We start from the raw sequence: 118,724 nt of genomic DNA on the forward strand, positions 1-118,724 counted from the left end.
TACTGGATGCTTGGGGCTGGTGCACTGGGACGACCCAGAGGGACGGTATGGGGAGGGAGGAGGAAGAGGGGTTCAGGATGGGGAACATGTGTATACTTGTGGTGGATTCATGTTGATGTATGCCAAAACCAATACAATATTGTAAAGTAATTAAACTTCAATTAAAATAAATACGTTTATATTAAAAAAGTTTGCCAAGAAGTTATTTTAACTATAACAAGATTTATTATATATTTTGAAAATGTAGAAGACAGAGTATTTACTAAACAATAAATAGTAGTGTTTTTGTTTAACTTATCATTATTTGATGATTGTTCAAATCAAGTTTCCTCAAATTACAAAGTAAATGTTGAAATAGTAAGATATTTTGAGAACCCAAGAATAAAACCTAAACTCTTAGGAACACTATTCTGGCTATGTTTACAGAAGTCACAGAAATATTTTTCAGAGAAAAATATGGGTTTTTCTTTTAATCATTAGCATTTTCCATTTCTTCAGTAGTTTATTTTGTATTAGCCATACACAATCCAACTAATTTTTTAATTTATTTTTTAATTGAATGATAATTGTTTTCAACTAAATTTGTAAATCTTACTGTGTATTGAATGTATGAATTTCACTGACATCTATTCTATATTCATTATTTAAAATATTTTTATAGTTTTGAAATTATTATATGTTCATAGTATAACATGTGGACAATAGAAGGATGTCATTCCCGCAACAATCTTCTCTGCCAGTATTGGCTGTTCACTTCACAGTCTGCTAAGTGATAGAGGAGGAGTTGGAGACAAACAGGCCCTTACTTCATAAATGAGTCAACTTGTAAAGGCACATTTTGTTTTGTTTTAGGAGTCAAAATAAATATTTAAGAAAAATATATTAAATATTGCAAGTAATGTATATATCCAGTAAACAAAAGCTGTGGAGATGTCATAAAAATAAATGCAAAATTTTCTCATAATTACACAAAACATAAATAAATTTTGTATGCTAACTCCTTATTATGCTTCTTTTTACTTTCTCGATCTCACTCTAAAATGTAAACCAAATCACTGGCAAGATGAAGTCGATGCTCATGATTAACTTAGGCTAATATCTGGAGTAGAATAAATGTTGGGAAATCAATCAATATGAAAACTGAAATACTTTAAATTGATTTAGATTTGAGAAAAGACTACAATTTCTATGAGATTGTTAAGCAAATGTCCCAACTCCATTAACTGGATAATCCTTCCTTTTAGCCTCTGACTTATATAATAAATTTATACACTTTTTAACACAACATGTATGATTTAATTAATTATAGAATGTAGTTAATATATATCATGTATTAATCAAGGTATATTAATTGGTTGCAAGAATAAGTTGAATCAGAAAGCAAAAAAAACAAAAAGCTCAGTACAATATGGTATATTTTACTCACTAAAGATCAGCTATACTAATTACCAATTCTATCCATATTGGATTTGCTTTAGAATTACATTTAAGATGGAATTTTAGACTCAAAAATGAAACTTGAGATCATCTCTTCTAACCTCTCCTTATGTGTATGAGAAAGTTAGAATAGTTATTTTCTTAAAGTCATAAAATTAATTTGTATCATAACAAAGATTATAACTATCTCCTGGATTCAATTATAAAGTTATTTCAGAGAATCTTGAATTGCCTTGTTTTATAGTCTGCTAAATATCAAAAGATTATGAGTCTTAGATTATTCACACCTTCCTAAAATAGCTTGAACCTTTATTGTTCCTCTTAAGTTTCAGAGCAGATTTAGTACCATGTTCTTTAAAAATCCATCCATATCTTGCTGAAGAGAACATATTTGTCTCCATTCTAAGCCCTGTGGTGTTAAAATAGAAAAAATAAATAAACCTTGCATTTCTTCAGAATGTTTTCCTCCTTAAATTTATTTATTTTTCTGGAGTAGACAGAAGCTATATTTTTGTGGAAGTATAGATGAGAAATTATATTTTGGAGTTATATGTATGTATGTACATATGTATATGGATTTTGATTAAAGATTATCACTTATTAGTTGATTGATCTTAGAAATATTTATATTATTTAGGCTCAATTTTTCTCACTTATAGAATGAAAAATAATCACACCATATAGGCTTGTTATTAGTGCCACAAGTCATCTTTGGCCTTTAATATCACTTTTCAAAGGCTCTTTTTTTGAATCTCATGGTTACTGTGTTTTCCTCAAAATCTAAGATTCAAGTTATGAACTCCAGTGACCATAATGTTGAAGGAACAAGAAAAGTGAATGATAGGACCTGGTATAACACAATTGGTCAGTTAAGGGAATTTGCCAAATTAGACTGTGTGTGTGTATTCTTCTTCAAAGGGGTTACTCTATTTGGTGTACCCAAACGTGTGCCATTTGAGTCTAATACAGATACTAAGTGATGAGATATAATTTTTCTCAAAAGAACATATTGATCTGGGTTTTTGATGAGTGTGAAATATATCATTTCTAAAACTTTGCAACCAATTAAATTGATTTTTAAGTTTGAAAGTTTAAGCCATAAGCTGTCATGGATCATTACTTAATCACACAGAAAATATGTTCTAAAAGCTCCAGAAAGAGAAATTAAAAAAATCATATTTTCTGATATTCCCAGAGAAATGGATATTTTATTTCACTTTTTAAGATCATCTTGGTTATTATTCACTTAGCACCCCATTACTTAATGATGAATATGTTGCCATTTTTCCATTGAATTAATTATACCTTATGAAACAATGTGAAGGATTCTTAGTGTGTTCTTTGCCTATAGTCTTCAAAAATGAGTGAGAAGAGGGGGTGACTCATAAACCAGAAATTCTCTTATTTAAAGAAGGATAAAAGGCATTCAGCTGATAAAAAGGTAAATACTTTTTTCTATATGCTGTGGTTGTTTAGGTCCTAAGTTGTATCTGACTCTTTTGCCACCCCTTAGAATGTATTCTGTCAGGCCCCTCTGTCCATGGAATTTCCCAGGCAAGAATATTGGAGTAGGTTGCCATTTGCTTCTCCAGGGGATCTTCCCGACCCAGGGATTGAACCCACATCTCCTGCACTGCAGGCTGTTTCTTTACCATTGAGCCACCAAGGAAACTCTTTTCCTATATATTTGGTTGTTTACTGGAAACAATGTCAAGTAAGAAAAAATGAAATGATAACAGTTGTGTCTGTGTATTTATTATATGTCTGGTTCTTAATATATTAAGAGGTGTATTTAAATGCAATATTCAATGACATTTGTGATCAACTAAATAGTGATATTAATCTGAAACTCCACAATAAGTTCAGTTTTGCTCTGATTCTGGAGGTTTTGCTTACCACATATTTGCCTTCTGATTTTGTGAAGAATTTCCACAGCATATTGTTGCAGCAATCCTGGGATTAATGTGCTTTTTATTCCTGCTGGTAACCAGAGGCTTAGGATATACATATGAGTATCAGGTACACTTATTGATCATGAGAGCAATGAACCAGAATTTAAAAAATGAGATACTATAACTGCTGAACAGCTGTTGAGCTTCATAAACTATAAAATTCTATAGAAATGTTAGATTCCAGAGGGTAATGACTATGATATTGATATAATAATCTTGTTATCATAAAGTTCTTATGTCACACAAAATAGCTGAAGTCATACAAAAATTTTAGTAAGGAATTTGAATTTGAAATTATTTGAAATTTTCTATTTGAAATTATTTTTCATGTAAGTTTGAATTTGCCATATGGACCAAGACTTAGAGCATTTTATTTGATTGTTACATTCCTTATCTTACTACAATACTACTTAATTAGAAAAGAGTAAATTTGATCCCTTTTTATGTTATTAAAATAAAAATCATGAGTATTGATATATTATATATTATTTTGTACATTATTCTTTCATTTCAATGTGTTTTTCCTGATAATTGTTAATTATTTGGTTCACTTCAAACCATTTTTAGTGTCTTTCTGGGTTAATGTATACTGAGTAGAATCACAAGTTTGAAATTGTTATTTGAGAAGAATATATGGAAAAAAAAAAAAAAAAAAAAAACAGTTAATAGCTTCTTTATTTCCACTTTTTGTTTTCTGTTGTATAAATGTTTATTATTATTTTACTCACTTTAAAAATAACAGAGTCAAATATATGCAGCTATCATTTAAAGATCTTTTTTATGCTTCAACACTTCAAAATATTTTAACTTTACATATTCATTGATTGTTTCAACTTAGCCAACATCATTCATACAATAAATTATAATAATGTCATCTTGTGTTAAAGCCATTCATGATCTTATTTTTACAATTGAAGTGTTACAGGGCTATTGTGAATGCAAAATACAAAATACAACAGAAAGGAAAATTTCTGCACCAGAAGTTGAGGATCACTTCATTTTACCACCTAATACAAGCAAGTATTAAATACTTAGGCTGATATCTGACAGGTATTTTTTCATGGAAATATCCCCTTCTGTACCATTTCAAAATGTAGTTTTAAAACTTTATATTGAAACTTTGGCAGAAATTTTAATTTTACTCATCTTTCTTCTTGAATCCATGTTTTACTATAGTTAATTGGATACTTAACTTTCACAAAAATCCTATGATACCATCATAGTTACTTGATTATTTGGATGTTCTATGCTAGTCATAAGATTTCCAGGTCGCTCAGTGGTAAACAATTCTCCTACCAATTCAGGAGACTCAAGACACTTGGGTTTGATCCCTGGGTCAGGAAGATCCCCTGGATTAGGAAATGGCAACCCAGTCCAGTATTCTTGCCTAGAGAATCCCATGGGCAGAAGAGCCTGGTGGGCTGTAGTCCATGGGGTTGCAAAGAGTCGGACACGACTGAGCACACACACATGCTATCTATAAATATTTCTCAAAGCAAAGAGTTTTTAGAATTAACATCATTCCCATGTATTCACTTTGATGGATTTTGCCCTTTAGGGAGAAATATTTCATTTTGTTACAATTTATCTACATTTGAGAAGTCAAGGTTTCTCAGTGTAATCTTATCAAAGGCCTTGAGTCTGTCAGAGACAGTCTCTGGCTCAACAGTATTCTTACCTACAGAATTTGGTAGAAGAGCTATTTTTTAATATAGACTTTTGGGACACAGAAAATAATCTATTTACTGATCATTCAGTCAGAAGTAAGCAGTGAAATAAAGAAAATATACAGGTCACTAAAGATCTTGAGGCTGTGATGATGGTAGTTTTGTTTTCAAGATAGACTATGGCACATGTCAAGTACAATGGTCCTGCTGTGGAAAGAAATATTATTATTTTTCAAAAGAAGAAAAAATTTGGAGTGAGTATAAGAAATCATTCCAAGACCTGGGCCCTAGACTCATTAAGATTGATGACCAAGAGGAGAAGGCATATTTACTTTACTAAACCTGAGTAAGTGTTTTAGGAGAAGTTTGTATATCTTAAGTTAGGATAATTGCGTAGACTTTTCCTCCAATGATATTTGACCAATTTGGTTTGAGCCCTGATACGTATAGCTGCAGACTTACCTGCAGAAAAGGGGACACAGGTGTAACAAAGACCTGTAAAACCTATCTCTAAACCAAGAGAGAGAGTTTTGCTGTGGGTGTGGGTGCAATGTACTGATTTTCAGTTGTTTCATTTTATGTGTGGCATCTTGATATTTTAATATACATAAGGCTGTTTCAGTATTTAGCCTCAAAGCACTTTGTTGTTGTTCAGTCGCTCAGCCGTGTCAAACTCTGACCCCATGGACTGCAGCATGCTAGGCTTCCCTGTCCTTCACTATCTCTCAGAGGGTGCTCAAACTCATGTCCATTGAGTCAGTGATGCCATCCAACCATCTCATCCTTTATTGCCCCCTTCTCCTTTTGCCCTCAATCTTTCCCAGCAACTAGATCTTTTCCAGTGAGTTGGCTCTTCCCATTAGGTGGCCAAGGCATTCGAGCTTCAGCTTCTGCATCAGTCCTTCCAAAGAATATTTTTGGGACAAAAGAGAAACTGCTTTCAATGATATAAACAGTCTAAAAGAGCCAACATCTTACTGTATTGAGTTCTATTCTTCCACCACCAGTATTTCATGGGTTCGATCCCTGGGTTGGGAAGTTCCTCTGGGGAAGGGAATGGCAACCCACTCCAGTATTCTTGCCTGGAGAATTCCATGGACAGAGGAGCCTGGCAGGCTACAGTCCACAGGGTTGCAAAGAGTTGGATATGACTGAGTGACTAACACACATCGGTATTTGGGAGGGATCACATTTCTAAGGGAGGATGAGTTTTTCACTTTCATGACCATAGGAAATATAAAATGAAAAATAAAGAGAAAGACTTTAGCTGGAATGATTCTTTGAAAATGAGTTTTTGTCTTACTCTTAATCCTGAATGACAGGGAAACTTCTCTTTTCTGGAAGAGAAAAATCTAGGTCACATTTGCCATGACTTATAAAATGTAGAACTATAAAGCCTACCTAGCAGATTTTGTAGATTTCCTTCTAATAATTCAGGTCAGGCACTGAATTTAATTTGTAATATTTAGTCCCAAGAATGCTATTTCTATTAGTCTTATAAGGTATAGGTTAAGAGCTTTATGTTTTCTTGATTGTGAAATGCTTATGTTCTTAAAATAACAGTGTCAGTGAATAACTCTTCAGTATAAAAAATTAATGAATTAAGTGATGGACAATGAAGACAGAGAAATACAAAAATTCAGACACATATTATAGGTACCTTGATTAATTTAAACCTCAATTGTGAACAATCAATCCCTGAATGATATGAGTTTTATTTTACCCTCAGGAAATTAGCTTTATTTTAATCTGTATTTCTCTCGTCTCTTCCCATTTTGTTGTCTACAGTTTTACTTCTGCCACTGGAGTTTCTGGACTTTGACATTTCAGCCAAACGTTTTGTGTCTTTCATCTGTGTACTTCCACGAACTATTCCATCTCCTCTGGAATTTCTGAAACCTTTTGATGTTTGTTAGAGTGAAAACTTTACGTTGTACAAATCTTATGACAGACTTTCTTGTATAACAGCATTACTTTCATGCTAATGGTTTAGGATTTTGGGTATTTCCTTGCTTTATAGAGCCTAAGAGTATAGGTAAAGCAGTGACTTAAATCCAGTGATATGTGAAAACAGTCTTTTATAAATGATATAGACCCCTAGTATGTAACAAAGATATATAAATGAAAGAATTGATGAACATTTAATTTTAGTGCTTTTTCAGAGACCTAGAAATGATAGGGTATATTTTTGACGTGCCTCTAGAATACCTATATATTTTACCTAGACATTAAAAGTTAATAATTAAAATTTTCCTCTATGCAATTTAACTATAGTAGAAAAAATTGGTGTGTGTGTGTGTGAGAGAGAGAGAGAGAGAGAGGGAAATACAGAAAGACAGAGAAAAAGAGAAAAAGATGTTGCTCTTAGGGAAAAATATGACTTTATAGCTCCACATTTGCATCCATATGAAAATATTTCAAGTGAATAAAATGCACCATAAAGAATGATTGCAAATAATTAATAGCATTTTTATGGTAAGGATGTTTCAGAAACTGCATGCATCCATTATTTCAGTACACAAAATCTTCAGAATAGACAGTATGATTCCCATTTGATATATAAAAAATGCTTAAGAACATTTGTTTCCTTACATTAACATGGAAGTAAATGGGATGACCTATTTTAAAACTTGTAGATACAGTTTCTCCATTTTCACTGCTATATAATATTCCATAGTACAGATATACTTTATCCATAGTCTAAATGATGGGAATTTAATTTTTTTCCCGTTTTTGTTGTTATGAATTGTCCTTCATTAAACATTCATAGATATATCACTTCATAAGTTTTTTTTTTTTTTTCCCCCTGTATCCTATCTTTTCTTTGTCACAATATTCTGAGGAGTGGAATCATAGGATAATTGGGTATGTAAAAGTTTAATTTTATATGATAATTCCAAATTATTTTTCAATATTTTTAGCAATGGTTTAAAAAATATCTTTGATATCTGGCGTCCCACAAACTGGGGGTAGTTATTCTTCAGTTCGGTCACTCAGTCATGTCCAACTCTTTGGAGTTGTTATTCTTAATTTTTGACAGTTGAATAGCTGTCAATATCTTTGTAGTTTTGATTTACATTACCCTGATTTCTAGTGAGCTTGAAATATTTCCATATTTATTGACTATACATTATATTTATTATGTTTTCTTATTGATTTATAAGAATATTTTATTTGTTCTTTAAGTGAAATATTGCAGATATCTCCAGATTTGAAACTTGTCTTTTCACATTTTTAAGATGTCTTTCATTGAAGAGAAGTTTTAGGTTTAGAGCACCCATATTAACCCGTCTATTCTGTTATACATGGAATTTCTTTTAGTCTATCATGTCTCTTCCTTGATACCTTTCATCCAGACACAAAGAATTGGATGAGTCATTCATGAGGCTTTCCCACTTTCATTTCTTCTCTGCACAATGGGGAAATTAGTGCTTTTTTGATTTATCATAGGGGCATTTGAAGACAAATGTGTCCAGTGTTTTATGAAAGTCCCCAGTAATAAAGTGTTATCAATATTATGAATAACGCTAGTGATTCTAATTTTCCCACAGATCATTCGATCAAAAATAAAATACAACTATTGGGTCGGATTATATTAAAAAGGAGCTAATCATCCCTGGATATGGCTGGATGGTTCTTCTCTTTCTCAGAACATGTAAGTTTTAATTTCATTCTCAGTAACTGACTCAGAGATTACAGGTCATGAACCAAAATGGTCCTTGGGAATTTAGGTACCATCTTTAATTGCATTGAATATCACTTCTCAAGGAACCAAATGCAAATCTCAGGCCCCAATTCATCAAACACAAGGAACATTATTTATTCTCATGTTCTTTAATGGAGGGGTCTTCCAAACAGAGTAAAGTAATATTTTACTTTTGTATTTTTCCCTTGTGTATTTGATGATGCTAGTTGTATTTGCAGGTGGGGCTGGAAGAAAGAGTAAAAATGTAATGGGAAAGAACAATTGTACCTAAACCCAGCACTCTTTGTATATGAAATTTGTAGCTACTTACTGGAATGTCATTGAAGAATTGAAACAAATCCATTTCCTAATAAATCATTTAGTAATCTCAAATTGCTTATGTGGTACTGTCTTTCAAGCCATTATTTCACATAAGTTCACATTGATTCCAGTTAACCCTCTCTCATCATTAGTTAGTCGGCATAGATTTGTCAATCCATATCTAGGAAGGTAGTTTAGAAAATGAAGAAAAATCACCTGTTAAAGTTAAGTAGCATGGGGAACAATATGAGAAACACAGGCTCTTTAACAAGCTGTTTATTGATTAATTACCCACTGTCCCATGTAGCTATTCTAGCTATTGAAGCTATAGAAATAAATAAACATACAAAAATATCTTACTCTTGTAGAAGATTACATTTTAATGCATGAGAGATAGGGATAATGAAAATTATTGACAAAAAAACAAAATATGCCAAGTAAATTGCATAACATATCAGAGAATGATAAATGCTATGATGTGATATGAGTCCATATATTCCACTATATCACAAAGTACTTTCTTATATATGGATGCAAAAGAAAGATACTTCATTGTATTAAATAGAGTTGCCAGGGACAGCCTTCTTGAGAAATTATGTCCATACAGTATCTTGAATGAGCAAGCTATATGGGTTGCCTGGTGGGATAGCTTCCACACAGTAAAAAAGTCAGTGTATAGCCCAGCAATCCCACTGCTGGGCATACACACTGAGGAAACCAGAATTGAAAAGACACTTGAACCCCAACATTCATTGCAGCACTGTTTACAATAGCTAGGACATGGAAGCAACCTAGAAGTCCATTGGCAGATGAATGGATAAGAAAGCTGTGGTATATACATACAATGGAATATTACTCAGCTATTAAAAAGAATGCATTTGAATCAGTTCTAACGAGGTGGATGAAACTGGAGCCTATTATACAGAGTGAAGTAAGTCAGAAAGAAAAACACCAATACAGTATATTAATGCATATATATGAAATTTAGAAAGATGGTAATGACAACCCTATATGGATGACAGCAAAAGAGACAGATATAAAGATCTGACTTTTGGGCTTTGTGGGAGAAGGCGAGACTGGGATGATTTGAGAGAATAGCATTGAAACATGTATATTACTATATGTGAAATAGATCACCAGTCCAAGTTCGATGCATGAAACAGGGCACTCAAAACCGGTGCACTGGGACAACCCTGAGGGATGGGATGGGGAAGGAGGTGGGAGGGTGGTTCAGGATGGGAGACACATGTATACCCATGGTTGATTCATGTCAATGTATGGCAAAAACCACTAAAATAGTGTGGAGTAATTAGCCTCCAATTAAAATAAATTAATTAATTTTAAAAAGGAATTGAAAGATATTATCCAGAAAAAAAAAAGTAGGTGTAAAAACTCAGAGGTTGGAATGTATATCACCTGCATGAGGAAAAAGCTAGAGACCTATAAGACTGGAGCAAAGTGGGGAAAGAAGAAGAAAAGTAGGTCAGAGAGCAGAGAAATAAGGATGACAGAGAACATGGGCTTCCCTGGTGGCTCAGCAGTAAAGAATCTGCCTGCCACCCAGGAGATGAGGGTTCAATCCCTGGATGAGGAAGCTCCTCTGAAGGGAATGGCAATTTACTCCAGTATTCTTGCCTGGAAAATCCCATGACAGAGGAGCTGGCAGGCTATGGTCCATGGCGTTGCAAAGAGTTGGACACAACTTAACTGAACAACAACAGCAACATGTAAGAGATCAGACGTTATTGCAAGAACTTTGATTTGTTTTTAGGAGGATAACTACTGGAGGGTTTTGAGCAGAGGAGTGATGAGGGCAGATTTTTAGTTTTAGAGACTCACTCTTTGAGATTAGACTGTGGGTGTGTGTGTTTAGGGGTATTAATTCAGTTCAGTTGCTCAGTCATATCAGACTCTTTGCGACCCCATGGACCGCAGCCCACCGGGGTTTCCTGTCCTTCACCAACTCCTGGAGCCTGCTGAAACTCATGTCCATACAGTCGGTGATCCATTCAACATCTCATCCCCTGTTGTCCATTTCTCCTCCTGCCTTCAGCCTTTCCCAGCATCAGGGACTTTTCCAGTGAGTCAGTTCTTCGCATCAGGTAGCCAAAGAGTTGGAGCTTCAGCTTCAGCATCAGTCCTTTCAATGAATATTCATGACTGATTTCCTTTATGATAGACTGGTGGGATCTCTGATTGGATCTCTGATTTTCTTTAGGATGGACTGGTTGGATTTCCTTGCAGTTCAAGGGACTCTCAAGAGTCTTCTCCAACACCACAGTTCAAAAGCATCAATTCTTCAATGCTCAGCTCTCTTTATAGTCCAACTCTCATATACATGACTACTGGAAAACCATAGCTCTGACTAGATGGACATTTGTTGGCAAAGTGATATGTCTTATTTTTAATCTGCTGTCTAGGTTGGTCATAGCTTTTCTTCTAAGGAGCAAACATCTTTTAATTTCATGGCTGCAGTCACCATCTGCAGTGATTTTGAAGCCCAAGAAAATAAAGTCTGTCATGGTACCACTGTTTCCCCATCTATTTGCCATGAAGTGATGGGACTGGATGCCATGTTCTTAGTTTTCTGAATGTTGAGTTTTAAGCCAAATTTTTCACTCTCCTCTTTCACTTTCATCAACAGGCTCTTTAGTCCTTCTTCACTTTCTGCCACAAGGGTGGTATCATATGCATATCTGATGTTATTGATATTTCTCTTGGCAATCTTGATTCCAGCTTGTGCTTCATCCAGCCTGGCATTTTGCATGACGTACTCTGTATAAGTTAAATAAGCAGGGTGACAATATACAGCCTTGATGTACTCCTTTCCCTATTTGGAACCAGTCTGTCGTTCCATGTCCAGTTCTAACCTTTTCTTCCTAACCTACATAGAGATTTTTCAGGAGACAGGTCAAGTGATTTGGTATTCCCATCTCTTTCAGAATTTTCCACAGTTTATTGTGATCCACACAGTCAAAGGCTTTGGCATAATCGATAAAGCAGAAATAGATGTTTTTCTGGAACTCTCTTGCTTTTTCGATGATCCAACGGATGTTGGCAATTTGATCTCTGGTTCCTCTGCCTTTTGTAAATCCAGCTTGAATATCTGGAATTTCATGGTTCACGTACTGTTGAAGACTAGCATGGAGAATTTTGAGCATTACTTTCCTAGTGTGCAATTGTGTGGTAGTCTGAACATTTTTTGGCATTGCTTTTCTTTGGAATTGAAATGAAAACTGTCCTTTTCCAGTCCTGTGGTCACTGCTGAGTTTTCCAAATTTGCTGGCATATTGAGTTGAGCACTTTCACAGCACCATCTTTTAGGATTTGAAATAGCTCAACTAGAATTCCATCACCTCCACTAGCTTTGTAGTGATGCTTCCTAAGGCCCACTTGACTTTGCCTTCTAGGCTGTTTAGGGTATGTTTAGGGGTATAGGGAGTAAGAATTGGGACATGAAGTACTTAGTACGGTCATCTAGGTGAGAGATGATAGTGGCTTGATGAACAATGATGAACATTAAGGAGAAGGGGATGACAGAGGATGAGATAGTTGGATGCACATGAGTTAGCATAAACTTTGGGAGTCGGTGATGGACAGGGAGGCCTGGTGTGCTGCAGTCTATGGGGTTGCAAAGAGTCAGGCACAACTGAGGGACTGAAGTGAACTGAATTGAACTGATAAACATTGGTTGAGTTGGTCTGCTGACAGATTCCAAACATATTTTAAGATGAGTGAGTCAGAGATGTCAGGGATGCCTCCAAGATTTTTATGTCAGTAATTGTAAGAATATTTGCCATTAACTCTGATGGGACATATTTGGAATTCAATTTTAGATATGTCAGATAAACATATTAAACATTTATCTATCCACAAGATATCACATGATGGTTTTTGTACATGGTCATCAAGTTCAAATGAGAGGTCTGTGCTGGGAATGCAAGTGCAGCATGAATCATTGCAGAGACATTGTCAATACTATGAAGCTGGGAGTGAACTTCAGGAAATCTAAGCTTGCACTTTTGCAGACACAAATGTTTAAGATAATGGGGAGAAGAGGATGATGTGGAGAGACTACTAAGAAGGGTCGTAAAAGAGACATAAGGAAAACAATGAAGCAGGTAGGATCGTGGGATACCTTAAATAGAAGTGCTACTGAGGTCATTAGCAGAATTTGAAAGTTTGGTGACTTCACACAGATAATTTTGTGATTTAAAAGTATTACTCACTATTGGTTAGATTCGGGAACATTTAGAGAAAATTAAAATTAAGCAACATTTTCTCCTACATATTGCTGCCTCCTCCCTCTAAAATGTAAAATCTATGTTCCTTAATCTCATTGCTCAATTTCACAGAATTTTAATACTTTCTTTGGTATGAAAGTCTTTATAAAAGTGTTAGTTGCTCAGTCGTGTCTGACTCTTTGTGACTCCCATGGACTGTAGCCCACCAGGCTCCTCTGTCTTTGGGATTCTCCAAGCAAGAATACTGAAGGAGGTAGCCATTCCCTTCTCCAGGGGATCTTCTTGACCCAGGGATGGAACACAAGTCTCCTGCATTGCAGGCAGATTCTTTACCAGGGAAAGAATCTCAGGTACTAGGGAAGCCTCAAAGTCCTTAAGGTCAGTAGGAAAAAGGTGTACTTTCATTTTAGTTATTTATGTAAAATTTTTATTGACATATAGTTAACATACAACAAGTTTCAGGTGTACAACATAGTGACTATGTCTATTTGTCTCCTCGTTGTGCTTAACTCTCTGTGCTTGTGATAAGTCACTCAGTCATATCCGACTCTTTGCAACCCTCTGGACTGTAGTCTGCCAGACTTCTCTGTCATGGCACTCTCCAGGCAAGAATATTGGAGCCAGTAGCCATTTCCCACCCCAGGGAATCTTCCCGACTCAGATATTAAGCCCATGTCTCTTGCTTCTCTCACTTGGCAGGCAGATTCTTTATCATTGAACCACCTGGGAAGGAGCAACAGGAATGGTGCCAACCAGTGCTGGGTTAGCTAGGTGGGTGAAGAGCTAAAAAAAAAAAGTATCCCCCACCAGTGTATCCATCCCCATAGAAAGTTCTACCATATCCCTGCCCCTTTAGCACGGACCCTAAAATTACTCAATTAATTTTTTTCTTGTATGACTCTGATACTTTTCAAGCTTCTGCTGCTGTTCTGGGATCAGAGCAAGTTAGTTTGTGTGTGAGTCCTTCAAAACTAGAGTCTCATACTGACCTCTGGCTCCCTGGGATGTAAAAGCCCCGCTAGTTTTCAAAACCAGACATTATGGGGACTCATCTTCCTAGTGCAGGTCCCCTGGTCTGGGGACCCCAGTGAAGAGCCAGAACCTTTGCTTTTCAGGGGTGAACTCTGCAGTTGCACTCACATCTCATGGCACTGGGAATGCAGGCTCTGAATCACTATACCTAGGCATTGTCTGTTTTAAATTTTAATTTATTTTTGGCTGTGCTGGGTCTTCATTGCTGCATGAGGCTTTTCTCTAGTTGTGGCGAGTGGGGGCTACTCTCTAGCTGTGATGCACAGGCTTCTCATTCCGGTGGCTTCTCTTGTTGCAAAGCATGGGCTCTGGAGCACAGGCTCAACAGTTGTGGTGAACAGGCTTAGTTACTCCATGGCATGTGTGATCTTCTTGTATAAGAGATTGAACCCGTGTCTCCTACATTGGCAGGCAGATTCATTACCACTGAACCACCAGGGAAGCCCCTATGCAGTGTCTTTACAACCTTAGTTATAGAAAATCTGCTCTGTTGGTCTTTAAGTCATTCTCAGAGATCATTGTTCTACATACGGTTGTAGTTTTAGTTTGTCTGTGGAAGGAAATGAGCTCAGGATCTCCAACTCAGCTATCTTGCTTTCCAAACATACACTCTTGAGACTTCCCTGGCAGTGCAGTGGTCAAGACTTTGCCTTCCAGCTCAATTCCTGGTTGGGGAACTAAGATCCCACAGGCCTCATGGCCAAAAAACCAAAACATTAAAAAAAAATAAATATTGTAACAAATCCATTTAAGACTTTAAAAATGACCAGACTAAAAAAATTAAAAATATACATTCATTTTTAATGCATATTAGCACTTTCCGCACTCAAAGTGAGGCTAGTATAGTAGATAATTGCTTTCAGCACATTATTCTGAGCCATAGGAAACTAGAAGTATTTTTATGTCTAGTTATAATTGGCAATACTTCTATTAGTTTTATATATAAAGTTACACTTTACAATTTTATAGCTATATATCTGTCACAAGATTTGCATCTGAACACTGAAATAATTACACACATATGTTTTAAATTTGTCATAATCAAATTTTTCCTGAAGAATGACTGTCTAAAATAAATATATTTTCTGTTGTAGGAATTTCCGCAGAATTCACCTGATGGGAAATGTGGATACTGAAGTGAGTGGAATTCAGTGAGTATCATTTTTGATGTTTGTATTAAACAGCTTCATTACATTTGTGAAAAGAAGTTTATTTGCCCTGGTAACTAAAAGAATTATTGTGTTCAAAGTCAATATTTTAATTCTTTAATAGATACTATGAAAAAAAACTTAGGATGTTCATTCAAATTACTCAACTATGCATGATTTATGAAGGATTATGATCTCTCAAATATTCCTGAAGGATAAAACAATAAGTTTTAAATGTAATAAAGTCAAAAGTCCAAAAAATAAATTTAGATTTTAAAAATTTTGAGGACCAGTAAATAATAAAACATCAAACAATTTCATTTAATGGAGTAGATATTTTAAAGTTATCTATGTAAGTCATTATTAAATGTATTTTAAAAGGTTAAAAATTGATACTTTCATAATGTTCAAAATATGAAAGGTGTGAAATAATGAACAAAGTCTTTTATTTTTCCTCATTTCCTTCTCAGAGCAAAAATTATATTTGCCTAGATGTTATTCCAGAGATATTCTAGGAACATAAAATTATATACATGCTATATGCTAAATCAAATGTTATGTAATCATGGAACAACAGACTGGTTTCAAATAGGAAAAGGAATACTTCAAGGCTGTATATTGTCACCTGGCTTATTTAACTTATATGCAGAGTACATCATGAGAAACACTGGGCTGGAAGAAGCACAAGCTGGAATCAAGATTGCTGGGAGAAATATCAATAACCTCAGATATGCAGATGACACCACCTTTATGGCAGATAGTGAATAAAAACTAAAGAGCCTCTTGATGAAAGTGAAAGAGGTTTGCTTAAAAGTCAACATTCAGATAACTAAGATCATGGCATCTGGTCCAATCACTTCATGGCAAATAGATGGGGAAACGATGGCTGACTTTATTTTTCTGGGCTCAAAAATCACTGTAAATGGTGATTGCAGCCATGAAATTAAAAGACGTTTACTCCTTGGAAGGGAAGTTATGACCAACCTAGACAGCACAATCAAAAGCAGAGACATTACTTTGTCAACAGAGGTCTGTCTAGTTAAGGCTATGGTTTTTCTAGTGATCATGTATGGATGTTAGAGTTGGACTATAAAGAAAGCTGAATGCCAAAGAATTGATGCTTTTGAACTGTGGTGTTGGAGAAGACTCTTGAGAGTCCCTTGGACTGCAAGGAGATCCAACCAGTCCATCCTAAAGGAGATCAGTCCTGGGTGTTCATTGGAAGGACTGATGTTGAAGCTGAAACTCCAGCACTTTGGCCACGTGATGCGAAGAGCTGACTCATTGGAAAAGACCCTGATGCTGGGAAAGATTGAGGGCAGGAAGAGATGGGGATGATGGAGGGTGAGATGGTTGGATGGCATCACATACTCGATGGACATGGGTTTGGGTGGACTCCGGGAGTTGGTGATGGACAGGGAGGCCTGGCAGGCTGCAGTTCATGGGGTCACAGAGTCAGACATGACTGAGCGACTAAACTGAACTGAATTATAAACAATAGTCCTGCTTCTTTATTTTTTTATTTAAATAACCTTCTGCAGATTTTTCCATGTCAGCATATGAAGAGCTATCTCACTTTTTGTAAACAATTGCAAGTATTACGATAAAATTTAACTGCTTACTTGATAAAATATTCTCAGAGAAGTGTTAACCTGTCTCATTGTGATTATATATTTTTTTCTTTTCCCTTTTATTCCTTCTGATTTTTGCTTTATGCATTTTTGTTTCTTTGCTGTTAAGGTAGCTAATGGTTTATGATGTCTATCTTCTTTGTGAATTGTACCTTTTATCATTAAAAACATTTATCTTTGTTTCATTTAAAATAAATTACTTTTTAAAAATTTAACTGCTTATTTCAATGGATATTCAGTTTTGCCCCAGAATTTGGTAATTATAGAAAAATTCTCCAATAAATAGCATGATATACTGTATCATTTGCCATAGAGCATATCTATAATATAAATCTCTTGCAGTGCTATTTCTGTGTCAAAAAATATGTAAATTAAATTTTGATAGAAATTTAGTGTTTAATAGAGCTTGTGCACTTACTATCCCCAAATAGCATCATTCAAAAGTGCTTGCTTCCCTACATCTTTACCAACAAAGTGTGTTATGAATCTGTTTGATTTTGCCAATAAAGCCTTTACCAATGGAAAGAGTTGTCTTGAGTTATTTAAATGTACAATTTCCTATTATTTGTGACACCAAGCATCTCTTTTTGGTATTTCTTTTATTTAAACTATCTGTTCATGTCATTGTGGGTTAATAACATGAACATAATTTTGAGCAAAAAATAAGATACAAAATAGTTTATTCTATAAAATTCTATTTATTTATACAGTAACTCTAATCTCTGCTGTTATAAATTAGGACAGAATTTATTTTAGAGAGGATTTATTCCTAGAAGGTATAATAATGGGAATGAATAATAGTTACCATGGTGAGAAGTCATTCCTAGAGACAATGTCCTAGAGGCATTTCTCAAGTGCTTGTAATATTGTTTAACACATTATTGACCAGGGGATTTTTGCAGACATTAATGCCTGTGGTTGGTGATTTGTTACATAAGTGAATATTGAAACATCCTCAGTCACTAAAGTTTCAGTAACAAAAGATATATCAATATGTTTCTGGTCAAAGCCTTGTTAATTATCTGGTCCTGGTTACTTGGGTGTTGTATTTGTTTCCTAGGCCTTCTGTAACAAAGTAGCACAACTTGAGTGTCTTAAAAGAACAGAATTTTTTTTTCCCACAGCTCTATGAAGATAGAAGTTCAAAATAAAGGTGTCAGCAGGTCCTACAAATGAGCATATTCGATTAGGCTTCTCTCTAAAGAGAGAAGTAGCTTTAACTTGATCATATCCACCAAGACCCAAGACCCATTTCAAATAAGTTCATATTTTCAGGTCCTGGGGGATTAGATCTTAACATATATTTATATGTTAGGATCTCAACATATAAATATACAACAAGTATATTTATTTTGTGAAAATTAAACAAGCTCTACATTAATAGTCTGTGCAGTTTTCTGCATGTTTTATTTACACTATGAATTTGTTTAATATAATAGATGATTCCATTTACATTAGGAAAAAATTTAAATACCTAGAAGTATCTGGAGTAAATACCAGAAGATATTCACTATTTCTATGTAGAAAATTATGAAGTTTACTGAAAATTATTAAAGAAGATGTAAATTACTAGTGATATCTCTTGCCAATTCATTGAAATATTTACTTACATTATAAATATGCAAATTCTGCCCAAAGTAATCTAAATACTTAGTGTAACTAAAACAAACACCCTATCATTGTTTATTCTAGACCTTAATAAATTATTTCTAAAAATTTATAGTAGGGCAAAGAGCCTAGAATAGATATTTTATTCCTAAAACTGAAGAATGGTAAGAGAGAATTCGGCGTGGTAAACACAAAGCTACATATTATAAAAGTGACCTTAATTTAGATACTTGATAATGAAATAAGTCAGACAGAGACAAATAAATATTACATGATATCACATACATATGGAATCTGAAAAAGCCAAATTCAGAGAACAGAGAGAGAAGTGATTGTCACTAGGAACTGGGAGTGGACTGTGGAAATACTAATCAAAGGACATAAATTTCCAGTTATAAGATTAACAGGTTCTAGGGATCTAGTGTATAGTATGATGAATAATTGATGCCTTTGAACTGTAGTGTTAGAGAAGACTCTTGAGAGTCCCTTGGACTGAAAGGAGATCCAACCAGTCCATTCTGAAGGACATCAGCCCTGGGATTTCTTTGGAAGGAATGATGCTAAAGCTGAAACTCCAGTACTTTGGCCACCTCATGCGAAGAGTTGACTCATTGGAAAAGACTCTGATTCTGGGAGGGATTGGGGGCAAGAGGAGAAGGGGACGACAGAGGATGAGATGGCTGGATGGCATCACTGACTCGATGGATGTGAGTCTCAGTGAACTCTGGGAGTTGGTGATGGACAGGGAGGCCTGACGTGCTGTGATTCATGGGGTCACAAAGAATTGGACACGACTGAGCGACTGATCTGATCTGATGATGAATAAGATAATAATATTGTAGTATATACCTGGAAGTTGCTAATAAATTAGATCTTGAAAGTTTTCATCACAAAAAAGAAATGTATGTCTCTGATAGGACAGACATGCTAGGTAATGCAATGATGACAGTCATTTTGCAATAGAAATGTGTCAAATCAACATGCTGGACTTATACAATGTTGCATGTTGATTATATCTCAGTAAAACTGTGGAATAAAGTCTTTGTGTCTATCAAAAAGATATTACTTAAAAAGTGGGGGAAAAAAGTGACAACATGTAAAAATGTTTGCTGCAAATGTAACCAACAATATGAGGACAGCCCCACCTATCAGTGTCCCCATAGTAGTCATCCTACGCTGTCCACAGAGTCACTCCTAGAGCATATGGCTCTGGTGACCAGAAGAGTCTGCTGCTGGCCCCATAGGACATCTCTTACATAAGACCACTTCTCCAAGAACAAGAAACATGACCAAGCTACCTAATACAGAGAAATAAACACAGAGAATTAGAGAAAATGACAGAGACAAAAAGAGCAAGGTAAAATCATAGAAAAAGAAGTAAAGTGGATATGACCAATCTACCTGGCAGAGTTCAAGAAAATGATTATGGATATACTCAATGAACTCAAGAGAAGAAAGGATTACACAGTAGTTTTAACAAAAAGTTAGAAAATAACAGAAGAAACACACAGAGCTATAGAATTCAATAGCTAAAATTTTAAAATACACATGAAGGTATCAACAACAGATTAGATGCCGCAGATGAACAGTTCAGTAGTCTGGAAGAGAGAGTAGAGAAAAGCATTTAAGTTGAACAGACAAGGAAAAAAAGAGAAGACTTTTAAAAATCGAGGACAGTTTAAGACACACATTATGCAATATCAAGTGCACAAACAATTGCATCATACAGATCACCAGTAAGAGATGGAGCAGAAAACTCATATGAAGAAATAGGAGCAGAAAACTTCCTTAACCCAAGAAACAAATATCCCTGTCTGGGAGGACAGACGGTACAAAAACATATGAACCCAAAGGGGTCCTCAAAGAAACACATTATAAATATAGTGGCAATAATTAAAAATAAAAAGAGAACATTATTAATAAAATCATCAACAGAAAAGCCACGGGTATTGTACAAGGGAGAGGCTTCCCTGGTAGCTCAGCTGGTAAAGAATCTGCCCACAATGCAGGAGACCTGGGTTCAGTCCCTGGGTTTGGAAGATCCCCTGGAGAAGGGAAAGGTCACCCACTCCAGTATTCTGGTCTGGAGAATCCCTATGGACAGAGGAGCCTGGCAGGCTACAGTCCATGGGATCGCAGAGTCAGACAATACTGACTGACTAAGCACAGCACAGCAAAGTACAATGTACAAAGGAACTCCCACAAGACTATCATTTGGCTTTTCAACAGAAACTTTGCAGGTCAAAAGATAGGAATGCTATATGCAAATTGAATAAAGGAAGTTCAGATCAATATGATGGAGTAAAAGGACATAAAACTCACCTACTCCTTCACAAATACTTCCACATGTGGAACAATTCTCACTGAAACCTAACTGGAAACTGGCAAAAGGACTCCTGTTTAACTGAAACTGTAAGAAAGATACACAGATAATCAAGTAGAAAGGGAAGAGAAGTGATTGGGTCAGGACTGGTGCCCCTTGGAGGGAACTCAGAGGAAAGAGAGATTATACTGATGGAGACCCACTCTTGGGATTGAATGGGTCAAGCCATGGATTGAGTGTCACAGTCTGGAGTCCTATGTGGGGGAGACAAGTACCTGTGACTGATTGTAAGACTACTAAAACAGATGGAAGGGCTGTGGGAAGCCTGGCCTTTGTTCTTAAGGAGTATGCATGAACATAAGCATACTGGTTTGCCTCCAAGACTGGACAGACAAAGGTTTATAAATCTTGCTATTTCTTGTTTTTCCATTAAACCTTACTAATGTGGTTTACCACTGTAAACCTCTACAACAATCTTAAATGTCTATTTCATGCCAGAACCCTAACTGATATAAGTAGAAGTCTTTTTTAGTTTTATATCCCTAATTTTTACAATTTTTTTAGTTCATAAAGGATGTTTGCTAACTTTATTACATAAATAATTACTAATATGAGCTCTCATAAGGAGACTACTCACTCCCAAGGAATTTATGGGTGGTAAATTTTCCTCACTTTGAGTACATTTAAAATTTGGAAATGTAACTGAAGTATTCTGCATGCAGTAAAAAAAGGTTTAACTAATAACTAATAAAATTTTATAAAAGCAGCAACATATTTTATGCTCTTTAATTAATTAGGATTCACTAACAACTTGTATTGGAGAAGGAAATGGCAACCCACTCCAGTGTTCTTGCCTGGAGGATCCCGGGGATGCCGGAGCCTGGTGGGCTGCCGTCTATGGGGTCGCACAGAGTCAGACACGACTGAAGTGACTTAGCAGCAGCAGCAACAACTTGTATTAGCAAACTTGAGCTGCTATACAGTAAACTCACACACGTAACTTTTCCTAGATGAACAGTTAGCAGTATAAACATAATTTCCTTCAATATATGCACAACCATCTTTCTCCATTTTCAGGAAGTCAAATCTGTAAAAAAATTAAAGCAATAAAATCTTCAAATGCCAATTTTATCTCAAGCTTAAAATTAACAAACAAAATGAGAAAGAATAAAAGAACAAACTAAACAAATAAAATAAGAACAAACCCCTGAAGATTGACAGTCTTTAAATTTAGCAGTTAATACTAAACAGTATCTAATCCTGTTTGTTTAAATAGAATTATAAGCCAAATGACAATTTATAAGTCAAAGGAAATCAATCCTGAATATTCATTGGAAGAACTGATGCTGAAGCTGAAGCTCCAATACTTTGGCCACCTGATGTGAAGAGCTGACTCAACGGAAAAGACCCTGACGTGGGGAGAGATTAAGGGCAAGAGGAGAAGAGGGTGATAGAGGATGAGATGGTTGGATGGCAGCCCTGACCCAATGGACATGACTTTGAGCAAACCCAGGGAGTTAATGAAGGATAGGGAAGACAGTCCATGGGGTCACAGAATCAGAAATGACAGTGACTGGACAACAACAAAAGCAAATCACGAATGATAAAACTATGATAGAAATGTATAGATTTATAAACTTGCCTAAAACTATGCCCAAATTTCTCCTAAGAGTCCAGTAAAGTTAACAATGTAAAGGTTCTAAAGCTGAGATTATTTAGAAAGAATTATTTTCCCCAATTAAATCCCACAGACTGATCCTCAAAAAACATAATGATTTCCTTTATCTTGGTTGCTCTTTCTGTTCCCTACACACATAACACACATACACACAAAACCACATATAATCTCAGAAAAGTTCAGTTATCAAAACACTGTACATACAGGTTTTCAATTACTGTGCTGCCATCTTCCCATAACCAGGATTCACTGGTTTCATTGATTTTGAGACCTATCCATCCTTTTACTTCAAGCATTGATAAAATTTCCTATTTGGAAAAAATCATAAATCATAAATGTGTACATATTATAATTCACTCCTTTCTGACTCAAAGATTATTGATTAAATTTCTCCCAAGGGCTTGCACACATCCACTTAGTATTAATAAGATTTTTTCTCAAGATATCTCATTTATTAATGTGCTTTTTCCCTAGCATTGAATGTTCAAAAAGTGGAGTTTCTCTAATTTCTCCCTAATAAAACTGAGTCAAAGAAACAAAATATCATAGACTTTTGAGAACTTCAGTTTTGCCAAATTATAGCATCAATCACTAATGTTTTCAAACCAAATACAGTCACAGTATAACAACAACAAAAACAAACAAATGAAGTGTTTCCCCTACCAGCTCTCCCTTGATATCGATCTTTAGAAGGTGGGTATTTAGCTCTTCACAGGCAGCATGGCTCTCCATCCAGGTTTTGGTTTTACTCGAAAGATGATAATAACTACTTCCAAATCCAATCCAGTGAGTTGAACAATGGTCACAGGAACATTCTAGAAAGTAAAAATATATTTAATGTGTACTCTGTACAATAAGTCACTACTACTAACACAATTCCCTTATCTTCCTGTTTGTTATACAGATGGATATTAGGTAGAAAGCAAAACAAGCATTTTTTGGTAACAATTCTGGGCAAATTTTAAAGAAAACCATAGCTAACTTCAGCAATATGTGAACCATGAACTTCCAGATGTTCAAGGTGGTTTTAGAAAAGGGAGAGGAACCAGAGATCAAATTGCCAAATTTGAATTGATCAAATTCGATGGATCATCAAAAAAGCAAGAGAGTTCCAGAAAAAACATCTATTTCTGCTTTATTGAATGTGCCAAAGCCTTTGACTGTGTGGATCACAATAAACTGTGGAAAATTCTGAAAGAGATGGGCATACCAGACCACCTGACCTGTCTCTTGAGAAACCTGTATGCAGGTCAGGAATCAACAGTTAGAACTAGACATGGAAAAACAGACTGGTTCCAAATAGGGAAAAGAGTAAGTCAAGGCTATATATTGTCACCCTGCTTATTTAACTTCTATGCAGAGTACATCATGAGAAACCCTGGGCTGGAAGAAGCACAAGCTGGAATCAAGATTGCTGGGAGAAATATCAATAACCTCAGATATGCAGATGACACCACCCTTATGGCAGAAAATGAAGAAGAACCAAAGAGCCTCTTGATGAAAGTGAAAGTGGAGAGTGAAAAAGTTGGCTTAAAGCTCAACATTCAGAAAACTAAGATCATGGCACCTGGTTCCATCACTTGGTGGCAAATAGATGGGGAAACAGTGGAAACAGTGTCAGACTTTATTTTTCTGGGCTCCAAAGTCACTGCAGATGGTGATTGCAACCATGAAATTAAAAGACACTTACTCCTTGGAAGGAAAGTTGTGACCAACCTAGACAGCACATTAAAAAGCAGAGACATTACTTTGCCAACAAAGGTTCATCTAGTCAAGGCTATGGTCTTTCCAGTGGTCATGTATGGATGTGAGAGTTGAACTATAAAGAAAGCTGAGCACTGAAAAATTGATGCTTTTGAACTATGGTGTTGGAGACTCTTGAGAGTCCCTTGGACTACAAGGAGATCCAACCAGTCCATCCTAAAGGAGATCAGTCCTGGGTATTCATTGGAAGGACTGATGTTGAAGCTTAAACTCCAGTACTTTGATGTGAAGAGCTGACTCATTGGAAAAGACCCTGATGCTGGGAAAGATTGAGGGCAGGAGAAGGGGACGATAGAAGATAAGATGGTTGGATGGCATCATTGACTTGATGGACATGGGTTTGGGTGAACTCCAGGAGTTGGTGATGGACAGGGAGCCCTGGTGTGCTGTGATTCACGGGATCGCAGAGTCGGACACGACTGAGCGACTGAACTGAACAATAATTAGCTCATGTTTTTAATTTTTCTACTTAAAATTTGTTATAAAATTTTATCTATAGGGAAAATGCATTTTAAATATAACTTTTTTGATCTGATCAAAATTATGCATGCATATCGTAGTCCAGTGGCTAAGACTCTGAGCCCCTATGCAGAAGACCCAGTCTTGATCCCTGGTCAGGGAACTGGATCCCACATGTTGCAACTAAGAGTTTGCATGTGGCAACTAGAAATATCCCACATACCACAAAGACGATGGAAAATCCCATGTGCTGCAACTAAGACCCAGCACAGTCAAATAAATAAGTGAATAAGTAAATGTCATAAATAAAAAACTAATCAACATATAATCATATGAACACAAAAAGCAACTAATGAGATATTTCACTTTTGTCAAAATTTTTGCTATTAATTTAAATATTCCTTGCCATTTCCTTCTCCAGGATATCTACCCTACCAAGGGATTGAACCTCAGTCTCCAGCATTGCAGACAGTTTCTTTAGCAACTTATCCACCAGGGAAGCAATTTAAATACACAGAATAAAATTCAGTAAGTAATTTTTTTAAACTTATAGTTCAAAAATTTAATAATCATGTAATTTGTGTATTTTAATAATTTTTTTATAATCATAAAAAATGTAGACTTAGGGAGGGGGAACAAGATGGTGGAGTAGGAAGACATGGAACTCATTTTGCCACAGGCACATCAAAAAAATATCTACATGTGTAACAATGCTCATGAAAAACCAACTGGAAACTGGTAGAAGGACTCCTATAAAATCAAAACAGCAAGAAACGTGTAACCCGGTAGGATGGGGAAAAAAGGCATCATTTCAGGACCTGCACCCTTGGGAAGGATCTGATACGAGGAGAAGGACCTTCACTCAAACAGCAAGAAGGGTGAGCCACAATCTGGGAATTCCAGTCCTAGGTCCTGTGCATGGGAGACAAACCCCCTCGTCTGCTGAGACAACTGCTGGGACAGATAGAAGTACTGGAGAAGCCTAGATAGACTCTACTTATGAGGGGTGTGCATGGGCTGGTTTGCCAACAATCAGGGTGGAGAGATCTTTGGGCTTGTGGCTACTGGATCAACACTCTTTTTAATCCAAAAGGGTGATCACCCCAACTCTGCTCACTCCACACCACAGCCTGGTGTGATATCTGGGACAACCAGGCCCTAGGAAAAGACTGTCTAGCTACACAGAGAGAGACTGGGAGGCCTGGGGAGTGATGCGGGTGGGTGGGTAGTGGTCACTGTCAGCGTACACACAAGGTGACAGATGAGGCAGCTACGAATATAGCGGCTACAGGGGTAGCACCCCAGGAGTCTCAGTGGCTTAATGCTGAGTCTCAGGCACACAGGTATTGGGAGAGGACTTGATGTAGCCACGCAGAAACTGCCTGGAGGGGCTATGGTGTGTTTTGGGTGGGGCAGCAGCAGCCATTCTCAGCACCCACAGGAGTATACAGTGGTTCCTCTCCCAGGGAGAGCATCCCAGCTCCACTCCCTCTCTACCACATCTTAGAGGTCCGTCAGGGACAGACTGGTCTCAGGAGGAGAATGCCACAGAGACCGTCCACATCTCTGTCAGCAGCACTTCCTATGGCCATGATGCCCTGACCCCCAAACCCAGCCTTCTGCACTACAGCCTTGCACTAGATCTGGGATGAACACAACAGAGGAAGGGATACAAGCCCAGGTTGCTTCTGAGCCTGGGAAATCCCATGGACAGAGGAACCTGGCAGGCTACAGTCCACAGAGTTATCATTTACACATAATAAAAAGCAGTTTTGAAATATCCAAGTTGATAAGTTTTGATAAATGAATATATTTCTGTAACTTCCTCTCCAATCAAATTTTAGAATATTTCTATTAACACAGAAGTTAATTTATGTTACTTTCCAACTAATGCTCCAACACCCCTACTTCACCCAAACAACCTTGGATCTGATTTACATCGCCACAAATTATTTTTTTTACCTTTTTAAGCAGCTCATATAAACATAATCCTTCAAGATCAATTCTTTTGCATCTTTTCCCACTCAGTATGTTTTTGAATCTTATCTATTGTGTGTATAGAGATTTCATTCCTTTTCATTACTGAGTAGTCCATTATTTACTAACCCACAATTTGTAATCCATTCATCTGGAGGTGTATATTTGGATTGCTTATAATTTTTAGTTATTATAAATAAAGTGTCTCTAGATATTCTTGTACATGTCTTATGTGGACATATGCCTTCATTTCTCTTTTTTAAGTGTCTAAGAGTAGGCTCGTTAAGGGCTTGTGCCAGTACAGTTAGTCCCACATCCTTACTAAAGCTTGTTACTGTCAGTCTTTTCAAATTCTAACCATATTGGTGGTTGTGTAATGGTAACTCATTGGGGTTATAATTTGCATTTCCTTAATTTCCTATTTGATTGCTTTTTATTTTCAAATTAGGCGAATGAAAGGAAAACAGAAACACAAGCAATGTGGATGGCTAATGTTTGACACTGATATTTTTTTTTTTTTTCTGAGAGACAACAAACAGTTTCTCAAGTCAATCACTAATTTAAATAAAAAATTAACAACTGATGTATCTACTCTCTGTTTATTGCATCTGTTGAGATTTTCTCTTTTTACTCAAAGAATTTATTTTTAATTAGACTTGAAATTAGTTCTTTTCATCTTTTTTTAATCTTAGACTTCCTCTTTCATAACTGTTTAGTCCTTTTTAATTTCTTCAGATCAGATCAGATCAGTTGCTCAGTCGTGTCCGACTCTTTGCGACCCCATGAATCACAGCACACCAGGCCTCCCTGTCCATCACCAACTCCCGGAGTTCAGTCAGACTCACATCCATCGAGTCAGTGATACCATCCAGCCATCTCATCCTCTGTCATCCCCTTCTCCTCTTGCCCCCAATCCCTCCCAGCATCAGAGTCTTTTCCAATGAGTCAACCCTTTGCATGAGGTGGCCAAAGTACTGGAGTTTCAGCTTTAGTATCATTTCTTCCAAAGAAATGGCAGGGCTGATCTCCTTCAGAATGGACTGGTTGAATCTCCTTACAGTCCAAGGGACTCTCAAGAGTCTTCTCCAACACCACAGTTCAAAAGCATCAATTCTTCGGTGCTCAGCCTTCTTCACAGTGCAACTCTCACATCCATACATGACCACAGGAAAAACCATAGCCTTGACTAGACGAACCTTTGTTGGCAAAGTAATGTCTCTGCTTTTGAATGGGAGTGCTAAACCAAAATATTTTTATGTCATCCTCAAACTACTGCATGATTTTTATTATTTTCCTTCTATTTCTTTCTTTATCCCCCCTGCTTATAGGAAATGTTCATCAGGAACACTCATGAGGAATGTCTTTGGCCTCAGTGACAAAGGGACCCTACCCTTTTGGTTTTAGTGTATGGAAAAAGAGATACCTTTCTTGGCAAATGCATCTGTGCTGAGAATCTAACACTGTTCTTTAAAAAGGAAAAATTTCCCTGAAAGAAAGTCAGAGGGGAACCATCCCAACTTCCTGAAAAAATAGACTCAGAAACATTATCTCCCTCTCTCTCGCATTCTTTGTCTTTCTTTCAAGTGCTGAGTTTACTGTTAGGACTTTGAGTAAACTTGCAATAAGTGAAAAAAAAAACAACAAGAATTCAAAACAATAACTGCTTTCTATATCATAGCTATATCAATGTATAAATAAAATTAATGTACTTTAATAAAATCAAAATGCTTCTAACTTCATAAATGCTAGAGGAATCATTTCCATCAGGGAAAGCTAGAAACAAACAAAAAAAATGTTACTGAGACATAACTCCTTTGTTTTTCATTTGTTTTCTTTTTCTTTTTGCCCTCTTCACCCATTTCTCTTGCTCCCACCTTAATATAATTTATATCCCATTTTTCTCCTAAAAATAATCAAATCACAAAAACAATACTTACCTATTATACATAATACTTTGGGTCTTGCATTCTCCTGTGTCATCTTTCTCATCTTGCCCAATATTAATAGTTCCATGATAAAAAATTGAACATACCATAAAAGAGGATTTTTTCTATCTGATTCACTGAAGTTTTGTGGATGTTAGGAAAACAAACCTTTTAACCCTAATAATCAATATTAGAAGTGGACAAAACAGAGAGAGTACTCACCATCATTTTTAGAAGATACAGTGGGAACAGGTGATATTTTTTGGTTTGGGTCTTCTTTGTTGGAATATACTATGGAAAAAATCATGGTAATACTTAGTTCTGTTTAGGATAAAATAATTAGGACAATAAAAATTCAGTCTTGATCACAAATCATTGAAATGTATTATGTTGTTGATATATTGACTGTGCCAAGGACAGATTATTTTCTTAATTACTTACAGTTTGCAAGCAAGACACACACTGTTGTCAACAAGACCACGCACAAGGTCCCCAGGCTCCCAGTTATCACTTGCCAGGCCTCAGTTCGGTGGTGTAACACTAAAGGAAACAGAAACAATGATGAAGTTTCATCAGTTCCCACAAATCATCAAATATGAAATTTAAATCCATTTTGTTTCACTCTCAGAGGGCAGTCATTCATTTTCCAATCCTTGTATGAGTTCTTTGATACCCAGATTTCCTCCTTTTTAGCTTTTTCTTGACTTCAATTCTTTCTGATCCTGTTTGAGGCCCCAGGTATGTCACCTGACTCACCAGCATCTTTGCGTATTCCTCGCCTAGTCATCTATAAATTATTGAGTCTGAGCAATTTGAAAATATACTCTCAGCTAGGAGACTTAAAAATGAAATATACCTAGAGAAAATAATGCTGTCATGCAAAAAAATTATTTTCAAAACTCTATGTGAATATTAATATTCACTCATTAGCCAATCAATCAGTCAGGGGGGAAATAGCAAAACACATTTTTGCTCTTTGTTGAGATAAGAAATAATTATCATAAATTTTACAAAGACATACAAGTATGTTCACCAAGTTTTAATCCAGACACATGTGAACAGGAAATGCATTTATCAAAAAAAAAAAAAAAAAGATATTTCACTGAAAGCTGGAGGAAAGTAAGAGCTAATTATTTCTTCAAGTACGAAAGACATGGAGGAGGTCTTCCACTTGGGGTTGTTGTTTAGGCACTAAGTCCTGTCTGACTCTTTTGTGACTCTGTGGACTGTAATCCAACAGGCTCCTCTGTCCATGGGATTTCCTAAGCAACAATACTGGAGTGGGTTGCCATTTCCTGCTTCAGAGGATCTTCCTGACCCAGGGATCAAACTCGAGGAGAGTCATCAATAAATGATTTTAGATGACAGGAAGTTTGATGTATCATGGAACTGAAATTATAGTCTGACTGGAATTCAGGGAGCAACAGAGAGAATGGAAGCATAGAGATAACTGTTTTTAACTTTAAGAACAATATGAAATCTTTGCAGACACCTATTTTAAAAAGATATCACCATTTGTCTTGAAACATAAGAAAAGATTGAAAAATGTGTAGAGTGGAAGATGAGAGACTTTTAGAGAGTCTGTGTCAGTAATCTTCATGAAAGTAGATAGACATCAATCCAAGAGAGAAGCAAGTTATTTGAACACATGGTCCTTTTCAAGATTGCTTGAATGTGTCATAGATGAAAGAGTGTGAGGAGTCAAATTTCCAAGTTTAGAAATTAAACAGTGTGGTGGATAAATATTAGCATGTCTAATCTTAATTTTGGTCAACTTCTGCCCAAAGTCCCTCTTTGACTACCAAAAAAAAAAAAAAAAATTATCAAGCCTCAGTAAGACTCTAACTCAAGCACCAAGAAATTTCTTATTTTACAAGGAAGTTGAAACCATGAATTTCCTTACCTTGACCGCCTTCCTGAATATATGAATATTCATATATTCTACCTTACTATATGGATATTCATATATTCATACCTTATTATCTTCTTTTCAATTCAGAGGAAAAGCAATTTCTTTATGGCCCAAGTTAAAACCTATTGTATGCCCTAATTACTCCATGCCACCCAGTTTCCTTTAGAACATTTATTTTCTAAGAGAAATTTTCTCTTTTTTGCCAGCTTCTTCATCATCTCTTTCTATAAATTTTGTCACATTCATCCATGTATGGGCTCAGACCTCTCAAACTCTAATATCAGATCAGATCAGATCAGATCAGTTGCTCAGTCGTATCCGACTCTTTGCGACCCCATGAATCGCAGCACGCCAGGCCTCCCTGTTCATTACCAACTCCCGGAGTTCACTGGGACTCACGTCCATCGAGTCAGTGATGTCATCCAGCCATCTCATCCTCTGTTGTCCCCTTCTCCTCTTGCCCCCAATGCCTCCCAGCATCAGAGTCCTTGTTATTCATACAGGTCTTTCATTTATTATCATCATTTCTCTTATGTTGTTTTTTTCTCAATGAAAATTGTAAAAATGTTTTCTGAACTAAATTTATTCCCATAATAAATTTCTTTCAACCTCTTAACCCTTAGTTGTAGCTTATATGCTTTTCTTGGCACTCAAACAGAAATCCAAATTTTTTGGACTTTGCCAAACCCCAAATTTTTGGACTTTTCTAAGTCCAAAGAAATAATTTTCCACTTGTCATTTATTAGATATAGTTTATTTTCTCCTTCTCTCTGGACATGCATTTCATATGTATCCTTCTTGAATCTTCTTCTGCTTAAGTCATATATGTTCTTTTTCTCTAGGATAGACTTTTCACCCGTATCGTCTCTGTTTGCAATCTTACCTACTAACATAAGTCTTTCCTACCCTTTTCCATCCTTTTCTGGGACATCTAGCCTTTAAAATCCAATTTCTTTATGGACATTTTCCTCTGAACTGATCAAGAGACAATTCAAATTTCATATATGATCTGCCTTTATTAGATTAAACATATTTTTCTTAATGGTGAGTAAACATTATTTTTTTAATGATGAGTAAGATGATTAACTACTCAGTCACTTAGGTTAGGAACATTATTATCATATTCTGCTAATTTTTCAGCTTTAATGCCAATATCCAATTAATCATTATTATATTTTTCTGTAATCTATCTTTCCTCTTACAAATTCTGTTAGTTTTTTTGAAGCCAAGTGGTTATTGCAGCTTCATCTTTATGGGTATCATAGGTTTGGATCAGGGCCACAGTAAAAATTCAAAAACAGTTGTGGGGCTGAGTTACATTGAATTGAACTGAAGATTAATAACAAGAATTATTTTTTAAATTATTTAAAAAATAAGCAGTAGAATTTACACAATAATTCTTACAAGTAATACAATTCTGTAGGATTATTTTAGAGGAAATGAACATAGTGAAGGATTATTTAAGAGACAAAAAATTTTATGGTAATATCTAAAATAACTAAGGAGAGTGCTGAAGATAGGTAATCAGTGTAATGAGGCAATTTTATTATACAATGGTTTTGAAAGAAGTAATTTTCTAAACCCAAGAATCAAGATCTAGCAAATAGCAAAATATAATACATATAATAATGTACCTTTTCCTTTTTTCTGTTTTCTGTGCTTAAAGTGAGAAGATCTGGGAAACTTCAGTTCCATATAGTCTACTTGCTCTTCTCTTGACTGGACATTACTCTGATTTGTCTTGGATATTTTTTGCTGTTGAGACTTGCAAAATTTTGGTTCTGTGTAGATTACCTCTTGCTTGTTTACAATACCTTTGTTTTGCATACTCTTAAGCATTTTTTCTTTTTTTAGACTTAGACTGCTTCAGCTCAATCTGGGTATCTTTCTGTGTCTCTCTTTAATATCTATGCAGTAGAGAAAAGTGAGGGAAAAGGTCAAGCGGTGATTATATCAAATCAGACAGTGAAAAATGCATTCATTCTAAAGTACAAGTAAGCTTTTAGGTATAACATTAAAAGGGTAAAAAAGGGAGTAAGCGAGAGACTAAATCTCCCTCTCACTTTGCAGTCTTTATTCAGAAAAATAGTTTTATTCTCCTTTAATAAGATTGATAAGATACATTTCCTCTCTGAATCAGGTTTTCAAAGGAGTAGGTTTAAAGTAGATATGTTTTCCCTCCTCAACATTCTCTATATAATGAATAAATGTCGACAATGTGTGAACTAAGGTTAAAACACAGCTATATTAACAAAGGTTTAATTACTTAAATTTAATATTAAAATTTTTATTTCAAATCACATTGACATAAAGTTTACTGTATCATTGAAATAATTCATTAGGCAGTAGATTCTTGACTAATAGAGGGGGAGAAACCTATGTCTTTCATGAACTGGGTAAATTCTACATTTGCATATAACCATGTATCTCTCTGCCAGCCTAACATCATTTTTCTACTTAACTAGATCATGTTTATTTGCAAGCACACACACACACAGAGGCAAACAAACAAGCCATCTAAAATTAAGAAACAATACCAATGAATTGCCAAAAAGGGACAAAAGAAATTAAAAGGTCATGCATAAAATTCTAAAAATTTATTGTCTCGTTAATAAAGAAAGAAATGCAAATGAAAATAATAGAGCACATTTCAGCTGTGAGAACACTAAATAATTAATACTTTGTTGAATTGGCACATGATTGTGAGTACAAAATATCAATATTTATGAAAGCATAAAATAAGTAGAATTTTAACCAGCAATTCTAGCTTGAGCAATGTATCTTACAAAATACTTTTTAAATATTCAAAAATATGCAGAACCTATCTTTTGTTTTTATTTACTAAGAGCTAAATTGGAAAAACAAAGAACAAAAAGTTATCAACAGAATTCACAATTAAGGAAGGTGTTAAAGCTATGGTACATTTATACCCTAGTATACTATTGTTTAATGTAACAGATATTATTTTTATATATTATTATATTGTATAATGGCATATATATTATTAAAGCAAAATAATAGATTTCTAACAGGCTGTATTTTCAGTGGTTACTTGTAGGTAGAGTTTTGGCATGCATTGCTCTCTATTTCATTGAAAATAAAAGAATGTATGATACAAGCTATTTTTTTTGTTTATTATTTGTTTATTTAACAGTTTTTTAAAATTTTGACTATTTAGAAGTATTGAGTAACAAACAATTTTATTCATAAAGCATTTTCCATATCCTATATTTATCCTTCTATAAATTTACTAACAGTAAATTTTGAAAAAACTAGGATAAACTAATTTTCAAATTAAAAATTTTTCTCACCTCCTCAAATTGTTTTCTGAAAGTTTTGACCAATTCATTTAGCACCAGCAAAAAATTGATATTTAAGAGTATATTGGCATTGTAAGAATGTTGTTGTTTAAATGTTTAGCACAATTAAACTCCCTTTTTCTTTGTCCCAAAAAAGAAAGAAAATGACTATTGTTTTTGAGAGTTGATAATTAAATAAACATGATCCAGGAAATGCTAAAAGTGATAGAATCAGATGGAATATTAGTTCAAATTGAAGCAATACATAGATTGCTAATTTCACAATATATACTTGAACAAATTTCAGATAAATCAAAATGTTAAATGCAAACCATGAGATGATAAAATTAATAAAACATTCAAAGAAAGTATAAGTAAATAGTGATAAGTTTCTAATCATACACAGACAAGAAAGAGAGTTAGGTTGAATTATAAAAACATCATTTTATTGCTAATGCAAAGAACTTTTGTCAATAATAACCACATGAAAAGACTTTTTCTTCATCACTAAACAAAGAAATACAGACTAACATATTAATAATATAGATGTTAACCTACAGAATCAAGAAATCAAATTCAACCACACGGAGTTGGACAATGTGCAGGAAAACAGACATTCATTTACACAGACTTATGGTTAATTTAAATCTTTCCCTTCTGGAAAATAGTTAGTTAGTATGTATGGAAACCAAATAATGAAAACATCAACTGATCCAACATTTTAAAATAATGAGAAAAATATGGGTTATTTAATAAAAGAGGCTAAACAATTGGAGAAAAGAACAACAAGAAAATTCCAAGACAAAGAACCAAAAAATACAAAAGATAGCTGCATTCATTCTTCATACCATTGTTTACAAAATGAGCACGTAATGTAATTTTACAGAAATGATTTTTTCCTAAACTGCAGTACATTATGAATTGATTGTTGATATTAATGTCAAAAATTACATACAATTTTAACTTCTTGAGAGAAGGAAATAAACAGAAACAATGATACTCACCAACTTGAAGAATAAATTTAAAAAGAAACTTTGTAGGAAAATCAAAGATCCTAAACAATATAAAGATACTAAACAATATAAAATCGCTGTATGCTGAAAATAAAGTTATACAGAGGATAATGTGGTGTAAGAACCTTGAGGGAAGATTCTCAGTTGAAAAATAATCTAATAATGACATAATCATTTGTTATTCAAAGCATGTGTGAAAAACTACAAAGGAAGTTTTCATGAAACTACTCATTTGTAGTTTACCTCCCCCACAAAATACCAATCAGGAAATAAAAAATACCTTTGGTATTTCAAAAACCATTTCATAAATTACAAATTTTCAATTTAAAATGTATAAGGAAAATATTACATTTAATGACCGCTTAATAAGAGTATTTTAATATCAAGCCTGAGGCCTTACAGGAAAAGAAAACTGGACCAATTACATATTGTATTAGAGATTATATGAAATAAGAGTACCATGGGATACATGGAAAAGTATGTAGTTATGACAATAGAAATTATTTTTAGGCTTTACTGGTTAAATTATAATAGATAATTCTTGCTTATTAGTTGGTAGTGATACCAAGTATCACTACCCAGAGAATGAAGTTTATTTTTATATTGTGTTTATTATAGCATACAATATAGTTTATCAGCTTAATATCAGCTTCCCTGATGGCTCAGTTGATAAAGAATCAGCCTTCATTGCAGGAGATCCCAGTTGGATTTCTCGGTGGGGAAGATCCTCTGGAGAAGGGGCAAGCTACCCACTTCAGTGGTCTTAGGCTTCCCTTGCGGCTCAGCTGGTAAAGAATCCACCTGCAAAGTGGGAGACCTGGATTCAATCCCTGGGTTGGGAAGATACCCTGGAGAAGGGCGTGGCAACCCACTTCACTATTCTGGCCTGGAGAATTCCATGGACTCTATAGTTCATGAAGTCCTTCACTTTCATAATATAGTTTAATATAGTCATGTGTGTGTGTGTGTGTTTGTGGGTGTTAGTTGCTCAGTCATGTCTGACTCTTTGCGACCCCATGGATTGTAGCCTGTCAGACTCCTCTGTCCATGGGATTATCCAGGCAAGAATACTGGAATGGTTAGCCATTCCCTTCTACAGGGGATCTTCTAAACCCAGGAATCAAACCTGGGTCTCGCGAATTGCAGGCAGATTCTTTAATGTCTGAGCCACTTGGAAAGCTTGGTGTGTTATAATAAATACATATAATTTGAAAGACTTCCATGATCAGCAGCTTATGGGTAAAAAAGGAAACATTTTAATATAAATTTCCAAATGTGTCTCTTGTTAGTTTGTACCTGATGATTGAGAACCACAGTACAGACACCATCTTTTTCAAGTCTCTTCCACTTATTTATGTCTCTAACATTCATTTTCCCTCATCATGGCTTATGTGCTCCCAGGTATCCTCATTATTGACCAGGCTAATGAATCACAGTATTCTGATCCATTAATGTCCATATGAGCCATCCTCTTATATCCCGATTACACAATTTCTCTGTCTCCTCATCTACAGTAACTTCCTCATTCTGCCACAGCCAAGCCCCGCTATGGGAACACCTTGGTCTTTGAATATCTTTAAGTATTTCATCTAAAAAAGTGTCATATAAACTTAGCACTCTCTACAAACACTCTTACCTTTCAAGATTGCTCATTTATCTCTCTCCAACATGAAAATGCTCTGATCTCATTGATGTCTGCAGCCCATTTGACCTCATTCTATCAGTATACTTCTTTCTTCACCTTCTTTCTTATCAACCTTGATTCTCTTCTGCCAATCACTAACTATCTTGAACATTTTCTGGTCCCACTTGTTCAGTAAAATCACCCTGTGTATGAGATAAATTGTCTGTTCCTCTCTGTCAACACCTGAGAAGCCAAGTCCTTTTTAGAACAGATCAGATTTACTGCAATATAAATTCACAGTCACCAACATGAAATTGCTTTAATTCTGCTAGGAATCCTGTTGCTTTCTTCAAGTCATCATTCTTTCACATTCTCTGAAACTAATTTTATCACACATTCTCCATTCTTAACAAATCTCTCTTCCACACCCTCTTTGTTCTCAGAAGATGACCTATATCACAGACAAAGAAAAACTAACAGATTACCTTATCTTTCTCTGTGTATATGCATGCATCTTATCTTCTTTCCTGTTCAACAGAGGTGATTTCTTTCCTCTTCAATAAAGCCGATTTCAATTATATTTGAATCTACCTCTCCACTGACCAAGAATCACACACTATTTATCACTCTGCTTTCTTCTTGAATATTCAGTATCTTCTTAGTACTATCCTTCACATCAGTTTAAAATTACACACAATTTTCATCATCATTAGACCTCAATCCCAATAAAAAGTACTATCTTTGCTCTCTATCACTCTTAGAAACATTCTCAAAGTGCCATTGAATTTCATCACTATTTATTATATTTTATTCTCATTTCTCAAGCCATTGCATTCTAACTCCTACCTAATGACTCCTTGGTATCAGCACACTGTTAGATCATAAGTGATCTCTGCTTCACTAAATGGATCCTTTATTTCTCTTTTAGTTGAACTTTTAATAGAATTCAATCCCATTCACCACTTCTTTCTTCTTAACCATTTCTTCTTTATATTTTCTTGGTCTCTTCATCCACCGTCCTTGTCTCAATTACTACTTATCATGTGTTTACACATGTGCACGTGCTGAGAAGATTTCTTCTTTAGGTTTCAGTTCACTTATTCTTTGTCAGTTAGCATCTCCTCAAATGTCCTAAATATTAACAACTAAAACTCCACACCTCAAAAATGAAACAAAGTAAACAATATCATCATCCCACATATGTTCTTATGTTAGTGAAGGTCACCATTTTTCAACTTGTTGAAAGAGTAAGGAATCTGGAATTCCCCCAATTTACTGTTTGTTTATCTAGATCAGTTACAAGATTTGACCTATTTTAAATAAGAAATTATTCTCAAATTGCCTGCCTCTGCTATGGCCTAGTCTTTGAAAGTGTTATACACTTTCTTCTATCGTTTTGCTCTTGCTGCATCATTCCTCTTTAATTAAATGAACCATTTTTCCTAACATCACTGGGTCTTCACACATCCTAATATTCTTGCCTAAATCGTTCTTTGTCCTTTTCTTTACCTAACTGACTGAAACAATTCAGTTTGTAAAATACTTGTTCCAAGCTATACTCCCTTAGAGCTCTTCAGGGAACTCCGACACTAAGTCAGTTACCTGTATATTATTTCTCATAGTACCAGGTTGATAATTTACCTTTTTTTGAGGTAATAATCAATACTGAAAGCTAAAAATAATTTCTGTAGTTATTTGACTGATATATATTTTCTCCAACAATTTTAATTTCCCCAAGGATATGTCCATTACCATTTATCATTTTAGGTCCTGACTTAGTAGACAACCAGACATGTTACTTAAATGGGTGAATCAGAAAATAAATAATCGAACGCTCCATAAATTGTGCTTAAACAACTAGATATTACATCTTGGAAAATTAAACTTAGCTCCCTATATTAGGCAAATGAAATGCTAAACAGGAGTGTATGTATAACGGGATAAAGGGCTTCTCAGGTTGCACTGGCAGTAAAGACCCTGCCTGCCTAGGCAGGAGACCTAAGAGATGCAGGTTTGATGCCTGGGTCAGGCAGATCCCCTGGAGGAGGGAATGGCAACCCACTCCAGTATTCTTGCCTGGAAAATCCCATGGTTTTCTATAGTCCATAGGGTCTCCAAGAGTCGGACACAACTGAAGTGGCTTAGCATGTGCACACATAAGGGAATAAAACACAGAAAATGTATTTTTAATCTTTGAGAAAGGCAAAAAAAAATAAAATGAAGACAATTTTTTTAAATGACGTGCTCGTCCAAAAAAAAAGGGAAAAACAAAATATTTTAATTTATATAAAACTTTTTACTAAATATGAAAAATATATAACCTATATATATTACATAATGTTGTTGTTGTTGTGTTACCAAGTCATGTCTGACTCTTTTGCCACCCTCTGGACTGTAGCCTAACAGGCTCCTCTGTCCATGGGATTTCCCAGGGAAGCATTCTAGAGTGGGCTGCCATTTCCTTCCACATGGGATTTTCCCAACTCAGGGGTCAAACTCATGTTTCGTACATTGCAGGATGATTCTTTACCTCTGAGCTACCTGGGAAATCCATATTGTATAACATATATATATTTAAATATAACTTGATGAAGTCTGATAAAAATACAATATCTTCTTAAAATAGCTAATCAGAAGTTTCTCTTACTACAGGCAATACCACAGACAATATCAATTCAGTTTTGAAACAATGTTTGCTATTTTCTGACAAAAACTTTGATTTAGTTCTTAGGCATGCATGCGTGCTCAGTTGCTTTAGTCATGTCCAACTCTGTGAGACCCCATGGAGTGTAGCCTGACAGGCTCCTCTATCCATGGGATTTTCCAGACAAGAATACTGGAGTGGGTTGCTGTGCCCTCCTCCAGGGGATCTTCCCAAACTAGGGACAGTCTTCAGATAAAGATGTGAAAATCTTTTTGACTACAGCCTGGCATCTTTTCTGTTCAGAAGATCTGCTGTTAAGTATAAAAGATACACCTGTGTTTCTTCTTATTTCCTATGCCTACCTCAAAACAGGGTATAAGTTAGAATCTTTGTGAAATACATCAGTATAAACCAAATTAACTAAATTGATCAATTTTCAAATTCTTTTCATATATAAGTGGCTCTCTGTATCTATGAGTTCCACATCCATAAATTCAACCAACCACTGATGGAAAGTATTTGAAAAACAAAATTTCAGAAAGTTCAAAAAAAGCAAAACTTGAATGTACAGCAACTATTTATAAAGCGCTTACATTGTACTTCCCTTGTGGCTCAGATGGTAAACAATCTGCCTGCAATGCGAGAGACCCGGGTTCAATCCCTGGGTTGGGAAGATTCCCTGGAGAAGGTAATAGCTACCCACTCTGGTATTCTTGCCTGAAGAATTCCATGGACAGAGAAGCCTGGTAAGCTTCAGTCCATGGAGTCGCAAAGAGTGGGACATGAATGAGTGACTAACACTTTCACTTTCCACATTGTACTTTAACTATTTACACGGCATGTGCATTGAATCAGATATCATAAGTAATATAGAAATGATTTAAAGTATATGTAGGATGTGCTGAGATTATATGCAAATGCCACACAATTTTATATAAAGGGCTTGGGCATCTGCAGAATTTGGTATCCAAAGGATCCCTGGAACCAATCCTCCAGGGATGCTGAGGGACAACTGTATGCCCCAATTTAAACCTGCTAAAATCATTGGAATATTTCTTGAGGAAAAATAGCAAACAGAAAATTCCTAACAAAAGCTACATGCAATCTGAACATTTAGATTAATAAAATATTTATTTTTAATGGGTTTCACTAGTGACTCGGTGATAAATAATCTTCCTGCCAATGTAGGAGTCTAGGGTTCCATCCCTGGGTTGGGTATATTCTCTGGAAAAGGAAATGGCAACCCACTCCAGTATTCTTGTCTGGAGAATCTCATGGATAGAGGAGCCTGGCAGGCTACAGTCCATGGGGGTCACAAAAAACAGTTGGAGACGACTTAGTGACTAAACAACAACGCAATATTTACTTTCAGGTCTAAAAATTCTTAGCCCTGTAACAAAATGTATTTTAATAATGAATATTTTCTTTTTCAATAAGCATCTCTAAGTAAATAAATTTCCAGTAATAAGATTTTCTCCAAATGATAAATCAATACAGCTGATTTTCATTAATTAAATCTCCAATCTTACTGGGTTCTAACATAGTAAATAAAAGGCATGCAAAAATTTGCTCTATATTATGAAAGAATAGAACACTTTGTAATTTTATTCGGAACTTATACTAGCATATACTATTCTTTTACATTTTTGAACTTTATTATTAATCTTTGAAAATTCTAAACTTTTCCCAAACTTCCCAAGTTCACACATGCCTATGATCTGAAATGCCAGTGTCTACAGTAGTGGATCAGAGGTTTTTTTTCTAGAATATAGCTAGATTTTAAACCACATATTTTTAAAACTTTGCTAGCCCAAACTTTCAGGAATATAGTCTTGTATTTTCTATTTTTCTATTTTCTATTTCTTTCTCAGTGAATCTGTAGTTGATTTTGTACTTCAAAGACCTTCACTTATCTAAGGCAACAGGAAATTTGACAAATCTGTTTTCAAAAAATTGGAATCAAAACAAAGATCTAAACATTAGACACAGAATTAAATACAAATATTCAGTAAAATAAGTAAGCATCTTTTTTATATACTAATATTCCATAAATCTTATCCTTGTGTGTGAATTCCAAGTTTATAAAATATAATTCTTTGGTCTATACTAGTTAAAAACACAAATACTTTTAAAATACATCACTTTCAACCAGAAAAAAAAAAGGCAGGTAATCTTCTCTGTATGGACTAACAGACCTTAATATACACATACTGTTTACAATGTTTAATAAAACAATTACAGTCTTAAAGAAGCCATTCCTTGGTGGAATAAGATTTTCAATATTTGCAAGATTCATAAAGTCACTTTTAGTCATTAACTTGTTGGTGTATCTAATTGTAATACCAAATTTTACATTTGTGCATGTGAATATAATCCATTAATTCAGGGGTATTAGTATAATTACTAGTATTAATAAAAAGTTAACTGAATTTTGATACAATCCATATTAATATAATTCCTATGCTTTAAATTTGCCTTCACATGTGTATGAATGGACAGGTTTTGTATGCTTTTAAGTATGAAAGCGTAGTCTTTCTCTTTTCTGGAGTATCTGTGAATATCTTAAGACCAGTCTCACTTTCTCTACTGATGTCTTCTTCACTTTATTCCCCGGAAAACATCCTCATTTCACCCACTTTGTAGTATTTCCTTTGCTAAGATATGTTAACATGTTTACAGGGAAAAGGCCATTGTTTCAGCCACATAGCGAACATCACCTCCACCCATGTTGACCTCACAGGCTGAGTGCCATCTCCCCTGGAAGCCACAGCGTCCACCACAGCCTCGGCTGAGCTAGAGCTTCCTGTGCAGCTACCGGGGTGAGCAGAGTCGCCTGCTGCACACTTCACCCACTCACACGCAGTCATCTTTCTGTGTTCTGTTACCAGTTTTTATGTGCATTTAATTCTATTGGTCATATCTCACTTGTACATGCTTCCTGAGTTTAGGAGTTACACCACCTCTCATTTCAATTTTTCATAGCATCAAAGAGCCAACCAATATTTTTTTTGGTGTGGTGTTACTTGATAAAGCATATGAAAAACATTAACAGAAAATAGTGTATCTTTGAACTTGTCCTGTCTTATCTGAAATATACTTAATCCTCTTTCATTTGTTTAATATTAAGTATTACACACACACAAATTTCCACACATACTACATTTTTGTCAGGGCTATTTTATATACTATTAACACACCCCAGGTTCCCCTTACCCTTCTTTCTACCCTGCCTTGTAATGTTTGTTTGTTTGTTTGTTTTCTATCCCTTGATAACATCAGTAAGCAATATTTGTACAGAAATTACAGTCCTGTCAATCTATTATGCATTTTATTGATAAAGAGTGATTATACCGTGGAAAAGGCATTTTAAAATAGTAAGGATGAAGAAACACTTTAACCAAGAAAATGAGACTATTTAGATCATTAAGTTGATTCTCAAAGCAAAAATATAATGATGTCTGGATGACCAAGGCCTTTCTTGACTTCTTTATTTAAATATCCAATTCTTTGACTGCAAAATACCCTTCACTGCTTTATTTTGCTTATTAGCATTCATGATCACTTATTACATACAATTTACTACTTCACTGTCTTTGTCATTTTTCCACTTTAATGTCAGTCCATGTGGACAGTGACTTTTCTTTGTTTTGTCCATTTATGTAGCCTCAGACCCTCGAAGAGTGACGGACATAAGGAGATGCTCAATAAATATTTGTTGCTGTGCTGTGCTAAGTTGCTTCAGTCATGTCTGACTCTTTGCAACCCTACAGACTGTAGTAAATCAAAGAATAAAAACCATAATCTTCAAGCTTATCTGTATCTTAAATTTGGTTAAGACTGCAAGAAAGAGTACACTAGGTGCCGTCTGTTTGGACATTTGCACCTGTATAGTATCTCCAGTACAGCTCCTATTAACACTTCATTAAAATGGCTATAGAGAAATTAGGAAAATGTAGAGAAGTAGTTCCTAATACAAGGCTTCCCTGATGGTTCAGTGGTAAAGAATCCACTTGACAATGCAGGAAGATATGGGTTTGATCCTTAGGTTGGGTAGATCCCCAGGAAAAGGAAATGGTGATCAACTGCTGTGCTCTTGCCTGGAAAATCCCATGGATAGAGGAGCCTGGTAGGCTACAGTCTATGGGGCCATAAAGAGTTGGACATGACTTAGCAGCTAAACAACAGTTACTAATACTGACAGCCAGTGCTGCCTTCTTCTATCTGGGTTTCCCTGATAGCCCTTCCAGGGTTTCCCTGAGTTGGTACAGAATCTGCCTGCAATATGGGAGACCCCAGTTCGATTCGTGGGTGGGGAAGATCCCCTGGAGAAGGGGCAAGCTACCCACTCCAGTATTCTTGGGATTCCCCTATGGCTCAGCTGGTAAAGAATCCACCTGCAATGCTGGAGACCTGGGTTCAATCCCTGGGTTAGGAAGATCCCCTGGAAAATGGAAAGGCTACCCAAGCCAATATTCTGACCTAGAGAATTCCATGGACTATATAGTTCATGGGGTTGCAAAGAGTCAGACACGACTGAGCACCTTAAACTTTTATTTCCATCTGCCAAACACTCATCTCCTAGAGCGAGATTGTCACATAAGAGGAACATGTCATGCATTCACTGCCAGCATCAGAGCTGTGGTCAGAGAATTTGCTCAGGAAGAGTAACAGGCCATAATGTAGAATTCCAAATTCATCCTCCCAAGAGTGGAAGACTGTTGGAGATAGTGTATAAACAGCCCTCAAAGACATTCACATCCTCATCCCTGAACCTGTGAATATGTTACCTTGTATGTCATGTCCCTGGTGACTCAGATGGTAAAGAATCTGCCTTCAATGGGGAGACCCAGGTTTGAACCCTGGGTCAGAAAGATAGTCTGGAGAAGGGAATGGCTATGTATTCCAAAATATTTGCCAGAGGAGCCTGGTGGGCTACAGTCCATGAGGTCACAAGAGTCAGACATGAATGAGTGACTAATTTATGTCATATTCCCAGTGAGGTATTTAATTGTTTAAACCTATTTTATGTGCAGGCTGTATATTGTCACCCTGCTTATTTAACTTATATGCAGAGTACATCATGAGAAACACTGGGCTGGAAGAAGCACAAGCAGGAATCAAGATTGCCGGGAGAAATATCAATAACCTCACATATGCAGATTACACCACCCTTATGGCAGAAAGTGAAGAGGAACTAAAAAGCCTCTTGATGAAGGTGAAAGAGGAGAGTGAAAAAGTTGGCTTAAAGCTCAACATTCAAAAAACTACGACCATGGCATCTGGTCCCATCACTTCATGGGAAATAGATGGAGAAACAGTGGAAACAGTGTCAGGCTTTATATTTCTGGGCTCCAAAATCACTGCAGATGGTGACTGCAGCAAGGAAATTAAAAGATGCTTACTCCTTGGAAGGAAAGTTATGACCAACCTAGATAGCATATTTAAAAGCAGAGAAATTACTTTGCCAACAAAAGTCCATCTAGTCAAGGCTATGGTTTTTCCAGTAGTCATGTATGGTTGTGAGAGTTGGACTGTGAAGAAAGCTGAGCACCGAAGAATTGATGCTTTTGAACTGTGGTATTGAAGAAGACTCTTGAGAGTCCCTTGGACTGCAAGGAATTCCAACCAGTCCATCCTAAAGGAGATCAGTCCTGGGTGTTCATTGGAAGGACTGGTGCTTAAGCTGAAACTAATACTTTGGCCACCTCTGGCAAAGAGTTGAATCACTGGAAAAGACCCTGATGCTGGGAGGGATTGGGGACAAGAGGAGAAGGGGACGACAGAGGATGAGATGGCTGGATGGCATCACTGACTCGATGGACGTGAGTTTGGGTAAACTCCAGGAGTTGGTGATGGACAGGGAGGCCTGGCGTGCTGTGATTCGTGGGGTCGCAAAGAGTCGGACGTGAATGAGTGACTGAACTGAACTGTTCTGAGTGAATAACAAACTTGAAATGTGACCCTTCCCTCATCTTTACTGTTGCCCTATGAATGCTTCTTGAATATAACCACTCAAAACAGATATGAATAAAATGAAGTTTCATTGTAGTAGATTTCTCCTTTGCAAATAAAGCATCAGATTAAGATTAATTTCAAAAAGTATATGCAACTTGAATTTTCTCAAAACATTGCCAGTACAGCAGAATGAAATAAATCTTACTTCTCTTATATCTTTACAAATTACTTGCTATTCCTTTTGAAAACAATATCTGTTTGGCACTCAAACAAACTTGTAGAAATGAAAACTAGGGTAAGAACTACAACCTAGCTATTTATTTTTAACAAAAGGTCAAGATAATAGTTCATCTTCTTAGTTTAAGGAGGTAAGAGATACCTTACCAATAAAACCTTCACCAACAGAAAGGATTATCTTGAATTATTTAAATTTATATTTTCCTATTCTTTCTGAGGCTGAATATCTCTTTATGGTATCTTTTTTATTTATGCGGTCTGTTCATGTCATTGTGGATTAATATCACAAACAATTTTGAGGAAAAAAAAGTGACACAAAATAGTTTATTCTATAAGATTCCATTTATTCATACAGTTTAAAACCAGGTAAATCTAATCTCTGCTATTATAAACTAAGACAAAACGTACTATAGTGGGGATTTATTCCCAAAAGGAATAATGATGTGGAATGGATAGCTGTTATGAAGATGAGGAGTTATTCCTGGAGACAGTGTCCAAGAGGCATTTCTCAGGTGCTTGGAATATTATTCAATTATATGGGTGCTGGTTACATCAATGTAGTATTTGTTTCCTAGGGCTTCTGTAACAAAGCAGCACAACTTGAATATCTTGAAAAAACAGATTTTGTTTTTCACAGTCTGGAAGGTAGAAGTTCAAAATAAGGTTGTGAGCAGAGCTGACCCCTAAGCACAGTTTTCTAGGCTTATCTCTAAAGAAAGAACTAGCTTTAACTAGATCACATACCAAGATCTATTTCCAAATGAGGTCACATTTGGAAATAGGGAGTTAACACTTCAAAATATATTCTGGCAGCAACACAATGTATCCCCAAATAGTCATATTTATTTTGTGAAAATTAAACATTATACATTAATTGGCTGTTCTATTTTCTATATGAGTGCTTCACTTCCAGTATAAATTTAAAAAATGATGTGATTTACATTAAGGAAAAATTAAATACCTAGGATAAATCTAATGAAAGATAAACACAATTACTATGTAAAGAATTATGAAGTTTTATTGAAAATTACTGAAGAAGACCTAAATCACCAATTCACTGAAATATTTACTTACATTACAAATACACAAACTCTGCCCAAATTGTTATAAACATTTAACAATCAACCATCTCAACCAAAAATTAATAATTGGATGTTTATTTTAGTTATACTTAGTATAACTAAAATAAACATCCAATTATTAATTTTTTTCAAGAACTAAACAAGGTATTTCTAAAAATTGTACAGTAGGGCAAAGAGCCAAGAATGGACATTTTACTTCTAAAGCTGAAGAATGATAAGAGAGAATTTGGCATGGTAAATACAAAACTACATATTCTGAAAGCAACACCAGACAGTTTGATATTGAAATAAGTCAGACAGACACAGACAAATATTACCTGATATCAAATATGTGTGGAATCTGGAGAAGTCAAATTCTGAGAAACAGATAGAGAAGTGATAGTTACCAGTGACTTGGTGTGAGGTAGGGAAATATTAGTCAAAGGTAATGAAATGTTGGTCTGGATGAAGCACAAGCTGGAATAAAGATTGCTTGGAGAAATATCAATAACCTCAGATACACAGATGACCTGCCTATTGAGAAACCTGTATGCAGGTCAGGAAGCAATAGTTAGAATGGGACATGGAACAACAGACTGGTTCCAAATAGGGAAAGGAGTACATCAAGGCTGTATATTGTCACCCTGCTTATTTAACTTATATACAGAGTACCTCATGAGAAATGCTGGGCTGGAGGAAGCACAAGCTGGAATCAAGATTGCCAGGAGAAATATCAGTAACCTCAGATATGCAGATGACACCACCCTTATGGCAGAAAATGAAGAAGAACTAAAGAGCCTCTTGATGGAAGTAAAAGAGGAGAGTGAAAAAGTTGGCTCACAGCTCAACTCAGAAAACTAAGATTATGTCATCCAGTCCCATCACTTCATGGCCATCTGATGCAGAGAGCTGACTCATTTGAAAAGACCCTGATGCTGGGGAAGATTGAAGGCAGGAGGAGAAGAGGATGACAGAGGATGAGATGGTTGGATGGCATCACTGACACAATGGACATGGGTTTGAGTGGACTCCAGGAGTTGGTGATGGACAGGGAGACCTGGCGTGCATGGTTCATGGTGTTGCAAAGAGTTGGACACAACTGAATGACTGAACTGACTGACTGACACATATGACACCACCCTTACGGCAGAAAGTGAAGAACTAAAGAGCCTCTTGATGAAAGTGAAAGGGGAAAGTGAAAAAGTTGGCTTAAAACTCAACATTTAGAAAACTAAAATCATGGCATTCAGTCCCATCACTTCATGGCAAATAGATGGGGAAACAGTGGAAACTGTTACAGACTTTATTTTCTTGGGCTCCAAAATCACTGCAGATGGTGACTACAGCCATGAAATTAAAAGTCGCTTGCTCCTTGGAAGAAAAGCTATGACCAACCTAGACAGCACATTAAAAAGCAGAGACATTAGTTTGTCAACAAAGGTCAGTCTAGTCAAAGCTATGGTTTTTCCAGTAATCTTGAATGGATGTGAGAGTTGGTCTATAAAGAAAGCTGAAGGCTGAAGAATTAATGCTTTTGAACTGCAGTGTTGGAGACTCTTGAGAGTCCCTTGAGTTGCAAGGATATCCAACCAGTCCATTCTAAAGGAAATCAGTCCTGAATATTCATTGGAAGAACTGATGCTGAAGCTGAAACTCCAATACTTTGGCTACCTGATGTGAAGAACTGACTCATTTGAAAAGACCCTGATGCTGGGAAAGATTGAAGGCAGGAAGAGAAGTGAATAACAGAGGATGAGATGGTTGGATGGCATCACTGACTCAATGAACATGAGTTTGAACAGGCTTCAGGAGCTGGTGATGGACAGGGAAGACTGGCATGCTGCAGTCCATGGAGTCCAAAGAGTTGAACATGACCGAGTGACTGAACTGAACTGAATGAACTTTCAGTGGTAAGATTAACAAGTTTTAGAGATCTAATGTACGGCATGATGAATAAAGTAATAATATTGTAGTATATTCTTGGAAGTTGCTAATAAATATATCTTGAAAGTTTTATCATGAAAAAGAAAGGTACCTCTGTGATAGGACAGAGGTACTAGTCAATGCAATGATGGTAGTCATTCTGCAGTATATAAATCTATCAAATCAAAATGTTTGACTTAATGTTATATGTTGATTATGTCTCAATAAATCTTGGGAATAAAGTCTTTGTGTCTATCAAAAAGATACTATTGGAAAAGTGAAAAAAATATGACAACATGGAAAAATGTTTTCTGCAAACATAACCAACAAGACAGGGACTAACCACATCTACCAGTGTCCCAGTAGTAGTTAGTTGGCCTATGCATCCCACACAGAGTCACCTCTAGAGCATATGGCTCTGTAACCATAAGACATCTCCTATGTAAGATCACTTCTCCAAGAACCAGAAACATGACCAAACTACCTAACACTGAGAAACAAATAGAGAGAATCAGAGAGAATGATGGAGACAGGATGTTTCAAATTAAGGAACAAGGTTAAATCACAGAAAAAGAAGTAAACAAAGTGAAGGTAACTGATCTACCTAACAGAATTCAAGGAAATGATCATGGGGATGCTCAGTGAACTCAGGAGAAGAGTGGGTGAGCACAGATTTTAGCAAAGAGTTAGAAAATATCAGAAGAAACACAGAGCTGGAGATTTCAATAGTTAAAATTTTAAAATACACATGGAGGAATCAGCAACAGATTAGATGACCCAGATGAACAGATGAACAAACTGGTAGAGAATGGTGGAAATTGCTTGACTTGAACAGAATAAAGAAAAAAGAATTTCAAAAATTAGGACAGTTTAAGACACTTATGGAATAATGTCAAGTACACAAACAAGACCCAGAAGGAAGTGGGAGATAGAAAGGGGCAGAGAACTCATTTGAAGAAATAAGAGTATAAAACTTCCCTAACCTGGAAAAGGGAGCAAATATCCCTGTCCAGGAGCACAGAAGTTCCAAAACAATAGGAACTCAGAGGGGTTCACAAAAAAACACTTATAATTATAGTGGCAAAAATTAAAAGCAAAGAGAGAATACTAAATGCAGCAAGAGAAAAGCAACTGGTTATATACAAGAGAACTCTCATAACATTATTATTTGCCTTTTCAGCAGAAATTTTATAGATCAAAAGGGAGTCATGCTATATTCCAAGTAAATAAAGGAGGTTCAGATCAAGACCTGGAGAAGGGAATGGCAACCCACTCCAGTATTCTTGACTGGAGAATCCTATGAACAGAGGAGCCTGGTGAACTAGAGTCCATGGGGTTGCAAAGAGTCAGACACAACTGAGTGACTAACACTTTTCAGATTAAGATGGCAGAGTAAGAGGCCATAAAGTTCACCTGCCCTCTCACGAATGTGTCAAAAATACATCCACATGTGGAACAATTCGCACTGAAACCTAACTGGAAACTGGCAAAAGGACTCCTGTATACCCAAACTGTAAGAAAGATACACAAGTAATCAGGTAGGCAGGGAAGAGAAGTGATTGGGTCAGGACTGGTGCCCCTTGGAGGGGCCTCAGAGGAAAGAGAGATTATACTGATGGAGACCCACTCTTGGGATTGAATGGGTCAGGCCACAGATTGGGTGTGACAGTCCTGGAGTCTTTTGTGGGGGAAACAAGTACCTGTGGCTAATGGTAGAAGTACCAGGACAGATGGAAGGACTGTGGGAAGCCTGGACTCTGCTCTTAAGGAGTGTGCTTGAACACAAGCACCCTGGCTTGCCCCCAAGACTTGCCCCCAAGGAGAGGTCTATAAATCTTGTTATTTCTTGTTTTTTCCATTAAACCTCACCAATATGGTGAGTGTCCTCATCACTGTAAACCTCTTGAACAATCTTAAATGATGTCTATTTCATGCCAGAACCCTAACTGATATAGAAGCCCTTTTTATTTTTGTATCCCTAATTTTACAAATTTTTTAGTTCATAAAAAGTGCTTTTAACTTTATTAAATTAAAAATATTAATATGAGTTATCATAGGGAAAATACTTGCTCCCAAGGAATTTGGGTGATAAATTTTCCTCACTTAGAATACATTTAAAATTCAAAAATTTAGCTAAAGTATTCTGTGTGCAGTTAAAAAAAAAGCTTTAGTAATAATTTATACCATTTTATAAAAGCAACAACATATTTTGTACTTTTTAATTAATTAAAATTCACCAACAATATGTATTAGCAAAATTCAGCTGCTATATGGTAAGCTCACAGATGTAAGATTTCCCAGATAAACAGTTAGCAGTATACACATAATTTCCTTCAATATATGCACAACTCTCATCATCCATTTTCAGGAATTCAAATCTGCAAAAAAATTGTAAAGCAAGGTGTCATATCTACAAATGCCAACTCACAAGCTTAAAATCAGCAAAAACAAAATAAGAAACAGTAAAAGAACAAACTAAACAAATCAAAACAAGAACAAAATTCTGAAGATTAATAGTCTTTAATTACAAAATATTAAAACTTAACAGAAAATATTAGACAATACCTAATCCTATCCTGTTTAAGTAGAATTATAAGCCAAATGACAAATAATAAAAATACAACAGAAGTCTATAGATTTATAAGCTTGCCTAAAACTATGCACAAATTTATCCTGAGTCCAGTAAAGTTAAAAATGTAAAGTTCCTAAAGGTGAAATTTTTTAGAAAGAACTGGCAATTTTCCCCCAATTAAATCTCACAGAATGATTTTCAAAAAACATAATAATTTCCTTTTTCTTAGCTGGTTTTTCTGTGCCCTACACACATAACATACACACATCCCTATATATACAGAAAAGTTCAGTTATCAAAATACTGTACTTACAGGTTTTCATTTACTGTGGTGCCATCTTCCCATAACCAGGATTCACTGATTTGAAGACCTATCCATCCTTTTGCTTCTAGCACTGATAAAATTTCCTATTAGGAAAAAAATCATAAACCAGAAAAGTGTGCATATTATAATCCACTCCTTTCAAAGGTTATTGGTTAGAGTTCTCCCAAGGGCTTGCATACATTTACTTAGTGTTAAAAAGATTTTTTTTCCTCAAGATATCTCATTTGTTAATGTGATTTTTTTCTTCTAGCATTAAACATTCAAAAAGTAGAGTTTCTGTAATCTCTCCCTAAGAAAATTGAGTCAAAGAAAGAAAATATCATATACTTTTGAGAATCTCCAGTTTTCCCAAATTATGGTGTCAATCACTAATGCTTTCAAACCAAATATAGTTACAGTATAACACCACCACCACCAACAACAAAAACAGAAGTGTCTATACTACCAGCTCTCCCTTAGTATCAATCTTTAGAAGGTGGGAATTCAGCTCTGCACAGGCAGCATGGCTTTCCACCCAGGTTCTGGCTTGACTGAAAAGATGGTAAGAACTATTTCCAAATCCAATCCAGTGAGTGGAACAAAGGTCACAGGAACATTCTAGAAAATATAAACTCATTTAATGTGTACTCTGTACTATGAATCACTACTACTAACACAGTTACTATACCTTTGTGCTTGTTATACAGATGAATATTAGGTAGAAAGCAAAGTGAGCATTTTTTGTAATGTTCCTGGGCAAATTTTATACAAACCATAGCTAACAATAATATTTAGCTCATGTATTATACTTTTCTACTTAAAATTTGTTATCAAATTTTACCTATAAGGAAAATGCATTCCAAATAATATTACAAGATTGCTTGATGTGATTAAAATTATACATGCATATTTAAAAGGCCAGAGACTTCTCTGGTGGTCCAGTGGCTAATACTCCTTGCCCCCAATGCAGGGGGCCTGGGTTTCATCCCACATACTGCAACTAAAACCTGGAGCAGCCATATAAATAAATATTAAAAATAAAATAAGAGGCTAAACAACATATAAACATACAAGCACTGAAAGTAACTGATGAGTTATTCCCTTTTGTCAAAAATGTTTATTATTAATGATTTTAAATATACAGAATAAAATTCAGCAAAAAAATTTAAAAACTTATACCTTATTTAATAAACATGTAATTTGCATTTTTAATAATATTTTTTAAATCATCAAAAACATATACTTGAGGGAGAGTAAGATGATAGAGAAGCAGGACATGAAATTCATCTACCCACACAAACACATCAAAAAAACATCTACATATGGAGCAATTTTCATGAAAAACTAACTGGAAACTGGCAGAACTCCCATACAATTAAAATGGCAAGAAAATTGTAACCTGGTAGGATGGGGGAAAAAAACAGCATCAGTTCAGGACCTTGCACCCTTGGGAGGGATCTGAAAGGAAAGAAAAGAACCCTCACCCTGTGGAATAAGCAGAATAAGCCATAGTCTGGGCATCCCAGTCCTGGATCCTGTGTGTAGGAGACAAGCCCTATTGCCTGATGGGGAAACTCCTGGGACAGAAAGAGGGCTCTAAAAGCCTAGACTCTACTTATGAGGACAGTGTATGTGCTGGTTGGCTAACAGTCAGTGTGGGTAGAGTCTTGCATGGGTGACTGCTGCATTGCCACAAATTTCAATACAAAGAGGTGATCACCCCAGTCCTGCTCACTCCACACCATTGTTTGGTGTCATATCCAGCCAAACAGGTCCTGGGAAAAGACTCTGTCTAGTTCTGCAGGGAAAGACTGGGAGGCCTAGAGAGTGATCTGGGTGGGGCGATGCTAGCCATTGTCAGCAAATCTGCAGGGCAGCACTGCAGGAGTGTTCAGTGGCTTCGTGCTGAGTCCCAGTAGACAGATACTGAGGGAGGACCTGATGTAACTACACAGAGGCAGCCTGGATGAGCCTGAGGTGTGTTTCAGGTGAGGGCAGTGACAGCAATTCTCAGCACCCACAGGAGCACTCAGCGGTTCCTCTCCCAATTGAGAGCACCCCAGTTCCACCCACTTCATACCTCAGTTCAGAGCTGGATCTGTGGCAGACAGGGCCTGGGAGAAGAATGCCACAGAGACAGCCCAGATCTTCGATAGCAGCACAGCCAACTCACTTCCTGCAGCCACAGTGCCCTGACCCCTAGCCTCAGCATTCTCCACACTACAGCCTTGCACTAGATTTGGGATTATCACAACAGGGGAAGGGATGCAAGCCCAAGCCACTTCTGAGTGGAGCCATGGACACCTCCATAGGTTGTGCATAGGTCTTCTGTAAGTACATGGGTCACACTTGCTTCAGCAAGCACCCCACTTTGTGTCAGGGCATGCACTCAAGGGCAATGGAGGCTGATCGAGTCTTTCCCTCAGGGTTTTTACTCTAGCAACTGGGAAAAGATCCAGCACTTGACAGACAGCAACAGCCACTGAGAAGAGAGGAAGTCCCGCCTCACACCACTAATGTCAATCACATACCCTAGCAAAGTGATAGTGGCCAGGATACCCTGAGGATAGAAGTAGCTGGCTTCCATATCAAAAGCAGCCCTTACATCAAAGACACTGGACAAACACAGTCTTTACAGGATTGCTGCCACATGAAAACCAACCTTCAAGACCACAATACACAACTGTTTCTCCTAAATTCAATATAGTCAGAGAAATTTCAATAAAAAGAAATGACAGAGAAACTACTCTCAATTAAAAGAACAAGAGAAATCCCCTGAAAGAACAAATAATAAAACAGAATTCACCAGACCCTGAGTTCAAGAAGGTGGTAGTAAAAATACTAACTGACTTAAGAAAGGCTATCAATAGAAATGTAGATCACTATAAAAAGAAACTAGGAACTATAAAGAAGAACCAATCAAAAGTAGATAACTCAATTACTGAGATAAAAAGCAATCTAGAAGCAATGAATAACTAACTAAATGACACAAAGAATGAATAAATGACCCAGAACATAGAAAAAATGGAAATAACTCAATCAGAACAGCAGATATAAGGACAAATAAAGCAAAACAAAAGCAATATATGAGATCTATAGGATAATATAAAACATGCCAACCCACACAGAATAGGGCTTCCAGAAGGAGAAGAGAGAGAGAAGGGGATCAAAAATGTTTTGAAGAAGTTATGGCTGAAAACTTTCCAAACTTAAAGAAGGAAACAGGAAGCACAGAGGGTCCCAAACACAATCAACCCAAACACATCATCAAGAAATGTGAAATTAAAATGCAAAAGTTGAAAGAAAGGATTCTAAAGGCAGAAAGAAAAATACAAAGAGGTAGTTACAAGGGGACTCCCACAAGACTGTCAACTAATTGCTCTGCAGTAATTTATCAATAGTGGATGTGAAGGAAGTGGCAAGATATATTCAAAGTCCAGAAATGGGAAAAAACTTGGAATCCAGGATACTTTACCCAACAAAATGATCATTTAGAATAGAAGGAAAGATGATGAATTTCTCCAATAAGCGAAGACCAAAAGAATCAGCGATACTAAACCTATACAACAGAGAAGGCAATGGCACACCACTTCAGTAGTCTTGCCTGGGAGATCCCGTGGATGGATGAGCCTGGTAGGCTGCAGTCCATGGGGTCACTAAGAGTTGGAGCGACGTCACTTTCACTTTTCACTTTCACTTTTCACTTTCATGCATTGGAGAAGGAAATGGCAACCCACTCCAGTGTTCTTGCCTGGAGAATCCCAGGGACAGAGGAGCCTGGTGGGCTGCCATTTATGGAGTTGCACAGAGTCGGACATGACTGATGCGGCTTAGCAGCAGCAGCAGCAAACCTATATACAAAAAGAAATATCGAAGGGCAGTTTCTTAATAGAAAAGAAACAATAACCTATAGGAAAGGGAAAATCACAATAGGAAAAGCAAATATATAAAAGAATCTAAGCTCACTTAAGTCAGAATGTAGATTAAAAAAGAATAAAAAAAATGCAAAAGTGATTGTAACTACAGGAAACAGTGAAAGGATAATCATGAAGCTATAAAATAGGACATCAAAATGTGGGAGAGGTAAATATAAAAATGTATATCTTTTATAATGTGTTTGAACTTGAATATCTATCCTTTTAAAGCAAGTAGATATAACTGTGAGTTAACATACTTGAACTCCCTGGTAACCACAGATTAAAAACATCCAACAGATTCACAAAAACTAAAAAGAAGATAAATCAGGTATACTAAAAAAGAAAATCAGCAAACCACAAAAAGAGAAACAAAAGAAGAAATGACTATAAAAGAACTACAACCACCAGAAAACAAAGACGTAAATGGTTATTAGTACATATATATCAACATGTTTAGTCATTCAGTAATGTCCGACTCTTTGTGAGCCCATGGACTACAGCCTTCCAGGCTCCTCTGTCTGTGGAGATTCTCCAAGCAAGAAAACTGGATTGGGTTGCCATTTTCCCCTCCAGGGGATCTTCTCAATCCAAGGATCAAACCCCGGTCTCTGCATTGCAGGCAGATTCTTTACCATTTGAGCCACCTGGATGATTATTACTTAAATGTCAGTGAACTAAATGCTCTGATCAAAAGCAAGCATATTGGATTAAAAAAAAAAAAAGAAACTATGATATGCTACCTATAAGAGACTCATTTCAGGGTGAAAGACACAAAGTGAAAATTAGGGGATGGAAAAAGATATTTCCAAAAATACAAATATAAACAATAAGAATATGGGGAAAGCAATACTTCTATCAGACAAAATGGATTTTAAAGGCAAAACCATGATGACAAAGAAAGGCACTGTGCCTGCGTGTTCAGTCATATCCCACTTGCCAGGCTCCTCTATCCATGAGATTTCCCAGGCAAGAATACTAGAGTGGGTTGCCATTTCTTCCAGCACGGGATTTTCTCAACCTAGGGAATGAACCTGCATCTCCTGCATTGGCAGGCAGATTCTTTACCACTGAGCTACCCAGGAAGCCCCAAACAAAGGCATTATGTAATAGCAAAGGAATCACTAGGGCTTCCTGGGATGGTTACCCTAATAATAATAATAATAATCATCATCATCATCTACCTGCAGTGCCTGATCCCTGGGTCCCATCCCTAGGTCGGGAAGATACCCTAAGGAAGGGCACAGTAACCCACTGGAGTTTTCTTGCCTGCAGAATCCCATGGACAGAAGAGCCTGGTGGGCTAAGTCCAAAGTGTCACAAATACTTGGACACGACTGAAGCAACTTAGTACACAGGCACGTGCCATTTTTAAGTCAACTTGAGTTATAATTTACACACAACAAAATAAACTGTTTTGAAGTACACAATTTGATAAGTTTTGAAAAATAAGTATACTTCTGTAACTTCCTCGCCAATTAAAATTTAGAATATTTCCATCACATCAAAAGCTAACTTCTGTCCCTTTTCAACTAATGCCCCACACTGTTACTTCACCCAAGCAACCTGGGATCTGATATGCATAACTGTAAATTATTTTTTACAGATTATATTTTTAACAATTCATATAAGCAGAATCACTCAGTATCAATTCTTTTGATCAATTCTTAGCTTACTCAGCATAGTGTTTCTGGGTTTTACTCAGGTTGTGAGTATAGGGATTTCATTCCTTTTCATTACTGAACAGTCCATTCTATGACTAACCCACATTTTGGCAGTTCATTTATCTGGTGATTTACATTTGGATTGCTGATAATTCTTATAAGAATTACAAGAAAAGTGTCTAGAAATATTTTTTCACATGTCTTATGTGGACATGTGTCTTCATTTCTCTTTTCTAAGTGTCTAAGAATAGACTTATTGGGGATTTGTGCCTGTACAGTTAACTCCACATCCTTTCTAAAGCTTGTTAATGTCAGTCTTTCCAAGTTCTATCCATTTGGGTGGTTGTGTAATGGTAACCCACTGGAGTCATAATTTGCATGTCCTTAATTATTTTTATTTGATTGCTTTTAATTTTCAAACTCTGCATTCAAATGGGGATATCTTTCCTTTTCTCCTTTGCCTTTTGCTTCTCTTCTTTTCACAACTATTTGTAAGGCCTTCTCAAATAACATTTTTGCATTTCTTTTTCTTGGGAATGGTCTTCCTGTACAATGTCATAAACCTTTAACCATAGTTCTTCAGGCACACTATCAGATTTAATCCCCTGAATCTATTTCTCAATTCCACTGTATAATCGTAAGGGATTTGATTTAGGTCATACCTGAATGGTCTAGTGGTTTTCCCTACTTTCGTCAAGTTAAGTCTGAATTTGGCAATAAGGAGTTCATGATCTGAGCCACAGTCAGCTCCTGGTCTTGTTTTGACAAACTGTATAGAGCTTCTCCAACTCTGGTTGCAAAGAACATAGTCATTCTGATTTCGGAGTTGACCATCTTGTGATGTCTATATGTAGAGTCATTTCTTGTGTTCTTGGAAGAGGGTGTTAGCTATGACCAGTGGTTCTCTTGGCAAAACTCTATTAGCCTTTGCCCTGTTTCATTCTGTACTCTAAGACCAAATTTTCCTGCTACTCCAGGTATTTCTTGACTTCCTACTTTTGCATTCCAATCCCCTATAATGAAAAGGACATCTTTGGGGGGTGTTAGTTCTAAAAGGTCTTGTAGGTCTTCATAGAGATGTTCAAATTCAGCTTCTTCAGCATTACTTGTTGGGGCGTAGACTTGGATTACTGTGATATTGAATGGTTTGCCTTGGAAATGAATGGAGATGATTCTGTCATTTTTGAGACAATGAAGAGAAAAGGAGAAAAGGAAAGATATACCCACTTGAATGCAGAGTTCCAAAGAATAGCAAGGAGAGATAATAAAGCCTTCTTCAGCGATCAATGCAAAGAAATAGAGGAAAACAGCAAAATGGGAAAGACTAGAGATCTCTTCAAGAAAATTAGAGATACCAAAGGAACATTTCATGCAAGATGGGCATAATAAAGCACAAAAAATGGTATGAGCCTAACAGAAGAAGAAGATATTAAGAAGAGGTGTCAAGAATACACAGAAGAACTATACAAAAAAAATCTTCACAATCCAGATAACCACAATGGTGTGATCACTCACCTAGTTCCAGACATCCTGGAATGTGAAGTCAAGTGGGACTTAGGAAACATCACTACAAACAAAGCTACTGGAGGTGATGGAATTCCAGTTGAGCTATTTCAAATCCCGAAAATTGATGCTGTAACATGCTGCACTCAATATGCCAGCAAATTTGGAAAACTCAGCAGTGGCCACAGGACTGGAAAAGGTCAGTTTTCATTCCAATCCCAAAGAAAGGCAACACCAAATGCTCAAACTACTGCACAATTGCACTCATCTCACACGCTAGCAAAGTAATGCTCAACATTCTCTAAGCCAGGCTTCAGCAATATGTGAACCATGAACTTCCAGATGTTCAAGCAGGATTTAGAAAAGTCAGAGGAACCAGAGATTTCAAATTGCCAACATCTGTTCGATCATTGAAAAAGCAAGGGAGATCCAGAAAAATATCTACTTCTACTTTATTGACTATGCCAAAGCCTTTGACTGTGTGGATCACAACAAGCTGTGGAAAATTCTTCAAGAGATGGGAATACCAGACCACCTGACCTGCCTCCTGAGAAATCTGCATGAAGGTCATGAAGCCACAGTTAGAATGGGACATGGAACAACAGACTGGTTCCAAATAGGGAAAGGAGTATTGCAAAGCTGTATATTGTCACTCTGCTTATTTAACTTATATGCAGAGTACATCATGAGAAAAGCTGGGCTGGATGAAGCACAGGCTGGAATCAAGATTTCTGGGGAAAATGTCAGTAATCACAGATATGCAGATGACACCACCCTTATGGCAGAATGTGAAGAACTAAAGAGTCTGTTGATGAATGTGGAAGAGAAGCACGATAAAGTTGGCTTAAAACTCAACATTCAGAAAACTAAAATCATGGCATCTGGTCCCATCACTTGATAGCAAACAGATGTGGAAACAGTGAAAACAGTGAGAGACTTTAATCTTTTCGGGCTCCAAAATCACTGCAGATGGTGACTGCAGCCATGAAATTAAAAGACACTTGCTCCTTAGAAGAAAAGTTATGACCAACCTAGACAGCATATTAAAAAGCAGAGACATTACTTTGCCAACAAAGGTCTGTCTAGTCAAAACTATGGTTTTTCCAGTAGTCTTGTATGGATGTGAGAGCTGGACTATAATGAAAGCTGAGTGCTGAAGAATTGATGCTTTTGAACTATGGTGTTGGAGAAGACTCTTGAGAGTCCCTTGGGCTGCAAGGAGATCCAACCAGTCCATCCTCAGGGAAATCAGTCCTGAATATTCATTGAAAGGACTGATGTTGAGGCTGAAACTCCAATACTTTGGCCACGTGATGCAAATAACTGACTCATTTGAAAAGACTCAGATGCTGGGAAAGATTGAAGGCAGGAGGAGAAGGGGATGACAGAGGATGAGATGGTTGGATGGCATCACCGACTCAGTGGACATGAGTTTGAGTGAACTCTGGGAGTTGGTGATGGACAGGGAGGCCTGGCGTGCTGCTGTCCATGGGGTCACAAAGAGTTGGACATGACTGAGCAACTGAACTGAACTGAATTTTCAAACCAGGTGAATGAAAGAAAAACAAAAACACAAGCCATATAAATGGCTAATATTTGGCATTTATAGATTTTATTTTTTCTAAGAGTCATCAAACAAGTTCTAAAACAATAACTTATTATAATAAAAACTAGTAGCTGTGTTGTCTAGTCTCCTGTTTCTTGAATCTATTGGGACATTCCCTTTTTATTCAGGCAATTTATTTTTAATAAAACTTGAAATTAGTTCTTTCTTCCATCTTTTTTATACTTTGACTTTTCTCCTTTCATAAATGTTTGTCTCTAAATTCTTGGAGAATGCTAAGCCAAATTATTTTCATGCCATGCTTGAATTACTCCATTATTGTCATAATTTTTCTTTCCTTTTTAACTGCTTAGAAGATAGTTCATGGGTAATACTCATGGGCAATGCTTTTGGTTGATATAGGAGCCCTACCCTTCTGTTTTTTGTGTGTGTGTGTGTAAAGATACTTTGTTTCTTGGCAAATGCATCCTTCCTGAAAATCCAACCCTGTTCATGAAAATGCAATTATTTCCCCAAAAGGATAACAGAGGGGAAAAATCCCATCTTCCTGGAAAGACAGGCTCATTTAGGAATAGATATATCTTTTTCTTTATAAGTGCTGAATTTACTGATAAGGATTTGAGTAAACTTGCAATATGTGAAAAAGAGAGAAAACTAAAAACAACTTTCTATATCATGGCCACTGAATCTGGATGTACAATAAATATTAATGTAAAATATAAATGCTTGTAATTTCAAAAATGCTAATCATCTCCATCAGAGAAAGCGAGAAAGAAAAATTGCTAAAGAGACACAACTCCCTGGCTTTTCACTTGTTTTCTTTCTATCTTTTAGACATCCTTCACCCATTTCTCACATCTTCACCTCAATATAATTTAAATCACTTTTTTGTCCTAATAAGAATCAAATCACAGACAATACTTACACACATGACACTTTGAGTATTTTCACATTCTCCTATATTATCTTTCTTCTTTTGCCCAATATTAATTTTTCCTTAATGAAAAACTGAACATACTATAAAGTTATATTTTTCTATCATGATTGACTAAAGTTTTGTGGATGTCAGGAAAATAAACTCTTTAGACCAGTAATCAATATTAGAATTAGACTGAACAGAGAGAATACTTACCACCAGTTTTAGAAGATAGAGTGGGAACAGTTGATATTTTTTGGTTTTGGTCTTCTCTGCTAGAAAATACTATGGCAAAAATCATGATAGTAATTAGTTCTCCTTAGGATAAAATATTAAGACAATGTAAAATTCAGTCCTGATTTCAAATCATTGAAACATGTTGCTGACATACTGATTGTAATAAGAACAGATATTTTCTCAATTACTTGCACTTTGCAAGCAAGACACGCAGTGTTATCATCAGGACCACACACAAGATCCCTAGACTCCAAGCTAACACTTGCCACTTTGTAGATCGGTGGTGTGGCACTAAAGGAAACAGAAACAATGATGAAGCTTCATCATTTCCCAGAAAACATCAAATATAAAACTGAACACCAAAATGTTTCACTCTCAGAGGGAAATCATTCGTTTTTTAAATTCTTGAATGTGTTCATCCTGAATAAAACCATTTCTTAGCCACATTCAGAACTCTAATTTTTCCATACTCAAATATCCTCCCTAATAGGTTCTTCCTGATCTCACTTCTTATCCTGCTTGAGGCTCCAGGTATGTCACCTGAACCACCTTCACCATCATCTTTGAGCCTCCTTTGCCTATGATTTTATAAATTATTAACTCTGAGCACTCCACAAATATACTTTCTTCTAGTAAACTCAGAAATGAAATACATCTAGATGGAGAAAATAATATCCTGTGCTTAGTCAGTCAGTTGTGTCCACCTCTTTGGGACCCCATGGACTGTAGCCTGCCAGGCTTCTCTGTCCACAGGGATTCTCCCGGCAAGAATATTGGAGTGGGTTGCCATTTCCTTCTCCAAGGGGTCTTCCAATCCCAGGGATCAAACCCAGGTCTCCCGCATTGCAGGCAGATTCTTTACCATCTGAGCCACCAGGGAAGCCCAAGAATACTGAAGTGGGTAGACCATCCCTTCTCCAGGAGAACTTCCCAAGCCAGAAATTGAACTTGGGTATCCTGCATTGCAGGTAGATTCTTTACCAGCTGAGCTACCAGGGAGCATGAAGTGAAGTGAAGTCGCTCAGTAGTGTCCAACTCTTTGTTACCTGGTGGACTGTAGCCTACCAGGCTCTTCCCTCCATGGGATTCTCCAGGCAAGAATACTGGAGTGGGTTGCCATTTCCTTCTCCAGGAGATCTTCCCGACCCAGGAATCAAACCCAGGTTTCCCGCAGTGGAGGCAGACGCTTTAACCTCTGAGCCACCAGGGAAGCCCCACCAGGAAGCATAGTGTCATGCAAATAAAAATATTAATTATAAATTCCATTGAACATTAACATTTTTTTTAATTTTATTTTTTAACTTTACAATATTGTATTGGTTTTGCCATATATCAACATGAATCTGCCACAGGTATACAAGTGTTCCGCATCCTGAACCCTCCTCCCTTTTCCCTCCATGTACCATCCCTCTGGGTCATCCCAGTGCAACAGCCCTAAGCATCCAGTATCATGCATCGAACCTGGACTGGTGACTCATTTCATATATGATATTATACATGTTTCAATGCCATTCTCCCAAATCATCCCACCCTCTCCCTCTCCCACAGAGTCCAAATGACTGTTCTATACATCAGTGTCTCTTTTGCTGTCTCATATACAGGGTTATTGTTACCATCTTTCTAAATTCCATATATATGCATTAGTATACTGTATTGGTGTTTTTCTTTCTAGCTTACTTCACTCTGTACAATAGGCTCCAGTTTCATCCACCTCATTAGAACTGATTCAAATGTATTCTTTTTAATGGCTGAGTAATACTCCATTTTGTGTATGTACCACAGCTTTCTTATCCATTTTATTAGCCAATCAATCATTCAGTATATCAGTCAAAAGGGAGGTAACAAAATACATTATTATCTTTTGTCAAGAAAGAAATAGCTGTCATAAATTTTATAAAGATATATGAGCATGTTCATCAAGTTTTGGCTTCCCTTGTGGCTCAGACAGTAAAGAATCCCCCTGCAATGTGAGAGACCTGGGTTCAATTCCCTGGTTGGGAAGATCTCCTGGAGATGGGTATGGCAACCCACTCCACGGCAATACTTGCTTGGAGAATCCCGTGGACAGAGAAGCCTGGCGGGCTACAGTCCATGGGGTCGCAAAAAGTCAGCCACAACTGAGCAATTAGGCATGCACCAAGTTTCAGCATAATGTTAGAAAATGTTTCTGTCAAAAAGTGGCATCGTACTTAAAATTTGAGGAAAATAAAAATTCATTATTCCTTAAAGTAGGAGAAGCGTGGGGGATGGAGAGAGGGTGTCTTCAACTTGGAGAGGCAATCTCTGTAAACACTTTTAAAGGACAGGAAGCTTGGAACTGAAATACAATCTAGTGGAGCTCAGTAAAGGAGGGGATGGAGATGGAGAGATAGTCTGTAGGACGAGAGGACTATTTTTTTTTTTTTAACTTTAAGAACAATAGAAAATTGTGTAGGAACTTTGTTTAAAAAGTCATGATCATTTTGCTTGAAATATAAGGAAAGGTGAAAAGTGGAAGATGTGAGACTTTTGAGAGTCTGTCTCAGTAATCTCCGTGAAAATATATGAATCTCAGTCCAAGAGAGAAGCGGGTCAGCTTGAACACACTACTTGAGTGTGAGGAGTCAAACTTTACTTTCAGGTTTTGAGATTAAGCAATGAGGGAGCAAAATACTAAATTCAGTCCTCTTAGTTTGGTCACGGAGAAGGTGATGGCACCCCACTCCAGTACTCTTGGCTGGAAAATCCCATGGACGGAGGAGCCTGGTAAGCTGCAGTCCATGGGGTCGCGAAGAGTCAGACACAACTGAGCAACTTGACTTTCACTTTTCACTTTCATGCATCAGAGAAGGAAATGGCAACCCACTCCAGTGTTCTTGCCTGGAGAATCCCAGGACGGGGAGTCTGGTGGGCTGCCGTCTATGGGGTCGCACAGAGTTGGACACGACTGAAGTGACTTAGCAGCAGCAGCAGCAGTTTTGGTCAACTTCTGCCCCAAGTCCTCCAGATAGTTAAAAAACAAAACAAAACAAAATCAAGCCTTGGAGAAGCTCTATCCAAACACCAAGATATTTCTCTTATTTTACCAAAATAGTTGAGGCTATGAATGTCTTTAACTTGCCCACTCCGATATCTGTATGTACGTGTGTGTATATATATTCATATATTCATACCCTGTTGTCATTGTCTTCTTTTTATTTCAGAAGATGAGCAATTTCTCTATGATTCAAGTCAAAACCTTTTACATATCCTATTTATTCCATGCCACCCGTCTCCCTTAGAGCATTTATTATCTAAGAGAAAATTATCTTGTGCCCTTTTCTTCATCATCTCTTTTTTATAAACTTTATCTGATTCGTCTATACATGGGCTCAAATCTCTCAAAATCTAATATTTTGAGATAAGGGATTCCTTGTCTTGGCTCAGGTCTGCCACTTTTCATTGTCATTTCAATTATGTTGCTATTATCAGTGAAAATTGTAAAAATACTTTCCGGACTCTTTTTATTCCTATACTAAACTTCTTTCGATCCCTTAACTTTCAGTTGTAGCTTGTAAGCTTTTCTCCATCATCAAACAAAAACCCCAACTGCAAAATCCAAGGAAATAATTTTCCACTTACACTTTATTAGACATAGTTTAGTTTCTCCTATCTGGATATGCATTTCATATGTACCTTTCTTGAGTCTTCCTCTGCTAATTCTTACATGTTGCCTTTTTCTATGGTAGACTTTTCATTCACATCGTCTCTATTTGTAGTCCTATCTACTCACATCAGTCTTTCTTGCCCATTTCCATCTTCTTTCTAGAGATTCAACCTTTCAAATCCCATTTCATTATGTATGTTGTCCTCTGAACTGATTAAGAGATGATTCAAATGTCATACGTGATCTGACTTTTACTGGATTAAATATTTTTCTTAATGGTGGTTAAGATGATTAACTACTCAGTCACTTAAGTTAGGAATCTTGCTATCTTATTCTACTAATTTCTCACCTTTACCTCCAATATCCAAATGATTGTTGAGTCTTAAAAAACTTTACCTCCAAAATATTCTTTTTCTTTCTGTAGTCTGTCTCTCTGCTAATAGACTCTTGTTAGTTTTTTGAAGTCAAGTGATTATTGCTTCTTTACCTTTATAGGTACCATTTTGTCCAGAGCAGGCCCTCAGTACAAATTCAAAAAATAATTGTTGGAACTGAGTTAGACTGAACTGAATTGAAGACTTGCACCAAGAATTATTTTTAAAATAATACATGAAAGAAGCAATAAAATTCATATAACAGTTCTTACAAATAATGCAATTCTGTTGGGATTTGGATCAGTACAATTTTAGAAGAAATGAACATAGTGAAGGACTATTTAAGAGACAAACAGTTCCACAGTAATATCCTAAAAGAATCAAGGACAGTCCTGAAGATAAGTAAATAGTGTAATGTGGCAATTTAATAAAGATTTTGAGAGAAGTAATCTAAATGCAAGAACTGAGATCTAGTGAATTGCAAAATGTAATATTATACTTTTTCTTTTTTTCCTAAGCAACCATTTTCTGTACTGAAAGAGAGAAAATCTGGGTGATTTCAGTTCCTTGTGTCTTGCTTGCTGTTCACTTGATACGACATTTCTCTCATTTGTTTTGGGTCTTTTTTGCTTCTGTTGAGATCTGGGAAATTTCAGTTCTGTGTGGGTTACCTCTTGCTTGTTTACAATACCTTTGTTTTGCATATTCTTAAGCTTTTTTTTTTTTTCTGAAAAGACTTGGATTCCTTTAGCTCAATCTTGATACCTTTCTCTTTAGTATCTATGCAATAGACAAATGTGAGGAAAAGAGTTAAGTGGTCATTGCATCAGATCAAACAGTGAAAAATTATTTCATTCTGATGTATAAGTAAACATTTAGGTATAACATGAGAAGAGTAAAAAAGGGACCAAATGAGAGACTAAATCTCTCTCCCAACATTGCAATCCTTATTTAGAAGAATGATTTTATTTTCCTTTAATATGATTATACATTTCATTTCCTCTTTTAATCATTTTTTGAAAGGAGTAAAGTATATATATATTTGCTTCTCAATAGTTTTTTTTTTCTCTCAATAGTTTTTATGTAATGAATAATGTTAATCATGTGTAGACTATGATTAAAGACATTAACAAAGAACTTATTATTTAAATTTAATATTAAAGCTTTTTAATCTCAAATCAAGTTGACATAAAGGTTGTTGTATCACTGAAATAATCCATTATTCAGAAGGTTCTTAATATAGAAAAAACTCTCTCAGGAACTAGGTAAATCTTACAATTGTAAAATAACAATTTATCTCTCAGTCTGCCTGCCTACCATCTTTTTCCCACTTAATCAAGTCATATTTACCTATCCACATACACACACAAGCAGAAGCAAGCACATGGACCACCTAAATTAATGAGACAATGCCAATGAACCACCAAAAATGAACAAAAGAAATAAAAAGGTAAAATATAAAATTTGAAAAAAAAATTATTGTCTTCAAATTCATTAATAAATAAAAAAGCCTAATTGAAAGAATAAAATAACTTTTACCTGTGAAAACACTAGATAACAGATATTCTTGTATTAGCAAATGATTGTGAGTACAAAAATATTTACCAATATTTACAAAACATAAAGTATGCAAGCTTTGAAACAATTCTACTTTTAGCAATTTATCTTACAATTTTTAAACATCAAAAGTTATACAGCATAGATTTTTTTTTCCATTATGCTTTACTAAGAGTTAAGCTGGAAAACAGAAAACAAAAAACAAAGTTATTAGCAGATGTGTTTGTAATAAAGTGAGTTGTGAGATAAGTTAATATTTCACATTGATATATTGATACTCTACTGCTGCTGCTGTTAAGTCGCTTCAGTCGTGTCCGACTCTGTGCAACCCCATAGACAGCAGCCCACCAGGCTCCTCCGTCCCTGGGATTCTCCAGGCTTCTTGCTGGAGTGGGTTGCCATTTCCTTCTCCAATGCATGAAAGTGAAAAGTGAAAGTGAAGTCGCTCAGTCGTATCCGACTCTTAGCACCCTCAGGGACTGCAGCCTACCAAACTCCTCCGTCCATGGGATTTTCCAAGCAAGAGTACTGGAGTCCGGTGCCAATGCCTTCTCCAATTGATACTCTAGTACACCTTTAACTATTTAATGTAACAAATATTGATACATAAAGCAAAGTAATAGATTTGCAGTGATTACTTTTAGGTACAGTTTTGGCAAGTTTGCACTGCTTTTCATTTTACTGAAAATTAAAGAACGTGATAAAAGTAACTTAAAGGTGAAATTTTGAGAATTTTAAAATGTTGAAAATCAAATAATTTTATACATAGGATATTTTCTACATCCATGGCTACTTTAAGAATTTCAGGAAATTTCAGGAAAAAAATTGGATACAATTTTTTAATTAAAAATTTTTATACTTTCTTAAATTGTTTCCTGAAAACTTTGCTCAATGATAGAAAAATGATATTTAATTGAAGAATATATTGGTATTGTAAGAATGAGCTATTAAAATATTTGGTGCAATTAAACTACATTTTTGTACCAAAGGAGGAAGAAAAATGACTATTGTTATTAAGAAAAAGTAATTAAATAAGCATGGTCTAAGAAAAGTTTAAAAGTGGTATAATCACTGGAAGGATGGACTATTGGTTCACAGCGAAGCATTACATAGACTTAGATCACTAATTTCACTACAATACTGAAACAAATTTCAGATAAGTCAAAATGTTAAATGTAAGACATGAGACAATAAAGCTAATAAAGGATTAAAAGAAAGTATAAGTAAATAGTTACAACTTTCTAATCTCACACAGACTAGGAAAATAATTAAGTTGAATTATAGAAATGTCATTTTTATTACTAAAATTTTTTGTCACCAATAATCATACTAAAAGATTTTTATTGCACCACTAACCAAAGAAATATGAACTAACATACTAATGATACACATTTTCACCAATAAAATCACTAAATTTAAGTCAAATGCAGTCACATAGAGTTGCACAACGTGCAAGAAAACACATTTATTTACACGGACTTCAGGTTAATCTAAATCTTTCCCTTTGGAAATTAATTTGTTGTTATGTACCAAACCAAATAATGAAAACATCTACTGATCCAATAATTCAAAATAATGAGAAAATTATAGCTTTTTAAATAAATTTACTGGAGGAAAGAGCCTAGGTAGTTGGAAAAAAATGAAAAAAAGAAAAAAAAAAACAGGAAAATTTCAAGACAAAGAAACAAAAAATTAATAAATTAAAGAGATATCTGGATTCCTACTCCATGCCATTGTTTATGAAATAAGCATGCAACATAATTTTACAAAAGCTATTTTTTCCTAAACTATCATTTAATACATTCTGAGTTACTAGTTCAAATTAATGCTAATCATTACATACATTTTTAACTTCTTAAGAGAAGGAAATAAATGGAAGCAATCATACTCACTGACTTGAAGATAAATTTGTAGGAAAATCAGAGACTTAAAATAATGTAAAATTGTTGTAGGTTGGAATTAGTTATGAGGTAGATAATCCGGTATAAGAACCTCTAGAGAAGACTCTAGGTTAAAAAGCACTCTGATACTGACATAAACTTTTGTTGTTCAAAACATACGTGAAAAACTACACAGGAAGTTTTCACGTAACTGCCAATTTGTAGTTTTAACTCTCCCACAAAATACTGACCAAGAAGTGAAAATGTTGCTTCAATACCTCATGACTTTTGGTACTCTGAAAACTGTATCATAAATTACAGGCTTTTTAGTTTAAAAGGTCTGAAAAAATATTAATTTAATGGCGGCTTAATAAGAATATCCCTTTATCAAAGCTGAAGCTTAATGGAAAAGAAAAATGAGCCAAATTACATATTTTATTAGATGTTACACAGAACAAGAGTACCATGGGATATGTAGAAAAGTCTGCAGATGTGTCAGAATAGAAAGTATATTTTAGGCTTTACTGGCTAAATTAAAATATATAATTCTTAGTAGTATTTAGTGGTAGTTGCTATCACCACCCAGAACGAAGTTTACGTTGTGTGTATTATAACGTGTAATACAGTGTAGTAGAGTTTGGCATGTTATAATTAATAACTGTGTAATTTGAAAGACTTCCATAGTCACCTACTTGCGGGTTAAAAAGACAACATATTATGATAAATTTCCAAATGTGTCTCTATTGTTAGTTTGTACCAGATGACTGAGAATCACATACTGATCCCATCTTCCTTAAGTCACCCCCATTTACTTATGACTCTAACATTCCTTTTCCCTCCTCTCATCATGGTTTATGTGCTCCCAGGCATTATCGATATTGACTTGTAATAATGGATCACAGTCTTCTGATTCATCAATGTCTCTGTGAACCATCCACTTACACCCTGGTCACTCAGTTTTTCTTTCTCCCCATTCCCAAGTGACTTCTCCACTCTGCCTCAGCCAAGCCCTCCCATGGGAACATCTCGGTCCTTGTCGTACCTTTAAGTGTTTCATATCAAAAAATGTCTTATTAAAACTTCCCACCCTCTACAAATACTCTTACCTTTTGAGATTGCTTATCCATCTTTCTCCAACATGAAAATGCTCTGATCTCATTGACATCTCCAGCCCTGTCTCCAACTTGACCTCGTTCCACTCCATCAGTATATTTCTTTCTTCACCTTCTTTCAGGTCAACCTTGGTTCTCTTCTGCCAATCACTAGCTTTCTTGAACATATTTTGGTCCCACTTGTTCAATAAAATCATTATCTTATGTTTGAGATAAATTACCTGTTTCTGTCTGTCAACACCTGAGAAGCCAAGTGCTTTTGGAAGAGGTAAGATTTACCACAATACAAGTTCTTTGTCACCAGCACCAAATCGCTTTAATGCTGCTAGGCGTCCTATTGCTTTCTTCAGGTCATTATTCTTTCACATTCTCTGCAACTGATTTTATCACATATTCTTCGTTCTTAACAAATCTCTCTTACACACCCTCTCTTTGTTCTCAGAGGATGACCTATATCACAGAAAAAGAAAAGCTAACAGATTACCTCATCTTTCTCTCTATATACGCAGGCATTTTATCTTCTCTCCTGTTCAACAGAGGTGTTTTTCTTCCTCTTCAATAAAGCCAATTTTAACTATATTTGAGTCTATCTACTCCACCACCCAAGAATCACACACTATTTATCACTCCACTTTCTTTTTGAATATTCAATATTTTTTTAATAATATCCTTCACATCAGTTTAAAATTACATGTAATTTTTAACATCGTTAGACCTCAAGCTCAATAAAAATACTATTTTTGCTCTCTATCCCTCTTAGAAAAATTCTCATAGTGCCATTGCATTTCATTACTATTTATTATATTTTATTCTCACTCAAGCCATTGCATTCTGACTCCTTACTAATGACTGCTTGGCATCAGCACACCTTTAGATCATAAGTGATCTCTGCTTCACTAAATGGATCCTTTATTTCTCTTTTAGTTGAACTTTCCATAGAATTCAACACCATTCACCACTCTTTTCTTCTTAACCATTTCTTCTTTAATCTGTATTCTCCTGGTCTCTTCATCCACCATCCTTGTCTCAATTACTACGTATCATGTGTTTACACATGTGCACATGCTGAGAAGATTTCTTCTTTAGGTTTCAGCTCACTTATTCCCTTGCCAGTTAGCGCCTCTCCAAATGCCCCTAATATTAAACACTAGAACTCCACACCTTAAAAATGAAAACAAAGTAAACATATCATCATTCCACAGATGTTCTAAAGGTCACCATTTTTCAACTTGTTGAAAGAGTAAGGAATCTGGAGTCCCCCTACTTATTCTCTGTATATCTATGTCAGTTACAAGATTTGGCCTATTTTAAATAAGAAATTATCCTCAAATTGTCTGCCTCTGCTATGGCCTTGCCTTTGAAAGCTTCATACACTTCTGTCTTTTTGCTCTTGTTACATCATTCCGCTTTAATTAAATGAACCATTTTTCCTAACATCACTGGGTCTTCACACATCCTAATATTCTTGCCTAAGTTGTTCTTTGTCCTTTTCTTTACCTAATTAACTGAAATAATTCAGATTGTAAAATACCTGTTTCAATCTATACTCCCTTAGAGCTCTTCAGGGAACTCTGACACTAGGTCAGTTACCTCTATAATATTTCTCATAGCTTGATAGTTTACATTTTTGAGGCAATAATCAGCACTGAAACTTATAATAATTTCTATAGTTATTTGACTGATATATATTTTCTCCAACAATTCTAATTTCCACAGGGATATGTCCATTATTATTTATCATTTTAGGCCTTGACATATAGTAGACACCCAGACATGTTACTTAAACGGGTGAATCAGAAAATAAATTATAGAATACTCAACAAATTGTGCTTGAACAACTAGATATACTTTTGGTAAAATTAAACTTAGCTCCCTATATCAGGCAAATGAAGTGCTAAACATAGGTAATATGTATAAGGGAATAAAGGGCTTCCCAGGTGTCACTAATGGTAAAGAACCTGCCAGTCAATGCAGAAGACCTTAGAGATGTGGGCTTGATCCCTGGGTCTGTAAAATCCCCTGGAGGAGGAAATAGTAACCCACTCCAGTATTCTTGCCTACAAAATCCCATGGACAGAAGAGCTTGGCAGCTACAGTCCATAGGGTCTCAAAGAGTCAGACATGACTGAAAGAATTAGCATGCACACACATAAGGGAATAAAATACATAAAACATATTTTTAATCTGAGAAAGGTCAAGAAAAAATAAACTGAAGACAAATTTTTTTAGATAATGTATTTGCCCGAATAAAAGGAAAACCAAAATATTTTAAATATGTAACATTTTATTAAAATATGAAAAATAACCTATGTATATGACATTGTTATTGTTGTTGTGTTGCTAAGTCATGTCCGACTCTTTTTGCAACCCCATCGACTGTAGCTCACCAAGATCCCCTATCCATAGGATTTTCAGGCAAGGATACTGCAGTGGGTTGCCATTTCCTCCCATAGGGTATCTTCCTAACCTAGTGATCAAGCCCATGTTTCCTGCATTCATTGCAGGCTAATTCTTTACCTCTCAGTCACCTGGGAAACCCATATTATATAACACATACAAATTTAAATATAGCATGTGGTGAAGTCTGATAAAGATATAATCAGTTTCTTCATAAAATGGCTAATCAAAATTTCTCCCACCACAGACAATACGAGTTCAGTTTTTAAACTATAAATTTCCAATTATGTGGTGGAGGGTGGGGCTTCCCCAGTGAGGCAGTGGTGAAGAATGCCCCTGCCAATGCAAGAGATAAAGAGATCCCTGAGGTGGGAAGATCCCCTGGAGAAGGAAATGGCCACCAGCTCCACTATTCCTGCCTGGAAAATTCCATGAACAGAGGAGCCTGGAGGGCTACAGTCCATGGGATGGCAAACAGTTGGACACAGCTGAGCACACAAAACATATACTTGCTATTTTTTATTTCCAGTTTTCAGAAATAGAGCCAAAAGATATGAAATAGCAATCTAAAATGATGAGCCCTAGCCATGAGGAAAGAAAGCAAGAGCTTGGACTGGGGTGGAGTGAGAAGTGAGAAGGTGGGGTAAGGGGGCAGAGGTGGTGGCAGAGGGAGCGGGAGACCATAGGAGCCCAAGCCTAAGACTAGGAGCTTGATGGCACCGTTTTCTCCTGTAGCAGAGGCTACACTTACCTCTTCCACTTTTCTTCCTCAGTGGATCAATGGGGGCTGAGTCAGGTAGAAGCCAGTGGTCAGAGATCTTAAGAGAAAACCCAAAACAGAAAGGCATTAGTAAAATTTAAATAAGAAGGGGAGTTCAGTCCATGCAAACGTTTTAAGTAGATAATAAATATTGAAATTTAGTTTAGGTTCAGAAAGTAGAAGAGATTGCAGACCTTTAAAAGCAAGTTTGTAATAGCCAGGACATGGAAGCAACCTAGATGCCCATCAGCAGATGAATGGATAAGAAAGCTGTGGTACATATACACAATGGAGTATTACTTAGCCATTAAAAAGAACACATTTGAATCAGTTCTAATGAGGTGGATGAAACTGGAGCCTATTATACAGAGTGAAGTAAGCCAGGAGGAAAAACACCAATACAGTATACTAATGCATATATATGGAATTTAGAAAGATAGTAACAATAACCCTGTGTACGAGACAGCAAAAGAGACACTGATGTATAGAACAGTCTTATGGACTCTGTGGGAGAGGGAGAGGGTGGGAAGATTTGGGAGAATGGCATTGAAACATGTAAAATATCATGTATGAAACGAGATGCCAGTCCAGGTTCGATGCACGATACTGGATGCTTGGGGCTGGTGCACTGGGACGACCCAGAGGGATGGTATGGGGAGGGAGGAGGGAGGAGGGTTCAGGATGGGGAACACATGTATACCTGTGGTGGATTCATTTTGATATTTGGCAAAACTAATACAATTATGTTAGGTTTAAAAATTAAATAAAATTAAAAAAAAAAAGCAAGTTTATTTGAATGTCAAAAAAGATAATTTGTAAGACTTCACCTTGCACTGCTTCCCTGGTGGATCAGTTGGTAAAGAATCCACCTACAATGCAGGAGACCTAGGTTCAATCCCTGGGTTGGGAAGATCCCCTGGAGGAAGACATGGCAACCCACTCTAGTATTCTTGCCTGGAGAATTCCATGGACAGAGAAGCCTGGTGGGCTGCAGTTGATGGGATCGCAAAGAGTCAGAAAAGACTGAGTGACTTTCACACACACACACACACACACACACACACCTTCCACTGAAGAGGATGTAAATTTGATCCCTGGTCAGCGAGCTAAGATCCCACATGCTTTGCTTTGCGGCCAAAAAATGAAAAATCATAAAGCAGAAGTAATATTGTAACCAACTGAACAAAGACTTTTAAAAAGGCTGCATCAAAACAAATCTAAGAAAAACAAAAAAAGAAACTTTAAAGACAACACTAAATCGGAGAACAGAAGGCAGAGCATGGACCAGGTGCTGATTTAGATTCAATACAATCAGGTGATAACTTTTTAGGAGACTTTTCCGATAAATTTTTTTCAGTTTTTCTCTTCTCCATTCTTATATTTTTTTCCTACCTGAGATATTATTTCCTGGGTCTTCCCATTTCTTTAACTTCAGTTGTTGGATTAATGCCATAAGTACAAATTCAATCATGCTGCTTTATAAATTATTTAATCAGTGAAGTGAATCCTTTGTGAAGCATGTCCATAAAATCAGATGGGTAAGAAATTCTTGATCCTAAATTAGGACTTGAAAATTTGAAAAGGTGGCTTTGTGATATACACTTTGAATACATATCAGAAATCATCTTCATTTAAATTTCCATCCTATCCTAATTCGTCTGAGTTCAATAGCAACCTTTATCTCTCCTTTTATTTAAGTTCTGACAGTGAATCTTTAATGGTGCCCATGGCTTGTGACACATATGGTACACATTTTAGTTTATGTGTATTATGTATTAGTGCACATATTATCATTTACACCAAAGTTTTCTTCCTGACTTACAGACAGTCTATCCTGACATTTTCAGGCTGTTTTGTACAAGAAGTAAAAATACTCAGACTTAATTGAATGTATATTGTTTGTACTTGTTCATTCAGTCGTGTCTGACTCTTTGCGACCCCATGGACTGTAGCACGCCAGGTTCCCTGTCCTTCATCATCTCCCAGAGCTTGCTCAAACTCATGTGCATTGAATTGGTGATGCCATCCAACTTTCTTGTCCTCTGTATATTGCTTGATACCCACTAATTTCATTCATTAAAGTAATAATTATTGAGTGTATAATGTAACTAGGTCTCTGCTACACAGTGAAGATGGACAGCCACTGAAGCCCAGGTGTTTAGTCTATTTGAGAAAAGTATAGAAATGATTATAGATATCTGCATAGCAGGCAGTGATACGAGTGTGCAGCTTGAAAAGAAAAACACAAAATCAAATCCTGGTACAGGTTGAAGTAGGGTGGACGGGAAAAACAGATTTTTAGAGGTAGTAATTGATTGGAGTCCTAAAGAATTACTAAGAAGGTAACAAAGTTATGGGCAGAACAAGCAGTCCTTGTGGCAACAGAAAGCATTGCATTAGGAGGGCAGTGAGAGGAAATAAAACTGAAAGGGTGGCAGGAGTGAGGAAGAGTTTTGTGTTTATGTAAGGAATCTTATTGTCACTTCATAGACAATAGAAGCTTACTGGGTTATATAATAATATGAGATTGACTGATATGCCTTTTGAATATATAACTGACAGCTGTGCAGAATTGGAATTGTCTTTTCAGTTCAGTTCAGTTGCTCAGTCGTGTCTGACTCTGCGACCCCATGAGCTGCAGCATGCCAGGCCTCCCTGTCCAACACCAACTCCCAGATCCTACCCAAACTCATGTCCATTGAGTCAGTGATGTCATCCTTCCATCTCATCCTCTGTCGTCCCCTTCTCCTCCTGCCCTCAATCTTTCCCAGCATCAGGGTCTTTTCAAATGAGTCAGCTCTTTCAATCAGGTGGCCAAAGTATTGGAGTTTCAACTTCAACATCACACCTTCCAATGAACGCTCAGGACTGATCTCCTTTAGGATGGACTGGTTGAACCTTCTTGCAGTCCAAGGGACTCTCAAGAGTCTTCTCCAACACCACAGTTCAAAAGCATCAATTCCTCAGTGCTCAGCTTTCTTCACAGTCCAACTCTCACATCCATACATAACTACTGGAAAAACCATAGCCTTGACTAGAGGGACCTTTGTTGGCAAAGTAATGTCTCTGCTTTTTAATATGCTATCTAGGTTGCTCATAACTTTCCTTTCAAGGAGTAAGCATCTTTTAATTTCATGGCTGCAATCACCATCTTCAGTGATTTTGGAGCCCCCCAAAATAAAGTCTGTCACTGTTTCCACTGTGTCCCCATCTATTTGCCATGAAGTAATGGGACTGGATGCCATGATCTTAGTTTTCTGAATGTTGAGCTTTAAGCCAACTTTTTCACTCTCCTCTTTCACTTTCATCAAGAGGCTCTTTAGTTCTTCTTCACTTTCTACCATAAGGGTGGTATCATCAGCATATCTGAGGTTACTGATATTTCTCCCAGCAATCTTTATTCCAACTTGTGCTTCTTCCAGCCCAGCATTTCTCATGATGTACTCTGCATATAAGTTAAATAAGCAGGGTGACAATATACAGCCTTGACATACTCCTTTTCCTATTTGGAACCAGCCTGTTGTTCCATGTCTGGCTCTAACTGTTGCTCCCTGACCTGAATACAGGTTTCTCAAGAGACAGGTCAGGTGGTCTGGTATTCCCATCTCTTTCAGAATTTTAAAAAGTTTACTGTGATCCACACAGTCAAAGGCTTTGGCATAGCCAACAAAGCAGAAATAGATGTTTTCTTAGAACTCTCTTGCTTTTTTGATGATCCAGCAGATGTTGGCAATTTGTTCTCTGGTTCCTCTGTCTTTCCTAAAACCAGCTTGAACATCTGGAAGTTAATGGTTCATTTATTGCTGAAGCCTGGCTTGGAGAATTTTGAGCATTACTTTACTAGTATGTGAGATGAGTGCAATTATGCGGCAGTTTGAGTATTTTTTGGCATTTCCTTTCTTTGGGATTGGAATGAAAACTGACCTTTTCCAGTCGTGGCCACTGCTGAGTTTTCCAAATTTGCTGACATATTGAGTGCAGCACTTTAACAGCATCTTTTCTGTTCCAAATCTCTGCTTTTAAAAATAAAAGACAAACCTCTGTTTTTTCTTGTTACTCATGTCTGCCTCAGAACAGAAACTTAGGTTGTAATTTAGAATCATTGCTAAATATATCAGTATAAATTAAAGTGACTAAATAAATCAATGTTCACATTAATTTTCATATTCAAGTGGCCCTCTGCATCCATGAGTTCCACATCCATAAATTCAACCAACCACTGGTAGAAAGTATTGAAAAACAAAATTTCAGAAAGTTCCAAAAGGCAAACCTTGAATGTGCTGCACACTGGCAACAATTTACACAGTTTTTATATTGTACTTAAGCTATTTGTACAAGGTTTGCTTTGAATCAGGTATCATAAGTAATCTAGAAATAATTTAAAGTATATGGAGGATGTGCTGAGATTATATGCAAATTCTAAAGATTTTGGTATCCATGGGGCATCCTGAAACCAATCTTCTAGGGAGGCTAAGGGACAATTGTATACTCCCAACTTTAACCTTGCTAAAATCCTTGGAATATTTCTTGAGGGAAAATAGCAAAAAGAAAATTCCAACAAAAACTATGTGCAATCTGAGTATTTAGATTAATATAACATTTATAATATTTATTTATCTATCAGTCCTGTAACAAAATGCATTTTAATAATTAACATTTTCTTTTTCAGTAAGAATCACTAAGTAATAAATTTCCCAGTAATAAGACTATCTTCAATTGAAATAACAATATAGCTCAAATGGACATATTTCATTAATTAAATCTTCCACTTTACTCAGTTCTAACAGACTAATTCTAAGAAATGCAAAAGTTTTCTCTTCGTTTATGAGAGAAAGGACATTTTCCAATTTTATTCCAAACTTAAAATGGCATATATCCATTCTTTTATATTTTTGTACTGTATTATTTATTAACCCTTTTAAAATTCTAAACTTTCCCAAACTTTCTAATTTCACACACTCCCAAGACTGAAATGCCTATCTCTACAACCTTAGATTGGGGATTTTTCTAGAATTTAGCTAGAATTTAAATATGTATTTCTATAAACTTTGCCAGCCAGAATATTTAGGAATATAATCTTGTATTTCCTCTTTCTTTCTCAGTGAATCTGTAGTTGATTTTGTACCTCAAAGACCTTCACTTACCTAAGGTTACAGACATTTTTATAAATCTATTTTTCCAAAAATAGGAATCAAAACAAAGAGTTTAACATTTAAAACAGAATTAAATACAAATATTCAAAATATTTGTAGAGTGAGTAGCTTTTTTTATATATGAATCTCCCATAAATCTTACCTTGTGTGTAAATTTCAAGTCTGTAAAATATAATTCTTTGATTCTGTAATTGAAATGTTAATCAAGAAGACAAATTGCTTTTACTTATTATGTTTTTGCTTTTTTGTTGAAGTATAATTGCTTTAGAATGTTGTGTTAGTTTCTCTTAAACAGTGAAGTGAATCAGCTATATGTATACATACATTCCCACCCTCTGGAGACTCCCTTACATCCAACCCCATTCCACCCCTTTAGTCATCACAGAGCACCAAACTGAGCTACCTGTGCTTTATAGCAACTTCCCACTAACTAACTATTTTATACATGGTAGTGTATATGTCAATGCTACTATCTCAGTTTGACAAGTTATTTTTAAAACACATCACTTTCAACCAGAAAAAAACAAGAAATGGTGGTGGGGGGGGGGTGTAAAATCTATAATGTGTGTACAAATAGACCTTATTATATACATATTATTTTGTGTTTATGTTCAGTTACTCAGTCCTGTTTGACTCTTTGCAACCCCATGGACCACAGCATACCAGGGGGCTGTTCTTCCCTGGCCTTCACAATCTCCCGGTTTTTGCTCAAACTCATGTCCATGGAGTTGATGATGCCATCCAACCATTTCATCTTCTGTCACCCGCTTCACCTTTTGTTCTCAATCTTTCCCAGTATCAGGGTCTTTTCCAAAGAGTTGGCTCTTCCCATTAGGAAGCCAAAGAATTGGAACTGCAGCAACAGTCCTTCCAATGAATATTCAGGGTTGACTTCCTTTAGAATTGACTGGTTTGATCTCCTTGAAGTCCAAGGGACTCTTAAGAGTCTTCTCCTGCACCAGAGATGGAAAGCATAAATTCTTCAGCACAGCCTTCTTTACAGTCCAACTCTCACATCCGTACATGACTACTGGAAAAACCATAGCTTTGACTATAGGGACCTTTGTAGGCAAAGTGATGTCTCTGCTTTTTAGTATGCTGTCTAGGTTTGTCATAACTTTTTTCCAAGGAGCAACTGTCTTTTAATTTCATGGCTGTAGTCACAATCTGCAGTGATTTTGGAGCCCAAGAAAATAAACTCTTTCAGTGATTCCGTTGTCTCCCCATCTACTTGCTATGAAGTGATGAGACTGGAAGGCATGATCTTCATTTTTTGAATGTTGAGTTTTAAACCAGCTTTCTCTCTTCTCTTTCACCTTCATCAAGAAGCCCTTTGGTTCCTCTTCACTTTCTACCATAAGGGTGGTATCATCTGCATATCTGAGGTTATTTATATTTCTCCCGCAATTTTGATTCCAACTTGAATTTCCTTGATTCTGGCATTTTGCATGATGTATTCTGCTTAAAAGTGAAATAAGTAGGGTGACAATATACAGCCTTGACATACTCCTTTCCCAATTTGGAACCAGTCCATTGTTCCAGGTCCAGTTCTAACTGTTGCTTCTTCATCTGCATACAAGTTTTTCAGAAGACAGATAAGGTTGTCTGGTATTCCCATCTCTTCAAAAATTTTCCAAAGTTTGTTGCAATCCACACAGTCAAAGGCTTTAGCATAGTCAGTGAAGCAGAAATATATGTTTTTCTGGAATTCTCTTGCTTTTTCTATGATACAGCAGATGTTGGCAATTTGACCCCTGATTCCTCTGCCTTTTCTAAATCCAGCTTATACATATGGAAACTATTGGTTCACATATTGTTGAAGCTTAGCTTGAAAGATTTGCAGTATTACCTTGTCAGCATGTGCAATGAGTGAATGGTGGGGTAGTTTAAACATTCTTTGACATTGCCCTTCTTTGGGATTGTAATGGAAATTGACCTTTTCCAGTCCTGTTGCCACTGCTGAGTTTTCCAAATTTGCTGGCATATTCAGTGCAGCACTGTCACAGCATCATCTTTTAGGATTTAAAATAGCTCAGCTGGAATTTGATCACCTCCACTAGCTATTTACTTAAATAATTAAATAGCTTTAAAGAACCATTCCTGAGTGGATTAAGGTATTTAAAATTTTTTCAAGATTTGTAAAGTCCCTTGCTAAGCCTAGTTAGTCAGCCTTGTCTAACTCAATGAAACTAAGCCATGCCTTGTGGGGCCAGCCAAGACAGGCGGGTCATGGTGGAGAAGGCTGACAGAATGTGGTCCACTGGAGAAGGGAATGGCAAACCACTTCAGTATTCGTGCCTTGAGAACCCCATGAACAGTATGAAAAGGCAAAATGATAGGATACTGAAAAAGGAACTCCCCAAGTCAGTAGGTGCCCAATATGCTACTGGAGATCAGTGGAGAAATAACTCCAGAAAGAATGAAGGGATGGAGCCAAAGCAAAAAGAATACCCAGCTGTGGATGTGACTGGTGATAGAAGCAAGGTCTGATGCTGTAAAGAGCACTATTGCACAGGAACCTGGAATGTCAGGTACTTGAATCAAGGCTAATTGGAAGTGGTCAAACAGGAGATGGCAAGAGTGAACGTGGACATTCTAGGAATCAGCGAACTAAAATGGACTGGAATGGGTGAATTTAACTCAGATGACCGTTATATCTACTACTACAGGCAGGAATCCCTCAGAGGAAATGGAGTAGCCATCATGGTCAACAAACGAGTCCGAAATGCAGTACTTGGATGCAATCTCTAAAACGATAGAATGATCTCTGTTCGTTTCCAAGGCAAACCATTCAATATCATAGTAATCCAAGTCTATGCCCCAACCAGTAATGCTGAAGAAGCTGAAGTTGAATGGTTCTATGAAGGCTTACAAGACCTTTTAGAACTAACACCCAAAAAAGATGTCCTTTTCAAGATGCAAAAGTAGGAATGCAAAAGTAGGAAGTCAAGAAACACCTGGGGTAACAGGCATTTTGGCCTTGGAATATGGAATGAAGCAGGGCAAAGATTAATAGAATTTTGCCAAGAAAATGCACTGGTCATAGCAAACACCCTCTTCCAACAACACAAGAGAAGACTCTACACATGGACATCACCAGATGGTCAACATTGAAATCAGATTGATTATATTCTTTGCAGCCAAAGATGGAGAAGCTCTATACAGTCAACAAAAACAAGACCAGGAGCTGACTGTGGCTCAGATCATGAACTCCATATTGCCAAATTCAGACTGAAATTGAAGAAAGTAGGGAAAACCACTAGACCATTCAGGTATGACCTAAATCAATTCCCTTATGATTGTACAGTGGAAGTGAGAAATAGATTTAAGGGCCTAGATCTGATAGATAGAGTGCCTGATGAACTATGGAATGAGGTTTGTGACACTGTACAGGAGACAGGGATCAAGACCATCCCCATGGAAAAGAAATGCAAAAAAGCAAAATGGCTGTCTGAGGAGGCCTTACAAATAGCTGTGAAAAGAAGAGAAATGAAAAGAAAAGGAGAAAAGGAAAATTATAAGAATCTGAATGCAGAGTTCCAAAGAATAGCAAGAAGAGATAAGAAAGTCTTCCTCAGTGATCAATGTAAAGAAATAGAGGAAAACAACAGAATGGGAAAGACTAGAGATCTCTTCAAGAAAATTAGAGATACCATGGGAACATTTCATGCAAAGATGGACTCAATAAAGGACAGAAATGGCATGGACCTAACAGAAGCAGAAGATATTAAGAAGAGGTGGCAGGAATACACAGAAGAACTGTCCAAAAAAGATCTTCGTGACCAAGATAATCACAATGGTGTGATCACTGACCTAGAGCCAGACATCCTGGAATGTGAAGTCAAGTGGGCCTTAGAAAGCATCACTATTAACAAAGCTAGTGGAGTTGATGGAATTCCAGTTGAGCTATTTCAAATCCTGAAAGATGATGCTGTGAAAGTGCTGCACTCAATATGCCAGGAAATTTGGAAAACTCAGCAGTGGCCACAGGACTGGAAAAGGTCAGTTTTCATTCCAATCCCAAAGAAAGGCAATGCCAAAGAATGTTCAAACTACCGCACAATTGCACTCATCTCACATGCTAGTAAAGTAATGCTCAAAATTCTCGAAGCCAGGCTTTAGCAATATATGAACTGTGAACTTCCTGATGTTCAAGCTGGTTTTAGAAAAGGCAGAGGAACCAGAGATCAAATGGCCAATATCCGCTGGGTCATCAAAAAAGCAAGAGAGTTCCAGAAAAACATCTATTTCTGCTTTATTGACTATGCCAAAGCCTTTGACTGTGTGGATCACAATAAACTGTGGAAAATTCTGAAAGAGATGGGAATACCAGACCACCTCACCGGCCTCTTGAGAAACCTATATGCAGGTCAGGAAGCAACAGTTAGAATTGGACATGGAACAACAGACTGGTTCCAAATAGGTAAAGGAGTACATCAAGGCTGTATATTGTCACCCTGCTTATTTAACTTATATGCAGAGAACATCATGAGAAATGCTGGGCTGGAAGAAGCACAAGTTGGAATCAAGATTGCTGGGAGAAATATCAGTAACCTGAGATATGCAGATGACACCACCCTTATGGCAGAAAGTGAAGAGGAACTAAAAAGCCTCTTGATGAAAGTGAAAGTCGAGAGTGAAAAAGTTGGCTTAAACCTCAACATTCATAAAACAAAGATCATGGCATCTGGCCCCATTACTTCATGGGAAATAGATGGGGAAACAGTGGAAACAGTGTCAGACTTTATTTTGGGGGGCTCCAAAATCACTGCAGATGGTGATTGCAGCCATGAAATTAAAAGACACTTACTCCTTGGAAGGGAAGTTATGTCCAACCTAGATAGCATATAGAAAAGCAGAGACATTACTTTGCCAACAAAGTTCCATCTAATCAAGGCTGTGGTTTTTCCTGTGGTCATGTATGGATGTGAAAGTTGGACTGTGAAGAAGGCTGAGCGCTGAAGAATTGATGCTTTTGAACTGTGGTGTTGGAGAAGATTCTTGAGAGTCCCTTGGACTGAAAGGAGATCCAACCAGTCCATTCTGAACGAGATCAGCCCTGGGATTTCTTTGGAGGGAATGACACTGAAGCTGAAACTCCAGTACTTTGGCCACCTGATGCAAGGAGTTGACTCATTGGAAAAGACTCAGATGCTGGGAGGGATTGGGAGCAGGAGGAGAAGGGGATGATGGAGGATGAAATGGCTGGATGGCATCACCAACTTGATGGACATGAGTTTGAGTGAACTCCGGGAATTGGTGATGGACAGGAGGCCTGGCGTGCTGCGCTTCATGGGGTCGCAGAGTCGGACACGACTGAGCGACTGAACTGAACTGAACTGTTTGTTACATGTAAAGAATGCTCTGAACTTTATTGGTATACAGTACCCATTCTAGAAAATAAAGCAGCAGGCCCCAACCTTTTTGGCACCAGGGACGAGTTTTGTGGAAGACAATTTTTCACTACTTTTTTTCTTGAGTTTTGGGGAACAGAAAACTTGCTTTTAATATACAGATCACTGGACTGAAAGGACCTGCCGTGAATCTGATCCCAGTGAACATAACTCAATGATCCTTATTTACAACTTGACTTTATTGAAATGAGGAAATCCTAGACTTCAAGATGAACAGATTTTGAATGTGGAAAATATGTGAGTTGTGTTTACATCTTTCCCACATTGTGTTTCCAAAGTTAGCCACAAAAATCTCTCCTTTTCTCATGTTCTCTGCTATGTATCTATGGTTACCTTCATCAAAGCATGTAGTTTATTTCCCTTCTGCTTGAACTGGTCTTATGGCTTGTGTTAACCAACACCAAACCTTAAAACTATTTAAATCTTGAGCTACCTACACCATAGAAAAATAAAGACATTTCTGTGACCATATTGGTTTAGAAGTCCACTGACTAAAAGGGATGTTGAGTGAGCAACAAATTAACCCTTCCTGGACAGGGAGGCCTGATGTGCTGCAGTCCATGGGGTCTCAAAGAATCAGACACAATTGAGCCACCGAACTGAACTGAACTGAACCCCATCTCAGTTATAGGTTTATCACATCTTTTTCTGTTCAATACTATTTTCTTTCTCTTCCATTAAGAGCCCCTTTGACACAATAATCTCTGTCTCAGATACAATTTCCTTGGAAGCCTGACATACTAAAAAAAAATTGAGATTTGGGGAATTTATCGATATATTTTTCTAGATATAAAATCCACTAGGATTCCTCTCCTGCTTTATTCTTAAATTTGAGTGGCACCCCTTATGTGTACTTTCCAGAGAACTTATTCTTATTCTAACACTGCTATTCTACCGCAAAACTGCAAAGGCCATATAGTCTTTTGAGTTCCCCACTATTTTTATTGAACACAGAACCATTATTTATGATTTTCTAAGGTTACCAGCATAATGTCACCTGCCATTAATCAGTATACTATGCTTCTGCCAATGCTTCTTTGAATCGGTATATGAGAAGATATATGTAGCTATGTGTTTCAGGGCATGAGTTGTGGCATTAAGATGTGTGCATTTGGGAGCTCAGCTCGGTGCTCTGTGGTGACCTAGAGAGGTGGGATTAGGGGCAAAGTGTGTCATTTTAGTCACTCAGTCGTGTCTGACTCTTTGAAACCCCGTGGACTGCAGTACACCAGACCTCCCTGTCCATCACCAATTCCCAGAGCTTACTCAAAATCACGTCCATAGAGTCAGTGATGCCGTCCAACTGTCTCATATTCTGTCGTCCCCTTCTCCTCCTGCCTTCAATCTTTAATGTGTGTATATTTATACCTATAGCTGATTCACTTTCCTGTATAGCAGAAACACAACACTGTAAAGCAGTTATACTCCAATAATAAAATTAAAAAATAAATTAGAAAAAACATATCTGCATCAAATTCTAGGTCTGTTACTAACTTGTTCTACAACCTTGGAAAGTTAACCACTTCTCTTTTCTATAAAATATTGCAATCTACTTCATAGGGTTATCTTGACTAATGCATGTAAATACTTAGCACTTGACACATAGTAAATTTTAAATATATGCTCAGTATTATTCAGTTCAGTTCAGTCGCTCAGTTGTGTCTGACTCTTTGCAACCCCATGAATCGCAGCACGCCAGGCCTCCCTGTCCATCACCAACTCCCGGAGTTCACTCAGACTCACGTCCATCGAGTCAGTGATGCCATCCAGCCATCTCATCCTCTGTCATCCCCTTCTCCGCCTGCCCCCAATCCCTCCCAGCATCAGAGTCTTTTCCAATGAGTCAGTATTATTACTTTATCTTAAAATCTCTAGACTGTCAAGGAATATATTTAATTTGGGGTAATTTTTGTTTGTACAGGCAAAATTAGTGCATATTTATAGGAGCTTTCTTGCAACTATCAGCCAGCATACACCTCTTCTTCTGAGAACCTCCCACTCTCCAACACATAGAGCTATGGCCAAGGTGATGTGTTTTCTGGGCTTAGCTTTTCCTTAATGTGCCATTATTTACTATTTTTTTTCTACTGAAATTAAATGAGAAGAATCTCTCTCATAATACTCATAATAGAAGCCATAAAATAGGGGGCCTGAGAATAAATATTGTCCATGTTTTCTATTATATGGAAGAAACCTATATTCATGAAAAAAATTTTTTAAAACCCCACCCTGAGACAGGCAGAGAAAAGGAATGGATCACCCTGGTAGAGTTTAAGTTCCAGCTCCAGTTTCCCCTGTGGCTAAGCTACTCCATCTCCTTTCTTATGGTTTGTTTATTCAAACTTTCTTTCAATGTTAGGGGCTAAGCAAATATATTTCCAAAAGTTCTCCCTTTTTGCCCACACTAGGTTAAATTCTGTTTCTGTCACTTGTAATTAATAAACTCTACCTGAAATATAACAAGTAAAAGGAAAGGAAGATAGTAAACAAAGAAAAGAGTGTAGGTAATTGAATGAAGAAATAAGGGGAGAGGAAGGAGTGCAAGATAGAAAAAAGGGAGGTAGATTAAAAAAGGTTAAAAAGTTAATGTGATATTTATGAAGAGTGTGCATTCAACCATCATAATTTCTACATTTGCCATCATTATTTATAATAAAAATACCTTTAAGTCATACAATGTTTCACAGTTTATAAGAAACTTCAAATTTTCCTTCTCATCTTAAATAGTAGCTAACATCTACTGGACACACTCTTGTCTTTCTCCTAAATGCCTCAAACAGATGATCCTGCCTAATCCTCAAACAACTATGAGCTTCAGCTATTATCCCCATCTTGTAAATTAGGAAACTGAGACTCATAGAATAACCGGCAGAATCTTAGGTATACTGATAGTGCAGTAGAAGTATTTGAGTCCAGGTGGCTCAGATGGTAAAGCGTCTGCCTGCAATGTGGGAGACCTGGGTTCAATCCCTGGGTTGGGAAGATCTCCTGGAGAAGGAAATGGCAACCCACTCCAGTACCCTTGCCTGGAAAATCCCATGGATGGAGGAGCTAGTAGCCTACAGCCCATGGGATCGTGAAGAGTCAGACACGACTGAGTGACCTCACTTTCTTTTCTGGTCTATTATCTCTTACAGCAAAAGTCTCTCTACTGTTACCTATGACAATAAATCATATGTTATCTTAAATGAAATGAATATTCCTTGATATAAACTTCAAGCTTCAACATTAGGAAGCAATTGAAAAATCCATAAAGAAAACTAAGTGCACGGGACCAGAGTAGTAAGAAGAAAACTAAGAAAGAACAAAAGCTGTTAAAAGTAAAATAATATTGTGTCCAAAGATGACAATGCTGCTGCTGCTGATAATGTGTCAAGAAGAATGAAATAAGTACTCAGTAAAATTCTATTAATAGATCAAATAGCATGAAATAAAATATTTTATCTCAGAAATAACATTTTGAAATAAATTGAATTTATGAATTAAACTTACTGCTTAAAAGAGACAGATAAAAAGATTCAAAGTGGGTGAATGAGTGAATAACAGATAATTAGTGTCAAACAAAAGCAGTACCAATAAAGAGGAGAAAAGAGAAGATGAATAATGACATTCTAAGATGATTGAGAAGTGAGAAAGTACATAATCAGTGTAGAAGTTTTGCTCAAGTACAGTTACTGTGAAAAGAAACCTATAAAAGGAGTGATTAGAAGACATGAATATAACAAATAGATAGAGATGTATGGGTGTATTTATGGATTGAAAGTAATGCTCTTTAAGTGGAAGTGGTTGCATGTAGGCAACGGAGGAATTAATGACGTAACAACTTGAAACTGTGGGATTTAGGGGAGAACCGACCCAGCTTCTATTTAAAAATAGCCTTCGGCAGGAAGTTTAACTTTTCCACTAAGATGAGAAACAAGAAATTAAAGATGTTAAATGAAACTGATATATTGAAAATCTGCTAGGAAGACTTTTGCAAGCAGTTTTGAGAAACAGATAACTTTAGCAATTTGTTTTAATTAATTTAAAAAGTTTTCTGCCTTTTATTATTATTATTCATATTTCTTTGTATTTTTTACATTTTTGTATGCTATGTTGTAAACCGTTTATCACTTATATTCCCCACTATATTTGTTTTACAGGATTATTTTCATAGGTCACAATTGAAAATAAATAAGTAGATTTTTAAATATAAAAAGACTCCTAGAGACTAAGTATTTATGACAAATATGTTTATTAATTCATTTGTATAATTCTCAAAAAATCAAAAGGTTCTGAGTGTCTATGCTTTGTGTGACACTCTGATATTTTTGCTTTAACTCTAGACTCTGGATTCTTCTTTCATGAAGTCATTTATCAGTTTCTGCCAAAAACAAAAAAAGTTATGAATAACATAAAGTGACAGTAGAATAAAGACAGTCAGATTGTGAATCTGGAATGTTACTGAGATGTGCAAACCTCATCAGTTTTCTTTTAACCTTCTTCTTCTGAGTTTTAAGCACAGACAGGCTTCTCACACAGGCACGAGGAAGACATGGTGCAGTTATCTATGCCAACAGTGTGCACGCCTGCATACACACACTTCCCCTGGAAATCCATACTTGGCTTCGGTAGACGCCACTTGCTGTGTTCAAATAAAGTAACATTACTTTAGAACATGATGTGTGAAATTTATTATACCTGGCACTGTAGGGAATTCGTGGGAGTAAAGGCACTCACTCTCCCTCTTTTCAAAGAACTCACACGATGCCATATACACAAAGAGATAGGCATATGATAAGTAAGTTTCACAAAATGTGTTAATTATTTCTAAGTACTGGCTTCCCTGATAGCTCAGTTGGTAAAGAATCCGCCTGCAATGCAGGAGACCCAGGTTCGATTCCTGGCTCGGGAAGATCCCTTGAAGAAGGGAAAGCCTACCCACTCCAGTATTGTTGCCAGGAGAATTCCATGGACAGTCCATGGGGTCTCAAAGAGTCGGACAGGACTGAGAGACTTTCACTTTTACTTTATTGTCCAAAATGTTTGTTCATTTTTTTTTCTGTAACAGTTTATGGAAAAATCAGAACAAACTTTTGGCCAACCCAATATTTTATATGTGGGAAAAGGTACACCTGCATAAAGAAGAAGAGACTGGTCCAGTTGGGAAAATTATGACAATAGCAGGAAAGACAGGACATATGATCTGGGATACAGAATTAAGTTTAAGTATAGATCAGCACAACTACAATATTGTAAAGTAATTAGCCTCCAATTAAAATAAATTAATTTTAAAAAGAAAACACACGCATGTACAGTTGCAGCTGGAATGGGAATACTTTACTTGTAAATATGTTAGATATAAAAGCTAGCCAGAATTACTAACAAAATTTAGAATATATATATATATATATATATGCATGCATGCACGTTGTCACTTCAGTCGTGTCCGACTCTGTGTGACCCCATAGATGGCAGCCCACCAGGCTCCTCTGTCCACAGGATTCTCTAGGCAAGAATACTGGAGTGGGTTGCAGTTTCCTTCTCCTATATATATATATATTCTAAATTTTGTGTGTGTATACATATACACACATATACATATATTTGTGTGTGTGAGAGACCATGTGAATGTATGTGTGTACGGATCCTTGAACAACGTGGATTTCAACTACTCAGTTCTAACTATATGAAGATTTTTTTCAATAGTAAATCCTACAGTATTACAGGATCCATGGCTAGTTTAACATGTAGTTTTAAAGGGCCAATTAAAACTTCCAAGCAGATTTTCTTCTACATGGAGGAGTTGGTGCCCCTAACCCCCACCCCTGCTCTACATTGTTCAAAGATCAAGTGTATATGTACTATGCTGGGACAGTTGCCTCTGTTCTGATACATTCATCTTACTTCAATTTATAAAATCACCATTGGTAGAAATGCTAGTAGGCAGATGCTACCAAACATTCTGGTTGAATTTAATCCTTTACTAAAGATCTAGAATATAAGGAATATTTTAGTTCAATGTCAATAAAATGACTTTTCATCCACTCTAGAGCAAAACTGGTTGTTTAATACTATCTGAAAAAAAAGACAAAGCTTATTTACTGAATTGCTAAAGGCATAGTACATTTTTTTTAAATACCAAAGGAACTAGAAAGAAATTCTGAACTGTGTTGGGAAAATTAAATTGCCAAAATAGTTCATACATTATTTCATTTATTAATTCAACATATCTATTGAATGTTCTATGTTCCAAACATTGTACAAGGTTTGAAGTAGAGGAAACCTTTCAACTCATAAAATTCCTATAATTAAAATGATCGACCATAAAAGTCAAAATAGATTAAAAATTTGATGCATTAGTACAGCAATTTCAGGAAAATATTCATATATGTTTACACACAAAATATTCGTAAAAACTATGAAATATTTAAGGGACATATATGATGACTAAAATTATTTAAATATTAAATTCTAGTATATGATGAATGATATTAAAACCAGTGATAAAAAATGAGTCGTTTAAGCAGTGCTCTGAAAAGTGATTGCCTAATTGAAATATACATAGAGAGACAGATATAATTACATCTACATTTGAATACTCATGTACATGCCTCAGCTTTCTCCTTCACACCTTTATGTGTTAAGATACATTTCAAATGAGTTAAAAAAAATCTAATTTTATTTAAATGTTAATCATCTGTTTATGTGATAGAAGCAAATAAACTTAAAGAGCAAATTATTAAAGGAAAAAACTGGAAAGCTGTGCCTGCAAGAGAAGTTACAAACTATATACAAGAAATCTTAAAAGAAATAAAAAGATAAATAGGATAAAACTGTCAAAAGAATTGACATTAAAAGTTAGAAGAAAAACAGCCTTACTAAACATCAGAATAATATAACCTAATGGAACAAAGTAAAAATAATTGGCTATCAAGATTATCAATCTTATTCTCTAAGATTGGCACATGGTGATGAAAGAGCTTGAAATATTTTTTCCTGACATAGTTGTCTAATGCAGTGTTTCTGAATAACAACTGAAAAATATGCCTTTAAAACCAAAAAATAGACCTAAATTATTTGTATGAGAAATGACAGTTCTATGCTTGTTCCCAATAAAAATACCAGAGAGGTACTCAGATTCATACTTATGATATTCTTTCCCATAATCATATTTCTTACCTGAAATTGTAATCATTCAGGTCATCTAATAATAAGGATATACTTACACTAATTTTAAAATATCTAAATGACTTAATTATTTATAAAGTTGCTGACAATATAATATGAAATAACAAAAGCGAGAAGTAAAGAGGACTAAATTTTGTCCCTAATAATCTCTATTTCCTCAAAACTCTTTAGGCTAGACATTGGAAAAGGAGTAAGGCATTGGATTATTTAGTAGAAACTTACAGGCCAGAAGGAAGAGAACCATCCTCCCACTTCCATTCATTGTCCTTTTCCTTATAAGACAGGCCAAGCCAAGTTTGGTTTACTGCAAGTAACTTCAGAATACACTGCATGGAAACAGAATGCACAAAGCTATTAACACCAGAAGTCCATTAGACATAAAAATACAGAACTTGTGTCTCAGTTCAGTTCAGTTCAATCACTCAGTTGTGTCCGACTCTGCAGCATTCCAGGCTTCCCTGTCCTGTGTCTAAAGAATCATAAAAAAAGAATCTAAAAAACTGGTGTCTAAAGAATCATAAAAATAATGCAGTATATATATGCCCACTGATAAGTGAAACATTGAAAAAATATTTGAGTTCTTCTTCAACCCCAAAAATAAAATAAACAAAGCTAATCATTTTTTTTGTTTGTTTTTTAGCTTAGTCCCAGTAATGAAAAGGGTATTATTTTCCCAGTGTATTTTAGAAATATTTAAGTTGCAAAAAGAAAGGGCACAGTGTTAACTGTTTTTTAATTCATATACTTTTTTAAACTTACAGATATTAAAAATTTTTTTTTTTCATATTTATTATTTTTTTAATAATTTTTAACATTTTTAAATTTCAGGTATACACATGCTCCCCATCCTGAACCTTAAAAGCTTCTGCACATCAAAGGAAACTATTAGCAAGGTGAAAAGACAGCCTTCATAATGGGGGAAAATAATAGCAAATGAAGCAACTGACAAACAACTAATCTCAAAAATATACAAGCAACTCCTACAGCTGAACTCCAGAAAAATAAATGACCCAATCAAAAAATGGGCCAAAGATCTAAATAGACATTTCTCCAAAGAAGACATACAGATGGCTAACAAACACTTGAAAAGATGCTCAACATCACTCATTATCAGAGAAATGCAAATCAAAACCACTATGAGGTACCATTTCACACCAGTCAGAATGGCTGCAATCCAAAAGTCTACAAATAATAAATGCTGGAGAGGGTGTGGAGAAAAGGGAACCCTCTTACACTGTTGGTGGGAATGCAAACTAGTACAGCCACTATGGAGAACAGTGTGGAGATTCCTTAAAAAACTGGAAATAGAACTGCCTTATGATCCAGCAATCCCACTGCTGGGCATACACACTGAGGAAACCAGAAGGGAAAGAGACACGTGTACCCCAATGTTCATCGCAGCACTGTTTATAATAGCCAGGACATGGAAACAACCTAGATGTCCATCAGCAGATGAATGGATAAGAAAGCAGTGGTACATATACACAATGGAGTATTACTCAGCCATTAAAAAGAAAACATTTGAATCAGTTCTAATAAGGTGGATGAAACTGGAGACTATTATACAGAGTGAAGTAAGCCAGAAGGAAAAACATAAATACAGTATACTAACGCATATATATGGAATTTAGAAAGACGGTAACGATAACCCTGTATACGAGACAGCAAAAGAGACACTGATGTATAGAACAGTCTTATGGACTCTGTGGGAGAGGGAGAGGGTGGGAAGATTTGGGAGAATGGCATTAAAAATTTATTACACAAATACATGCACTTGGTTTTAGAAGTCAAGTGATGCTAAATATATATATATATATATATGTGTGTGTGTGTGTGTGTGTGTGTGTGTGTGTGTATAGTCATCCCTCCCTCACTAAATGCCTTTCTCCAGAGGCAATTATCTTCTCCTGTTTGTCCTATGACTTCCTATTTTACAAAGGCAGAATTTTTAGTCTCATGCTCTATTTTCTCACCTCCTGTCTCTTTTTGATATAGTTACTTCACAATTTTTAGCTTGTGTTTTAATACTTTTACCAGGTTAATATTATTTTTTTCTGAGCCAAATAGTAAGTGATGATATAACAGAAAAATTTCCATTTAAGAGGACACCACACCAATATATGAATCACTTTATTATTTGACCATTTGTTCAACTCTGTGCCTGTTTTTAGAGCTTGAGATATATCATGGAACAAAAATGTGAAAAATCCCTGCTTTGGAGGGTTGTGGGCCAGACAGAAGTCAACAACATACATATAAATAATATGATATATAAGAAGGTGACAAGTGCTATAAAAATTAAAGCAGGGTAAGAATGCCTACAAGTGAAGAGGAGAGGCTGAGGGGTGGGGTGGGCTCTGATACACAGGTTGCAATTTTAAGTAGGTGTCAGGGCAGGTCTCATTAAGAGGCTGACAAGTGTATAAACAGCTGAAGGAGATGAAGTAGTTCACCATGGTTGTATCAGAGAGAAGACTATTACACGCAGTGAAGTGAAAGTGTTAGTTGCTCAGTCGTGTGGAACTCTTTGCAACCCCAAGGACTATGTATAGCCCACAAGGCTCCTCTGTCCATGGAATTCTCCAAGCAAGAATACTGGAGTAGGTTGCAATTCCCTTCTCCAGGGGATCTTCCCAACCCAGGGATAGAACCTAGGTCTCTTACACTGCAGGCAGATTCTTTACCCTCTGAGCCACAAGGGAAGAGGGAACAGCAAATGCAATGTTTCCGCAATGAATGTGTGCATGTATGTTAGGAAAGAAAGGTGGAGCACTCAACGGAAAGATGAATGGAAATGAAACAGGAGAGCTCCCCTTACCCTGATTTCAGAGCTGCCCGTGAGCTCTTCCTTCCACTGGTGGCTACTACACATTTATATCCCAGAAGTAAAGAATGAAATAGAATCTCACCATCAATCTACTCCTTTCTGTGTTTAAAAATGTAGCATTCCAAAAGACACAAAGATCTGAACACTCTGACCAAGAAACTGTTTTCATGGTCTGGTAGTAGCAGTGGTCTCTGTGTTGTACCCAGTGACTCAGAGGAGATCCACACCCGTCTCCTAGGAAAGAAAATATAACTCAGAGCCCACAGAACTTCCCAAACAAGGCCTTATGTCCTCACACTCCCCTGCTTAAAAGAATGAGGTCATTATTAAAAATTATTGTCAACTCAGAATTGTCTCACTTCCAAATTACCTCCTTTTGCCTTTAGTTCTTGTAGAGCCTCAGTCATATTCTTATTCTGGTTTTGGAGCTTCTCTAGGATTTCTATATAAGACAACGAGACTTAACATTAGAGATGACCACACATTTCATCCGATTTTGTACTATTTGAAGAGTCATAATAATAACAATGGTCAACAGGCACAGTGTACAAATAGTTTTAGTCCAGTTCCCTTCCCTACTTAATTAGCTTCATCTCTGCCTGAAATAATCAGGTGCTTAGAAATTAGCATTTTAAAATGCAAAATTTAGTGATTATAGTCAGCAGTACTGTATTATAAGCTCAAAATTGCTAAAGGAATAGATCTCAGTTATTGTCAACACAAAAAATGAAATGACAACTTGTGTCATAATAAAGGCATAAGCTAATGCTATTATAGTAACCATATTGCGATATACAAATGTTTCAAAACCACACATTGTACAGCTCAAAATTACACAAAGTTATGTGTTAATTACATTTCAATAAAAAAAAAAAGAAACCAGGTTTTTAGCATGATGAATCACTAAGGGATTCTCAGGTTGTTCATTTAATTATTCAATATAGGTTCAATATCTCAAAGGAAAAAACTAACATTTTAATGCAAGGCCTTTGTAAAATACTTATCTACACTATTTTTGTATTAAAATTTAATTAGCATAAAAGAAGCCTTATGATAATTATTATAAACACCCCCTCCTTAGGAGGCACTTACAAACTATGACAATGCCATTGATTTCCAGATATTTGTATTCTTCCATTTTCATGCTCCCTGAACATTTTGCACATACTTCTCCTGCACACTTTGAAACTTTTGTTTATGTTTGGTTTATATGTTTTCTCTAAGCTTCCCAAGGGCAGGGTTCATATTGTATTTATCATTGATCACCAGCCAAGTGGCTGGCACCTGGTGTGCATTGAATAAATGTGCATGCTTAACTGAGTGAACAAGTTAGTTAACTAATACAAGAGGATACATTTGGTAAATATGAGACTCCTGCAGTTTCAGATCAATGAATTAAAAAAAAAAACAAGAAGCCATCAACACCACTATGCTGCTGTATAAACTCCTTTTTTATTATATAACCAATCATTTTATGGCTGCAACAAGAAAAACAATCTAGCATTCTGTAAAGATAATTTGTTCTAGTTCTAAAATTACCTTTATTTTGGTCAAGAAGTTTTTGAACCTGAATAAATTTTTTCTCTTTGTTTTGGAAAGACTCATTCCATTGGTTAAAGCTCTTCATCTTGCTCTCTGATTCCTGAACACTTTGAAAGTCTAGAACAAGAATTCCAGATAAATATAAAACACATGCTCAGTTATGAAATGGTAGAGAGACTGTGAAGCTTAATTTTTTTTTTGAAGCTTAATTTTTGTAGCATATCCTTAATAAAGTTCCCAACAAATGTTTTAACAACTATAATAAGATATTTAGCTAAATATGTTTTCATTTATCCACTGTTACTTTTAAGGTCTATACCTAAATCTAAAATATCATCCTAATTCCTTGTAAGATTGAACGTATGCTTATATTAACAGAACAATGCTTCAGCTGAATTAAAACAGATGACAATGAGACTTGACAAAGCCAAGTCTCAAATAAATCTTTTGGCATCATGACTTGATGCAATGTGTAGAATTTCACTTTCTAATCAAATCTTAAAGTTCTGAATTTCAAACTAACGTTATCAATGTGAAAACACTATACTTAAATAACTAGTTGTGAACAATTTTAATACTAATTAAAATATTCTGTTCATCTAATTTATGATGCTGGAGAAATGGGCAGTATGAAGAAATTGTAAAAGAAGTTACTTTTTATTTTCAGAGTAAAGACGTTACATATTCACTGAGCTTGATATCTTAGTAGGTTGTAATCTTCAAAATAATCTTCAAAATAATGATTCTGTGATTATAGTAGTATAATCACTACTATTAATATCTTCTGCAGTAATTTCAATCATATAATCTCCTTGGGAAAAAATGATTATTGAGAACTCACAAGGTTAAATTCATTCATAAAATAAAAAATGTAATATTTTTATATCATTTTTTTCCTGTTCTTCATTCAGTATGGCAATAAAACATTTACCAAAAACTATTATCTGGAAATGATTTAAAGAAACATGATAATCGGACAAAGAGTCTATTATTTCTTTTTCTCCAATTAATTGGACTTACACTGGTAACCAAAGAATCCACACAGCATCAAAAGCAGCAGGCTGAAGATTCCCAGGATCACAGGAATTATTCCATAGAGAGAGAAGGAAAAACGAGAAGCTAAGAAACAGAGTGAGTGAAAAATCAGAGATAAAGTAAGCTCCTGTTATTTGAAAGATTAATATCATTATTTTAATATTATTGTTTAAGTGCTATATATTTTATGAAAAATAATACCCAAAGTGTGAATTACTATAAACTATTAGGCTGAATAAGAGAGGAAAAAGTATTTTAGAGGATTTACAGAAAATAATTAATGTAGCAGACCTGATTTCTATCCTGAAAGGCCCGCTTACAAGGTTGGCCATGGCTGGGATCTGGAAACCTACATTTCAGTAGAGTTTCCACAACCACTAATTGATAGTAATGGCTCACCTTGTCTTCTCTGTTTGTACAAACAATGTAGCTTTTGCTTCCCTTTGGGAAGTCTGGAATTTTGTTACATGCCAACCAGATGCTACCTATGGGATTAACCCCCTAATAAATACTCTGAACATTGATTCTCTAATGAGTTTCCCTGGTTGTCAACATTTGACACATTGTCATGATGTATTGCTGGGGGAATTCCTGTGACCTGTGTGACTCTACTGGGAGAGGACTCTAGGAAGGTTGAGCCTGGTCTCCCCCACACTTCACTTCATGCACCTTTTCCCTTTGCTGATTATGTTTGTTATCCTTCCATTGTCATAAATCTCAGCTACAAGTACAACTCTATAGGGTCCTGTGAGTTCTCCTAGTGAATCATTAAACCTAGGCATATCTTTGGGGACTTACAGTGCAGGTAAAAAATTTACATACAGGTATTATTAAAATTAACCTTAAATATTAGGTACAAACTTTTAGTTCAGACTACATTACCCTCATTCATACAATCAGATACAGAAATGCTTATCAATATTAAATCTGTGCTATTATTAAGATAGAACTCTTTTTTTTTCACTTGATGACTTGTAGTAGATTCCCTTGATGTGTGCATGCTAAGTCACTTCAGTCGTGTTGGACTCTTTGAGACCCTATGGACTGTAGCCCATCAGGCTCCTCTGTCCATGAGATTCTCCAGGGAAGATACTGGAGTGGGTTATCATCCCTCCTCCAAGGAGTCTTCCTGACCCAGGGTCCCTGAATCTCTTACATCTCCTGCATTGGCAAGCAGGTTCTTTACCACTAGCACCACCTGGGAAGCCCCATTCATAAAGAATTACAGTAAATCTTAGTGACTGTTTTAAAGGGACAATAGTTGGTTTTAGATGAAACAATATCTATAATTTATTCAATTTCACAAAAGTATATGCTTCATCCCCACATTCTAGAAATTAAACTTTCAGAGATCATTGTTAATAGTTTTTTGTTGGTAAGTTTATTTCCCTCCAAAACAAATGTATAAACTCTAGTGTAAAAAAAAAGTATTTTTTTTTTGTACTTCAAAAATAAAGAATTGTACTTTTGAAACAAAATGAAAAGCTGCCATATTAGAGAATAGTTATTTTTATAACTAATATCCAAATCATTTATTTAACTTTCTGTATAATATAACCTGGTGGTTATCAACCAGAGGAAAGTTTAATCCCCAGAGGACAATATTAAATATTTGGAGACACTCTTGATGTGATTATTGAGGGTCAGGTAGTACTGACATCTAGGGCATAGATGTCAAAAAGATGCTAAACATTCTACAATCACTAACCAAGAGTCATCTAGCCCAAAATGTCCTTAAACCTGAGGTTGAGAAACCCTCCTCTATTAAATTATGTTGGTTAATTATGATCAAAAAGAGGTATCATGTAATAGGGTTTTATCTTTGTCTTTTTTACACATTTTCTGAGTTTTAAACCTTGATCAAGTTCTCTGTTTTATGTAAGAAAACAATTCTAAATGTGGACCATGGCTTCTTCCATGTTTAACTATGCTCCTTCATATATGAAAACGTCAAACCGCTGTCAGAAAATACGCATTTGTTTTACTCCTAAATACACGTTCTAAACATTCTCATCTCTATATTTTTTCTAAATTTTAAAATTTCTAGATAGTAACAATTAGAGAAACATAAAATGGAAGGTGTACCTAAAGATAACAAAAAGAGACCATAAATGAATAAACTCTAGTGTGTCTACTTTACCGTTCACGTTGGTGTGCTCAGGAATTGGGCCCCATTCATCCTCAGGAGGAGGAGGAGGAAGGGCAAGAGATGGTTCCAAGTCCACAATAGGGATGGTCTCTGTCTGCTCTGTATTTTCTTTTAACACAGAAAATATATCATAACTTTACAACTTTGTAAAACAAATGAGATTAGAATTTGAGAACAATTACTATTTCCAAAGATCCCTAGAAATACAAATATTATAGAAATAAAATCAAAGATACTCAAACCACATTTCCACTCAACAGCCCAGCTTTCCTAAAAGTATTTAAGCTGGTTGCTTACACTTTGGACCGAGTCAAGAAATAAGATAATTATTTTTTAAAATATGTTTAAAAGCAATCTTTCAGGTAATCTGGGAAATGTTAAAAATATAATGCTCCTAGAATAATTATAACTAGCATTATATCAAATAAAAACCACCAAAATTGTATTTTCATTAAAATGGCATAAGTCATTTAGGTTTAAAAAGAAAAAATACCTGGAGGTTGTTCACAGTCTGAAGCATCTGACATTCTAGAGCCTTTTGGATTATTTATTTATCCCAAGTGTGAAGAAGAGCTTACAAAGATGTTGGCAGGTGAATGAAGAGTTATCTCTTCCACTTTCTTCCTAGAGTTGATGAGAAGATCAGACATAGTCTCAGGTGGGGCAGCTACTTACAGTTGTATGAAACTAACTAAATTTGGCAAAAAAACCGCAGAGGAAATGTGAATCTATAACTGGATATTTTCTAATAGATATACAGAAATAAAGTCATCCCTACTTAACTAAACTATATACTGCTGCTGCTACTGCTAAGTCGCTTCAGTCATGTCCAACTCTGTGCGACCCCAGAGACGGCAGCCCACCAGGCTCCCCCGTCCCTGGGATTCTCCAGACAAGAACACTGGAGTAGGTTGCCATTTCCTTCTCCAATGCATGAAAGTGAAAAGTTAAAGTGAAGTCGCTCAGTCGCGTCCGACTCTTAGCGACCCCATGGACTGCAGCCTACCAGGCTCCTCCGTCCATGGGATTTTCCAGGCAAGAGAACTAGAGTGGGGTGCCATTGCCTTCTCCAAACTATATACAACAAGCCTTTAAGTATCATCTGGTTTGTTTAGGTAATAGTCCATCGCTCCAGAAATTAATTAGGAAAAGCCACTACCATAAATAACACAACTGAGTATTCTAGAGTGAAATGTTTCATGAAACTTGAGTATGAAGTAAGGGAAGATACAAATATAAGGAAACTAATTAGAAAAAGGAGTAACACTGGAAATAACATCTATTCGTTAAAGGTAGATTTAAACGACTGCCTATATAAAATGGCACTTGAAGATGGAAATCACAAAATAAAATCTGCACGTCCACATAGTGACAGATTGGCTTAAAGTTTTTTGATACTACCCCCACCCAACTTTGTTTCAAAGGAAAAGCAAATTCTATTCATATAAATATGGTTGGGTTAACCACCGAAATCAACCTTTTACTCTTCACTGCTCAACTGAAAAAAAGTTCAATATTTGCAGTGGGAATAAATAGATAATGTACACAAACAAAAATAGACATAAGATTTTTCTCATTGGGTTTATAACCTCATAGAAACCAATGTATGTTCAAGTCTGGTTGAAACCACACAAGATACCTCAGATACAGGCAGTGGTCATGTTTCCCATCCTCCTGTGTCCAGTTCAGATCAAATGGTTTTACAAGTAATCCTAAAATAGACCACATTTTATCGTTTAATGTATGAAAACACAAGATTGGTTGACTAAAAAGAATATTATAACCTTACTCTTCAAAGATCTCAGTAAAGCCAGGGATGGAGAAAGCAGAGACTTCATAAAAAATATTCTACACTGACTTTCTGCCTATATTGTAATTCAATTTTATTTTGTTTACTTTCTAACTCTAAATTTAAAAATATGATTATGTTGCTTTGGGTCAGGATTCAGATAAGTTGGAAAAAATAAAAAGTATTAATCATTAATGTGTGAATATCACTTATAAGCCAATATGAAAATATTATATGGACATACACAGTATCCTATTCTTGGGTAGTTCTATTATATTAGCATGAAGTAAATTTTATTGTACTATAGCCCTGTGATATGATTAACCACCTCTCCACTTGGGTGGTTATATATCCATGTGTTTCAAAGACAGAACACTTTAAAGAATAGTTAGAAGGAAGGTTCTAATAAGTTTTGTTATGTTTAGGAGCAAAAACCAAATAGAACAGTAGTGGGCACTTATAATGGCATATAAAAAAGGGAAAAAGGAAGGAAAATGAGGGGGAACAATATAAAAAGAAGAATAAAAAACAAGAAGAAACAATATATGCAAATATGTTTAATTCAAATGAATATAGAAAATTATTGACACTGGTGATCACAGGCAAATGGACTGTGGATAATTATTAGGCCTCATATTATATTGCATATTTATTTATCATGTTTTAAAAGAAATTCTAATAGATATAGGGAAATAAAATCAAAGAGTGATTTGACATTAAAAAATTCATGTTGTGAACAAATTTTCTTAAAGAACACTCATGACAGTATTATATTTGAGAACCATAAATATTAAAAAATATATGTCCATAAACTAAGGATTGGTCAATTCCCTATTAATATAATGAATATTATACATCCAATATAATCACCTTATTGAAATCTTCTTTATGACACAGGCATATGTTAGTATAGGTAAATTTACTGAATTAAAAAGACTACATCTAACTAAAAGAGTTTCTGCATATCAGGGCAAATGAAAATACCAACAAAATGAAAAGAAAAACCTCAAAATAGTAGAAAACACTTGCAAATCATATATCTGATAAAAGTTAATATCCAAAATAGATTTCCCAGGTGGTGCAGTGATTAAGAATCTGCCTGCTGATGCAGGAGACACAAGACACTTTGGTTTGATCCTTGGGTCAGAAAGAATCCCCTGGATGAGGACATGGCAACCCACTCCAGTATTCTTGCCTAGAAAATCTCATGGACAGAGAAACCTGGTGAGCTACAGTCCGAGGAGTCACAGAGAGTCAGATACAACTGAGTGATTGAACAAACACATACACAATATCCAAAATACATAAGGAACTCATACAACTCAATACCAAAAATAAAATCCAATTTTTTTAAATGGTCAGAAAAACCGAACAGACATTTTTCCAAAGACATGCAGATGACCAACATGGAAAGGTACTCAGTATCACTAATAATCAGGGAAATTTAAATCAAAACCACAATAAGATAATATCTCACCACTGTTGGAATGGCTAACATCAAAAAGACAAGAGTAAGAGGTATTAGTGAAGAAAGGAGAAAAGGAAAACCTTTTGCACTGTTGGTGGGAATAAAAATGGATGTGGCACTATGGAAAACAGTATGGAGATTTCTCAAAATATTAAAAATAGAACTGCCATATGATCCAGAAATTCCACTTCTGGATATATAACCAAAGGAAATGAAAACAGGAATATGAACAGATATCTTTACTATTATGTTCATTGTAGCATTGTTTATGAACATTAATGGCCAAGATATGGAAAACAGTACAAGTGATATATATTATAAACATGTAATGAAATATTGTATAACAAATATTTATAACTGTATAAGATCCCTTGGAGAAGAGAGAGGCTACAACTTCAGTAATCTTCAGCTTCCCTGGTGGCTCAGATGGTAAAGAATCTGCCTGTGAAATTGAAGGGGGGGGGGGTTAATTCCTAAAAAGAACAGTTGCTTTCGAGAAAAAAAAGGCATATGGGAAAGAAGAAAAAGCAAATTCATATATTTCACAACACACATTATTAGAGGTACTTTACATATTGATTGCATCCAAAGGACAGTTGTTCTTTAGGTTTAATTTAATGTCATTATTAAGAAAAAATGAGGTATAATTTTCCATTGTTAGTCCAGGAAATAACCTAGAAAACAGTGAAATTCTCCTATATATACACATAATGTTTTGTTTTAAAGACGTCAATAACCAAGGATAGTTTATCTGAAATTATGAAAAGGATTACCAATAAATATGTAAGAGAGTAATGGTACATTTCTTTCTGAATATACAGAACAATGGAGAAGGGAATGGCAACCTACTCCAATATTCTTGCCTGGAGAATCCCAAGGACAGAGGAGCCTAGTGGACTACAGTCCAAGGGGTCATAAGAGTTGGATGTGACTGACTGACTAACACACACACACACATACAGTACAATTTTTTATTTTCTAATTTTTTGTTGCTACTATTATTCTAACTTTTTAAAGAAATTGCTGAGGATGTTTTAGAGTTTATTTGAAAACTGTACCACACAATCCTACAATTTTCACCACTTTGCAAAAAAAGACAATGGGGAAATAGCTTCAAAATTGCTGTCTTAGATATTCATATAGTTAAGATGGTTATCTATTAACACCCTCAGATGATCAACCAGTGTGTCTTAGATTGTCACCTACCACTTGATTGTACCATGAAAAATGGATTCTGCTTTATAAACTAATCAATTGTCATGCAGATATTGGCAGAGGCCCATAAGATAAACGGAGAAGGCAAATGGCACCCCACTTCAGTACTCTTGCCTGGAAAATCCCATGGACGGAGTAGCCTGGTGGGCTGCAGTCCATGGGGTTGCAAAGAGTCAGACATGACTGACTGATTTCACTTTCGCTTTTCACTTTCATGCATTGGAGAACGAAATGGCAACCTTCCCAGTGTTCTTGCCTGGAGAATTCCAGAGATGGCAGAGCCTCGCAGGCTGCCATCTAAGCGGTCTCACAGAGTCGGACATGACTGAAGCAACTTAGCAGCAGCAGCAGCATAAGATAAAAAAGATTATAGGTCAAATTATAGGTCAGATTATGGGTCAGATTATGGGTCAATTAATAAAAAAACATACCCTTGGAGAAGGAAAGCAAAATTTTATAGTGGTGGTTAAGGAGAAAAAAAAAATCACAATTTCCAGACTCTCAACCCTGCTGATAAGAAGATAATTTAATTGAAATTGAATGATTACTATAGCCCATGTACAGCAGGGTAATTTTCAAAGTGGGAAAGTAGTTATTGAAAAGAATGATTCAGGTATAGGCGACCTTATTTGCAAAGCAAAAGTAGAGAGACAGATGTAGAGAATAAGTGTATAATTATCAAGGGGGGAAGGGGAGTGAGAGGAATTGGAGATTGGGATTGACATATTTAAACTATTGATACTATGTATAAAATAGATAACTAATGAGAACCAACTGTATAGCACAGAGAACTCTGCTCAGTGCTCTGTGGTGACCTGAATGGGAAAGAAATTCAAACAAGAGGGGATTTGTGTACAAATTCAGAAAACTAAGATCATGGCATCTGGTCCCATCACTTCATGGGAAATAGATGGGGAAACAGTGGAAACAGTGTCAGATTTTACTTTGGGGGGCTCCAAAATCACTGCAGATGGTGATTGCAGCCATGAAATTAAAAGACCCTTACTCCTTGGAAGGAAAGTTATTACCAACCTAGATAGCATATTCAAAAGCAGAAATACTACTTTGCCAACAAAAGTCCATCTAGTCAAGGCTATGGTTTTTCCAGTGGTCCTGTATGGATGTGACATTTGGACTGTGAAGAAAGCTGAATGCTGAAGAATTGATGCTTTGAACTGTGGTGCTGAAGAAGACTCTTGAGAGTCCCTTGGACTGCAAGGAGATCCAACCAGTCCATCCTAAAGCAGATCAGTCCTGGGCGTTCATTGGAAGGACTGATGCTGAAGCTAAACTCCAATACTTTGGCCACCTCATGCAAAGAGTTGACTCATTGGAAAAGACCCTGATGCTGGGAGGGATTAGGAGCAGGAGGAGAAGGGAATGACAGAGGATGAGATGGCTGGATGGCATCACTGACTCGATGGACATAAGTTTAGGTAAACTCTAGGAGTTGTTGATAGGGAGGCCTGCTGTGCTGCGGTTCATGGGGTCACAAAGAGTTGGACACAGCTGAACAACTGAACTGAACTGAATAGCTGATTCATTTTGCTGTATAGTAGAAACTAACACAACATTGTAAAGCAACTGCTTCCCGGGGAAGCAGATACATGACTCTATGCATTTGTCAAAGTCCATAGAACTGTATATCACAGAGTGAATTTTGATGTAGACTAAAATAAACAAAAATTCATCAAGATATCAAGGGATCCCAGAATGAGATGCAAATCACAACAAATGAATCTAACTATAATACAAATACATGAAACAATCTCACTGAAGGTGTTGGGAAAAATAGGAGCTGACTTAAGTGGGTTTGGAAAATGGCATTTTGGTCAGAAATGATAAAGTTAGAAGCAAAAGGATAGTGATCTAGTTGGTCAATTTGTTTCTCATGATAGATGGGTTAACACTTCTGAAATGGATTTATGTGTACAGATGGAAGTTGGTAGGAGACAGATTTCACACTTTCTGAAAAGCAAGTTACAGACCAAGCAGAAAAGGTAGGTTAGACTAAATACTGTGCCACTAGATTAGAGTCAGCAACATCTGTTTGAACTCATGTTTCACCCAATGTACATACAGATGAAGACATATACAAACAGATGCACATACGTGTGTATACATGGGTTAATACAATGCCTAGCTCTGTCCACTTAAAAAGTTAGAAGCAGTGAAACCCCCAAAGCAGCAAACATACCCAGTACCCAGATCTTGGTTTTTAAATGTTATTCATCAGTAAAAGGAACTAGAGCTCTTTGGAGAAATGACTGATTCTAAAGTTAGCACAGAGAAAATATATAAGCTGAGAGTATCTTACAGTGACAGAAAGTAGAAAGTGCTCAAAAATAAAAAGATTAGGGTAGGTCAAAGGCACAGAGGAGCTACCTAAAAGATCTCCCAAGAGGCAAAAGTGGAACAATTTATGCAACAAAAGTAATAAAGTAGTATTGCATTATAAACCCAAGAATAAAATTCATATCAGTGAGCCCATGCTATTAAAAATAAGTGATTGAATAATTAAATAAATGGGAGAGAAAAGACAAATCTTTACAGAAAATTTTCAGACATTCTTCTGCCCAGGAGGTGTAGTTTAACTCTGACTGAGGGTAGACTGGCTTTGGTGACTTGCTTTCTTCCATAGAACAGAGCTTGGAAAAAAGAAAATGATAACTTCACAGTGGGAAAACCTGACAAACACAAATTAACCAAGTGATAAGGTTAAGATCACCTTATCTTATCACCTTATCCATACCTTGTGGATAAATGTTATACCTGATAAGACCTGATGATTTAGGTTAGTTCACCTTTGTGGTAGTTTTTCTGAAAATCCCACATTTCCAGTCTCAACAAGAGAAAAACATCAGAAGAGCAAACTTAAGGGGCATTTGACATGAAATCTGGCCGCAAGAAAAGACTGGAAGTGTTACAGAACAAACAAAACATTATGACTGAATGTCGTGTTGTATCCTAAATTGAAATAATGCCATTTGCAGCAACATGGTGCTATTGTTCTATCAGTCAGTCGTGTCTGACCTCATGGACTGCAGCATGTCAGGCCTTCTTGTCCCTGCAGCAACATGGATGAACTTAAAAATCAGTCAATATACTGAGTAAAGTAAGTCAGACAGAGAAGGAGAATTATCATATAACACTCCTTATATGCTGAAGCTAAAAAGAAATGATACCAATGAACTTATTTACAAAGCAGAAACAGATTCTCAGACTTAGAGAACTATGTTTTCAGGAGGAGGAGAAAAGATGTGGGGAAAGGATAGATAGGGAGTTTCAGATGGGCATGTACACACTGCTCTATTTAAAGTGGATAACTAACAGGGACCTACCATATAGCACAGGGAACTTATGTGGCATCCTGGATGGGAGCGGAGTTTGGGGGAGAATGGATACATGTATGTTTATGGCTGAGTCCCTTTGCCATCACCTGAAACGATCACAATACTGTTAGCTTACTCCAATACAGAATAAAATTTTTTGAGAAAAATGAAAAAAGCAAAAATAAAAAATTTGAAAAGCACATTAATGGAAGAAGTGATGAAATCCCCCAAAATGTTTCTCTTTTACTAATGTTTAAGTATTTTTTAGCTTTTTAATTTATTTACTTATTTTTTTATTGAACGATAATTACTTTACAGAATTTTGTTGTTTTCTGTCAAACCTCAACATGAATCAGCCATAGGTATACATATATCCCCTCCCTTTTGAACCTCCCTCCCATCTCCCTGAAGAATTATTTACAGGGCAGCAATGGAGAAATAAACATAGAGAATAGACTTATGGACATGGGGAGAGGGGAGGAGAGGGTGAGATGTATGGAAAGAGTAACATGGAAACTTACATTACCATATGTAAAATAGATTGCCAATGGGAATTTCTGTAAGGCTCATGAAACTCAAACAGGGGCTCTGACTAATATTTAAATATTTTTGAGCATTATTGTCTTGTTAAATTTTGGCTTGAACTGTGCTTACATGGTAAAAGTATTTCTGAATACTAATAACTGTGACCTGTTAGCTCATATTATTAAAATACCACAACAGAAAGCAAAATAAACTTCCAATGTGCTCTGTGTATAAAGAAAGAAAATACATATTGATTTTTAATTTTTGTAATAGGAGAAATAGAGCATACATAATATTTTGAAAAATCTGATATCACCAAGATTATTTTTAAGAAGTATACTTTGTAAATGGCAAATACTAGGTTTCCAATGCTAACATTTTTTTAATATCATCCTCTTTTCCGTATTTTGAAATTTAGAGTTCTTTGAGTTTGTTTCTTTTGGTGCTAACTAAAGACTGAGGCTTATATGAAATAACAGACTGTTCAGTGTTCATCAGCTATGGATGTGTTTGTGTTTATCTACATGAGTATGTTCTTGAAATTAAGACAAAAGAAAAGCCAACAAAAAGTTAACAATACCTGTTAGGTTGTATTATCACCTTGTAAAAAAAACTTGATATTTATTTTTAATAAATTTCAAATTCTTTCAGGATTAAATAAGGTAATATCTGCAAAGTGCTTAGCACAGTGCTGTAAAATATTCAGTAATCTAGGTAAATTAATTTTTAAATTTGGAGAAACCAATTTGTAAGGTGAAGCATAATCATAGTAAAGGTTATGAGAACTATGTTAAATGTGGAAGATTAAAGAATTAGTGACATTTAGAAATAATGGGCACATTATATCATGCAGAAAGAAATTTCTGTAGAGAGGTATAATATTATAAAGAAAAATTATCAAGAAGTGGGTGAGAGAATTGAGTTTTTGATTAAGTGGAGAAACTAGTGATCAGGAAGAAGTGGAAATATTCAGTGGACTTGCTAATTTGAGAAGCTAAGGCCTAAGCAAATGTTTTCAGGTTCTAATTACATGGTGTTGAGTGTTGAGCTTACCAGGTGGTTGTTTTAGATGAAGTCTATCGGAGAAGGCAATGGCACCCCACTCCAGCACTCTTGCCTGGAAAATCCCATTGACGGAGGAGGCTGGTGGGCCGCAGTCCATGAGGTCGCTAAGAGTAGGATACGACTGAGCAACTTCACTTTCACTTTTCACTTTCACACATTGGAGAAGGAAATGGCAACCCACTCCAGTGTTCTTGCCTGGAGAATCCCAGGGACAGGGGAGCCTGGTGGGCTGCCATCTATGGGGTCGCACAGAGTCAGACACGACTGAAGTGACTTAGCAGCAGCAGCAGCATTGCAGTTAAGTAGGAAATGGCAACCCACTCCAATATTATTGCCTGGGAAATCCCATGGACAGAGGAGCCTGGCAAGCTACAGTTCATTGGGTTGCAAAGAGTCAGACAGGATGGAGCAACGAACACACACAGAGCAGTTGAAGAGAGCAAGACAAAAATAAGAAGGGACTACTACAAGGCCCAAAAGAACATTTAATCAGAACATAAGTAACATTCCTCTTTTACAGCCTACATAGAGTTACTTTTTTATTACACTCATTCTGTTTGAAAATTTGGTAACAAATTATTTTTATATCAAAATAGGTTTTCCTTTTGTCATCAATTCTCCATACTAGAACTTAATGGAAAACTCTTACAAATGCACCACTCCCAAATGTGTTTTTTTTTTTTTTATGAATGAAATCCACAATTGAAATACATTTCTTATTGTGCTTTTTATAATTATTGAACGGTGAAAACAGATAAAACTGTCTTTTTCTACTGAGTTAAAACCCATATACATAAACTGCATTACCATTGTTATTCATTACACTATTGGAACTGCTACTTTAGACTACTAAGAGGGTGTATATGTGTGTGTGTGTGTGTGTGTGTGTGTGTGTGTGTGCTCAGTCACATCCAACTCTTTGTAACCCCATAGACTGTGGCCTGCCAGGCTCCTCTGTCCATGGAATTTCACAGGCAAGAATACTGGAGTGGTTGCCATTTCCTTCTCCAGGGCATCTTCCCAATTCAGGGAAGATCAAACCCACATCTCTTGTGTCTTCCTGCATTCACAAGTGGATTCTTTACCACTAAGAGGGTAAGGTTTATCAGACAGTAAAGAATCTGCCTGCAATGCAGGAGACCAGAGTTTGATCTCCAGGTTGGGAAGATCCCTTGGAGAAGGGAATGGCAACCCAATCTAGTATTCTTGCCTGGAGAATTCCATAGACAGAGGAGCCTGGCAGGCTGCAGTCCATGGACTTGCAAACAGTCAGACAGGACTGATCGAATAACCTACTTACTTAAGAGGGTAAGCCAATATATTTCTATTCATTATTAGAGTACAGACTGAAGGGGAATGAAATAAAAAATCTTAAAACCTGAAGCTTATATGTAGAAAGTGTATTTAGAGATTATAGAGTATACTTGTATTGGAATGAACTGAAAAGTAGACTGTAAAAAATTCTTGTGCTGGAAAAAATGTTTCAAAAAATAAAGCAATTGAATTTAGGTATATTTTAAGAGAACCAGGGTTTGACTGGCTCTTCAGCTAATAAATCTTAACATCTTAAAATGTATTATTCAAAATCCCCTTCAGAATAATGTGAAGAGAGATGGACTATTAGCATTCATATATTTTCACTGAGTTAACACTACTGTAGTTTAGAAGATGAATTTAAATATATCATTATGTACAGTTGCTATTTAAAGCCCAAACTAGTGTCTGAAGCCCAAACTAGTGTTTGATATAGGGATTATATTTAGAATCCTAGCATTTGATGGTGGTCATAGTGGTGTTGATGACCACACCCCCCCCCCCCGCCTCGCTTTTTTTTTAAACATGCAGTGTTTGGATTCTGTGCAAAGTGGGTATGGCCCTTTAAATTATTTTTCTCAGTCATCTGCGCTGTTAAAATACGACCTTCCTCTGTAAAACAAAAAAAGCAAATGGTAAAGCCTGAAGTTCAAATATGAGCTGCTTTCTTACATCTTTGCAAGGAGCTGGCAAATACTGAAGCTCCTTTGGAGCAAGAACCAGTCATATTTAGATCCCAGGAAGAACCATCTTTTTTTTTTTTTTTTTTTTACTTTTTATTTTATATTGGAGTACAGCTGATTGGACCTAGAAACTCATACCGAGTGAAGTAAATCAGACAGAAGAGCCATCCTGAGTCCAGCTCACGCATCTGTGCCATTCGCCCACTGGGGTTTACCTTTTCTCTTTGGACTAGACTTCAGCAGAAATCGCCAAACTAACACAGGTATCACCAACTATACCTATAGCTGTTGCTCTCAGCATATATCATTATAACCAGTGCCACTTGATTGTATATACGGAGCACAAAGAATAGAGATTTTAAAAAGTAATTAAGTAAATTTAGTATTGTAAGAAAAAGAGCTAAATCATTCAGATTTTAAAATTACTTTACAAGGTAAATTACCTTATATTTTTTCATGGTTTGCCATTGAATACAACCAATAGTGTTGTTAGTCAATATTTCAATATATCTCTTGGATTAACTGAGTGGACAGACCAAATGATCACATCAATGAAGGCAGGATGTGAGCAATAAAATAATTATTTAATCAGTGATTAATTGTTCTTGTCTGTATAACACTGTGTATCTCTATTTCATACCTACATCCAGAATTTTCTTATATATGTGATATAGCTTCCATATTCCTCATATATTCCAAATCTGGTAAAGAATTTTTAAAAGCATTATAAATCTATTTCTGTACAATTGTGTTGTCTTATGAGAAGTTATCTTTAGGAAACTTTAAATGCTATAAGTGAATATTATGAACACAGAGGTCTATATATTTTAATCATATTATAAAAAATAACAATGGAGCGTACTTCTCTGAGGAAATGAAAATATATGAAAAGTATTTTATTTGGTGACATGCTGGCAAACTAGTGAACATAAGAATTTTCAATTTGTTTATCAGAATTCTATTATATAGAATATTGTTATTATCAAAATTATATTTAAACTATTTGAAGTAAATTGCTTTTAACCTATATGTTCAAATATTATGGACATAATGCCAGACACCCTACAGGATTACTTAATTACAAATAAACCAATTTGGATCACTTTTGTAGGGCTTTCATTTTTAACAACTTGTTGGAAGAGGATCTTTCAGAGATAATGGGAGGTAAACTGTCTTTAATCATGAAAAAAGAATGAAGATAAAAAGATAGAAAAATATCAGAAGAACTAAAGACAGAAATTTTAGAATACATTATGTAACACTATCTTTACAATACAAAATGACTCATAAAAATTATATTGGCATTTTTCTGGATAGAGTTTTTAAGTATAGTATGAATATTTCATCTATCATAGCACTGTTACCCTTTTAAAGTTAAAGTATATATCACATTTAGAGAACTCCAGGTAAAAGGTGAAATGATATCTAAAGAGATGTTAACTGATAATTTTAAGAATGGGAAAGAAAATAACCTGAGACAAAAATCTTTCTTAAAAGAAAATTGCAAAAGTAAAATCATGCATCAGTAATTAAATGGCATGAAATAATGATGTCAGTAATACACAAAGAACCCAGAAAGATAAAACCTGAAAACTTAGATTTATATGTCTTAGAATTGCTATTACAATTTTTTAGAGATGAGTGGAAAACATGCAACATATGCAACGGTGAAACACATTCCTTCCAAAAAGCCAGCGCAAAAAGAAAGTGAGTGTTTTTTTCTCCCAATTCCTACTGAATTGTGATATTATTCGTTCCCTTGGTAAATAATTTTTATAAGGAATTTAATTTTAATTTAGCATATGACACATTATGTCTAACTCATTCTCAAGATTTTGTCATTTAAAAGATTTACCTAGTGGACTTTACATAGTAAGAAGAAACAAATTACGTAAATCTCCTTTATTTGGGGAAAAAAAAAAAACTTTGTCAACTCTGTTCAAACATATTTATAACCTACATGCTTTATGAGAAATAATGTGACTATTAAAAGGTTTCTATTTTAATCTCCAGAGACAAAAGAGCAGCTAATTTACACAGAAGTGAAAACAGTCACTTCACAGTCCAACCAGACAAAGATAACAAGAACTAAATCACCTGAAGAAAAAGGTAAAGTTTATGTAGAGGCCTAGCTTGTTGTTGTTTAGTGACTAAGTCATGTAAGACTCTTTTGCGAGCCCATGGACTGTAGCCCACCAAGTTCCCCTGTCCATGGGATTTCCCAGGCAAGAGTAGTAGAGTGGGCTGCCGTTTCCTTCTCTAGGAAACCGTCCCAATCCAGGAATCAAAACTGCATCTCCTGCTTGGCAGGTTGATTCTTTACCACCGACCCACCAGGGGAGCCAGACCTAACTTACATCTTCTCCAATTGCTCAGTTTACCATGGTACCAAATTACTAAGCCTGCCCAGTTTCACGGGGTTGCTTAAACTATATCCTATAACCTAAACAAAAAATGTAGTATTGCAAATGAAATGTCCATATTTATCATATTGCAGTTAATTATTGTAGTCTGGGTGCTATATACATAAATTCGTAACTGAGCAATCAAGTGGCAAAATTCATTCTTTTCAACTTGTTTGGAAACAATTGTGACTCTCCTGATGTCATTATCCACTTGTTCTATGAAGTTTCAAGAAATAATTCATGATTAATATTATTTGATACATATTTGGAGTTATAATTTCTTCTACTGCTGAAACTATAGCAAAGTTCCAATAAGGAAATGATGGGTATTTATATATTTTATATATATATATATATATATACTTTGTATGCATGGAAGCACACAATATTTACAAAATTATAAATATACTCTGATCATGGGTCAATAAAATTGACTCATACAGATATGATTTAGAAGTATGTTTGCACTCCAAAAACCAAATACCTGTATTTGATATTTACTTTGTATTCATAAATCATAGAGATGAATCAGAGGATTATTTTGATAAAGTTAGAGTAAGTGACTTTCCTAAGAGATCTATATTAACAGAACAGAATAACTCTCATTTCTTTCAAATTGTTCATTATCCATTTCAATTTATAATTCCAAGTTTGAAGACATTCAAGAGTTAGGGTTTTGAATTTATGGAACAATCTGCCTCTAAACCCTGCTCTGTAACTTAATCTTTACTCTGTTGATCTCAGCCTCTTTTTTTTTTTCCCTCTGGATAGGGTCTTCAGTTCCATTTCCTTGGTTTTTCACCGTAGTGATTCTTGGAATCTTCTGTTTCCTTCTCCTTTTAACCACAGGAATCTTAGGATTTATGGGTAAGTTAAACAAGACCAGTGCCCTGAACCAAGTGTCTCCTCCCTTGGGAATTACTATTTTTACCAGTCTTCTTTTCCTAGTAGTTCCAAAGCTATGTTCTCCAGTGCTACCCAAGAAACCTTTCCACCATCAGCACTAATGTAATCACTTGGACAGTTATCAAGTTCCTCAAAAGTTTCTAATGTCTTCTTTACTGACACAGCCTGGATCATATTCCGGATACTTCCAGGAAAGACTATATTTCAGATTTTATTGATGACTGATCATACTTTGTGAACATTAATTTCTCTGTATTCTCTGATGCCTTTTCATAAATGGTCCAATCTTCCTGCAATCTCCATTCTGCAGTTCAAACTTACTTTTTAAAATTGTTTATTGTCACAAACACCTAATACAACCCAACAATGCTTTTTCTCCTATATTATTACAGTCACCTCCTAAAATCAAGAGACTTTCAAAATCCTATTGCAATTGCCAGATAAACTTCTCCGAGTATATCTATGATCATGTCATCAAAATGCCAAGAAACTGTCTCATCCTGTATTTATTATGTTAAAATTCCCCTACTTGTATTTGCCTTTGTGAATCAGTTTTATTTCAACCAAATGATTTTTAGCTTTCCTCCCTATGTACAGATTGGCTTCAGATAATTTTAGATCATTTGCTGGTCCCTGCAAGGTTCTCTAAGTCTCTCTGCCACAGTACGTTTGTTTATGCTATTCTCTTCATCTGGACAGCCTTCCTCATGTAGCCTGCCTCTGCCTATGAACATTTTAGACATCTCTCAAGGCCCATTTCATAGGACATGGATGACTTTTCTAAATCATCCATGATGTATTTTCTAACTCCCTAACTTGATGTCAATTCTCTCTGTCTAAAACCCATTTTGTGACTTCTTATTATTACTTTCTATTGGAGTATAATTGCTTTACAATGTTGCTTTAGGTTCTGCTATACAATGAAGTGAATCAGCTATATGTATAGATATATCCCCTCCCTCTTGGACCTCCATCCCACCCATCTAGGTCATCACAGAGCACCAGGCTAAGCTTGCTATGCTCATTTTATACATGGTAGTGTATATATGTCAATTCTAATCTCCCAATTTGTCCCGCTCTCCCCTTCCCCTCCATGTCCACATGTCCATTCTCTACCTCTGCGTCTCTATTCCTACAAATAGGTTCATCAGTACCATTTTTTTAGATTCCATATATATGCATTAATATGCGATATTTGCTTTTCTCTTTTTGACTTACTTCACTCTGCGTAACAGGCTCTACATTTGTCCACCTCAGTTTAATTGACTCAAATTCATTCCTTTTTATGGCTAAGTAATATTCTTGTTTATATGTACCACAACTTCTTTATGCACTCATCTGTCAGTGGACATCTACGTTGCTTCCATGTCCTGAATGTTGCAAATAATGCTGCAATGAACATTGGGGTACATGTGTCTTTTTGAATTATGGTTTACTCAAGGTATATGCCCAGTAGTGGGATTGCCATTTCATATGATAGTTTTATTCCTAGTTTTTTTAAGGACTCTCCATACTGTTCTCCATAGAGACTGTATCAATCTACATTCCCACCAATAGTGCAAGAGGGTTCCCGTTTCTCCACATCCTCTGCAGCATTTATTGATAAGCCAAACTTTTTGAATTGTATGCCTGTGTGTATACATATAATCATGTATATAACAGATATATATTACTTTTATTAACATACAATTCTCTGGCCATATATTCTCACTTTTACTGAGTAAAATTCAGTGAGTTCAAGTATATTCAGAGGTGCACAACCATGAAACAGACTGTTTATCATTCAATTGTGTCCAATGCTTTGTGACCCCATGAGCTGTGGGCAACCAGGCTCTTCTGTCCATAGGATTCCCCAGACAATACTGGAGAGGGGTGCCGTTTCCTTCTCCAGGGGATATTCCAGACCCAAGGATCAAACCCGGGTCTCCTGCGTTGCAGGCAAATTCTTTACCATCTGAGCCACCAGGGAAGCCTAACTTTTATCAATATTAGAGCATTTTCCTTACTCCAAAAAGAAATCTCACACTCATTAGCTATTGCTTCCCATTTCTCTCAAAATTTGCCAGCCTAAAGCAACCAATTATCTATTTTATGTCTCTCTAGATTTTCCTGTTCTGGACATTTCTTAAACGTGGAATCATATAATACATGGTCTTTTGTGACTGGCTTCTTTCACTTAACATGATGCTTCCAAGGGTCATTCATGATAGGATATATCAACATGGCATTCCCTCTAATAGCCAAAAAATATTCCACTGTATGGATATAATTAATCTATATATTAATCTTGTATCAGAAATAATTTGTAAATATTTTTCCCATTATTTGTATTACTTTTCACTCTCTTGTAGTGACTTTTCATGTGTAAAAGCTTTTAATTTTGATGAAGCCCAGTATACTCTTACTTTGATTACTTGTGTTTTGGATATCATATCTAAGAAACCATTGCCTAATCCAGGATCACAACTTTCACCTATGTTATCTAATGTCATAATTTTAACTTCTTCATGTGTGTGTTTGATCCATTTTGAGTTAATTTTCATGTGATGTAAGGTGAATATGAGGTATTTTTCCATTTATTTAGGTCTTTAATTTTTAACAATTTTCTTTGACAATGGAACACAAGAAAATTCCACATCTAAAATCATGACTTTCAAAGAGAAACCACTTAAGAGGTATGTAGATAAAAGACTGAGACCAACAAGTATCTTCTCTGCTTCTCTCAGTCAATTGATAACCTGCTCAATTTGGATGTTATTTTAGACTCAGCCAACTGTGAAGTCCAACTTTCATTTTATTTAATTTCAGAAAAAAAAAAATACTTTCCCAGTAGTTAGATTCTTCTGTATACATGATATATTCTTTTAAATCACCATTTCTCAAAATAATATTTTTTTCTACCAAAAAATTCTACATCTCCTTTAGCACATTCTCTAATCATTATTATATGCTCTCATATGGGTATGTAGGTTAGGTACTAGGTTAGTGTATCAATGCTAAGTTAAGATCAGCTCTGTACCTATAGATTTTACTTAGTCTAGAGAATGCTTCCCTTGTGGCTCAGCTGGTAAAGAATCCGCCTGCAATGCGGGAGACCTGGGTTCGATCCCTGGGTTGAGGAAATCCCCTGGAGAAGGGAAAGGCTACCCACTCCAATATGCTGGCCTGGAGAATTCCATGGACTGTATAGTTCACAGGTCACAAAGAGTCAGACATGACTGAGTGACTTTCACTTTCTTTCTTTCAGAGAATACAAAGAAGTTGTTTTCCCCTGTGAACTCCTATCTGTAGAGATTGTGAGAAAAAACATCAATTTTCTAAGATATATTTCCTAGAGAATTTTAATAGTCTTATGCATAGATTTGGAGGGATGTAAGTCATCTCCCTAAGGCCAGGAACTTAGAAATGAAGTCCATCCATCTCACGAAATCAATGGTTTTACAAGGACTAGAAAGGATTCCTCAGTAGCTAAGTTCCAGAGCATTCCTTTCAAGATACACACTGAATGGTCTCCGGGGAATATCTTTTGTTTTTAAGGAAAGGAATGTAAAAGTAAATGGTCGTGTTGTGGACAGAAATGTTACTATATTTCAGATGAATTGAAGAACTTTGAAGAAAGTAAAAAAAGCTGCAAGGAAATGGACTCCACACTTCTTAAGATAGAAGATAAGGAAGAACTGGTGATGTATTTCTTTTTCCATCTCACCCTGTATTCATCTTATTCTTCTGGCCATCTGGCCATTAGGTGTTGCCTAAATCTTTTTTTTTTTTAAGCTGTGCTGGGTCTTCCTCGCTACCCGTGGGCTTTCTCTAACTGCGGTGACAGGGCTTCTTGTGGAGGTGACTTCCCTTGTTGTGGAGAATGGGCTCAAAGCTCAGGCTCCGTAGTTGTAGTGCTCAGGTTTAGCTGTCTGTTGCACGTGGAATCTTACTGGACTGGGGATCCAAGCTGTGTCCCCTGCGTTGCCTGACAGATTCTTAACAACTTGACCACTGGGGAAGTCCTGTTAGCTAAATCTGAATGCTTGATAATATTTGAGTGTCCATAGTTTACAGTTGTAAGTTGATTCAGATCTAGACAGTTCTCATCTTAAGGTCAGAAATACAAGTAGAAATGAAATTAGAATTTCCTTTAATTCATCTAACTCACCCACAGTTAGAACTTTTCCAGTAGAGCAAATGTAAAGGGAAACATGAAACAATTAGGAAAAAATTATTTTTAAAATATTTCATTTTATCAGAGATAATTATATTTTCATACTGATAATTTCATGGAAATGTAGCTTCTCTTAAAAAAAAATGTCATTTTACCTCCAACAAAATCAAGAAGTACAATACCACTGAGTTTAGGGTAAAAGGAAGACTTAGTATGAATTTAAAATTGAAGATCAATTAATTCAAACTCATATTAAATTTTAACTCATACTAACTTCCAAGAAAATTGAACTAAATATTTCATAATCCTTATCAATATCCTTGATTTGAATAGAGAAATAATTTACTATTATTCTTTCAAGAAATATATTCTTACATTCCAAGTTAAGGAGAATCTTTTATTATTCTTTCACAGACACTAAGACTAACTCAATTATCTGTAATAGTACAATCACCCATATCTTTGGCTTTTAACAACTCATAAATAGTTATAAAAATATGAACTTGAAAACCATCAAGAAAACAGAGCAAATCTGAACCCGAAAAGAAGACATTTGCAGATCTGAATTAACTTCCTTTTTATTCCAAGGGGCTTCCCTGGTGGCTCAGACAATAAAGAATCTGCCTGCAATGCAGAAGATCTGGGTTTGATCCCTGGGTCAGCAAGATCCCCTGGAGAAGGGAATGGCAACCCACTCCAGTATTCTTGCCTGGAGGATTCCATAGACAGGGAAGCCTGGTGGGCTCAAAAATTAGCTTTAGAGTCTAGAAGCCCTAATCTTTTATGTAGGATATCTTCATCAAGAAATAAGATCATCTATGAAAACCATAAAATTGAATGTCAAATCTTATGAGTAGATGGTATGTACGTAATTTTTTTCTGGGTAGAGAGACTAAGTTTTTGCCATATTCTCTATGGTGAAAGAAACAAAGGAAAATAAAAACAAACTAAGGGTAAAAACTAAAGCAGAATAAAGAAATACAGAATTTATAGTCAGAAACTCTCTCTTTAGTTCCCTTTCACACATTACTTTGCTTGTAATAAAACTGGTTATATTTTCTTTCCAACATATGTTAGGAAGATCACATGAGATAATATATGTACATTGCTGTTGTTTGTTGTTGTTTAGTTGCTAAGTCATGTCGACTCTTTTGTGACCCCATGGACTGTAGCCTGCCAGTCTCCTCTGTCCATGGGATTTCCCAGGCAAGAGTACTTGGGTGGGTGACCATTTCCTTCTCCAGGGAATCTTCCAGAACCAGAGATCAAACCCTCATCACCTTCATTAGCAGGCAGGTTCTTTACCACTGAGCCATCAGGGAAATCCCAATATATGTGCATAAATGTGGTAAAAATTAAGTTACAAGATGAACATCAGTTACATTTGTACTTATCAAGTAATTTTCAGATACCTATGTAAACATCTCATCTGGTAGAATAAGGACCACTTCTTCAAGATGCTCACTTCACAAAAAATAAGCACAGTACTTTTGAAAAACAATTTAAATGACATTGGTAAAAACCTCACATCTTTCACACCTGGACCTCAAAATACCAACCAATTTTGCTCAGAATTTTTTCTTGAGCTACAAGTATCAGTTTTGAAAGTAAATTAAGATATTTTAGTCTGAAGATTAAATAAGATAGGTACAGGACTTCCCTAGTGGTCCAATGGTTA

The 118,724-nt window shown here is 36.0% G+C and overlaps 3 protein-coding genes and 2 long non-coding RNA genes across 11 annotated transcripts; 2 read left to right on the plus strand and 3 right to left on the minus strand.

The window, feature by feature from the left end:
* The first annotated feature begins 9,501 nt into the window (after positions 1–9,501).
* Positions 9,502–16,259, plus strand: LOC138987963 (uncharacterized). The gene is made up of 3 exons (XR_011464269.1): positions 9,502–13,183; positions 15,433–15,489; positions 16,136–16,259. It is a non-coding gene; the product is annotated as an uncharacterized lncRNA (long non-coding RNA).
* LOC138987962 (killer cell lectin-like receptor subfamily I member 1) lies at positions 13,169–37,013 on the minus strand. Of its 2 annotated transcripts, none has more exons than XM_070371091.1 (7): positions 36,712–37,013; positions 32,398–32,670; positions 29,293–29,391; positions 29,074–29,142; positions 23,390–23,541; positions 22,931–23,034; positions 13,169–22,135 (listed from the first exon to the last, which is right to left on the minus strand). In XM_070371091.1, exons 2-7 carry the CDS (start codon positions 32,600–32,602, stop codon positions 22,024–22,026), a joined length of 741 nt encoding a protein of 246 aa, XP_070227192.1. In that variant the 5' UTR covers positions 32,603–32,670; positions 36,712–37,013; the 3' UTR covers positions 13,169–22,023. The 2 variants fall into 2 exon arrangements, with proteins under 2 accessions (XP_070227192.1, XP_070227191.1); XM_070371090.1 differs by lacking the exon at positions 36,712–37,013 and adding an exon at positions 35,067–35,390.
* An 8,893-nt stretch (positions 37,014–45,906) lies between these two features.
* LOC106700969 (NKG2-D type II integral membrane protein-like) lies at positions 45,907–70,076 on the minus strand. Of its 6 annotated transcripts, none has more exons than XR_011464273.1 (5): positions 69,736–70,076; positions 61,173–61,241; positions 51,862–52,013; positions 51,405–51,499; positions 45,907–50,897 (listed from the first exon to the last, which is right to left on the minus strand). XR_011464273.1 is itself a non-coding variant. In XM_070371092.1 (4 exons), exons 1-4 carry the CDS (start codon positions 69,754–69,756, stop codon positions 50,786–50,788), a joined length of 297 nt encoding a protein of 98 aa, XP_070227193.1. In that variant the 5' UTR covers positions 69,757–70,076; the 3' UTR covers positions 45,907–50,785. The 6 variants fall into 6 exon arrangements, 1 of the variants encoding a protein (XP_070227193.1); XR_011464271.1 differs by having other exon boundaries at positions 51,862–55,246; XR_011464272.1 differs by lacking the exon at positions 69,736–70,076 and adding an exon at positions 68,642–68,767.
* A 17,636-nt stretch (positions 70,077–87,712) lies between these two features.
* Positions 87,713–98,715, minus strand: LOC102285441 (killer cell lectin-like receptor 5). Its single transcript, XM_005898643.2, has 9 exons — positions 98,682–98,715; positions 98,180–98,296; positions 96,025–96,123; positions 95,002–95,121; positions 93,833–93,904; positions 93,545–93,696; positions 90,858–90,961; positions 87,924–88,089; positions 87,713–87,828 (listed from the first exon to the last, which is right to left on the minus strand). The coding sequence occupies exons 1-8, from the start codon at positions 98,713–98,715 to the stop codon at positions 87,960–87,962; spliced, it is 828 nt and encodes a 275-aa protein (XP_005898705.1). The 3' UTR covers positions 87,713–87,828; positions 87,924–87,959.
* A 10,847-nt stretch (positions 98,716–109,562) lies between these two features.
* LOC138987843 (uncharacterized) lies at positions 109,563–112,851 on the plus strand. Its single transcript, XR_011464131.1, has 4 exons — positions 109,563–109,842; positions 111,215–111,286; positions 111,593–111,688; positions 112,756–112,851. It is a non-coding gene; the product is annotated as an uncharacterized lncRNA (long non-coding RNA).
* The last annotated feature ends 5,873 nt before the right edge of the window (positions 112,852–118,724 follow it).

This window comes from Bos mutus, chromosome 5, assembly GCF_027580195.1.
Source record: "Bos mutus isolate GX-2022 chromosome 5, NWIPB_WYAK_1.1, whole genome shotgun sequence".
NCBI classification, from domain to species: domain Eukaryota; kingdom Metazoa; phylum Chordata; class Mammalia; order Artiodactyla; family Bovidae; genus Bos; species Bos mutus.

Bases quoted from the DNA above. Each gene is read 5' to 3' on its own strand.
- LOC138987962 (XM_070371091.1), bottom strand. From the start codon at position 32,602: ATGCTTAAGAGTATGCAAAACAAAGGTATTGTAAACAAGCAAGAGGTA. The intron at 29,392-32,397 runs GTACATTATTAT...TGTTTCCTTTAG, and splicing joins AAAACAGAAAAAAGGAAAAG to TGTTACACCACCGAACTGAG. The intron at 29,143-29,292 runs GTAAGTAATTAA...TTTTTTCCATAG, and splicing joins GTGTGTCTTGCTTGCAAACT to TATATTCCAACAAAGAAGAC.
- LOC106700969 (XM_070371092.1), bottom strand. From the start codon at position 69,756: ATGGATAAGCAATCTCAAAAG. The intron at 61,242-69,735 runs GTAAGAGTATTT...TTTTTGCCATAG, and splicing joins TGGATAAGCAATCTCAAAAG to TATTTTCTAGCAGAGAAGAC. The intron at 51,500-61,172 runs GTAAGTATTCTC...TTTTCCTAATAG, and splicing joins TCTATCTTCTAAAACTGGTG to GAAATTTTATCAGTGCTAGA.
- LOC102285441 (XM_005898643.2), bottom strand. From the start codon at position 98,715: ATGTCAGATGCTTCAGACTGTGAACAACCTCCAG. The intron at 95,122-96,024 runs GTAAGTCCAATT...TTCTTGTTCTAG, and splicing joins TGGATTCTTTGGTTACCAGT to ACTTTCAAAGTGTTCAGGAA. The intron at 90,962-93,544 runs GTGAGATTCTAT...GTTTCCATGCAG, and splicing joins CAGAAAGGAGTAGATTGATG to TGTATTCTGAAGTTACTTGC.